This window comes from Ambystoma mexicanum, unplaced genomic scaffold, assembly GCF_040938575.1.
Source record: "Ambystoma mexicanum isolate Mex_15411 unplaced genomic scaffold, UKY_AmexF1_1 Mex_scaf63, whole genome shotgun sequence".
In the NCBI taxonomy this organism is placed as follows: Eukaryota; Metazoa; Chordata; class Amphibia; order Caudata; family Ambystomatidae; genus Ambystoma; species Ambystoma mexicanum.
In genome coordinates this window covers 19905-164083 of record NW_027182481.1, presented here as the reverse complement: position 1 = coordinate 164083, position 144179 = coordinate 19905, and the positions used below count along the sequence as shown (strand labels likewise).

The following is a 144179-nucleotide window of genomic DNA, read 5'->3' as shown; positions in this document are numbered from 1 at the left end:
ATAAAGTGCATTGTGACGTGGCATGGAAGACACACTTAACAATAACTTGCCAACTTGTTCTGGACTATTCCAAGCCTCTTGTGACTTGGCAGTCTCAGAATGAACACTATTCCAGAGTTTGACCTGAGGTACAATGTATAGAGATGCCCCAGCAAGCAAACAAGCCAACAAACACCTGAGATTGCCCAGACACACCCGCAAAGGCTGCATGCATGTAACATGGCATTGTGCAATAACTTACATGTCTCCGAATCTGGCTTGCAAACACAAACCATTTATCACAATGCTTCAAGACGTTTCCTCCCCTCCTCTACTATGCAGACCTGTGGCCCACATAACAGGACTGGCATGCACCCGTGCCATAACACACAATTCTCCCGCACGGCATTCCTCCCTCCATTTCTGTATTTTCAGCATCTATTTCCCACCATCCCATCCCCTTATCTCACCCTCTCTCATTTCACTTCTTTCAGCAGACAGAAGGCTGGATACCCTGCCCTGACTCACTGCAGCTACTATGGTGGTGATGTAGGACAGGAGAAAAGCCCATTAACTTATCACATATTACTTATGCACGATGTTGTCAACTCCAAGGAACCAACCTAGAATTTACCGGCAGTGTAATTCATGCAAGAGGCTCCTGTCTGGGTCTTCTGCAATGCTGGATCCCAGAAGGACAGTTATTTGTAGACTGCAAAGACTCTTTAGAGTCAGCTTCTCATAGCTCAGTTGCTGGCCAGCACCTCAGCTAAGCTCTTAGAGAAGAGTGCTATGTTTGAAATATTTGTTTTCTAACTACCTTTGCAGGATGGAGCTGCTTGTCCTGCCTACTCTGCCGCCGCTTCAAGATGGTGAATTCTCTTGTTTGTTGAATGTTCTTTTAGCATGCATTTATACTGTTGTACTTTATGACATTAAATAAGTGTGAATCTGCAACGTATGTGTTTATCCGCACAATATTATGTGTAATGGTATACATTGCTGTTATATATCTCCAGGTAAATATGAAGGTTTTTAGCGCGTGCCAGTACTGCAGACATCTGATATTTCATTCTTTGATAATGAGCCATGCGTCTCCCTCCAGTAGCTTTGCAGTATCATGCGTTTTGCAGTAGCATTGCATTTCAGCGTTAAGGGTTTTCACATCCTCATGTAGATGGTGAGCTAAAGAGACTGGAGATAAAGGGGGAAGCAGTTTACTGTAAGCTTTGCGGAGCATGGAGGGGGGTCAGGCATCAGCAGAGCACCAACCTCTCTACTGCAAACATTGCTTGCCAAATTTCTAGCATGTCTACGTCCTAAGATTTGAGTGGACGAAAGTACAACCAAAATGGCGTGGTCCTATTTTCAGTGTACCTATGCTGAACTGAGCTATGCTCGGGGTGGGGAAACCTGAGTACAGAAACAAGTCACTGTTTCCAAGCTTTACTTCTCATTCAGAAACTTGTATGATGCACCTGCGTTTCAGAGAAAGTGCACAGGACCATCATGTCCAGGGCTAGCAGGGATCACGCCTTATGCATCCATTGAAGGCTCACGGGTGATGTTGCCCTCCCTCGGAGAGTTGCATAAGCACCTTGGCCAGCCTTCACCAGTCATCATTATCGAGTCACTTTTATCCTCCCAACAATAGCAGCATTGAGCAGAGCAGTGCCAGGGCCTGTAGTACCTACTCTAGCAGCAAGCTTAGCTCTACCCAGAAATGTTGCAGTTTATAACACACCCACCATACAAGGGGACCAATCACCTTCTCCTGACGTTCCAGGTAGAGCCTATCAGAAGGTTCCGGGTCATGTGCATTCAACGTGTCAGCTGTGAGATGCCTCCATAGATTGTTTTCAGATGCACTTCCGGTGTGTGTCTGCTAGAAGAGAAATTCCCTACCATATCCCCTACATTTCTCCATCACTTCTGATCCATTCAGGCATCTAGATGTTCTTCCTACTTACTCATAGATGTGTTTGTGCCTTCACAATCTAGTAGTGATTTGCCTCTTCCCACACATGTATGGTGCTTTGTGATATCCTCCTGTCAAGTAGAGTTTGAGACCGTCACCTCTGATCAAGCAACAGCTGTTTCAATAGGTGTTGCCCCATTATAGCGCGCTGCATCCAAACACGAATATCTCCCACCGCATTCTTTAGTCCACTCTCCGAGTTCCCTCAGTTTTCATTCTTGAAAATATTGGTGAATGTCCAGACAGCCCAGCGCATCATCACACGCATATTTAAACAGGATCTTTCTTTGATTCTCGACTTCATTCTGTTCCAAATAAAGTAAAGAATGTCCACTTGTAGTCATGCAAGTCCAGACCTGCAAATGCTTGAAAATAGCATAGGATGTGTGGTTGTATGTTCATTTTCAATCCCATAACTACGCAAAGCCAAGCGATGTATACATTCTATTATCCCGGAAGACTCTGCCAGATCACCTCACATGATTGGGGATAATTAACTCTGCAGAGGCATTGGAATGAGAAAGGAGCCATTTAATATTCATTTTGATAGTATAGAGCTTGTCGCTTAAGTGCTGAAAAGCAGATAGAAACCACTCTGTTATAATGAGTTTTCAGCTGTGTGCGAAAAGAGTATGAAGCAAGAGGTCAAATAGACAGAGGAAGAGAATTTCAGATTTTAGGATTGAAGAGGGAAAAAGAACAGAAACGAGGTTGCGCAGAGGAAGGAGGGAAACAGATAGAAGGAAAAGAGATTGAGAACATAGGAGTCATGATGGTTGGTACCAGAGTATGATAGAGCTGAGATAAGTAGGTGCCATGCCATAGAGCCATTATACCACACTATAGAGGGAGTTGAATGGAAAGCAGAATTAAAAGGATACCCGATGGACTGAATCAAGAGCCAGGTAGTAGGATTCTGAGAAGTGAGGAAGCAAATAAAACGCACAGAAGAATGGAAGATAGAGCCGAGTAGAGCCAGATGGGGAGCAGGTAGGCCAAGATGGAGAGGGGAACAACAGTCAATACATGAGATGATAATGCTGAGAAACTAAGGGACTGGCTGCGCTGAAAGTTAGAAAGGGGCAAACTTTACATATGTTAAATAGATGAAAATGGCAGACATGGCCAGTAGCTAGAATAAATGAGGAAAAGAACAATGAAGGGTCAAAAGTACTGCAACGATTATGAACAGAAGTAGAGAGAGGTAAGTACGTTTGGGGAATAGATTGGAGGAAAGAGGGATATGGGGGTTGAGATGAATGGAAAAATATATACTATTTCACTTTTTGATGAGTTAAGATGAAGGAAGTGTGAAGACATCCAGGATTGCATTGAAGAGAGGCAGGCAGTGTTGAATGCATAGACTCAGAAAAAGCTGAGAGAGAGAAGATAATGCGGGTGTTATCTGCATAAAGCTGGTAAGAGAGGATACAGGAAGAGATCATAGCGCACGTGGAATTGTACAGCTAGAAACAAGTAGGGGGCCGAGAATAGACCTTTAGGGACACCACATTGTAGAGGAAAGGAAGAGGATGAGTGAGCAGCCCCCCAAACACTGCCGGTATGATTCAGAAGCTTGCACTGATCCACTTGAGAACAGTACCAAAAATACCAAGTGATAGGAGCCTCACAAATCCGTGCATAGGTCACACAGGATGAGAAGAGAAGAGTGCTTAGTATATGGGGCAGATAGGAGAGAGATGATCACACAGAGTAACACAGTTTCCATAGACGGTAGAGGAGGGTGTAGAGAGTGAAGGTTTAAATAGATGGGGGCCTGAAGGTAGATCTCTTTCAAGAATTGTATATATAGAGGATAAGATAGAAACATAATAGAAATCAGAAGGGATGGAAGGGCCAAGGGTTTTTTTTCATGCTGGTGCTAACAGTGCCATGCCTAAAAGAAGGAGGAAAACTGCAGAGGCCAAGGCATTGTTGAATGAAGAAGTAAGATTATGAACTAAAGGGGGAAAACTTGAGGAATGAAAAGAGAACGTCCAGGATCAATAGGAGCAGCTCTATGATTTGCACCAGTGAGTAGCGTGGATGTGCCCTGTTGGGAAGATGAATCAAGGAAGACCGGGAAAAAGAAGTAAGGGGAGTAACAGCAGGAAATACAGTTTCCAGACTGGGTGAATATGGTGATCGAGGATTGACTACTTTGGTAGCGAAGTACGAAGCTAGGTCAACTGGATCAAGATAAGAAGAATCCATTGGAGTAGATGAGAGCTCACAAAACAATCTACAAGGACAAGTGGAAAGATAGGTGAGAATGTTAGAGTAATAGTGTAGCCTAACCTATAGTAGGAAGGTGTTAGAGAAGCAAGGAAGTGTCAGGTAGGAAAGCGATGCTAGTTCAACAGGGGGGAGGAGATGTTAGCCAAGAGGAAGGTGTAAGAATCCCAGTACCTCCACCACAACCAATGGAGCGAGGGGAGAGTACATTTGGAAAGGGAAGTAGACAAGGCAGCAACAGGGGTAATATTACAGGGGGGGGACAGGATTCCATAAAACAGAGGAGTTGTAGATTTAATCAGGAAACTATATCCAGGATAGAATGTGCTCTATTGTATATAGATCATGGATTCCAGAGGGCAATAGAGATAGCAGGATCAAGGAGGGAAGAGATAGAAGCAGATTGGAGGAGTTATGATGACCAGTTAAGGGGAAAGAGAAAGAAGGCAGAGCAGAGTAATGCACATGCAGGAAGCCTGGCATGTTAGATGGATGAGAAGGGACAAGAGAAAAAAGAGAAACACGAAGGAGAAAAATAGGCTGAATAGTAAGAGCGGACTGAAAAAAAAGGAGCAGGCGTGGAAAGCCAGCGATGATGTAGAACATCCTTCAATGGATGGATGAGGGACGCCACTGTGCAGGGACAAGACTAAGGACAAGACCAAGGAAGGGGATAGACACCCCCAGACCACCACAGACAGCTGCAGAGAGCAGTGACTTGGCTGTGGCTTCATTGCGGCTTTGCAATGGATGCTGTTCCTAACACTTCCTATTCACCATAGCAGGGGGAAGTAACTCTAATGAAGGAACTGGCATCGTTACATAATGCCAGACTGGATGCCAGGCAAAGGGTGATTCTTCCAGATGGAACACGGGTCACTTCACAGGGGCAGCAGCAGGCACCACAGGTGAGGCTGAATGCAGTCTCTGAGATCAGACTGTCTCTCAGAATGAAACCAGCTGCGGATAACCTGCAGCCTCCCTCGTTCTTCTGTTTACGATATTTAGATTAAACATTTCAGATTTGGATTATTATATTTCTTTCAAGTCTTATTTTACTAATTCATCTCACGACATGCACAGCCAGTCATCTAACACACAGCATTTATCCATTTAGGGTTTGATAACCGCACAAGAAGATATAACAACACAGGGGCATCTAGGGTGAGTAAGCACCGGCATTCTATTTGAGTTGGAGTATTTATTTCATAATGAATAACTACAAACAATAGACTTTATTATATTATGTATTTCTATTTTTTCTGATAACCGTATTTGTTTTTTACATTGTAGATGCAACACTAATTATTGATGACATCATCCACTGAGATGCTTTGTATGAAATCAAGAAATTAGACGCTCTTTATTCCACTCTTGAAGAGCCAGAAAAATAATGTGGTGAAACACGTGTAGAGGCGGACGCATTACAGTCCTTATAAGGAATCTGGACCTATTGTCTATACCATCCAAAGCAATTCTAGGGGGTAACAGTCTCTCATTGTCTATGAGGAACTGTGTATTACGTGTGCACGTTAAATAGCACATTTGGAAACCAGAATGGCACCGTCACTCTTTACTTTTTGTTTTGAGGAGAACTCACACACCTCTTTTGCAAACTAACCAAGGGCTTTGCGCAGAAGCATTGCTCCATTTCGAGTTTATTCAAATCTCAATAAAGACTTCAATCTCATGGATTATAGCGGGAACAGTTGTTTGAGTTTCAGAAAGCGCCAAAATTAGATCATCTGGAAAAATTGGGATTTTTTTAAATCTGCGGTGCCCACTTAACCCCCCGAATTTTGTTATTCTGCTTCATGTGTTCCGCGAAGGGTTCCTTATATTGGCAAAGAATAAAGGAGATGGGGGCATCCCTGCCTATTCTCCTCTGCAGCCATAGTGAGATCAAGCCATGTACCATCTTGCCTTGCCATTTCTACATGTGATTTCCAATGTTTACATATGTTTTCCATAATCTCATGCAAGTAAGCATTTATTCTAGAAACCTCCAGACGACCTGGTCAAGAGCTTTCTGAACCTCTAATTTATGAGCTTGCCTGAAACAGAATAACAAGTGTGGCAAGGCGTGGCTTCTAGCCTACCGTGCACACCCTCCAGTGAAAAGCTGTGCATCCAGGTTGAGCATCCGTATTGGTCAAATGAAGAGCACTGCTTCAGCCTTTAGCCGGCTTAGGGGCGGGTGTAATAGGAGCTTCCTCCATTAATCATTTAAGTAGACATGAGTATGTGAGTACATTCTGTGTAAATCTTCTCGGTGAAGTAACCTGGCCTGACATTAGTTTGGTCTGTGTATTTGGATGCACTTAAGACTTCCTCTTGTGTTACCCGGCCCTCTGGTCTCTCACGCTGCTCTATAGTCATCATAGGTACCTTTATGTCTTGTAAATGGCGTAGCTGTTCTTTTGCGTTGGAATGTTCTGCTGTACAAACAAGTGCAATACTCCTCATGCTTATCCTTTCCTATTCGTTCAAAGGTCCCATCTGCTTTTCTGATACTCGGGCTAAAATCCATATTCTGTTTTTCCTCAATTGTCTTGTCAAGGCTGCAGCTGCCCTGTTACCCTGTCCATATAAACAATGGGGGCTTGCAGAAGTGCTCCCTTCATCAATGCAAATGTTCTGTTTTTTCTCCCCCTTATGCCCTTTGGGCTCCTGCAGATCTTTCAGTTCTTACCTCTGCTCTTTTTTACATTATATTTCTTACCTCTTTCCCCTGCTTGGCAAGTTAAATCCATCATTCCATAATCACTAGTTTTATCTTGTCCCTCCTGGCAGACTTCAATATATCTCTACTCAATGATCATAGTGTCCGGCCACTTCCTGTTGTGTGTAACCTCTCTACATCCTCAGCCCTTTGGGAGATACTCCTCAAGCCGCCATCTTTATCTTTCGTCATCTGCTCTACCAGTCCCCGAGCTAAATGTTCTCGAAGCATGATCCGGGATACGCGTCACCCCTATGTTTTCTTCTAGGTGTGTTGCTAGTCTATTTAATGTGGTGAACATGTAATATATGATATAATAGATTTCCTAATGTTTGTAAAAGCAAGGCCCAATTTCACCCGGGTGCGTGGCTCTCCACACATCCTGCAATCCCAGTCTTAATCATACAGTCACAATTGCACAATGAAATAATGACATGGAAAATGGTTATTATGTCAAATCATTGCACAGATAATTTCTAACGTGTCTTTGAATGCGATTTTTATTATACTTTTGAGTTTAAAGGTAAAGATGATATCTTTTTTCCAAACATTAAAAAGTGGGATAAGAGACAGCAATTATAGAAATCTCTAGTAATATCATCTTCCTAACCCTTGAACATCCAGTATTGACTTTGTCTTTTCACTTTCCATTCTAAATCCCTTTTCTTTTTCTACTTAATCTCCCTCTCCCCCTTACTGTTTCTCACACCCTGTGTGCCAGCATGCTATGTTCCCTGTCCCTTATAGTCTAATTCCCCTTAACTTCTCCTCCCACCTCGCCCTTTCCTTTCCCATGCCCTTTCCCTTTCTCTCTTCCTTTACCCTCTCCTTTCCCCTTCCCTTTATGCTCATTGTCTTTTGCATGTTCTTTCCCTTTCTCACTCCTCATCTCTTCTCCTTTCCCCTTTCCTTTATGCTCATTGTCTTTTGCATGTTCTTTCCCTTTCTCACTCCTCATCTCTTCTCCTTTCCCCTTCCCTTTATGCTCTTTGTCTTTTGCATGTTCTTTCCCTTTCTCACTCATCATCTCTTCTCCTTTCCCTTTACCTTTCCCCTTCCCTTGCCTTTCCCCTTTCCACCCCTCTTTTCTCTCACTTTTCCTTCCTCCTCATTTTCTGCTTCTGAGTCTTCATCTTCCTTTTCTTCGCTGGATTCTGTGCTTTCTTCGCTGTTGTGCCGTTTCTCTCTTGGTCTTTGCTCTGCATCTTCCTCTTCCTCATTGTCTTCCACTAATTCTCCTTCAGCCTCATCTTGGATTCCTTCTTCCATGACTTGGCGTTTAGGCCTTGGTCCTTGCCCTGCATCTTTGATGACTCGTCCACTGTCAGACTCGGCAGGAACGTGGCCGTCTGGTTTCTCCATCTTGTGATGTCCTGAAAGAAGAGAAGATTCAGAATCAAAAAATGTCACAGAAAGACTGTGAGCAGCTGTGTCATAAGGGTGAACAAGTAGGGCATTGACTCAGGGCCATGTGGTTACGGTGACCTGTTGACTATAGCCCACCACACCTAACTCTCTATCCTACTGTGCTGGCCTTGCAGTCTCCTCCTCTCCTGGCCACATCAAAGGCAACGGTGGATCCTTCTAATATCTGCTATTGAGCTGATATGTGTTTATCAATACAGACATCAGTGACAAAATAATAAGGGTTTTTCTCGTGTACCGAGTGCTCTCTGGTACAATTGTAGCTTAGATTCTGTACACATTTGGGTTGTTGCATTTTGTGTAGATGAAAAATCTCTTTTAACAGCATTGTGTTTGGCTGTGTCTTCAGAAATTACTTTTTGTGACATTGAATTCACCGTCCAATAGAGAGTGACGTGTTATAATCCCTGAGATTCCAAATAGCATGGTCCAAGGATGCCACTCACATATCAGCCAATCACAGGGCTCACAGAGGAGTAATTTGCAGGGTGGTGGTGCCATAAAAAAGTGGCCTTTCCTTCATTACCATGTTTTGCCAGTAATGCAATTATTGCCATTTTTACTGCAGCACCAAATTCTGAGTTTGACCTTAAAGTTTAGGCTCCTCAAATGTAATGCCGGTAATCTTAGGAATCACAGCAGGGAGTATTCCCGCGCTTGGGAACTCTCCCGAGATCCCCATGGAGTTCTATGGAATAGGAAAATGGGGATTAACACTGGCATAACCCCATTTGGAATCTGGAAGTAAACCTGTGAGAGTGATTGGCGGCGTGGTTGTCAAGCTATATTAACTCTACTGAAAAGCTGCAGAATTACCACCCACCGCAGTGTGGGGCCCACCGTCCCTCGCTGGCGTCTTCAGAAATAAATCTGTAAGGCAATGAACAATATCCACAAATTAACCACCCGATTGCAGTTAATATTCCAGAGCCAGTGTCTACAGTGTGGTTGGTAGTTACCTGTTCTCATATAGTAGGCATTTGGCATATCATGGATCACGGGGGCAATTGCAGCGCATGTCCAGCATTCCTTTCTAGGGATGGTCACTCAAATAAACATGGAAGGAATGCTGGGAAGCCACTCTGTAGAAGCAGCTTCTAAGGAATACACATGCATCATGTGACCAAGCACTCACTGACTTCTACTCTTTGTATCCACTTATAAACTGGCAGGTGAGTATCTATGCACCGGGCACAGCTCAGTCACTGGTCGTGTCACAATAGAAGGGGATGTCTCTGGCAAGCATGCATGCATTTCATTATGATTTGCCTGCCAGCATTTTCACAATTGACATTCTGGTACCAGCCTTGCCTGAGTATGGAAACAGAAATAGGACTAGAGACTAGGGGCGGGGGGTGGGCAAAGAGAATACAATTCGTTTTTAAAGTGTTTTTATAGCTGAGTGCAGGTATGGGGATGAATATGAACGTGGGAGCATCAGACAGGGAGCATGAGGAATTGGTAGTGTAGAGTGTTACAACATTTATATAAATGTACAAACACATATATTACAGGCATTACTTAAACAATAATGGTTGAGAGGCGGCTTTTATTAGCAGTAATGTCCTGAGCACCAAGTCCCTTCTCCATGTCCATGGCTGCCAGCGGATAGTCCCTTCTCCATTTCCATGGCTGCCTGCGGATAGTGCCTTCTCCATTTGATTGGACACAATCTGTGAGGTGAAGGAGCCAGGGGTCATCGGAAACCAGAGGCAAGCAAGTGGGTTGGGGGTTGCCTGTACAGAGAGGGGCTGTTGGGAATTGCAGTTGAGGGATGAAAGGAAGATGGTCATGTCCTGTGAAAATAAAACGGCAGTGATGAGCTCATCGGTGGCTGAATTTAGGGCCGGTACAAGTAGGCACTAGTAGTGAGGGAGTCTGGAGGAGGACGGACTGGAAGGAGTTGAAGAGGGAAAATCGAGATCAAACCCATGCCCCCTCACCCCAGGCGCATATACAGAGGAACAGCAGGAAGAACAAGGAGCGCACTTATCATTTGAACCAGGCCCCAGCGCACCCATGGGTGACAAATATGCTGAAAGACACCCACTTCACCAACAGTGCAACTTCCATGCTACATTACAATCAATGCAGCAATATCACAATCTACAAACACAAAAGTCACTGTTTAAAGGCTTGCAAATGCCTATATGAATTAACATGGTCTAAATGCACAGTGTAAAGCCATGTTTCAGGAAAATTACAGCCAAGTTCATTTCTCTCACTGAACACTAGCTGCAGATGCCTTCACCAATACTCCTCGCAAACCCACGAGCAGCCAAGGTCGCGCAGTCAGATAACATTGCTTTCTGCAGACAAACATTTTTTAATTCTCCAATAATGCGAGTAAGCCACGGCAACCCAGTGTGTTTTTTTTTTCTTTTCTTTCTGGGAAAGAAAGACATTTTCGCAAAGACTTGCACAACATTTGAAACATAATTGTAACAAGAATGGCTCAGCCCTAGCCAATGAGCACTCTGAGCTCAGGTGCGAAATGCTTGCTTCAGCTAAAAGGTTATGGGAACAAATTCATAATGCAACAAGCTAGAATTAGGTAATGGTGGGCTGGCACAGCTAAACCAACCCACTGACGCAAGACTCTAATGTCCAATTATCAGGCTCTCTATAAAGGCTGCATAGGTAACCTATTACTTAGCAGCCAATAACAGGAGGAGATAGGTTTCTGGGAGCTGATCCAATTCTGTAAGGTCAGCCTGCAGTGTGATTACAAAGCTGGCTTGCAAGCCAGCCCCGGGAGAGACGGCGCCTGAACTCTCGATGTGCACAATGCTCTGCGTGTTTTTTTTCTTTTTTTGCTGCCCAGGAATAAACGCAGTTTGGAACATGTGGCTGCCTGCTGGGGTCTCTGTTGCATTTCTGGGGGCCATATGGGAGGTGTTGGGGTCTCCCATAGCTGGTGAGGGCATGGCTGCTGGCCCCCCACTGCCCTGGTGGGGGTCCAGCTTTTCCCCAACAAGTTGGTGCCCTCTGTGAGGCTCATTGTAACATGGGTGAACGAGCACTGCTTGCGCAAGCCCTGCGTTGACATGCACTCCCTGCCGCCGACTCAAGGAAGCTTTGGGACCCTCGCCTGCACCTGAAGACCACTGGAAAACGCGTAACTGGCTAAAGGCTTCGGGGGCCACTTGGAAATACCCCGCTTGAGGGCAGGTGAGAGCCCTGCAGAAAAAGGGGTCCGGTGAAGCGCCTTGAGGGGGTGTCCAGTAGCAGAGCAAGTGCCAGTGCAGCATAGGAAATGTAAGTCAACCAGCAACATGGGCTTTGAGGGGGGGAAATGTTTCAAGTATTATAATGTATTGTTGATCAGTATGTTGCAGAAATGTTAAGTTCTTTTGTTTGGGTAGAAACTGGGGGGAGGCATTGTAAATTGGGTGGTGGGAGATTGTACATTGTCGCAAAATTCAGCGAATTGGTGGTGATCGGCACGTGAATTGTAGTTGGGACTGGGGCGGTGGCAGTGGTCCCTTCTTGTGTTTTTGAGCCTATTGGGTGGGGTAGTGACTCCCCACATATAGAACAGGAGTGCCGCGCTGGTTGGTCTGGATGGCGATTTCATGTACGGGGGTCTGGATTTCCTATGAATTGATGTTATAGATCAATGAGTAGATGAGGTTCCCTGCGAATTGATCGTTTTAGTTCAGTGAGTGGATGATGTTTCCCCGCAGGAGGTAGCTAGATTGTTCCCGAGTGCGGAAGATAATTGACTGGTTAAGCTCCCCTGGTGAGGAGCGTATCACACGCGAGTCGACGCAGAGTGCGCAGTCCAATTATAAGAGTTTTATTGTGGTTTACCTTGTTCCAGTTAAAACAGGAAGACAGCTGTGGGGATTGTGGGGTTTTATTTTTGGGATATTTGTGGGGTTGGGAGAAATGGGTTATTGTTCTGTGTATGCACATTTGTCTGTTCATTTGCACTGTGTTTTTAGTTTGGTGATATCACCTTCAGATTGATGCATAGGACACAGAGCTTTGATGGTGAGGAGATAGTGGTGTGGTTTTGGATTTGGAGAATAGGTGACCCAGAGGCGGTGTGTGGAAGACACATGCGCAAGAGGGTGGGGGTGTGCCGGAGAAGGCAATGGTTTGGTGAAGATGGGCTGCACGTGGAGTGCACTGGCTAAGGTGCGGAGCCAAGAAGGCTCACAGAAGTTGAAATATTTTCAATTATCTTCTAACTTTTGCTCCCTGAACAGCGGACTATCGAAATTTTCAAATTGAATAGAGGTAAAATGTATCACACAATACAGAAATGACTCCCCTTCACCTGTTGCGTAGCACACAGCTTCCATGCCGAAATAAGTCAGTAAAACATAGTGTGCAACGATTCAAAAGTACTGAAGGTAAATTTAAAAAGACCATGGCTGCTCATAGGCGGCTTCTCCAGAAGCGTGCAGCAATCGCTAAGGACACACATACACAGCACTTACACGGGAATAGGTTTAAAAGCACATGGCTACAGTTGAACTGTGTGCACAAAGGAAAGGGAAGATGCGAGGGGTCATCTGATGCTGAACCAGCACGAGCAGAGGGAAGAGGGGACTCACCCTTCTGAACGTCCGGGAGTGTAATATTTGATGACACAGATGGTAAGAAAGGAATGCATTGCATGAGAGAACTGAAAACAGCAGAAGGACATTTAAACACCACACACACACACACACAATCACAATACACTAAAGAGAACAAACAGGAAGGTGCAGAACAACCCACTAACAGCACAGGAGCGAGCAAGGGAGGGCTGCAGTGCATGGAAGCAGATTTGAAGGCACAGGTACAGAGGAATTAAATTTAAAGGGAAGATAACAGGGGAGGTGCAAGGAGTAACAATAGCAACAGAGAGGGGGAACTGGAAAGGGAAGAAAGGGATTCGAGGAGGAGAGAAGGACTGAACGAGACAGCACAGCCAAACATGATCAGTAAGGGGTGGTGCAGGATGCATGGGGTTATGGAAGGGAGGAAGGAAAGATAGCGTGCTAGACATTGACTGTGTGCACTGTAGATTGTGGCAAGAGAAGATAATTAAAAAAATAAAAATTAAAAAAAAACAAAAAAAACGGCAGAGGCAAAGAAAGGCAGGTGAGGACAAGTAGGCACAACATTAATTATTAAAGTATGCAATGGGAGGGGCAGTTAAAAACAGCCTCAACACACACGCACAAGAATCACAATAGCAGTGTCAACAACCACCACAATATGCACCGCCCATGTGGGGAGGATACATGGGGCAGGACGGGATCATTTCAGCAGACACCACAAGCACCAACGCAGGCACTGTCACCACTACATGTACAGACACAACAAATGACAGCACCACTACCCCAGGACTGACAAGAATCACAACCCAGGGGCACTGCACAGCAGTAAACACGCATACAGAACACTGACACAATAGCAACGGTACCGGTTACATGACTGGGAGGGGTCTTCCTGATGGGAACAAACCTTTCAAAGGACATAGATTGACATTATACCCCTAATAGGACAGCCCAAGACAAACTTGATTTGACTCACTGTGCCACACACACTCATGCTCCACCTCCCCGACAGAGCGGGCGAGACGCACACCGACACACACACTCACGCACACTCAATAATGCAGAGGACAATTGCATAAGGGTGGTGATAGGTATCAAAACATTTTCTTTTCTGGGTGACAGTGGGGCGACTAGGCCATGCATTAGGGAAGAGACATTTGTGACATCATGAGCGATGTGGATATGACCACCTTATTAATAGAGAAATACATAACTTGTTAAACAGCAGGCATACACATGTTGAAAGTAAGGAAGATTGTTTAAGCATAATGGGGGTGCACGGTACAGAGGGGGGTGCATAATGATAGCGCATCACAAGAAAGTACATTTAGCTACATTTTGAGCACACATCTTTCAGCGAGGAGACTGGGCTCATGAATAAACGAATAACACAGAACAATTAAATGAGACACACAAGGTGGAAGAAGGTGCACTTGAGGGGGGGCGTACATTTCATTGACGGTTCACCACGGGAGGAGAGAAATAGAGGTAAAGGGTGGATGATCCATGTTCCCAACAGACACTGTTTGGCGACAAAATAACACAGTGCAAGTAGTAATGCCACTAGCGCTTTTGAACACAGCGCTGTCACAAATGCATTAGCCAACACACATAGGGAAAGAGGTCATTGCTGCACGAATTGGAGAATAATGGTTGTATTAAAATTTGAGAGCAGATAATGGGGGGAGAAATATATTGTTTAAATGTAACAGTAATTACAGTAGTGGAGTAATAAAATACTAGACTAAATGAGTAATTAACAGAGTTGGTAGGGTTTAAAAAGTGGACATGGGGTGGGATAGAGAGAATGGGAGTAAATTGTGAGGGTTGGGTTTGAAAGAAAAGAGGAAGTAAATAAAAAAATAAATAAATATATAAATACAAAGAGGGGGGAGGGACAGGTAGCGAATAATTGGTAGCGAATTTCATCAGTACCAGCTTAAAGTGCCTGCAGTTCACTCACTGTGAGACACGCCTTGAGAAGTTCAGAGAGGAGCCATAGAAAAAAAGATTTAAAAACCCTGCGATTATCTTAACTAAGTAACATGGTCCACTTAATTAAGAAACACAGCCACCCTATATGACAAATTTACCACCCTGATGTTTTCCTGTTTAGCTTGTCAGTGCCTGATGCCCCACGGGACAAAGGCACGCACTATAAATAGCTTACAACAAAAGCACAGTAAATATAAAGATCCAAAGGCCCATTTGTACACTAGCACCTAAATTGCGTATATATGATCCAAGTGTGTAATGAGTATCTTCACATAAATTAAGTGCCTACCCATTTTCCGGGTACATTTCGAATAGTGCAATAAGTTACGGTCAGACCGTCATTGAACGCCACCAGGTGGTGACAGGATGGTGCATAAATGTACCATTGGCTCCTCCCACTAGGACACTGAATAGTGCAAGAGTAGTGCAGAGAGGTTAGGTCAAGAAATTGAAGAATATGTAAATGCTCAGGTCTCAAGCGCTTCCATTTCATTTCTCGCCAGATATAAAGGACCCAGGGCAGGCCTGAAGACAACGGACAACCAACACCCAATGGCTATGGACTACAGTGAGACATTTTCCCCTCCTGACAGACTTTGTTAGATGTGTGAGGCGTCAAGCCCTACAAAGCGGTGGCCACCCTGGCAACGAGGGAGCAACGATCAACAGGGCCAACGCAAAAGATTTTCATGAACTGCAAAACAGCACGAACACTCCCGAGTTAGGGAAACATGGCCATCCTATGGTCCAACGCACACTAGCAACTAGAATAGGGATCGACACACCCATTTCCAAAGTTTAATTGAGTTTCATATTACATTTTGTGCACCTACAGCTGTAAAACTGTTTTGTTGCTTCTCTTTTCCCCGCACATGCAGGTTGTTGCGTATGTATGCTGTTAGAAATGTGTAGGAAATTCCCTTAATGTTATCTTCCATTAGTAACCCTGAGGCCTACTAATTAAACCATTGTGAAGCATTCCCCACTCAATTGCCCACCCTATCAGGAACCTCAAACCCCCTAGAGCACGTTTCCCTGAAGTATATTTCCTTGCTTCCATTGAATAAACAGCCCAAGATTTTCCCTACCCATATTCAGAAATTTTGAAAACACGAAATGTCCAGGGGGAGGTTTCATTTTTGCCCTTAGTGATTGTTTAGTTCGCGGAGCTTGAGGTTACTAAAAAGTACTAATGTATTAACGCCTTTCTTGCGATTTTCAGGCGGGCAACTTTATCATCTCATCAGCTGCAAGGACCCAGCAGTCTAAGTGGCTATGGGCAAGCAAATAAGGACTTTTACCTTCACGATGGGACTAATAATGATGACCAAAATAATGGGGGTGGCAATTTGAAAATTATATGTAATAGTGAGCATTACCGCTGTATCCCCTGCTAACATTCCCTAACCTAAGCAGGAAGAGTTACGGCGTCAGTGGGTGAGGAAAAGCTGCTGCTAAAGTAAGGAGAGGTAAGGGCAGACACAAAGGGAGTAAAACATACACATAACACACATAGCAGAAGTGACTAACAACATGCACACATGTACATACTTGGTAGGGACACCACTGGAGAGAGCTGTCCTGACTGCTCTTTAACATATGCCGCGAGAGAATTGATTACAACAGAAATTATTACAGCAGAGCACGGCGCCCATGTATCCCAAGGTGTGAAGAATATTGCAAGGGAAGACAGCAACATTGAGATTGATAAAAGATAAAAAAAGGGGGTAATACCCTATGGAAGATGATTACATAAAGCAGCTAATTGGAGAACAACTGTATGTGGAAAGTGACCAGAGAGAGAAGAAACAACGAGCAAATGCACCAGTGAGCAAGCTGCAAGAGAAAGAAAATAAAATTAAAAAAAATGAATAAATAATAAAAGAAGAAAGAAAAAACAAAAGAGAGATGAAGAAAAGAAAAGAGACAAAAATATGATAAGTGCCTAACAGAGTGAGACAAAAGAGCGAAGATGGTCACTTGGGTGGAGAATGAAGAAGGACGTACACTGTTAAGGTACCAGCCTTATGTTACCAGCACAACAGTGACAAGAAGTGGACAATCATACTGGATGCAAGAAGGTTGAGAGAAGTTGGGAGATGAGAGCAGGAACATCACTGCTTATGGACTACTATTGAGCACATGCATCTAAAGATCAAGAGAAACTACCACCGAATTGGGGAGGAGACTGTTCGTTGGTGCGCATCAGCATGCCCTTGTTGTTGATGTCCAAGGAAGATGTGAAGAATGACACATTCCCCAAGATAGAAAACAATGGAAGAAGAGAAACAGACAGAGGAGTGAAAAGAGGGGGGATTGCTTGTCGTGCGTGACAGAAGCAACATAGGATAAAGTACCAGCACACAAAAGAATGCTCAGCAGAAAAATACATCTGAACAGAGAAAGACAAGAACTGGTTAGTGCTTGCATGGTTATGGATGACATCATGACTGGCTGGTCGATTGAAGGTGGTAACGGAAGCACTACTACAGAGCGCAGCATCATTGTGCAAGATCAAGATACGTTGCAAGATGTGAGAGAACAACAGAAGAAGAAATCGGAACGCAAATAAGAGATATGGTGAAAGGAAGAGCCGGACTAAGGGAGAAGATAGCGGTGTGCGACATGGTTCCAGCAGTAATAAAGGTGGCCACTCCCTGTGATCAGAGGAAGTACGAAGGGAAGTGAGTGTGGTGGAGCACAGAAGGAGAACACTCCTATATGTACTGTTCATCAACAACAATGTGAACAATTATGGACACTTCAAGGAATTGACAAAGATATGCAGTCCGGAAGGAGGTGGATGTTGCTTGGTGGTGTGGTCGACAAAGTCGACGAGAGGGGGGACTGAAGAGGGAAAATCGAGATCAAACCCATGCCCCCTCACCCCAGGCGCATATACAGAGGAACAGCAGGAAGAACAAGGAGCGCACTTATCATTTGGACCAGGACCCAGCACACCCATGGGTGACAAATATGCTGAAAGACACCCACTTCGCCAACAGTGCAACTTCCATGCTACATTACAATCAATGCAGCAATATCACAATCTACAAACACAAAAATCCCTGTTTAAAGGCTTGCAAATGCCTATATGAATTAACATGGTCTAATTGCACAGTGTAAAGCCATGTTTCAGGAAAATTACAGCCAAGTTCATTTCTCTCACTGAACACTAGCTGCAGATGCCTTCACCAATACTCCTCACAAACCCACGAGCAGCCAAGGTCGCGCAGTCAGATAACATTGCTTTCTGCAGACAAATATTTTTTAATTCTCCAATAATGCGAGTAAGCCACGGCAACCCAGTGTGTTTTTTTTTTCTTTTCTTTCTGGGAAAGAAAGACATTTTCGCAAAGACTCGCACAACATTTGAAACATAACTGTAACAAGAATGGCTCAGCCCTAGCCAATGAGCACTCAGAGCTCAGGTGCGAAATGCTTGCTTCAGCTAAAAAGTTATGGGAACAAATTCATAATGCAACAAGCTAGAATTAGGTAATGGTGGGCTGGCACAGCTAAACCAACCCACTGACGCAAGACTCTAATGTCCAATTATCAGGCTCTCTATAAGGGCTGCATAGGTAACCTATTACTTAGCAGCCAATAACAGGAGGAGATAGGTTTCTGGGAGCTGATCCAATTCTGTAAGGTCAGCCTGCAGTGTGATTACAAAGCTGGCTTGCAAGCCAGCCCCGGGAGAGACGGCGCATGAACTCTCGATGTGCATGACGCTCTGCATGTTTTTTTTGTTTTTTTGCTGCCCAGGAATAAACGCAGTTTGGAACATGTGGCTGCCTGCTGGGGTCTCTGTTGCATTTCTGGGGGCCATATGGGAGGTGTTGGGGTCTCCCATAGCTGGTGAGGGTATGGCTGCTGGCCCCCCACTGCCCTGGTGGGGGTCCAGCTTTTCCCCAACAGAGTGGAAGCAGTGATGCAGAACGGGGTTGGCATAGGAACGGAAAGGTCGAGCAGTACTAGATATTGCAAGGTTAGGAAAAATATAAGATCATCTTCTTAAGGGACAATTCCAGAATAGATCTATTAACCAGAAGAATAGCATTTAAGAAGGACTGGTGTTAAATAAGGAAACGTCCTTCACTGCAGAGGTGATGAGAATGGGGAGGAGGTTGAGGGAGGTTGGAGAACACATGTTTGCAATGTTGCATACTTTGTTAAGTAGAAAAACAGAAGAGAAAAGATGGGAGAGTAGCAGCCAAGAGGAATATATGCTTTGTTTTGGAAGAGTTGATCCTCCGCGATGGATGCCAGTTGGAGATGAGAGTGAATCGCTTGAGAGTAAACTGGAGAAGGTGAAATTATGTTTACAGTTTGTAGTAGACAACTGCTTGCCTGACAGCATTTATCTTCATGTTGGAACATCTTAAGTCAACAATCAAGCTGGATGTGTGCCGTGCATAATTTAGAGAAAGGAAATCCATCTGGCCAACTCCATTCAGAATTTGGAAAGTACAGTGAAAATTCATGTGCTTTGATCATGTATCCCCCTCCCACCACCCCCAAGCCATGCTTTCTTTGCAAACTACAGCTATTATCCTACTGCCTCTTACGTGTCACTTATCTACCTGCCTCTCCAAACCCCAAGAGAAATAAATCCCTGTAAATTGAATATCTGGAAATTCTAAATCTTTTGTGTAAAGACATCTACAGAGTTTCTGAAGGCCAATGTTTCCTTAAGGATCTATGCAAGACACTCATTCTTTAGTTCCATTTCATAATTGGCTGATCTACAAGGCGACAAAGTGTCTTGTTGGCGATGAAGAGCAGTGGATATTGTAAGCAGCGACTTCAATACTGCATTGGGCAGTTCATATGTAGTTCCCGTGGTGAAACGTTGGAATGCACTTCCCTTGGATCTTCAGCAAATAGACAAACAAATGGTTGATTGAAAATGTATCTCTTTTACTGTTGGCCACTAAGCAGAGCTACGTCTCTTAAGGCTTGTCTTGCAATGGAAGCGTTGTGGTGTTCTTCTTGGTTACATTGGTGCCCTATATATTAGAAACATTAATGTCTGACCTTACAGAATCAGTCATCTCTCATTCAATATATTGTTCAAAGCCGTATTGCTTAGCTGCTGGGGTGTCTCCAGCCATGTCCTTTACCGGAGGTCAGTGAAATTGCATAAACCACTGCAATGAGAGTGAGTTCTGAAACAGGCAACACTTACCCAACCTATCCTGCCTGCTGCCTCCGAGCACAGAAGCGCTATGCAATGGAAACTGATGAGGGACCCAGATGCCAGCAATATTTTAGCAGTTTATTTCTATTCTTCATGACAACATGGGTCCTTCAGAGGACCTGGCAAATTTTCTCACAAAAAAGAGGCCCTTACCACCCTGAATATTTGGACCAGGTTGTAACCAGTCATAATGCCCTATTTCTAGTTGTAATGCCCCACTCGCCCGGCTAAAGGCATTGTAGACATATTCACCACTTGACCTATCCACTTGGGCGGTGGGCCATCAACATCCAGAATTGTCCCTAGCAGCTGAGTTACTGCTCTATCCAGTTATCTAACGTACACTTTCAGTTTCATTGATTCTGCAATTATCATTATCAATGGGAGTTTATGACACCGTAGAAATGTGCCACCCCACGGCAGTGGTGAGTCATTTTCATTTGTGTGAAACTCTATATAATTAAAGATAGACACTGGAACACATCTGCATCGTGGGACACATGTTAGTGACAACATCAAAATTGCTAGGGTAAATAATACATGAACAGCTGGAAGTTCACATTTTAATGTGTTTGTATATATTATTTACTATCGGAATCCCAAACAGTTCAGTTTTGGGTGGTCTACCTTCAAATCTAAAAATGCATTTCTCTTGTCCGCTCTGAATGTCAAAAGACTTACCAGTGTGTATAACATTGGCTGCTGCCAGGGCCAGCAAAGCAGAGAAGAGTAGGAGCTTCATGTCGATGGAGCAGTCGGCACAGTCTCAGTGTCTGTTGCTGGGAGCGGGAGGAACTCAACTCCGTCTCTAATGACTCAGAGCAGACCAGCCGCTACTTATAGGACTCTGGCAACAGTCACACGATAAGAGAATAGGATGTCTCCATCTATCAATTATTGGATTATTCCAGCCCACCCAATCTAAACAGTGAACAATGATTGGGATGTCATTGTTTGTGGATGTGTGTGTGACCTTTACGTCTGCGGCAGTTGTCGGCGGTTGTGCCTTAAGAAAAAGCAACACCACTGATTACACGCTGGGTTTCTAGGAAAAGGATTGAGTAATCTAATCAAATAATGGTTTCTCTTACTGATTCATTTCAATTTTTCAGACCTGCATCTTTCCTTTTCAATCTGCTCATATTTCTTTACTTTGACATTTTAGCTTTCAATAGAGAATGTGGAGTACAAACTATCCAGTGCTGTGATTGCATTTAAATCATTGAAAAATAGTTAATTACCCAAATACCATTAATGAAAGCAATATTATGAATAACAAGGTCCTGGAACACTAGAGAGTTTTTCATAAATATTAGACTTAGCCATCGGCATGCCAGTACACATCCAGACCTGCTGTACAACTATCTAAATAGAGTGCAATACACACACATCTATATTCAAAAGGAAGATGTGAAAAGAGTATAGGACAAATGTCAGGAATGTGTCAAGGAGCTGCATTTTATGAAGTACTCTAGTCAAGAAGCTCGGATTGTCAAGGAAGGAAAACAAGTGAATTGTAACACGCGACTTGAGATTTTAGGCTCCTTTGAGGTGAGAAGAACACTGTCCATCTGCGTTCAAATAATGCAGTTCTTATTTGGTGCGCATGTGGTGCTTGAAAAGAGATGGAGAACAGCTGGAAAGAAATGACACCATCCGGACTGAGACACCAGAGCAGAGTCTCAGCAGGGACACAAACTGAGCAGCCGCTTCCTGACACAGTAGAGCTTTTGATATCTGCCACCCCATTCATCAGCGCACACGAGTTGCCGGCACCTGCCCATCACAGTGCTGTTCTGATGATGGCAGACATGTCAGAAAACATAGTTCAAAAGACAGCTGACAGAGGTTCCCGGTGGCAGAGAGCCATCAATAGATCGAAAACCCAGGGTGCATTCTAATCTGGCATTTCCTTTTTATGTTCCTGGTCTCCACCACCCGGATAAGCATAATTCTGTTATCCGCCATATTTAATTATCAAGTGCCATTGAGTTCAATTTGGTGCTATAAAAACGAGCTTTTACTATAATCAATTAAACTATGGTGCATTAGAAAGGGGCACAGAATGGCCCATTGCTTCCGAATACAGAACAATCGCTGCTTTCTGGAACCCAATTTAATGGAATGCCCTTTGAACCAGTACCTCCAGTTGAGAGTAATAGTACCGTTCTGATTAAATACATTCTGAGTAAGCCAGTTTGGAGTACTTTTTGCTTGTTTCATGTTCTCTGCCAAACTGGTAATTTACAACTGATTATCTGCATTTAAAAAAATATATATATTAATCAGTTTCATTTGGTGCAGGATAATGACTAATTACTAATTACTGTTCTCTATATTCTTGTAGTCCTGCCAGGAAATGTGGATTATAGCAGCAGCTGCACAGAAGCACATGCTCAGCCCTGTTAATCAGCCCAATGGGGGATGTCTGAGTAAGGCTACTAGAACTTTGCACCACTTCCACACAGACTGGCCCTGATAATGCCTTGCTCACAAACAGTGGCCACGTTTGACAATCTAGAAAGTTCTAAATGTTCTCCAGCACCCAACTTTTTGATACTATAAATATATAAACAGTACTTTCACAGCACACTGCTGACAGTCTGAGAAATAGTGTGACTAGCTGTGTAGACATCTTTGTAAACAATGGGTGAGCAAAGCATCCACCTTCTTAGGGAATGCCACCACCCTTGTTCAACAAACCACATGCAATGCAACACATCCAGCCACTACATACATCCCTCTAATCAAGAGCCCCCAAATGGAGAGGCAATCTAGAGAGTAGCCTGAGGAGCAGAAGTCATTTCTGGAGACAGTGCTCACATAGTTTATTAGTCCAGCACAAGCTTCCTGAAAATGGACCCTTTGCAGGGAATGAACCGTTTAGAGAAGATCCATTACTATCACGAGAACGGGACATGTGTCTAGATAGTGAGATATCTAAGATGATGACAGGCGGCATAAGGGTCTCACTGAAGCATTCTGCATTCTGACAAAGGACAGGTTTATTCATCATGTTCATGAAGCCAATAAGTGCCCCTTGGGTGATTGTTTGTGTTATTTTGGTCATTTATGCAATAGTGTCTTTTTGAAGCATTGTTATTTCTCCCCCTTTTCACAAATGACCTTACAGACAGGCAAACGAACCGGAGTTTTATGTCTTAATTTGATTCCAGACCAGTATATTGGGAGGACTTGGGTTAGTCTGGCGAGTTGGGACCCTATGGCTCTCTCAACCTTCTCATGGGCCCCCCTCCACCATAGGCCAGTTTTCCCTAACACCGCAATGCCCCCCAAAGTGGTACTATTGAATAGTCGCCCCTATTATCTCTGTCTTGGTTAACTGATTCAGATAGTCCTAAGGCTGTGGCCTTCTCTAACTAACACCATCCAGCACTTTCCAAGGGATTGTCCAACTCTGCCTGGTGGTCGACTCCACAGATTCTCTCCAATCTCTCCTTTCTCACTCTCTCTCTCCATCACTGTCTCTCTCTAACTTCACTATCACATCCTTCATTCCCTCTCTCCCTCCAACTCTGCAACTCTGCTCCTCTCCGTGCCTCATTTCCCCTCACTATCCATCTCCACTCCTCCACTCAAATCACCAGTTGGCTCTCTACTCTCTTGCCTCACTCTTTTCACCTATCCCTTCTGTCACGTCTCCCCCTCTGCACCCTAGTCTTAACACACTGCATAGTCCCTCTGTGTTCTGATCTTGGCACTCTCTCTCCTCCTGTCTCCTACTACCTTCCTGTGTGTACTCTACCCCCTCTCCATTACTACTGCAAGGTTTACTCTTCCACCACCCTAGTATCACACCCTCTTTCTGACACCTACACGGTTATTCATACACTCATCCTCACACTCATGCTAACCCCCTATCCCTACGCTCTCCTTTTCACTGCCTCTATCACTGGCCTCTCACTCTCTCCTTTCATTTTCTTCACATCACTACTCTCAATTGGTGCCTCTGAATCTCTCACACAATGCCATATATGCAGTCACTCACATCACTGCCAAATTCATAAGCAGTGTTCTCCATGGCCCGCACCATCACCTGGTCTCTCGGTACATCAACTAACCTCCTGACACAACCTGAACACCTTTCATACATGGTTGGCTGTGTCAGAGCAGACCAGGAAAGGGGCAGAAGAAACGGACAACACTTTTGAAAACTGTAAAAGGCAACAGATTTGTAGGTGCTTTGAGTCATCCTTTTATTAAAATCACTGTTAGAGTACTGAAACCTATGGGGAAAGGCGTGTTGCCTTACAGGAGAATGTTTTGTCTTCTCTGTAGGGTTGAAGCACGCCAAAACTACATTGCCCAGCATGATTTGGGCATGGGCAGCCAATCACGAAGCAGACCGAGTGTGGCGCACTACCGAGCATGCACAACCCCGAGGCACAGTGTTTGTGCTCGAGAATCCAAGGGGAAAGGACGTGCACAGAGCAGCTCCGGCGAATATACATGCGAGAGGCCCCGCCCCACCAGACCACCAATCCAGCCCTTCGCTCACTTCAGATAAATGCTGCTGCGTCGCAGAGGGGTTGCCGGGGAAGTGCAGGGGGCTAATTCCGCCCATACAATCGCCCCTGCGCCTGCATGCAAAGCTAAGTAGCCGTGCCTCCGGTGCATCACCAGTTGTCCATGGATTCAATGGACCTCTAGGCAGGTAGAGTTAAATTTCCCCTACTGCCAGCTACATTGTATGCAAAGGCTGTCAGTGATCGCTTGTGTTATCGGGGCCACGGAGGACCAACAAGCCGAAGTACACCCCGAAGACTTACCCAAGGAGTATGCCGACTTGAGAATATTTAGCTATATGTGCTGTCATCTACATTGATGACATCCTAATCTATTCTCGTAGTCCCCAGGAACATGGACATGTACACGCAGTTTTGAAAAAAACTACGGGGACATCATCTCTACGCCAAGCTAGGGAAGTGCGAATTCCATCGTACCACCGTGGAATTCCTGGGGTATTACTTGACACCAACTGGCGTACAGATGGACTGCAAAAAGGTGCAGGCAATATTGGATTGGGCATCCCCAACCAATGTAAAGGAAATTCAGTCCTTCTTGGGCTTTGCGAATTTTTATCGACGCTTCGTCAAATATTTCTCGGAGTTGGTTACCCCAATCACCAGGCTCCTTCGTAAGGGATGCGCATTTGTGTGGGATGCTCCAGCAGAGCAGGGATTCCAACAGCTTAAGAAAGCCTTTACTGATGCACCAGTATTGATGCATTCTGACCTGTCAGAACCTTTCCTGGTTGAGACAGATGCTTCTAGTTATGCCTTAGGGGCTATCCTGTCCCAAAGAGACCTCAGTCCGGGCTACTTCATCTGGTGGCCTACTATTCAAGGAAATTACTTCCATCTGAAGCAAACTATACAATTGCAGACCGGGAACTGCTAGCTATAAGTGCCTCAGTCAGTGAATGGCGACACTACCTGATGGGAGCCCGTCACACGGTGATAGTGATAACGGAACTCTGTAATCTCCAGTTCATCAGAATTGTAAAAACTTTGAGTCCGTGCCAATTATGCTGGGCCTTATTTTTTGCCGAGTTTGATTTCATCATCACATACAAACCAGGAACCAATAACCGGAAGCCCAATATATTATCGCGTTATCCTGAACGGGTTATAAAAGAATCCGAGACAACGCCTCAAACCATAGTCCCTTTAGCTCATATTGTGGGCGTCACAGTCAACTTGTTTGAGGTTGTGCAAAAGGAATTAACCGTGCAGGACATGCACAAATGGTGCATGCAGGACCCACAACATAGTATTGTCGCTGGGCTTCCCTATCATGGGCAGGCATTATACTTACCCACAGTTAGCGGGGCGCCCGGGCAGAACTAAAACTCAAGTTCTGATAGCACAACATTTCTGGTGGCCCACATGGCAACGTGATGTCCGGCAGTATGTTGCTGAGTGTGAGGTTTGTGCCTGTAATAAGGTGGCCCACCAGAAACCAGGTGGTCTGCTCCATCCTTTGCCTACTCCTTCCACACTGTGGCATACCATTACTATGGATCTTATAGTAGACCTACCAGCAGAGCAGGGCTACACATTTATATTATTAATCGTGGACACCTTCTCAAAAATGGCACACCGCAGCTGGTAGTATTGCCGAATTGTTCCTCCAGCATGTGGTACGTCTCCATGGACTCCCACACTGAATCATCACTGATAGAGGGCCACAATTCACCTCCCGGTTTTGGCGGGAGTTCTGTAAGGTCATAGGGATGGACGTATGTCTATCATCGAGTTACCATCCAGAAACGGACGGCCAGACAGAACGGGTGAACCAAGGCCTCAAGCAATACCTGCGTTGTTTTACCACCAGTAGTGAAACATCCTGGGTTCAACATGTTTGGTTAGCCGAGCTAGCATATAACAATGCAGGTCATGCGTCCACCAAGCAATCACCCTTTTATTGCCTCTATGGCCATCATCCTAGGGTGCTTCCTGTTGCAATTGCACCCTCAAAGGTAGCACTCCCAGCGTTGACAGGGCAGCAAAAGTGCATTGAGCAAGTTTGGAAGGAGGTGCAGGGTTATCTTGTTCAATCTAAAACCACATATTAAAAATATGCCAACAAACATCGTTGAGTCAGCCCCCAATACCAAGTGGGTGATCTAGTGTGGTTATACACCCGTAATATATCCTTGCATGGACCTCAACAACTACAGCAACGTTATCTGGTCCCGTTTTCCATAGATAAAATTATTAACCATGTGGCCATGCGCTTAAAGTTACTGCACCGAATGAAAATCCATCCGACGTTTCACACTTCATTGTTGAAACCAGCCCCAAAGACCACTTTGACCCAAAATCCACCTCCCATCATGATACAAGGGGAACCCGAATATGAGGTTCAGGCCATTTTGAATTCTAAGAAACATAAGAATGGGCAGATATACTATCTGATAGATTGGCTTGTATATGGACATGAGGATCGCTCTTGGGAGCCTTCCACTTATGTACATGCTCCAAGATTATTGCACACCTTTCATGGGAATTATCCAAACCAACCCCTGGCCATCTGCCTTCTGTGGGGGAGGGGGAGTGATGTCAGGGGCGGACCAGGAAAGGGGCAGAAGAAACAGACAAAACATTTGAAAACTGTAAAAGGCAACAGATTAGTAGGTGCTTTGAGTCATCCTTTTATTAAAAACACTGTTAGAGTCCTGAAACCTATGGGGAACGGCGTGTTGCCTTACAGGAGACAGCTTTGTCCTCTCTGTAGACTTGAAGCATGCCACAACTACACTGCCCAGCATGCTTTGGGCATGGGCAGCCAATCAGGAAGCAGACTGGATGTGGCGCGCAAAGGCGCATGCGCAAGCCGCGAGGCACAGGGCTTGTGCTTTAGAATCCAAGGGGAAAGGATGTGTGCAGAGCAGTTCCGGCGAATATGCATGCAAGGGGCCCGTCCCAACAGATCAGCAATCCGGCTCCTTGCTCACTACAGATAAGTGCTGCTGCGTCGCAGAGGGGTGCTGGGGAAGCACAGGGGGCTAATTCCACCCATACAATCACCCCTACGCCTGCATGCAAATCTAAGTAGCCGCGCCTCTGGTGGATCACCAGTTGCTACTTCCTTGATTTGTAATTTTGCACTGCAGCTGTGGCTTCTTATTTAGACGCAGATACATAGATACATGTATTGTCAGCCTTGGAAAAAACGCGACCCCCAAAGACACGGAATGGAAAAAACATATGCTGCAAATCACGCGCGGCAACGCTCGTGCCAGCATTGTTGAGCAGAATTAAGCCAGCAAAGTTCAGGGACATAACCCATTGGCAAAAACCACGTGCGGCAACGCTCATCAATAGTGACCCCAAGAGATTGTGTGTGTGGGTGTACGAGTGTGGCATGAGGAGAGAATGACTGCAAACTGTATTAACACACAGTAACTCTGTACTTTTCCTTTTGTAGCTTGGACCTTGCCTGAAAGCTAATGACACAGCACAAAACTGACAGCTCTCGACTGGCGATGACCAAGGACCACATTTCTGGACTAGGACTACTTGAGAGCTAAGTGTGCATGCATTTTATGTGTAATGCCAGTGAGTTGTCAACTGGCATTATGTGCAATCTGCTCAGTTCTTATGTTGGTATAACATAGTGAGCAAAGTTTGTTTATTGCAATTTCATTAACAGTGCACCAGTTTTCAAGGATTGTAGAACCACCTTGTTTGGCAGATGGTAAAAGGTGCGCAACAATCAAAACCCTTTTCAGAATTCCCCAACCCTATCCAAAACCTCTACCTATCCCTCTTTCTGGTTACCCTAAACTCCCTCATACCAATCGACTAAACGAGACCCTAACCCTCCTTCCGTGGTCTGGTCACGAATGTTTGCGTAAGCTCTGATTTGCAGGCATCAAGACCACTGCGGGGGTGGTTGGCTAAATCCACTCCTGCGCCAGGGACCTGTGTGATCGTGACAGGCTGACTTAGACCATTATTGCCCAGCATCCCCTGCTCTGTGTATCCTCCCAGATCCCATTGGCCTTTCTGGACCCCTCCTCTAGTGGGCCAATCACTTCCCCAATGAGCAGGTTTGATTTTTGAAGTCTTTACATAGTCTTGGTAGCCACCCCCACCCCCTTTTGATCTCTGGCTGACGTCACAGCTTTGGGAAGCAATTCACTTTCACCACTCTTGCTTCCCGAAACAGGTGACATTATCCTTCTTTCTTTGCTAGTGATCAATCTAGCCTGCATCTCACACACACATTCTGGATTGGGCATTCTGTGGAGGGTAGTTCACTGTTCTTTCTCCGGTCTAGGTCTTCCTTGCTGCTGCCCTGACAAGAAAACCCAACATTCCTGCCTAGGAGCTTCTGAGTAAAGTAGCCCTGACAAGAAAACCCAACATACCTGCCTGGGAGCTTCTGAGTAAAGTAGCCCTGACAAGAAAACCCAACATACCTACCTGGGAGCTTCTGAGTAAAGTAGGCCTCACAGGAAAAGACAAGAATCTTGGCCAGGACTGAGGCTGATTGGCAGTGCAGATGGGTCAGTTATATTAGAGCTTTTACACAACAGCAACCACACTGGGGAATCAATTACGTCATCACCCTTAACTCCCTTTGAATGCCTCTTGGTTAGGACAGGCTCTGGAAATGCCCTGATAGGCTGCAGGTTAAGAGGGTTGCCTCACTTCCCTAAATGTCCTTATCTTGCCTCCTCCTGCCTCCTCCTTCTGACTTCCTCACACAACTCTCAACCCTTAGCAATACTCCTACCTTCACTCTCCCATCACTCTACTTTCTCTCTCTCTCTCTCTCTCTCTCTCTCTCTCTCTCTCTCTCTCTCTCTCTCTCTCTCTCTCTCTCTCTCTCTTTCACTCTGCCTCTATCTCTCTCTGTCTCACTCTCTCTCTTTCTCTCTCACTCTCTCTGTCTCTCGAAACCTACACATTACACATACACTCACCCTTACCCTCACTTTAATGCTTACATCCTATCCTTCCTCTTACTTTCTTTCTCCCTGTATACCTCTCTCTCTCATTCACCTTTCACACACTTCACAACACAACTCTCAACTGGTACTACTTTCTCACACACAAAAGCTTAGACAGACTCATCCACAGCACTGCTACATTGTCCACAATTCTCTTCTCTACAATACGCTCTTCAATGATTGGTCTCTCGGTACATCAACTCCTCTCCTTTTCTCTCCTGAACACCGTTCATCCACCTCTGACAGGTTTGTGCTATTATAGCCCAGCATCCCCAGCTTTCTGTATCCTGACAACTCCCATTGGCCTTTCCAGTCCCCTTCCCTTTTTTCCCCTCCTAAGGAAGGTGGTCCTGATTGATTGGATGAGGGACGCCACTGTGCAGGGCCAAGACAAAGGAACGGAGGGAGGGAGCAGTACTGGCAAATGCTTGTGAACTGCAGAGTTAAAGTCAGAGACACAGCTGCAAAGAGGTCGCTGCTGTTAGAAAAGCCAAAGAAGAGGATTATTATTATGCGATACTGCATTTTCCTTTATTCTTTCTCTGAGGCCGCTGTGATGCCATGAGATTGGGCTACAGCTGAACACCCGTGCCAGCCAGGTTGCAGCATTGTGGAATGCGTGTTACGCCTCAGGCACCCCCTCTTGAAAAGTACGCAGCTGATGACACTGCTGGATCGTATCCCCAAGGCCAGAGGCAGCCTCACAGATATGACAGAGAAAGCATTTCACAACTGCGGCTATACTCCTTCACCCTTTTCTCAGAAAATAACCTTTGTGTTATTATATATGCTGTTTCATGGGTGGAGAATGGGTTTAGCGGTTTGGGTGTGTTTGGCCGTCTGACAACTGATCGTGACAAACTGATTTAAAAAAAACAGCCTGCATCCGATCAGTTCTCAGAGGCTGAAATGTACTCAAACTACCCCCCACCTCATCCTCCTTCCCCACTTGCCTGATTCCAGTCGCCTGGTCCACTTCAGCCCTGCAGCATCAGATCCGTCCCTCTAACGCCGGTCGGATCCAAAGCCGCAGAGATCCTTTTTCTTTTTTTTTTCCAAGTCACCCCCCCTCCAATATTTAGGGTGCAGGGAAACACCCGCAACCCCGCTCCACATGTTCGGTATGTGTTAGCCTAATTGTTCGTTTTTTTTCTCGAACAAATGGTACTGACCTAATTCGGTCAAATGTACCATTCAATAAAAAAAAGAACAATTAGGCTAATACCGGTTTAGCCACTCCATTTTTATATAAGGATGAGCCACGCCTGGGGGGGGATAGAGCAATGAGCAGCCCTCCCATGCGCTGGTCTGTTTGCTTTACATGCCATTTATCTCTTCTTCTGGTCTCCTGTGTATTATTTGTGTCTGAGTGCCTGTGGGGTCATATTTATTTACTTATTTATTTAATGTATAAAGCGCACATGCAGCCCGGAGGCATTGAGGTACTGTTGCAAGTACAAGTCGGGTGCAGGTGAGGAAGCCACGCTTAGTCTGACAGTGAGGTATTGGTCGAAAGACAAGGAACATAGGTCCGGTTTACATAGGTTACATAGTAACAATGCTTACATACATACCGGTCATACTGAGGTGAGGTGTCGAGGAGTAGCTGGCTAGGTGGTTAGGGTGGGGGAGTTAGGAGAAGAGGGATGGGGGAGGTCATTCCAGAGTTTGGCGGTGAGGTAGAGGAAGCTGGAGCCACCAGCTTTGCATCTTCTCACTTTAGGCACAAGAGGTCTGTCCGATTAAGTGGTCCTGGTGGGTCTCGAGTAGAGGCCTTTGGTGATTCTCTGTGTGAGGTAAGGAGGTGCTGTATTAGCGAGGCACTTGTTGGCAATGTTTTTAAATTGATACGTTCCTGGATGAGCAGCCAGTGAGCTTCCCTTCTAGCATTGGAGATGTGTTCTCGTTTTGGAATGTTCAGGGCTGCGCTTGAGGCATTATTTTGTATAACCTGCAATTTTTTTATATTTCCAGCAGAGGTGCCTGTAAAAAGGACGTTACAATAGTCCATCTTGAAGCCAATGATGGCCAGGGCAATGGTGAGACTGTTGTTTTTTGTGAGGAAGGGTCTGGCTGCGTTGAGGACTTTGGTTGCGTAGGCTGCAAAGGAGGCAATGGTGCTAACTTGTCTGGACAGGGTTAGTGAGGCATCAAGGTGGACACTGAGTGTCTTTACGGTAGTTGAGACGGGAATCACACGCTGGTCTATCTGGAAGGAAGTGCATTTAGCATTGAGTGACTTGCGGGCATTGGGTATGCCGACAATTAGGATTTTGGTCTTGTCGCTGTTTAGGCAGAGGTGGTTGGTTGCCATCCATACCTGGATAGTAGAGTAAATGTTGTTCAGAGTTTGGGAAACCTCTATGTAATTACCAGTGAGTGGGACCAGGATTTGTGTTTCATCGGCATTGTTGATGTAGGCTCTGCCGAGGGAGTCTAAGATGTTGAAGAGAGCCTGGTGAAGATATTATAGTGAGTGGGGGCAATGCAGGACCCTTGGGGGACACCGCAGGTGATGGGGGAAGGTGATGCATTGGCTGCATCAGAGAAGACTCTCATTTCTCTGGCTTTCAAGAAGGACATGATCCAGGCAGAGGAAGGTGTGGAATAGTTGGTATGAGTGGTGAGGTGTTGGCATAGGATTTGATGGTTGACCAAATCAAATGCTCCAGATAGATCCAGTAGGAGGAGAAGGGCACAATTTCCTTTAGCCCATATCTCATTAAGCAGATTATTGAGGTCTAGAAGGGCAGATATCATTCCATGTCCTGGGCAGAAACCGATTGGTGCATCCCCAGGATTTTGTTGTCCCCAAGAATTGCTGAAGTTACAGGTAGGCTGCACGGTCCAGAATTTTAAGTAGGAAGGGTACCATTGTAATTGGCCGGTAGTTGGATGGAATGGAAGGTTCTATTGAGGTTTTTATCAGGAGGGGAGGACCCAGGCTTCTTTAAGGCTGGCTGGAAAAGGTACTATTGGCGAATGAGTGATTAATGTAGGCAGTGATGATTGGGGCTAGCACATCAGCACAGTCTTTGATGAGGGATGTTGGGCAAATATCGCCTTTGCATTTAGAGGGTTTCAGGCTCTAAATTAGCTTTGAGACTTCACTTTCGTCAAGGTCTCTGAAGGTGAAAGGTTTGGAGGAGGGTTGGGAGGAATTGAGCTGGAGTTGGTAGCTGCTAGGTCATTCTTGAATATGGCTTGCTGTGAGAGTATTTTTTGATTTAGGGTTTCAATTTTTCATAAGAGAGCGGCTTGGATTTCCGAGCACCATGATGCATCTTTGGTGATGGTGAAGGGGGGTGAAGTGGGGGATTCTAATTCCCTGTATTGTGGTCATGTGGCAGCAGGACGAGCCTGTAACACTACCGCACAAAGCTGCAGCTGGGGTGAATTGCCTGTGGCTTTGCAGTGGATGCTGTTCCTAACACTTCCTGTTCACTGTAGCTGGAGGAGGCACAGAGTGGATGGAACTGGCAAGGTGTGCCAAGCAAAACTGGATCTCCAGGAAGGGGTGATTCTTCCAGATGGAATGCAGGTCACCACACAGGGGCAGCAACAGGCCCCAGAGGTAAGGGTGAATGCAGTCTCTGAGATCAGACAGTCCCTTGGAATGAAACCAGCCACGGGATAACCTGCAGCCTCGTTCTTTCGTCTGTTACAATATTCCGATGCAATATTTCAGATTTGGCGTTATTTGTATCAAGTTAGAAATCTTACTAACGTCTTCAATTTTATGCTTTATAGCTGGTAAAGTTGTTTGAAGATCAGAAAATGTGAAAAGTACATTGTCTGCAAAAAATATTAATTTTGTGAATCTGCGGTGTCCACTTAACCCCCTTTATGTTGTCATTTTGCTTCATGTGTTCTGCAAAGGGTTCCATTATATTGACAAACAATAAAGGAGAGGGGGGCACCCCTGCCTTTTTCCCATCTGCAGCTATAGTGAGGGGAAGCCATGTACCATCTTGCCTTGACATGTGTACATGTGATTTGCAATTTGTGCAAATGTTTTTCTTATTCTCATGCGAGTAAACATTTATTCTAGAAACCTCCAGACGACCAGGTTTATATACTACATGAAGGTTGCTTCTGTTATCAAAGGTGTTTCAGTTCCTGATAAATCCTGCGTGAACCTGATCAGCAAGTGTGGCAAGGAGTGGCGTCTAGCCTATCGTGCACACCCTCCAGTGAAAATCTTTGCATGCAGATTGAGCAGCTGTATTGGTTGGAATGAAGAACAGTGCTTCAGCATTTAGCCTGCTTTGGGATGGGTTTAATAGTAGTCTCCTCCATTAGGAGGGCAATATTCCCAGTTTCTCGGAATTCATTAAAAATAGCAAAAGTCAAGTGAGGCATGTGTATGTGAGTACATTCTGTGTAAATCTTCTATGTTAGCTATCTGGCCCTGAAGTTTGCTTGTTCTGTGTATTTGGATGCACTTAAGACTTCCTCTTGTGTTAGTCGGGCCTCTAGTCTCTCACATTGTTACATTGTCAACATAGATATGTTTATGTCTTGTAAATGTCCTCGCTGTTCTTTTGCATTGGTGTGTTCTGCTGCGTCAAACAAGTGCTACACTCCTTTATGCGTATCCTTGACTTTTACTTCAAAGGTCCCACCTGCTCTTCTGATACTCGGGCTAAAATCCATATTCAGTGTTTCCTTCAATTGTCATGTCCAGGATGTAGTATTTCTCTGCCCATAGAAACGTTGTGGGGCATGCAGGAGTGCTCCCTTCATCAATTCCAATTTTCCTATTTTGTCTCCCCCTTATGTCCTGTCGGCTCCTGCAGATCTTTCAATTCTTGGCTCTGCTCTTTTTTTTCCATTATATTTCTTACCTCTTTCCCCTCCTTGGCAAGTTAAATACATCATTCCGTAATCACTACTTTTAGCCTGTCCCTCCTGGCAGACTTCATCATATCTCAATTGAATGGTCATAGTGTCCGGCCATGTCCTGTTGTGTGTAGTCTCTACATCCACAGTCCTTTAGGGGATATTCCTCCAGCCGCCATCTTTGTCTTCCATCATCTGCAGATGTGTCATGGACAGGGCTGGTGGCAGCTTATCTTTCATATAATTTTAACCCTTTCCTGCCATTTAAACCTCGATTACCGCGTTTGGCACAAATACGTGGCCTGGCTCCAAAATGGCCATGCCATGAGGTTCTTTGTCCTGTCCCCTGGCCATCTTGCCCCTTTGCCTTCCCCAGGTTGAGCCGACCCGGATCAGTCCTTATTTGGTCATGCAGTTTCCAGCGAAATGCCAAGCTTTTGCGGGCTCCTGCATTCCTTGTGTGTATGCCTCCAGGATGTGGGCTGGGGTGTCTGTCCCCAATACACATCCTTGGTGCCAGATAGTCTGGAGTGCTGTGAATGCCTGAGACCACCATGGTCTGTGATTGGTCCATGTATGGACTGTGTATTTGTGAGCAGATCTCCCATTGGGTCCTCTTCGTTTTGGCACGAAGGAGACTCTAGCTAAGAGAAGGCCAAAAACACCCATACCATGTCGATCTCTGGAGTTCTCACTGAACGAAGGATAGGATCCAAGTATCCTGAAACTAAGAAGCCGAGTCGAGGAACCACTGGTGAACCACTGGAAGGTTTGGCACCTTGAGCCCGCTGTCGTCCCGTGGGACCCCTCTGCATCTGGTCATCATAGGTGGTCTGCGAAGACGCTTCAACCCATTAGAATAGTGAGGCCAACTATTCTGAGCACCTTCACCAAAACCTGCTAGTAAGCCTTCTCGGAAGTGTCCCTCGGCCAACCAGTGGGCTGACCAGCTTACGCAGGACCTTTGCTCTGTCACCGCTGCCGTTTCGAGGTGGTCCTCGAAACCTGGTACACTGTGAACTCTGTGTCCCTGGCACCCTCACATCGAATCTCGAATACTTGCCGTTTCCTTGTCTGAAGTGAGACGAGTGCGCCTGGACAAGAGTAAGCGCGGTTACCGTGTTGTCCAGCCATGGCAACTGTCTTTGTAGGTGCACTGCATTTGTGACCCTCTTGCCCCTGAAGCCGGCTGCAGTGAAACTGGCCTGATCCATCCATCAGGAGCAGAGAAATCACCACTGTCCCATTTGGGAATCATCACTGTATCTTCAGAACTGAAAGCCGCAGAGACATCCTACAACCACAGTGGACTCGACTGGCGAAGTTTGGTCTCGAGTGCGCCTGAGGCCGGTGAGTAACCTTAACCCTAACCGGTGGCTTCTAGCACCTCCATTCATTTTTACGCACGAGTGGCCCCTGAGGGCCCCTCTCCTTTCCACTGCTAGTGCGAACAAGCGAACTATTCCCGAATCTTGGAACTGCCTCTTCCTTCAAGTGGAGGTCCCCCCTGAATAGTGGGAATCTATTCTTCATCACCTCACCCACCTTCCTGAGCTGCTAGAGGCCCCTGAAGAGACAGCATTTTGCCCATTGGAACAACCGCGTGGGCTTGCATTGCATGTACTGTTGAGCACAAAGCTCCCCTCTTCTTAGGGTTTGGACTGCCTCTTAGTTAGGTGTGTGGTTGATGTCGAAGGGCACTAAAGACTGCCTGCACCTCCTGTTTCCTTCCCTTCTAGGTGGTGGACATATTTCGTGCTGTTAACCCTTTAGACCCCAATGGTCTTGTATATATCTTGTATTGATAGTATTGTGTTGGTTTAGTAGTATTGCTGTGATTCTTTTACTATGTGTTGAGTTACAAAGGCCTTGTAATAAATGTGTTTATATTTTTGATATATACACCTGTCTGGGAGTAATTTGTAAGTGTCCTTGCTCTGTGTGCTCATTGAGGTCCTTCAGTCACCCTCACCCCTCCTGAGACCTAGTCTTGACCGCCTGCCATAGCTACCTTGATTGGTCTGGCTTGTCCAGAGGCTACCCTGTTCCAAGAAAGTAGGCTGGCCTTCTGAACCTCTGCCCAGCAGGTCAGAGTTCAGATATCCGTCTTAACACAGTCCGCTGGCTAAATGTTCCTGAAGCCTGATCCGGGACACACGTCACCCCTATGGTTTCCTCCAGTCTATTTAATGTGGTAGAAATGTAATATATTCTACAATGTCCTAATGTTTGTAAAAACAATGCCCAATTTCACTCGGTCGTGTGGCCCTCCATACATCCTGCAATCCCAGTCCATGTAATGCTTCTTTCAGAGAGTCGGGTCTGCAGCCCACCTTAGAGGTAATCCCTCTATTCAGTCTGCCCTATTCAGGGTTATATGCTAAATTCAGATCCACTGCAACAAGCTGTTCTCCACCCAGAAAAGCATCCAGTTCTTTGGTCAGCTTTTCAGGAAGGGTTTTTGGCCTTGATTTGGTGAATATATCAAAAACCACACACATCGAAAACACCATATATAGTTTTGCAACACTTTGTTTCATTAAAGTGTCTGTGTGTCCCTCTTTTTTGACGCAGTCTTTGAAAGTTATTATTGCTTCAAGAAAATACGTGCATTTATCTTTTGTGGGTAGGTAGGATTCTTGCACGGAAACTAAGTGCGCAGATTCTGATGTCAGCTCTCATAACACTCTAGCCTTTTGCCTGGTGAGTTAAGGCCCTTTAGTCTGCAAGACAACAATTTAATAATTTGCACTTTTTCACCCCTTGGGTGGTGAACAGCTGTTTATAGGCAAACCTGCTATATATGTTAAGTGAGATCTCAGTGAGCATCCTTATGTATCAGTGAACATCAGTGGCAGAGCAGAGGTTAAAAGCACCTGTACATGAATACAAACACTATATTTCTTAAAATCTATGTTTGCCTCCATATGTTTAATTTTTATTATTTTGTTTTAACTCTTGATTCAAACCCTTGATTTATTTTAAATCTTTCTATCTTGCTTTCCTTCTTATTGTCTTTCTTTCTTCCCTTCTTTCTTTCCTTATATCTTTCATCCTTCCCTTCTTTATTTCTTCCCTTTTTCATTGTTTTTCTTTTTCTATTTCCCATTTTACCTCTCAACTTTCCTTGTCTGACCTCCTGTATTTCTCTCTTTTGATATGTTTCAAAAATGTCTGTTCTCTTGTTCTGCCTGGCTCTCTCTTTAGCTATTTCTCTATTTTATTCTTATCTCTGTCATTGTTCAATTATATTTCTAGAGTTCATTATCTCCCTCTTCATCAAATTCCCTCATCTACACATATAAATATACTACTTTATAAAAATAAATCCCGATAAAGGGATCATGCTTTCTATGCTTTTCAACTCTAGATCAGTGATTGGCCGCCCTGAATCATATAGTCACAAGTGCACAACAAAATAATGCACTGGAAAATGGTTAATATGTCAAATCATTGCACAGGGAATTTCGAATGTATCTTTGAATTCCACTTCTGAGTTTAAAGGTAAAGATGATATATTTTTTCCAAGCATTAAAAAGTGGGATAAGAGACAGCAATTATAGAAATCTCTAGTAATATCATCTTCCTAACCCTTGTACATCCAGTATTGACTTTGTCTTTTCACTTTCCATTCTAAATCCCTTTTCTTTTTCTACTTAATCTCCGCTCTCCTCCCCTTACTGTTTCCCACACCCAGCTGTGTGCCAGCATGCTATGTTCCCTGTCCCTTATAGTCTAATTCCCCTTAACTTCTCCTCCCATCTCGCCCTTTCCTTTCCCATGCCCTTTCCCTTTCTCTCTTCCTTTACCAGCTCCTTTCCCCTTCCCTTTATGCTCATTGTCTTTTGCATGTTCTTTCCCTTTCTCACTCCTCATCTCTTCTCCTTTCCCCTTCCCTTTATGCTCATTGTCTTTTGCATGTTCTTTCCCTTTATCACTCCTCATCTCTTCTCCTTTCCCTTTTCCTTTACCTTTCCCCTTTCCATGACCCTCCCCCTTTGCACTCCTCTTTTCTCTGGCTTTCTGTTGCTCCCCGTTTCCAGCCTCTGACTCTCCATCCTCCTCTTCTTCGCTGGATTCTGTGCTTTCTTCTTCGCTGTTGTGTCGTTTCTCTCTTGGTCTTTGCTCTGCATCTTCCTCATTCTCTTCCACTAATTCTCCTTTGGCCTCGTCTTGGATTCCTTCTTCGATGGCTTGGCGTTTAGGCCTTGGTCCTTGCCCTTCATCTTTGATCACGCGTCCATTGTCAGACTCGGCAGGAACGTGGCCGTCTGGTTTCTGAATCTTGTGATGTCCTGAAAGAAGAGAAGAATCAGGATAAAAAAATGTCACCGAAAGACAGTGAGCAGGCATGGCATAAAGTGTGAACAAGTAGGGCTTTGACTCAGGGCCATGTGCTTACGGTGACCTTTTCACTATAGCCCACCATTCCTAACCCTCTACCCTACTGTGCTGGCCATGCAGTCTCCACCTCTCCTGGCCACATCGAAGGCAGCAGTGGATCCTTCTAATATCTGCTATTGAGCTGAGAGGACCTTGAAGAGATTTACAAATTGGGACGACTGATGGGCAGTTTCTACTAAATATGCTATTCATGACTTATTATTGTATATTCTTAATCAAACATAAAAAGTAAATAGAATATTCCTGTTACAGAATGGACTACCCCTACTTGCTCAGCTTGAGTGAAAAGTCACATTGTAATCATACACAACTCTGAAGTGACATATGTTCATCGATAATGAAATGTATATTTGAGATTGAGTGTTTATAAGTACAGACATCAGTGATAAAATAATAAAGGTTTCTCTCTTGGACCAAGGACTCTCTGGTCCAATTGTAGCTGATATTCAGCACACAACAGGGCTGTTCCAATGTGTGTACATTAAAGATCTCTTTAAACAGCATTGTGTTATGTTGTGTCTTCAGAACTTACTCTGCATGACATTGAATTCTCCTTCCAATGGGAAGTGACATGTTATAATCCCCAAGATTCCAAATAGCATGGGCCAAGGATCTCACTCACATATTAGCCAATCACAGGGCTCACGGAGGAGTAATCTCCGGGCTTGGTGGTGCCGTAAAAAATAGTGCCCCTTCCTTTTTTGCCATTTTTTGTAAAGCAATTACTGCCATTTTTACTACACCACCAAATTCCGAGTTTGACCTTAAAGTGGAGGCTCCTCCAATGTAATGTCAGAAATCGTTGGAATCGCAGCAGGCAGTAGTCCCACCCTTGGTAACTCTCCCATTATCTCCATGGAGTTCTATGGAAGAGGAAAATGGGATTAACACTGGAATACTGCAACTTTGAATCTGGTAGTAGATCTGGTGGTATGGTAATCAAGGTATAGTAAAAAGCTGCAGAATTACCACCAAACATAGGGTGGGGGACTCTGTCTCTTGCTGTTGTCTTCAGAAATAAGTCTTTAAGGCAAGGAACAATATCCACACATTAATAGCTCGATGTCAGTCAATATTCCTGTGCCAGTGTCTCCAGTGTGGTTGGTAGTGACCTGTTCTCGTGTAGTGGGCATTTGGCATATCATGGATCACGTGGGCAATTGCAGCGCATGTTCAGCATTCCTTTCCAGGGCTGGTCACTCTGATAAACATGGAAGGAATGCTGGGAAGCCACTCTGTAGAAGCAGCTTCTAGGGAATACACATGCATCATGTGACCAGGCACTCACTGATACTCTTTGTATCCATTTATAAACTATTTACTAGTCATGTCACAATAGAAGGGGATGTCTCTGGCAAGCATGCATGCATTTGATTATGATTTGCCTGACAGCATTTTGACAATTGACATTCTGGCACCAGCCTTGGCCTGAGAATGGAAAAAGAAATAGACTAGAGACTGAGGGGGGTAAGGGGGGTGATACAATTCGTGTTTAAAGTGTTGTTATAGCTGAGTGCAGGTAGGGGGATGAATATGAACGTGGGAGCATCAGACGGGAGCAGGAGGAATTGGCAGTGTAGATTGTTACAACATGTATATAAATGTGCAAACACATACATTACAGGCATGATTGTTACAACATGTATATAAATGTGCAAACACATACATTACAGGCATTACTTAAACAACAATGACCGAGAGGGGGCTTTTATTAGCAGTACAGAGAGGGGCTGATGGGAATTGCAGTTGGGGGATGATATGAAGATGGTCATGTCCTGGGAAAATAAAACGGCAGTGATGAGCTCATCAGGGGCTGAATTAAGGGCCTGCACAAGTAGGTACGTCCTGAATACCAAAAGTGTTTTCAACTAGTAGTGAGGGAGTCTGTACGGTGATGACCTGGAAGGAGTAGAAGCAGTGATGCAGAATGGGGTCAGCATAGGAACTGAGAGGTTGAGCAGTACTAGAAATTGCAGGGTTAGGAAAAATGTAGGATCATCTTGTTAAGGAACAATACCAGAATAGATCTATTAACCAGAAGAAGGGCATTTATGAAGGGCTAGTGCTGAATATGGAGACACCCTTCACTGCACAGGTGATGAGAATGGGGAGGAGGTTGAGGGAGCTTGGAGAACACCTGGATGCAATGTTGCATACTGTGTTAAGAAGAAAAACAGAAGAGAAAAAGATGGGAGAGTAGCAGCCAAGAGGAATATATGCTTTGTTTTGGAAGAGTTGAGCCTCCGCGATGGATGACAGAGAGTGAGAGCTGGAGATGAGCGTGGATAGCTTCAGGGTAAACTGGAGAATGTGAAATTATGTTTACAGTTTGCAGTAGACAACTGCTTGCCTGACAGTGTTTATCTTCATCTTAGAACATCCCAAGTCAACATTCAAGCTGGATTTGTGCACTGCATAATTTAGAGAGAGGAAATCCATCTGCCCAACTCCATTCAGAGTGTGAAAAGTGCAGTGAAAGTTCATGTGCTAAGATCATTTATCCCCCTCCCCCCACAGCCCCAAACCATGCTTACTTGGCAAACTACAGCTATTATCCTACTGCCTATTTACAGTTGTCAATTATCTACCTGCCTCTCCAAACCCCAAGAGAAAAAAATCCCTGTAAATTGAATATCTGGAAATTCTAAATCTTTTGTGTAAAGACATCTACAGAGTTTCTAAATTTTCTAAATGTGTCCTTAAGGATCTATGCAAGACACTCATTCTTTTGGCCCATTTCATAATTATCTGATCTACAAGGCGACAAAGTGTCTTGTTGACGATGAAGAGCAGTGAATATTGTAAGCACGGACTTCAATACTGCATTGACCAGTTCATATGCAGCTCCCGCGGTGAAACGTTGCAATGCACTTCCCTTGGATCTTCAGCAAATGGATGAACTATTGGTTGATTCAAAATGTATCTCTTTTACTGTTGGCCTCTAAGCAGAGGTACGTCTTTCACGGCTTGTCTTGCAATGGAAGCGCTGTGGTACTCTTCTGGGTTATATTGGTGCTCTATATATTAAAATCATGTATTCATTTGTTTAATGTCTAACCTTAAAGGATCAGACATCTCTCATTCAATATATTGGTCAAAGCCGCATTGCTTAGCTGCTGGGATGTCTCCAGCCAGGTCCATTGCCAGAGGTCAGTGAAATTGCATAAACCACTAGGTTGAGAGTGAGTTCTGAAACAGGCAACACTTATCCAACCTATCCTGCCTGCTGCCTCCAAGCACAGAAGCTCTATGCAATGGTAACTGATGAGGGACCCAGATGTCAGCAATCTCTTATGCAGTTTATTTCTATGCTTCATGAAAACAAGGGCCCCGCATAGGACGTGGCTCATTTTCACACACAGAAGATGCCCTTTCGACCCAGAATATTTGGACCAGGTTCTTAACAGACATAATGCCCTATTCACCGGGCAATATCTAGTGATAATGCCTCACCAGCCAGGCTTAAGACATAAAAGACATATACATCACTTTGGCCTATCCACTTGGGTGGTGGGCCATCAACACCCAGAATGGGCAACATTATCCCAAAAGCTGAGTTCTCCAGCATGGGTTCTGGCATGGATTCACATTCTCATGAATATTCCCCGTCGTCAGGCAGGGAATCCTTGGTAAAGAAAAAATCAGTATCAGTTTAGTTTCTGATCTGTCTTTCTTAGTAGTAACCAATCACTGATCTCTGGGTCATACTGAGGGATGACACGGGAACAGATACGGCCACGACAGGGACAGATGACGACGGTGGTGATGACGGGATGGATCTCCCATCGCTGATTCCTCGGGCATCCCCGCCCGACGAAATTGGCTCGTTTCACGCCATGATTGCCAGGGCGTCAGAGCTTTTCCAGCTCTGCCCCGAAGAGAAGAAGGAAGGCTTCCTCTACCAGCGGCGCGAGGCCAAGAGGAAGACGGTCCTCGCGGTGCCGTTGCTGGATGACATTTGGGACGAGGGACTTGCTCTCCTGAAGAACCCGTCACGACACCTGCCAAGAGGGACCGTTACGGGAAGAAGTACCAGGTCCCCGACGCCGCCCCGTTGTGCCTTAGAGCGCAACCGACCCCGGATTCGGGCGTCTCAGCAGCGGCTAAGAAGAAAGCGGGGGGGGCATCGGCTTTGGCTTCTACTTCCCCGCCGGACAGCGAGGGAAAGAAACTGGATGCAATGGGAGGACGATTCATCTCGTTGGCGGCAACGACGATTAAGGCGGCCAATGCCCTGGCAATCGTGGCCCGCTATGACAGGGAATTGTGGTACAAGATCGCCCCCCTGTTGGACTTCCTACCGGACGAAAAGAGGGCGGAGGACCTAGCGATCTTGCAGGAAGGCGAGGTGGCATCGGACCATGTCATAACAGTGTCCAAGGACATTGCCGCCGCTGGTTTCCGCCAGTTGGGCAACGGAGTTTGCCTTAGACGGCAGGGGTGGCTCAAGGCAACGGATTTCCGCCAAGACGTGCAAGCCAAGGTTTTGGACATGCCCTTCGATGGGAACAATCTGTTTGGGAAGACAGTGGATGAGTCCCTCCAAGCCATCAAGACCAACACGGAGACGGCTCAGGCCCTAGGAGTTCTTCAGCAACGACGGCCGTCTTTTCGGAACTCCTGAGGCAAGCAAGGTGCCTCCAAGGGATTCGGCTGTGGCTCCTCTATGTACTGCCAGCTGGCCCGATCCTCGTCGCAAGAAGCCTACAGGGGATGAGGCAAGTCTGGGGGATCTCGCCGTCATCACCAGGGAGGCCCAGACGGCAAGGCGGCCTCCAAGCAGGACTGAACCGGCCGTTGCGTCGGGCCCCCACCGAAGCACCCCGGTGGGAGGCCCGCTGGCAAAGTTCGTCAGCGTGTGGGTGTCCATTTCCACCGACCATTGGGTGCTGGATGCCCTGGTCCAGGGGCACGCCCTCAAATTTCTAAGGAAGTGCCTCTGCATTCCCCCCGTGGCCAGGAAGGAAAACCACGTCCCTCAACTACTGTTGGAGGTAAGGGCGATGCTCAAGAAAGGTGCCATCGAGCTCGTCCCGAAGAGGCTCCGGGGCTCTGGAGTTTACTCAAGATACTTCCTCGTAAAAAAGAAGACAGAAGGATGGCACTCCATCTTGGACCTGCGTCGACTAAACAAGTACATCAAGGCACAGAAGTTCCAGATGGTCACCCTCCAGCACGTGCTGGGACAGCTGGAGGAAGGCGACTTTCCTGTCGTCGTTGGATTTGAAGGATGCGTACTCCCACATCCTCATTCTAAAAGGACACCGAAAGTTCCTCAGGTTCGTGGTCCAAGGACGGCACTACCAGTTCATGGCCCTCCCATTCGGACTGAAGTCAGTGCCCAGGGTATTCACCAAGTGCCTAGCACCGGTGGCGGCGCAGCGCGCCTGCAGGGGATCCACGTATACCCCTACATGGACGATTGGTTCATCCGAGCAAGGACAAGGGAGCTCGCCGTAGAACACACAGCGAAGACCGTCCAGCTGCTCACGGACCTTGGGTTCTCCATCAACTTCCCCAAATCCCACCTGGTCCAGTCACAGGTCGCACTGTTTCTGGGATCCAAGCTCGATACAGTGGCGTGACTGGCCTCGCCGTCGGAGGAAAGGACAAAGGCCATTGTGGGCAAGGTGCAGCGTCTGCTGGCCACCGACGTGGCCAGGGTGAGGTCCATCAAGTCCCTCCTCAGGATGATGTCCTCATGTATATATCGCGTGCGCCTGTGCAGGCTTCCGATGCGTCCTCTACAGGAGTTCCTCGACGCCCGCTGGATCCAAGCGGCAGGCAGCTTCGAGGACAGGATCCCTCTCAATGAGACTTTCCGACAAGCGATACGGTGGTGGGGCACCCACGCTCATCTGACGGCGGGAACGGACTTTCAGACCCCAGCTCACCAGGTGACGGTGACTACGGATGCCTCCCTGGAGGGGTGGGGAGCGCACACCGGAGATCTTCACGCGAGAGACCTTTGGCTCCCGGAGGAGAAGCCGCTCCACATCAACATCCTGGAGCTCCGTGAAGTGTTCTGGGCCCTCAGGTCCTTTCTCCCGTCCCTCAAGGGCAAGGTGGTGAGGATCTTCACCGACACCACCACCACGATGTTCTATATCCGAAAGCAGGGAGGAACCAAATCCTCAGCTCTGTCCAAGGAAGCCCAGGATCTGTGGCATTGGGCCGTTGCTAAGGGAATTTTTCTGGTACCCTTTCATCTGGCAGGGATAAAGAACACCATCACTGACTCATACAGCAGGGAGTTGCGCTCGTGCCACGAGTGGGAACTGCATCAGGATCAAGTGGATCGACTCTTCCAGCGATGGGGCAAACCCCAGATCAATCTGTTCACGACGGCGACGAACTCCAAGTGCCAGAGGTTCGCCAGCAGGTTTCCCCAGCCGAGGAGCATGGGCGATGCTTTCTCATTCCCCTGGGACGGCCTGTTCCTATATGCGTTCCCTCTGTTGCCGTTGCTGCTCCGACTCATCAACCAGCTCAAGAGGTCCTGGTGCAGGATGATCCTCATCGCATCGGCGTGGCTGAGACAGATCTGGTTCCCGGACCTTTTGGACTTGTCAGCGTCCCCACCAGTCAAACTGCCGACGGACGCAGATCTTCTCTCCAGAGAAGGAGGTGCCATCCGTCATCACGACCCAGAGTCGCTGAACTTGCAGGCCTGGCTCCTACAGCACTAGAGTTTGGAGGGTACGATATCCCGGCAGACTGCAGAGAGGTTCTTGCAAAGGCCAGGGCGTCCTCAACTCTCAAGTGCTACGGACATAAGTGGAAAAGGTTCTCTGTCTGGTGCCGTGCACAAAAGATCAACCCGCAATGGATTACGGCCTCTCAAGTGCTGCCGTACCTACTGTCACTGGCCAAGGCTGGACTGGCTCACGCCTCCATCAAGATACATCTGGCTGCGATCTCCCGATACACCAGAACTACAGGACGGGCGTCCTTGTGGTCTCATCGTCTGGTGAAGGAATTTATGAAGGGACTGTTGCGATCGTTCCCGCCGGTGAAGGCCCCTGCCCCGGCGTGGGAGCTCAACGTGGTGCTGACCAGGCTCATGGGGGCGCCATTCGAGCCTCTGCATTCGGCACCGTTGAAGTACTGTTCGTTGAAAACAGCATTTCTTGTGGCCATCACCTCTGCACGACGAGTGGGAGAGATCCAGGTACTATCCTGCAAGCCTCCATACTTGACTTTTCACGACACAAGGGTGGTGCTGAGGATGCACCCCTCCTTTATGCCAAAGGTGCCGTCAGACTTCCACCTCAACGAGCCCTTGGTGTTACCAGTTTTCTTCCCGTCGCCTTCGTCGCCGGCCAAGAGGACTTTGCACTCGCTGGATGTAGCTCGAGCGCTGAAGTTCTACGTGGACCGCAGAGTTTTCGGAAGACATCACAGCTGTTTGTGAACTTTGGACCTGTGAACCAAGGGAAGGCCCTCTCGAAGGCTTCCATTTCCAGATGGCTCTCCAGCTGCATCATGCACTGTCACCGGTTGGCAAACCAACCATTGCCCAGCCGTCCCAGAGCCCATTCGACCAGAGCGATCATACTACCACAGTGTTCTTGTCTGGTGTGCCCCTACTGGACATCTGCAGGGCTGCTACGTGGAGGTCGACGCACACCTTCACGAGATTCTACTGCGTCCATCAGGACTCCAGGGAGGAGTCCAGGGTCGGCCAAGCAGTGCTGCGCAACCTGTTTGCCTGAAGGTGGGCCTGGTGAGGAGGTAAGAGTTGCTTAATGTTGAGTTATGTAATGCTTAATGTTGAGCCTTTGCCACCTCCCGTGGTTGTGCATGTGTGTACTGCTATGTATACTTATATTCATGAGCATGTGAATCCATGCCAGACCCCATGCTGGAGAAGGAACACGTTACTTACCTCTACCTGTTGTTCTCCAGCATGGGTCTGGCATGGATTCACATGCGAACTCTCCCTCCTTCCCCTCTGCCGCTCTTCACTTGGTCATACTGACAGTTTACATGCTACCAAATCTGAGGATGGCTGCCAGGGGAGGGGCTTAGGGAGAAGGCAGTCATTGGCTGGGGGCAGTATGACCCAGAGATCAGTGATTGGTTACTACTATGAAAGACAGATCAGAAACAAAACTGATACTGATTTTTTCTTTACCGAGGATTCCCGGCCTGACGACGGGGAATATTCATGAGCATGTGAATCCATGCCAGACTCATGGTGGAGAACAACAGTTACAGGTAAGTAACTTGTTCCTTACTGCTCTATCCAGTTATCAAATGTACACTTTCAGTTTCATTGATTCTATAATTTAGATTATGACACCATATTATGACACCATATGAATGCGCCACCCCACGGCAGTGGTGAGTCATTTTCATTTGTGTATATTCTATATAATTAAAGATAGACTCCAGTCCTTCGGCAGGTGTATATGGTGATCCTGCCTGTTGATGCAGCGCACTGGAACACATCTGCAACGCAGGACACATCTTAGTGACAACATAAAAATTGCTAGGGTAAATAATACATGAACAGCTGGGAGTTTAATGTGTTTGAATATATTAATTACTATGGGAATCCCAAACAGTTCAGTTTTGGGTGGTCTACCTTCAAATCTAAAAATGCATTTCTCTTGTCCGCTCTGAATGTGGAAAGACTTACCAGTGTGTATAACATTGGCTGCTGCCAGGGCCAGCAAAGCAGAGAAGAGTAGGAGCTTCATGCCGATGGAGCAATCAGCAAAGTCTCAGTGTCTGTTGCTGGGAGTGGGAGGAACTCAACTCTGTCTCTAGAGACTCAGAGCAGACCAGCTGCTACTTATAGGACTCCGGCAACAGTCACACGGTAAGAGAATAGGATGTCTCCGCCCATCAATTATTGTATTATTCCAGCCCAGCCAATCTAAACACTGAACAATGATTGTGTCATTGTTCGTGGATGTGTGTGTGACCTTTACGTGTGCTGCAGTAGTCGGCAGTTGTGCCGTATGTGAAAGCAACACCGCTGATTACACACTGGGTTTCCAGGAAAAGGATCGAGTAGTCTATCGAGTAGTCTAATCGAATAATGGTTTCTCTTACTGATTTATTTCAATTTTTCAGACTCATATATTTCCTTTTTTAATCTGCTCATATTTCTTGACTTTGACATTTTAGCTTACAATAGAGAATGTGTAGTAGACATTATTGAGTACTGTGATTACATTTATATCGTAGCCAAATAGTTAATTACCCAAATACGGTTAATGAAAGCAATGTTATAAATAACAAGAATAATAGAGTTTTTCATAAATAATAGACCTAGCAATAGGTATACCAATACACATTCAGACCTGCTATCCACATACATCCATATTCCTACAACCCTGGAAATGCCAGCAGTCAAAACCTTGCACACAACCATTTCTCAAACCTTTAAAAGGGCAGCCGAACACCTACTTCAAGCTAAGAATCGCCAAAAGGAGTTTGCTGATCAACACCTAGCAAAGGCCCCCAACTACAAAGTGGGAGACAAAGTCTGGCTGGCGTCTAAACACGTGTCATTAAAGGAACCCAAACTTTCCGTCCAAGATACCTGGGTCCATTCACTGTCACCTCTGTGATAAATCCTGTGGTGGTCAGACTAGCTTTGCCGGTCTTTGTGTCAGGCAGCTCAGTCGGCTGCCTGACATCAGTCAGCCTCTAGGGGGTGCTGCACAGTGCTCTGAGTCCTGATATTGACATCCTTGGTGGGCCGTGTTATCTGTAGGAGCAGTGAGCACTCTGCAGCAATAAAGCAATTTACTAATTAGCAACATTTGTTTGTTTCTTTTTGATTCAGAAACCCTCCAAGCCCCGCTCCCCCCCTCCCCCCCAGGCCCATGGGCGCACGTGCAACGTGCCCTCGGGCTATGTGCGCGTGTGCACTGAGGGCTGGCCTGGCTGGCTGCTAGGCGTGGCGTTGTTGTCAGCTCCGGGGCCCCATTCCGAAAACAGGACAGGAGCGAGTGGAGTGGATGCATTCTGCTGCATGCACTACTATCAGGTAAGTGTGTGTGTTAGTGTACAGGGTACACTTGTTTGGGAGCTTGGATGCAGGCTGCCTAGGACAAAAGGCGTCGTCGGCGCCACCGCGCATGATGCCTCATTCCCATCCCGACCCGATCGCTCCCATACCATTTCCCCCAGGCCAGAGGCCACAGCTTCAATTGTGACTCTGAGCACTGGCAGTGGTAGGCAGGCAGCACCGAGCCACGAGACACGGCCCGGGTGGCGGGTGCTGTCTGTGTGGAAGTTGCCAGCATGCCTGCTGAGAGTCTGATGGCCGTCGGCCGCAATCGCGTATCCCTTCAAGTGTACACACTAATTTGAAGTGATATGCGTGATTGTGGCCGTCACTCTCAGGCATGTTGTTCCATTAATGCAGCACCCGGGCCGTGTCTCGTGGCTCGGCCCGAGTGCTGCATTAACAGAACAACAGAGTCTGACGGCCGCAATCACGCATGCATATCACATCAAGTTAGTGTGTACACTTGAAGTGATACTGATATGCGTGATTGCGGCCATCAGACTCTCAGGCAGACTCAGTCTCATGCCTGAGTGAGTCTGACGGCCGCGCCCGCAATCACGCATATCACTTCAAGTGTGTACACTGTCAGTGTACACTCTTGAAGTGATATGCGTGATTGTAATTTGCGGCCGTCTCTCTCAGGCATGTTGTTCCATTAATGCAGCACCCGGGCCGTGTCTCGTGGCTCGGCCCGAGTGCTGCATTAACAGAACAAGAGAGTCTGACGGCCGCAATTACACATATCACTTCAAGTGTGTACAGTTAGTGTACACACTTGAAGTGATATGCGTGATTGCGGCCGTCTCTCAGGCATGTTGTTTATTCCGTTAACATACATGCCAACATTCTGTCTGACACCAAAAAGGATTTTTGAAATTTCAAAAATAATTCCCATAACAATGACAGCCACAGGAAAAGTGCCACTGCTCTGTAGCTGGAGTCCAGCAAGTACATATTTATTGCAAGTTGAACACTGAAGGACATGGTGACTGATACCCCCCTCAGTCTGATAGGCAGATGCTTTGTGATGGTGTTACACTCTGCCACTTGCCTTCACTGGTGGTTCACCTAAGGGTTGTCCCGGCAAGACTGCAGGACAGAGTCAAGTAGCTGACAGGACAGTGGATTGGTTTGAGTCCAATCAAAGTAATCGCCTACCAGCCTGCCTTAGAGTCACATAAATTACCTGCCACTGTAAAAAGCAGTAGGATATGTCACTGAAATCTGTAGGCGGTAGGATTGCTTAAAAAGCAGTAGCCTACTGCCTAAATCTGTAGGGTTGGCAAGTATGCATTAATGCAGCACCCGGGCAATGTCTCGTGGCTCGCCTGGGTGCTGCATTTATGGAACAACATGAGAGTCTGACGGCCGCAATCACGCATATCACTTCAAGTGCAACACTTGAAGTGATATGTGTGATTGCGGCCGTCAGACTTGCTGCATTAATGGAACAACATGAGAGACAATGAGTGTCTTGTTCACCGGCTGGGATGGCATCGCTGAACGCTATTGGGCACATACAGTGCAACTGGCACTGTGTGTACTGAAGACCATTGGCAGAGCAATTACTAGAGACAAACATTTTAATTACTGTCGCATTCGTCCATTACCACAAGCAAACACACACCACCCCCCGCATGGCCCACCCTATTGTGCAAAGAACAACAAAAAACATGCACATGGTCAGAGAAACATATCAAGCTCAGCTATTTTAGTTCAACACAGTTTTAGAGGGAAAGTTTGATAACATGCATACTTGTGGCGCTTGTTTCAAAAGCAGCTTTCATGTGCATGCTTTCAAAGGTGCCTTTTACATGCTAACTTGCTATTCTGAAACAGACTCTTTTAGAGGGGAAATCCTGCCACCTAACAATTCCATCATATAGAATGACCTGCATCTCCCCTGGCTATTGCCACAGACATCTGGTACAGGCAATCTAATAATATAACATGGATTCAAAATGGTAGGGATGGCCTTGCGGCTTCGCTACGAATGATTTAATTTGCCACTCACGTCTACAGAGGGTCCTTACAAAACAATTAACGGCTCTGGTTTTGATATATTTGTGATGGTTCTTTATTTTTACAAGTATTTTCTAATAGTACACACTTTAAGTGATAAGCGTGCTTGCGGCCGTCAGACTCTCAGGCAGGCGGACTCAGTCTCATGCCTGAGAGTCTGACGGTTGCAATCACGCATTTCACTTCCAGTGTACACTTGAAGTGAAATGCGTGGCATTTGGGGGCCCAGCAACAGTATTTTAATCAAGAAGGGCTCAGCATAAAAACCTTTGACTACCACTGTGTTGGGTTATGAACACCTGTTGTTTACAATGCTCCTAAACAGTACATTCTTTAGAATCTTAGGCTATGTAAAAAACTGTGATGCTGATTTAATGGAGGACAATAGAGTGACGAGGCAGAGAGGGGAGTCTGTCAAGGCGTTCGTTATTGGCCCTTAAGCCTGCAACGTGAGTTGGGCATACATATGCAGTGGGACTCGGCCAGGGTAGTCAGTATTGTCCATGAAGTCTGCTTACTTAAAGCCACTCGTAAAGCTTGTTACTGAATGGAGCGGATTGTCAAGGTGCGGAGAGCTCTGGCTGCAAAGAGCAAGGCTTTTTAATGTTTTCCATGAATCAGAGAGCCCTATAAACCCAAATTAAGCAGCTGTAGCAGCTGGATTCCCAATTTGCTCGGTTGTGTATATATAATGGACATGGGCAGTCACATAAGCAAGGGCCTGCAACACATCAAGGGCAGAATTTCGCACTGCGGATCCAGAATGAGCCAACACTCCGGCAGGTTAACTAACTTAAAGCGCGCCTTAGAATTAAGGAAAGAAAACATTTGCTGAAAACAATGGGCCGAGGGTTTACTCAGATTGGCAAGAAGAGGCATCTGAGAGACAGAATGCCTTCAACATTAGTGTACTAAACTATTCGAATGCCAAAATAAGGGGGCAAATCAGATAGGTAACAGGGGGGTGATTAGGGGAACGGATCGGGCAGTCACACATTCTACGGTGTCCTCAATTAGTAAAAGATACGCAGAATGGGTATTGATATTGATATTTTATTTATATTGCGCTCGTGCACAAGTGTTTCAGAGTACGACAAGTCAAGGGAGGGGAACAGGGGAGAACAAAAACAACCATCTTACTAGGCCCAGTAACATTCTGAATGTGCAAGTGCATGGGAGAGGGAGAGGGGAAAAGTGCAAGGGGGGAGTGGAAAGTGCGGAGCGAAGGAGAAGACACATGATACAGATAATAATAATAAATAAAGGACAACAAACAGTGGTAGTGCAATCAGCAAGTGGCAGGTAATGAGTTGTGGCTGAGGACTACTGCTTGTGTCCGTGGAACAGGGCACTCTAGCACATGGACTGAGTAGCAGGGCTGAAGTTGAGGGTACACGCGGGGGGACGGACGGAGTCCATCCACTTTTTTGGGTACATGCGGGGGGACGGAGTCCACCCACTTTTTTCAGAGGGTAGACTCAGTCCCCCCCAGCTAAAATGAGAAACACTGAATGTCATCTTTGAATTTATGCATTAAAGCTGACCGTGGGGATCGGACCATAGTCATCAGGTTTGTAGACCAAACACTTCACCACACTGCATTATATAACCTGATGAAAAATAACAAACAGCTAAAGGTGAACTGTCCCATTTCGGTACTGCAAGTTCCCGGGAAAACATTTGTATTGGTTCTTAGAGCCCTTTTAACGTTTTCAAAAACACTATTAGAAGAAAATATCCTCTCTTGGTTTTGTGTCTGTTGATTTTATGAAAAGGCAAATGCCATTTGTCCTGTGCAATTTGGGTGGTTATGCAAAACCAATTTAAAGAAATATTATGTTATGTTATGTTACTTGGCATTTGTATAGTGCCTTATGTATCATTGGTATGATCTCAAAGTGCTGGTAGGTTGAATGCCCTCGGGAACCGTAGTTCAAGTCAGTAGAGAGAGAGAGTGTTGCACGGTGCGTGGGTGCACTGGATATGTGTGCAGCTGGTGTAGTGTTCTTATTTCACCTTGGTATGCTAATTTCTGGCAACGTCACATCCCATTGCATTTATTTATGAGTCCCCTCACTTTTTATTTTTAGGACTTGACCCCTGCTGAGTAGGGTTTATTCACTCAGCTTGGAGGAGAGCTGCTGGGCATGGGCAGCCAGCCCTTCCTTGACCTGTTGTCCCGAGACTAATCTCTGTCAGTCAGAAATTGCGTGGAATCGTGAACGAATCAGAAGGCCCAGCCGCAGCCAGACCCAGTGAGCCAGAGCCTGCTGACTTTGCCATTGGGCCACTGTGACCGGTCTGTGCAGCCCGCGGGTGCCGAATGCTTCTTCCTTCTCTGCTGATCAGTAAGGTAAGTCTGTGTGTTGCTGGCATGTATGCTATACTATGGATTGAATAACTTCTAGGCTCTTCAAATTTTGGCAGATAAGCCACAGTGAGATAAAATCATGTGTCCAGGATCACACACTTTGTGGTGAAGCTGGCATTTGAGACCAGTCTGTAACTCAGGTAAGAAAATATGGTCTCATGTCTAATTATTAGAAATGTGAGCTTAGGATTGGCTTTTAAGAATACTCAGTTGTATAGAAATTACTTAAAATCCATGCATTACATATCGAAATGTGTTAAGCAAAAAGAGTGTGCTCATGTTCCTCTTGAGTAGAAGCCTAAGAAGAAGGCTGAGGCTATTGGGACACTTGGAAATGATGGGACCCAGGATGGCAAAGCCAGGTTCTTCATATCAAAGTATTCCTTTCAGTCAGTCCTGATGGATTTTTGGAGAGTGGGTAGGGGATGTTCACTTTCCTGCCCCTACTGAATTTTAGGGACAGACAGTGTGACCCATTCTCTGTGGTAATGTCGGGACATGTATATAGAATGTGTCATAACACAAGGTAAAGAAGACTGGCCCGGCCTGTGCTCATTTGAGTTGGTTCTGCCATTTAATTGGCACATCACTTACTAAGCCATTAGCCAAAAATTCACAATTTCAGTTTCACCAATGAGAGACTACTGCAATGTTTGCTGGCTGGGTAGGGAACCTTTCATGATGCCTAGCTGAGTACTGTTTTGTTTATGAATCCATATTTATCAAGACACTGAAAAGTTCAAATAATGGTGTCTTGTTTAATTTAAGGAGAGAGAGTATAGAAGATGCCTCCAAAGAAACTGTCAGGAGCTCAGAATCGGAAGCGACGTGCTCAATTTGAATCTGATTTGCAGAAATCTGCAAAATTGATGAAAACATTTTTGGTTCAGCTAGAGGACAATAATGTCAATACAGTGCAAAATGTGAGCGGTGCGCAGCCTGGAAATGATGCAGAATCATCAGATTTACCATGCAGCTTGAGTCAGAATGATGAGGTATGTGGCTCTCCTGAAAGGAAAGAAAATGCAGAAGAAGAATCTATGCCATATGAAAATGAAAGGGACTCTGAAAAAGAGCCCAACACACCCGGAGAAGGAACCAGCAGTAAAGCAAATTATACATCAGCTTTGATACATCAGATCCTGCTTTGTGGCCAGAGGTCCTACGTTCTGCTGATATAGACCGGATCATTTTGAATGGACCAAGTAAAATCAAAGCCATGAGATTCCCAGTGAATAAACAATGCTTCTCGTTATCACATTGTCAAAGAGTGCATGACAGTAGTGAGATGATACATAGGCCGTGGCTCATTTACTCAAAATCAGTTGATAAAGTATTCTGCTTTTGTTGTAAAATATTTGATAGGGCTGCAAAATCAATGCTTGCACTTTCTGGTTACGACTGTTGGCATAACATTGCTGATGCTCTAAAGAATCATGAAGTGTCAAATGTTCATTTTATCGCAGGAAACACACACCGACTGTTACTAGTCGGTAACCCTCTGCTGCACTCCTAGTGGGAACTAGTCCCAAGTGAAAGTTATACCTTGTATATGCTTAAGGCTCCAAGTATGGAGTGTTAGATATACAGGGACGGGAATCAAATTAATTGTTACAGAATTATAATTGGTTTTGTCTAATATTCAAAAGACTAACAGTATATCTGGGGCTCTCTCAATCTGACAATCTACAGACAAGAAACCATCAAGCTGAGAGTGGACAGACCCAGTAGACCCAGTAGGCAATATAACAGAACATAATCAATTTAATTGATAGCATACAACTCCATTGGAGTGTGTTAATACTAATCGCATTCACAGGTAAGTTTGTACCGGTCAATAGTTCAAAAAACAAAGGACAAAATTCAATTTGAGCTGGTCAAAATACTCAAACAAAACCTGTTTGGTCAAGGAAAGAACACACATATATAGTATACATTAACAGGATACCAGTGGTAGGGTAAGTTATATGCAGGGTAATCACCACCTTGGTGTTGCCTCGCTGCTGAGCAGTTACATTCACTCTTCTCAGGGTTCCTAAAGACACTCCTATTGGGTAAGCAGTGCCCACGCGTTTCGGATTAGTGAAAATCCATCTTCAGGGCAGGATGTGTTTTAGTTTCATCAGAGTTCAGTTGCAATTCTTACAAAGTATAAGGATACACTAATTAGGACTGAAGCGTATTTAGAGGACGCTATCATTTAACTCACATAAATGGGAGGACACTAACCTGCTCTTCTTGAGAAGCAGGATCGAATCATAATCACCTGTGTGGTTGAAATAACAAAAAATGCAGCTTGTAAAAGTTTGACCCTATGCGTGAGACCATATTAAACAAATACTCAAACTGTAAAGGTAGTTACTCACCCAGTCACAAGACAGCAGTGTCTCGCCGGGTGCAAGGGTGGTGTCAGGCTGTAAAACCAGGATTAGGTAGCTGGAGGCATGGAAGAGAATCTAGGTTACTGTCAAATCGAGGCATGTAAATATATGCTTTCTATGAGCGTAGTAATCGAAAAACACCATGGAAACCAAGGTGTTATAAATGTAAAGTAACGTGAAATCTATATTCACCAAGACTTAAGGTCAACCATCTAAGAAAGTCAGTAGCTCTAGTGGAGGGCGTTAATCGTAATTTCCGTGCAACGTGCAATGAAGACGCTACATGTTACCAAGAGGGACAGTTACACCACTACCAGTTGTCCAGTATATTAATGATGCTAACCTGAAGAACATTTTCCCAAATGTCTGGATATCATTGAAGATTCTGCTCACTCTGCCTGTCACAGTTGCAAATGGTGAGCGCATCTTCTCCAAACTGAATCTCATTAAAACGTACCTTCGATCAACAATGGCCAATGAAAGACTGACATCGCTTGCTATTTTATCAATCGAAAATGACATTGGGCAATCCCTGGATCTATCCGATGCTGTGCTTCAATTCGCAAGGGCAAAGTCAAGAAAAGTTACTTTTTGAACACTTAATACAGGTAACATTCTAAGACTGTCACCTAGTGTCTAGTGTATGCATTTTCTATTGCATTTGTATTTCTATCTGGTTCTTAATGAAATACCCTATTTACAACACTTTTAACGCATTTTTTGGTTGTTATTTTTTGGGGTCGGGGTGGAGGGGCACCATCGATGCTTCCCGCCTGGGGTGCAATCTGGTGTAAGACGGCCCTGGTCAAACATGCAGATTCATCCTGTGCTCCACGTGTCTCTCCTTAAACCTGTTCAACCTGGGACCCGGGTAGCAACGCCATCACAGCCAGTAGTAGTAGCCGGGGAGCCAGAATTCGAAGTCAAGGACATCCTAGATTCAAAGTACATCAGATCCAAATTATACTACTTAGTATACTGGAAAGGGTATGGTCCACAAGACAGGACATGGGAGCCTTGAGAGTACATCCATGCACCTCGCTTGCTTAGACAATTTCATCAAAACCATCCAACCAAACCAGGACCAGACAGAAGAGCCACCTTGAGAGGGGCCTTGGGGGGGAGTGCTGTCATGATTCCTGCCCCTCATGTCCCCAGCCCTCCAAGATGTCAGGTTGGAGCCAGGCCACGATCACCTACATGGCCTTCAAGGGCCTCTCCATTCCTCCAAAGACCCACTTGGAGTCAGACTTGGCGATTGTGGCACCAGACTCTCTCACTCCCATAGGATATCATTGTGGATTGAACTTGTGGTGCATTGATGGGGACAAGATGGATGCCCCCACACATTTCGGTTCCCAGAACTGCATGTGCAGTCTAGTCTTTTGGGTGTGGTTCAGCCCAGAGACACCTGGGATACCCAGAGACTATTTAAGCCACGCCCAGGCTGAGAAACATGCTTTGTGTTTTCTACACCTGCAGCGTGACACTCACTGTGTTTGGATCGGTCGCCAGTAGGACTGCATCTTTCTTCTGCGCTCAGCTCCTGCAAGAACAAGAACACTGTTAGGAACAGCCTTACCTTGCAGCGCTTCTGCCCATCATTCATCGCTCCTTCTGTTCTGCGGGCATCTTCGGCGGTGTCATTCCCATCCTGGCACGCCGCTTCCTAATGAAAAGGGAAAAGAACAGAAAAAAGGCATTATTAAGCATTCTGCAAATCTTCGCTTATTGTTAAATACTGCACGAACTTCAAACGCTTACCTGAATCCCAGCCGCTCTGGGGGAACTCTGTCTCCGGAACTTTTCATCCATCTGCAAGAGGGAAAAGACATTCCAGGTTAGCGTGGAAACATCTAGAGGCGCTGCATACCGCGCTTACTCACCGCATTTGTTCTTCATAACCGGCATCCACGCTGAAAATGTCGTGGCACCTAAAAGACACAGGAAAATAACTCAGTTCAATACAAAAACGAAAGGGGTTCATTGCGCTCTCACTCACCTTCAGCGCTACTCATCTCAGCAGCACACCGCCATCCCCGAACGCCGGCCATCATCTAAGGAATAAAAGGAACAAAGTTAGTGAACTGTTCAAAAGACTCTTGCCAGTGAAGTAACTAGGCAGCAACGAGCCCGCATCAATCAACGCTCCCCTGCGCTGAAAGCAGGACGGAGAGCACACTATCCAAGAAAAGAGGGTGAGCTGTGGATCAAAGGGAAGGGTTGGACCCCGGGGAAGAAGGGGTTCAAGCACACAGAGACAATAGGTAGTTAAACTCTACCAATTCTGTGTTTCAGGCCCAGTCTCCAGTCAAATAGCCTCCAGGGAAGGGTTCTAGGTCGTAAGAGGTCAGAACAGGCTGAGTGACGTCCCCGTGGATACCAGGTGAGCGTTACAAACAGACTCTTTCTCATTCTGCCTTCCTCTACTCTCCGTCATCTGCAACTAATCTAGAACAGGACTGCAAGACTTATCCTTGGCCTCAAGCCCAGGGATCATATCTCTCCAGCCCTGAAATCTCTTCACTGGCTCCCGGTGGCTGCAAGGATCAAGTTCAAGACCCTTTGCATTGTCCACAAGGCTGTCTGGGGACGGGGCCCGCACTACATCCAACGCTTTCTTCCAACATACCTTCCTTCTCGTGCCCTTCGCTCAGCTATGTGGGATGTTTTTACCCATGCATCCAAGCCCTACAATAAAACTGTGCAGTACTGGCTTGGAAAACATCATGATGGCCAGAACTCCCCAGAGAGTGCACAGGGAAAACATGAAGAATAGGCTGCCACCCATTTTTGCCTATGTTGTGAGCACAGGAGGGCACTGCCTAAAACCACCAGTGGGCTACACACACAGTAGCCTGAAACCATTGGGAATGGCAATGCTGATTGCCAAAAAAGCAAGCAACTCAGAACTGTGGGGAATTAATTTTCTTAATCCCAAAAATGGTTGCATTACCAGTACTCACCACTATCAGAAAGCCGGCGTTTTAAAACCACCAGACTTTTGTGTAAAACTGCACAAATGAAACAAAACCAGACCAAGGAAAGACTTGCTAAGAGGTGGAAGAATGTAGCTGAAACCTGGCTTAGTGAAACTGGATTCTGCCTGACAACTACCCCCAACAGGAGAAACCTGTTCAGCCTCTCTTCCCAGGCCTAGCTGCATCCTGCTACCCCTTGCCAAAAGGAGTTGTCACCTCTCTGATGAGATTAGGGGTGGAGCACCTGGGACCTGGAAGGAACAGAACAATGCAACTCCCTTGACTCAGGCAAATGTTATATTGGGGGCGTCGTAAAGTGGCTTCCTCTTAGGGGAAACTGGGAGGGGTTAGTGCCTCTGCTAGCAGCTGAGCTTGGGGGAAGTGGATAAACCAGTTATTCCACCCTGTGATGTGGGAAGCCACACCCCTTTTTGACCAGGGCATAATTTTAAAAAGATAGATAACTCATAGTGCGGACTTGTCAGAATTATATAAGTAATATCATTATTTTTGTGATTTTTCTGTGAACATTTTGAGAGGCGTTAGGACCCTGTGGTGTATTCTGGGGGGTTGCTAGCGGAAAATAGGGTCTCACTCCAAATGTCTGCATGTTAAAAATCTGACACTTCATCAATTAATGTCCATACTCCTTGCGCACATGTGTGTAATTTTGGGTAAATGTCCGATATTGCAAAACCAGTTAAAAAGTGCAAAATGTTGTCATTTTTGAATGCAAGCCCCCAGGAAGATAAGAGGTGGACAAGCATGGACCATAAGGAATATATAATGTGCACATGTAATTTCAACAAATTGTATATCTGGGAAAGATGTATTTGAATCAAATATAGATTTGTGGGCAAACTGACCAGGGGAGGATCCTCTGACCCATAAACAGACCTCATCATGATGACAATCCATTTCCTTCCCCCAATCATGGGAGAGGGGAGAATTGGGCCAATGACAAGTAGAGAGGGGCAGGCTTAGCTAGGCCCAGGCACACACCCATTTTCAAAACACATAAAAAAAGACTGCTGGGACAGGTAGAGAGATTCAATTCCATTTTCTGCGGGACGCTCAGCCTGGAGACTCCAGACTTCAAATCCATCAATCTCCAAAGACCAGAACTTTCCTTCAGGACTTAAAGCAAGGGCCTAAACCCACAAACTGAGAACTCTTCTCAGCAGGCCTCAGCATCCTTAAAATCATCTGCAAACTATTCCACAGCCGGGCGAGCTGTCTGAATTGTTTGACCAAGAACAATTGCCAGAGACCAGACCAGAGATCCAGAGAACCACAGGCCGCTGTATCCAGGGAGCTGACCCAGACTGCTGTGAGCAGAACCAGAGATCCAGACCGCTGTGAGCAGAACCGGTGCCTGATTGACCCACCGAGCAGAGAGAACCGAAGTCCAGTCCAGTTGACCAGATCCGTGACGAGGTCCATTCATTTCAAAATTAGGAGTGAGTATTCGCCAGAACTGTGCAGAACCCAATCTCTTAGTTAAAATAATCTAATTCAAGCTATTTTAACCTAAGTAGAACTGCCTCCTAGAAATCGTGTCATCTGTCATTTGTAAAGCTGCACAACTGTCACCTGTCAATTCTGAAGCTGCAAGCTGTCACCTGTCATTTTGAGTTTTACTTTAAATCCGAAAATCTAACTTTATTTAATCGTCCGTATCTCTGGAACCGTTTGTGCTAGGAACGTGGTTTAACTTTCCACTGAAAGCTTAGAATCTAACCTAAAACCGACTTGCTACTCCTTAGACTTTTGCCGTAATAGCGATTCACGCACTCGCGAATTTTGCCGCGATTTGCGGTTTGGCCTGATTTCTTTACCTGTAAAAAGATAGCAGTTTTTTGCTTTCCTTTGCTAAAAATTCGTTTGCCTCTTAATAACCATCCCTGAATCATTACTAAAGTGAGCCTGAGCTCATCCCAAGTATCTCTCACTCACCCTGAACCTCCTAAAGGGAATTAAAAGCATTTTCAGCATATTTTTCACTTCACTGCCACCACATTCAAAGCACTTGGGCCTCTGTTTTAAAACTCATACCTGTTTTCTCTAAGCTTGCTGGGGTGGGAATTGAATTTCGTATTGTATTTGATTGCATTCCTTCGAACTGTGGGTGTTACTTCCATCTCCTTGCATTGCCAGAGCCATCACCGGCTCCAGGCTAGACTACTGCAATGTACTCTTTCTAGGAACCTCCAACAAAAACTTAGTGAGACTACAAGTAATACAGAACAATGCTCTCCGGGCAGCCCAAGGCATTGCTAAAAGAGAACACATCTCTGAAGCCAGAAAACTAGCCCACTGGCTCCCAATAAAGGAAAGGATCATATTCAAAGCCCTGACATTGACCCACAAGTGCATTCACTTCACTGCTCCTGCTTACCTTTCTCAAAGGATCCACCCTGTCTCCACCACCAGGCCAACCAGATCCCCGTACACCAACATGCTCTCTGTGCCACTAGTAAAAAGAGTAAAAGCGGGTGGATCCAGCTTCCCCTACCTCGCGCCCACCCTCTGGAATGCCCTACCTCCCACCATCCGTGGCGAGGACTCCCTCACCACTTTCCGCAAAACACTGAAAACTACCCTCTTCACATAAGGACCGACACATCCGCACAAATACTTATCATTTATGTTTGTAATATACGCCCAAATGCAATATTTGTAACAACAGTATGATTTCCTGTACTACTCATAATGTGTCAACAATCGCTATCATATGTACCATGTAACTAAGTTATTGCAAGTAACAGCGCCTCAATGCCCCTGGGCTGCTTGCGCGCTATATAAATTTAAATAAATAAATAAATAAATACATTGCATATTGGGGGGGGGGGGTGAATTGCCACCAGGGGAAAAGTGAACATATGAAATCTTGTAAAACCATATCAGTTAGTTTCTGTACTGCATTTTCATTCAACATTGTATCCATTTGAAACCATAAAAGTATGTTTGCTGCTTTATCCATCCTATACTAACTCCTCATTGATTGTAAAGAAGTGTGCTAGTGCCAGATTACCCATTGTTGATCAACATCATATGTCTAAGTGTACTATCAGATATTAATTTATTATAAAGTGTGATATATATATATATATTTATATATTGTTTAAATCCTCAAATAAACCTTTTAATTTGCAAAACAAACCTACTTCTTGGCTCAGTGGGGTCAGGGGGATTCTAAGAGGGGGGTGTTATACAAGGGTGGTCATCCAGAGTACTGAAATAGACATAACAATACATTAATAAGGGTTTTCCTCAGCATACCAGACTAGGCATTGACTTGGCTGTAGTGTTGATTGAATATCGCTTACAAAAGTGGGGGCTCGAGCCGGGATATTCTGGGTTAGATTTACCATTTGTGCAGATTAATACAGTGTGCCAACTGACCAGATACACATATCCGGTTAGATCACCACGCTGTTTTACACTGTGAAAGCACCCCTCAAAGGAACGCTCTAAGGAAACGGTCTGTTTTGCAAAATGAAATACAAACTTCTGTAAGTTAGGAAGGAACTCAAATTCCAGAATGACGACCTTGGTTGATATGAAAATACCCAGAGAGCATTTCTTACATAAGCTATTTGTGAGAGGTGAGTGGACTCATCAGGACCAAACGGTCTGGCGGCAGGCAATCGCGCAACAGGTCACTGAAACAGGGTCAGATAATGGAGAGATCAGGGTCCATTACATGTTGCCCTGAGTGAATTATACATGGCTCCTAAAATTAAAGATGAACACGACAAGATGGTTAGGATAGCAGCATATTTGTATCTATATATGGGAGCCATGCAGGACAAATGTGCTGAAGGCCAAGATCTGGCAAGTAGGCAACAGCTGGCGTTAGAAAAGGCCCAATCTGACCTGGTCTCTTCTGAGCAGAGGCTGCAGAGGAGCCAGGAGTCAGAAAATGATAGTAGGCAGTATATCATTAAAATAAAAGAGGACATGGATAGACTGCAACAGGAGAAGGCTGACCAGGATACCAGATTTCTGGCTTTGCAGAAGGAGTACCAAGAAGGTTTGGACTCCCTTCTGCAGAGCCAGAAAAAGCTGGAGCAACATCTGGACTTCAACAGGGCATGCACAGAGCAGGTAGCCACCCTGCAAATTCGATTAGACAGAGAGAAAGAGGAAAGCAATAAATTGATTCTGAAAGACCTGGATACCCAGGCAGAGTTTGATCAGGAGCGCCAGAAAGCTGGTGCCTTCCAAAGGCAAAGGGACGACCTGGCGGCACAGATGCAGGCTCTTAGTCAGGAAAGAGATACCTTAGGCCCGGAAGTCTGCCACTTAAAAAGGAAAATGGAAGAAAATCACCTGGCCCTCCAGGGACTGGGTGACCTCCAAAAAGAACACCAGAACTTGTTAGAGCACACCAGGAGGGTGGAGGATGCTCTGGCAAGAAAGGAGCAGGCCAATAGGAACACAGCTCAGGAGGTAACCCTCCTGCAGCAGAGACTGGCCCAGTACTCCAGGACCAATCAGGAGGCACAGAGAGAAAATGAGGCTCTCTGTCAGCACAATGATAGGCTCCAGCAACAGGCAGTGATGCAGGAGAGACTGATAGAGTCTAGAAAGGCCTTAACTGAGGAACTGAAAGCACAGGCTCTTGCATTGCAACAGGAAGCAGGGGCGGATAGAGATGAGGTTCGCTGGGAAAGAGAAACTCCTGAGCATAACCTCAGGAGCCCTAGTACCAGAGGCCTTCATCTCTCCCAGTCCCTGGACTCTGCCACCCCCATGTCCCCTCGCACACATGAGCCCAGGGCCACGGGGATGGAAGATTACTATCCATCTAGAAGTATGGGGCTCATAGGCCAGTACCTCCCAGGAATGGATGGGCGGGTATCCGGGTATGGGCACCCAAGCACAGTGCAATTTAGTGGGGAACCCCAGGAGAGTAGGCCCATTAAGGGCATCCTGAAAACCTCTGTCCAGTTAGGTCAGTGGGGGGGATACCCAGCAAATCCTGGTAGCAAGGAGGGATCTGAAGACTCCTCTGAGTGTCACAGGACACAGGAGACCAGGTCCCCACATTCTGCCAGCCATTCCCAGGCCCGCAGAATCCGGGAAAACCTGGAAGATCAGACAGGCACCTCTGGGAGCAGCGCTTCTGAGTCGGAGGATGAATGGACCATGGTTACCCGAACCAAAAAGGCCAATAAGGCAAAAAGGGCCTTGCTTAAGGACCCATTGAAACAAATAAAGGCAATAAGGAGTGTCATCACACCTTATCATAAGAACGTCAAGTATTCTGTTTGGGAACACTTGGAGCTCTATGAGCAAATGATGGAGACTTTCCATTTGAAGGACAGCCAAAGCTGTATTCAATATGTAAAGTGGACCTTCTCACCAGAATACTCCAGTTTCTTTGCAGGGCTGGAGGATCAAAACCATTCAAGGTGGTCCACATCCAGGGCGGCCATCTTGAAACATTTTTCTGTGCACAGAAATCCTCAAGAGGCTCGCAAGGCAGCCTACAATTTGCAATGTGGGGAGGATCAGGCCCCACATGAGTTTGTGCAAGAATTAAAGCATGCTTTTGCGCAGACCACCAGAAGGGTGCACACGGATAGCAGAGAATTTATCAATACGTTTTTCCATGCCTTACCCAAATACATAATGACCCAGCTCGTGAGAGATTTTCATGAGAAAAGATCTTTAGACTGGGTCATTGAACAGGCTACCTGGATCTATGAGGTGCAGAAGCCCATCGAAAATAAAAATAATGCGCCGAAAAACCCCAAAACCAACAGCACCCCTGCTGCTGCCAAGGTGGCAGAGGTAAAGGTTGCCCCCGTTTTAGATTTGGAGATGGGGGAGCCTAAAAACCTGCCTGCACCAAATAATTCACAGCCCAGAAGGCCCTCGGGCCAGTCACAGACAGGGAGTCGAGGAGGTAGTCCCACAAATGGGGTCCACCGCTCCCCTGACTATGTAAGTCCCCGCTACAAGGGAAACCGACCCATCCTGGGTTATGTGTGGACTCCTCCAGCCCAAGGGGGGGATCCAGCGAAGCGCCTAACCCGGGGAACTTCCCTCCTAACTTCCCCCAGGAGGGCAGAAATTCACCAAATCCTGGGTAGAACTTTTTTCCCAGGTATCCACCCAATTTCCAACCCCAAAACCATCCATCCTTCTTTCCCCAGTTCCCTGAGCCCAGACAACCTAATCCGGGAGAGGGGAGGCCAAGGGTGGAGGGGTACCCAAATCTTCCCAATCCGGGGTATTACCAGAGAAGGGATAGCTACCATTCCCGGGATCAGCCCAGGGGAGAAAATAGAGCCCCGTATCAGCCTGAGCGGGTTTCACAACTTGAGCGCCAGGTCCAAAAAATGGCACGGGATCTGGGTCACATACTGAGGACTCAACAGAACCCTCAGATGAGCATACCACCGCAGAATGCCCCAAACTCTGGACCTGGTGCTCCAGAACAATGACGGGGGCAGCACCCCGATAACCCACCGGTTCCCAGTGAGGAGGCACAAGGGGAAGGGGTGTGTAAAGCCTTGGAGGAAGCTCCCTTCCCAACTTGTAAACAGCCCCTGGAAAACCAGGAACCGGAAACAAAATCTCCTATCCCTGAAAGTCTGCCACCCAAGGAGCAGAGAGGAGGTAGGAAAAACAAAGTACCCAAACAGACCCAGTTTGTGGAGGAGGTACATATCTTCCAATTTGAGGGAGAGGGATCCTCAGCGGATCCTGGGGAAAGGATCTTCTCCTTTAGAGATGGGGGAACTCCTCCCAAGGAAAAATGGGTCCCAAGGGACGCCAATTCAGACTGGGGAGATGTGGAGACTGAGCTACCGCCGCCCATCATCTCATCCCAGAACCCACAATACCGAAATCCCCTGGTTCAATCCCATCCTGGTGACTGCCTCCAAAAAGGGCGGGGCGGCCCAGAACCGGAACCAGGGGAACCCACAATGGCTCTGATCTCCAGTTGCCAACTTTTTCTTTCGGATTTCCAAGGCTCTCCACAGAATTCTGCCCAAATCTCTTCGCTAGCAATGTCCAAAACCAGAAAGTTAGCCCACCAGTTGTCCAAAAATGTGCATTATCTGTGCCCCCTTGAGGAGAAGGAGGGAAGATACTATTCCCCCGTACAAGTACAGGGTCAGGGTACAATTTTGGCACTGGTGGACACTGGATCCCAAGCTACCCTTCTGTCCAAAAGGGCCTTTGAGGAACTAAATGCAGGAAGGGGGGAGAATTACTGAATTCCTCTCACCTCTCTTCCTGGACAACTGCAGAACTTTGACGAGAAGGAAATTCCTGTCGAGGGGACTGCAGATTTGGACATCAAAATTGGGCGACACAAGGTGAAACACCCGGTCATAGTAGTGACTCCAGAGGGCACCCCTTGTTTACTAGGGAATGACCTCCTGAGAAGGTTGTCACCCCTAATAGATTGTGTAAACAAGGTCCTCTGGACTCAGACTAGCCGACCAATAAAATTAAAACAGAGTGTCAACCATGTTAGTTTAAACGGCACCTGCCACATGGCTGAACAAAAATCTGACCAAGTAGAATTTCACTTCCAGAACAACCAAATTCCAGACGTGACAGTAATAGCAGTAGGACAACAGACTGGTGGTGGGGGGTCCTCTCTATTTCTGAAAATCAACCTTCCTTCCAGTTTAAGGTGGTATTCCACACTGGAAGGAAACACCCTGAAATTCTTTACTAATCCACAATCAGAAACTCCCACTCCTATAGTCCAGAAAGATGTGAAATCAGCTCAGAGCCTGGCTGATATTCAGCAAATTGGAGAGCAGTTGTTCATCCCTGTTCAGTTAAATGATGGGAAGGACTCTGTTCTCGCTCGAGTGTGTGTGAACAATGGTAAGAGCTTCATCAGCGAAGCCATGTTCCGCCAACTCCCAAAAGATCCATTCCCACATTCAAACTGATAGACAAATGGGAAATGGACCTGGAAGCACCTAATTCCAAACATCTCCTGCCAAGCAGGTGTATGCTCAAAATCTCCATTGGCAACAAGAGCATAGTCCATAATTGTTGGGTCGTGCGAGACGTCACTGCCACCTTTTACTTAGGCAGTGACATTCTCAATCACCTTTGCCATTAGTTTGGACCTAATAAACTTCAAAGCTTGGTCCCGATTAGCGGATAATCCCATGGGCTTTGATGATCCAGAAAAAGCATTTAGGTCAGCTCAATTGCTACCTTATGCAGTTGAAATTCAGATCAAAGAGGAAATCACCATCCCAAAAAGGACCCGACAATTCTCCCTGGAAGTGAAAGTTAAAAGAGGACAAAAATTGCAAAACCCTGATGCTTATATACATCTAAATGCTTCTCTCCAACAGCAAGGGTTGGGGGTAAACCCAACTCCATTAGTCAACATAGAACATGACACCATTCCAATAGAGGTGGATAACAGCGACTTAAAGAGTATTACTCTAGCCGCAGGTACCATTATTGGAATGGCGGTTGATGACCAACATTTCTCCATTGATCTAGGAAATGAACTGTTAGGACCAATCCCCAAGGACTGTTTTGACAGTGACAGTGATGACAACACAACACCAGACAGGATCTTCACCCGGAATGGGGGGAACTTCCTGGTGTACACTTCTTGCCCTTACGGTAAGGAAGATGTGACTTGTGACTTCAGGAGGGATGAGGTGATTTTCCAGGTCCATGAGGGCTGCCTTTCCCACCTGAAGCCTCCAGTCCAAATCAGCACTCTGACCAGGGACTTTTACACCCAGCTGGAGGAGGCCGCTGAGATAGCCAAACCAGAAGTCTTTCCAGGCTTCAGGCAGATGGTGGAAGAGAGAGTCAACCTAGCTGATGCCTGTGTGACTCTGGAACAGAAGCAAAAGTTGAAACAAGTTTTCTTGGATTTCCAAGATCTCTTTGCGGTAGACACATATGACTGTGGTCGCACCGACATCCACCGACATCCACACAACAACAATTCCAACGGACCCTGGCATGACTCCAGTGTTTGTGAAGCAATATCGCTTGCCTCTCGCATCCATGGAGTCCCTTACTGAAATAATTAAGAACCTTGAGTCCCAGGGAATAATCAGTCCAGTCCACAGCACTTTCAATAATCCGGTGCTGGGAATATTGAAGCCAAACGGCCAGTGGAGACTTTGCGCTGACCATAGGGAGCTCAACAAACGGGTCCATACTTCCCGATGGCCTCTGCCCTACATTGACCAAGGGCTGGCCCAGATTCAGGGGTCACAGGTATTCACAGCAATAGACCTGACCAATGGATACTGGACCGTGCCTGTCAGTAGGGAGGACCAATACAAACTGGCTTTTACCTTTGTGGGCCAGCAGTACACATGGACCAGGACTCCCTTCGGATACCTCAACTCCGGCAATGAATTCAACATTTTCCTACATAAGGCCATGCCCGACCTGGGTGCGAGGGGTAACCTGGCTTATGTAGATGATGTCCTCATCAAAAGTTCATCTGTCGAAGAACACATAGCGGAGATCCGTTATGTTCTGACACAGTTGAGGGCCGCCGGAGCAAAACTTTCCTTTCAGAAAGCACAGTGGTGTAGAACCCGTGTTAATTTCTTGGGGCATGAGATTACTCCTCAGGGTCTCTGTCCCCAAGAAAAGAAAGTGGAAGCACTCCAGAAACTGAAGGATCCCACAACTCTGCGGGAACTAAGGAGCCTCCTTGGACTGACTAATTACAGCTGAAAGTTAATTGAAGGCTACGCAGAGATCACTAGACCCCTGATTCATCTCTTGAAGGGGGGGGTCAAGTGGGAATGGGGTCCAGAACAATCCGAGGCAGTCAGACAACTCAAAAGAAGCCTCTCACAAGCGCCTTGCCTAGCTTACCCTGTCAGAAACAAGGAGTTCTTCCTGGAGACAGGGTTCTCTAATACGTGCTTGACGGCAGTATTATACCAAAAGCATGACAAGGTCAATAAAGTAATCTCCTATGTGAGCAAAACTTTATCCTCTGTGGAGGAATAATTCAACGATTGTTAGAAGGCACTCCTGGCAACGGTGTGGGCATTGAAGATTTACAGCCCGTTTATCCAGGGGGAACACATCATAGAGGAGACTCCACACCAGCCTCTGCAATATCTTCAAAGCGACAGAATCCGGGCCGGAAATGTGAGTAATTCCCGAATTACTTCCTGGATTCTGTCAAGGCAAGGCTTTCCTGTGGAGGTCAGATATGGCCAAAACAAGAAGAGTCCCCTCGCGCAAGGTCTAGCTGACTTGCATGATTGTGCCAGAGAAAACTGTCTCGAGGACGAAAGTCTAAAAATCAAGGACAACATGGAGGCATACCTTAATTCCCCACACAAAGTCTTTGAAGAAGACAAGTGTGAGGGAATGCCCACTGTCTATGTGGATGGATGCTCTTACCATGTTGACAACGACGGGGAGAAATAACTGGTGGCCGTCGTAGGGAATGCCTGGGTGAAGGAGTTCCCAGAACCCTCCGCTGGATACAAAATTGGTCCCCAAAGTAGTCAGGTGGTAGAATTGATGGCTGTGCATCAGGCCATCCTCATTGCTGTCCAGCATCAAATCCACGAACTTGTCATAATCACCGATTCGGATTATGTACGGAACGGGTTTGTGGAGCACCTGGTTAATTGGAAACCCAGAGGCATGTTATGTGCTAATAACAAACCCCTGAAACATGGGAAGTTAATCCAAAACATTGATGATCTGGTCACCTCGAATGGGATGACCATCTACTGGAAGAAGATCAAGGGTCATTCCAAAGTAGAGGGACCTGACAAAACTAGAAATGACTTAGCTGATCAGCTGGCCAAAACCGGGGCCATCCAAGGGGATCTAATCAAAATAGAGTCCCTGTTGGGGGAAATCCAGGTCACTGCTATCACTAGGTCCCAGACAAATGCTCACAATGATCTTTTAACTGCCCAATGGAGCAAGGAGACCCCTGATGCTGATTTGATTACAGCTCAGAAGGGGGATCCAATCATTGGTAAGTTTTACCAACACCTTGAGGACCCTGAGAACTTTCCCCTGACGGACACAGATTACATTGGGAAAGAGGACCTAAGAGTGTTGATGAAATGTCCAAAAATGTTCTGAATCAAAGACGGTTTGTTGGTAAGGTAATCCCAAGCTGGCCATGATCAGTGGGTGGTTCCTACCTCATTCCGAAGCCTGATGTTAAGTCACGCCCATGATGCGGCCACCGCCGGTCATAGGGGGTTTCACACAACACTGAAAATCTTAAGAGAGGTTGCATACTGGCCACACATGGTGCAGGACCTCGACCAATACTTGAAGGGGTGTCTTGTGTGTGCACAATTTCAGCCATCATCCCTCACACCGTGCGCCTCTCCAAAAGAGGGGGATGACACTGACATGGTCAGATTTGCAAATCGACTTTGTAGGCCCTGTAATTCGCTCATCTAGAGGAAACAAGTACATGTTGACAGTTACATGCTTGTTCACCAAGTGGGTGGAATGTCTCCCAGCCCTAACCTGCAAGGCAGAAACAGCAGCTGCCCTGATGATTAACCACATCTTTTCCCGTTTTGGTCTACCTCAAAGGATTGAGTCAGACAGAGGTAGCTACTTCACCAGTGAAGTAATGACAAGGATGTGGGAGATACTGGGGCTCAAAAGAAAGCTACATATTGCTTACCGGCCAGCTTCTTCTGGGGCAGTAGAGAGATACAACCGAATCATTGTGAGCATCTTAAAAAAGTTTAAGGCAGATTCTGGGCCAAGTTGGGATATCCGACTACCTCTGGTCCTAATGGCCATCAGATCTACCCCTTCATCTGCAACTAAAATGTCACCATTTCAGTTGATGACGGGACGCAAGATGGTGCTTCCCCAGCATTTGCTCTACAGAACCCAGGAGCAAACGTTGATAAATGCCTCCACAACTCATGAGTATGTGGAGAATTTAAGGAAACACCTTCAGCCTGCTTTTGCCTATGCTCAGCGGAATCTAGAAAGATCAGCCGAGAGCATGAAGACCCACTCTGATTTAAAAACTACCCGAAAGGAATATAAGGTGGGTGATCGGGTCTATCTATACAATTTCCAAAGGAACCAGGCCAAACAGAGAAAATTCTTGCCTACATGGAAGGGACCGTTTGAAATTATAGACAAAATCTCCCCTGTGGCCTACAAGATCCGCATCCCCAAAGGCAGTCTGGCGGAAGGGGAAGACAAGTGGGTACGTATAAATCAGCTAAAGTGTTGCCATCCCAGGCACACTCTGCAACAACTGGAGGAATCCACTGGAATCCCAGAGGGGGCCGCTCCAGAGTTATTCAGTTCCAACCCTAAAATATTCCACATATAACATATAAAATTCTGTGATCCTTGTAAATATATGTTCTTGTCTCCTAATTTAAAAAAGAAAATGTATATGTTCATATCTTCTGATTCATAAAATGTATATGTTCGCCACACCATTAATAGTGGTGAAGAAATGTCTACGAATAGGTATTGCCGCTTTGCTTTATCATCCTAGGAGAGATGAAACCATGGAGACTGACCAAGGTCATGAAGACGACCGGGGACCGGGAGCAGAGACCCGAGGGGCCCGGGGTACCGCCCAATATTCCCATCAGGACCGGCGAGGAGAACCGATCGATCCAACTGGATGGGGGAAAAGATGCTGAACTGTGCCATCTACCGGAAGAAGATGAGGAGAACATCCCAGATCTTGCGAGTTCCATCTGAGAAAGGACAGAATGGCCATCGCAAGAGGGGGGGCTTGTGGCATGTTTTTACCCATGCATCCAAGCCCTACAATAAAACTGTGCAGTACTGGCATGGAAAACATCATGATGGCCAGAACTCCCCAGAGAGTGCACAGGGAAAACATGAAGAATAGGCTGCCACCCATTGTTGCCTATGTTGTGAGCACAGGAGGGCACTGCCTAAAACCACCAGTGGGCTACACACACAGTGGCCTGAAACCATTGGGAATGGCAATGCTGATTGCCAAAAAAGCAAGCAACTCAGAACTGTGGGGAATTCATTTTCTTAATCCCAAAAATGGTTGCATTACCAGTACTCACCACTATCAGAAAGTCGGCGTTTTAAAACCACCAGACTTTTGTGTAAAACTGCACAAATGAAACAAAACCAGACCAATTAAAGACTTGCTAAGAAGTGGAAGAATGTAAAACCATATTCTGAAATGACTTGAAGGAAGTAATTATTTAATTTATAGGTACAAATTGTCAGTTTGATTTGAATGTGGGAACAAAAAGTGACATTTAGCTGAAACCTGGCTTAGTGAAACTGGATTCTGCCTGACAACTACCCCGGACAGGAGAAACCTGTTCAGCCACTCTTCCCAGGCCATGCTGCATCCTGCTGTCCCTTGCCAAAAGGAGTTGTCACCTCTCTTATTAGATTAGGGATGGAGCACCTGGGAACTGGAAGGAACAGAACAATGCAACTCCCTTGACTCAGGCAAATGTTATATTGGGGGCGTCGTAAAGTGGCTTCCTCTTAGGGGAACCTGGGAGGGGCAGTGCCTCTGCTAGCAGCTGAGCTTGGGGGAAGTGGATAAAGCAGTTATTCCACCCTGTGATGTGGGAAGCCACACCGCTTTTTGACCAGGGCATAATTTTCAAAAGATAGATAACTCATAGTGCGGACTTGTCAGAATTATATAAGTTATATCATTATTTTTGTGATTTTTCTGTGAACATTTTGAGAGGCGTTAGGACCCTGTGGTGTATTCTGGGGGGTTGCTAGCGGAAAATAGGGTCTCAATCCAAATGTCTGCATGTTAAAAATCTGACACTTCATCAATTAATGTCCATACTCCTTGCGCACATGTGTGTAATTTTGGGTAAATGTCCGATATTGCAAAACCAGTTAAAAAGCGCAAAATGTTGTCATTTTTTAATGCAAGCCCCCAGGAAGATCAGAGGTGGACAAGCATGGACCATAAGGAATATATAATGTGCACATGTAATTTCAACAAATTGTATATCTGGGAAAGATGTATTTGAATCAAATATAGATTTGTGGGCAAACTGACCAGGGGAGGATCCTCTGACCCATAAACAGACCTCATCATGATGACAATCCATTTCCTTCCCCCAATCATGGGAGAGGGGAGAATTGGGCCAATGACAAGTAGAGAGGGGCAGGCTTAGCTAGGCCCAGGCACACACCCATTTTCAAAACACATAAAAAGAGACTGCTGGGACAGGTAGAGAGATTCAATTCCATTTTCTGCGGGACGCTCTGCCGGGAGACTCCAGACTTCAAATCCATCAATCTCCAAAGACCAGAACTTTCCTTCAGGATTTAAAGCAAGGGCCTAAACCCACAAACTGAGAACTCTTCTCAGCAGGCCTCAGCATCCTTAAAATCATCTGCAAACTATTTAACAGCCGGGCGAGCTGTCTGAATTGTTTGGCCAAGAACAATTGCCAGAGACCAGACCAAAGATCCAGAGAACCACAGGCCGCTGTATCCAGGGAGCTGACCCAGACCGCTGTGAGCAGAACCAGAGATCCAGACCACTGTGAGCAGAACCGGTGCCTGATTGACCCGCCGAGCAGAGAGAACCGAATTCCAGTCCAGTTGACCAGATCCGTGATGAGGTCCATTCATTTCAAAATTAGGAGTGAGTATTCGCCAGAACTGTGCAGAACTCAATCTCTTAGTTAAAATAATCTAATTCAAGCTATTTTAACCTAAGTAGAACTGCCTCCTAGAAATCGTGTCATCTGTCATTTGTAAAGCTGCACAACTGTCACCTGTCAATTCTGAAGCTGCAAACTGTCACCTGTCATTTTGAGTTTTACTTTAAATCCGAAAATCTGCCTTTATTTAATCGTCTGTATCTCTGGAACCGTTTGTGCTTAGAATCTCAGCTTTCCAACAAACCTAAAACCGACTTGCTACTCCTTATGCTTTTGCCGTAATCGCGATTCACGCACTCACGAAATTTGCCGCGATTTGCGATTTGGCCTGATTTCTTTACCTGTAAAAAGATAGCAGTTTTTTGCTTTCCTTTGCTAAAAATTTGTTTGCCTCTTAATAACCATCCCTGAATCATTGCTAAAGTGAGCCTGAGCTCATCCCAAGTATCTCTCACTCACCCTGAATCTCCTAAAGGGAATTCAAAGCATTTTCAGCATATTTCTCACTTCACTGCCACCACATTCAAAGCACCTTGGCCTGTGTTTTAAAACTCATACCTGTTTTCTCTAAGCTTGCTGGGGTGTGAATTGAATTTCGTATTGTATTTGATTGCATTCCTGAGAACTGTGGGTGTTACTTCCATCTCCTTGCATTGCATATAAGGGGGGGGGTGAATTGCCACCAGGGGAAAAGTGAACATGTGATATCTTGTGAAACCATATCAGTTAGTTTCTGTACTGCATTTTCATTCAACATTGCATCCATTTGAAACCATAAAAGTATTTTTGCTACTTTATCCATCCTATCCTAACTCCTCATTGATTGTAAAGAAGTGTGCTAGTGCCAGATTACCCATTGTTGATCGACATCATATGTCTAAGTGTACTATCAGATATTAATTTATTATAAAGTGTGATATATATAGATATATATATATATATATATATTGTTTAAATCCTCAAATAAACCTTTTAATTTGCAAAACAAACCTACTTCTTGGCTCAGTGGGGTCAGGGGGATTCTAAGAGGGGGTGTTATACAAGGGTGGTCATCCAGAGTACTGAACTAGACATAACAATACATTAATAAGGGTTTTCCTCAGCATCCCAGACTAGGCATTGACTTGGCTGTAGTGTTGATTGAATATCGCTTACAGCTACCTCCAACTCTCTAAGGGTTAGACGCTTCTCCAGACAGAGAGTGGGGGGTAAATCTCTCTCCTCTGCTGGTGCCTCCCTCTGGATGGCCTCCTTGCCCCTTCAAACTTGAGCTGTACGATCTGAAGTTTCGGAAGCAGCTCAAAACATTCCTTATCTAATCTGCTTTCTCTCTCTCCCTCCCCTGCTGACCTACCTGTCTTCTGTACCTACCAGTTGCTTGGATACCCTCAGAGTCTCTCTGAGTCCAAGCTCTTTCTTGATCGGTCACCCTTGTACTGTCTTTGTGCCTACCATGCACTTAGGGGTTGTAACTGTAACCCTGCAGCCCCTTGTTCGCCTTGCACTACCCATAGCCGCGCTGCCCTGGCTGCACCTACTCGAAGCATTGCAGCCCTGTTTTCCTCTCCCCTCTCCCTTGCACTTCCCCCCTCCCTTTCCTCTTGCACCTCTCGTTCTCACAATGACACAAGGCCTATTGAGATTGTTTGTCTTGTCCTCCCTCTATCTTCCCTCCCTTGTCTTGTCGCGCATAGACACACTTGTGCACAGGCGCATTATAAATGACTTTTATTATATCATTTTATCATAGATGCCCAGAAAAATATACAATGCCGCAGTAAGAAATGGCTAGACTGGCAGCACCCAAATGCCAATCTCGCCAGGTAAGTACAATTAGCAGGACTGCTTTCCCAGTTAAAAGAAACTAACTAAGAAATGACTAGACTGGCTGCACCAAAATGCCTCTCTAGCCACTAATACCACATATCATGCCTGCTTAGCCTGGACCGGGACAACCATTATGATTTATTGCACAATCCCACTCTCCCCACACATCACCTCTCCCTCCCACCCCTTACCCCAACCTCCAAAATAAGCTCCTTGGACAAGAATTACCTCCACGTCCCTCTTCCCTCTCCCAGAGCTTACGTATGAGGCTTCTTGCCTCATAGGTAAGTACTGGGATGAGGAAGAGTGGGACTATGAGTAATGACAATTACAGGTAGCTAAGTCAGGCATTACCTCCATGTACCTCTACCTCATCCCAGTACTTGTGTATGAGGCAGAGTGCCACATACACAAGTACTGGGACGGGGAGAATAGGGCTAGGAGTAATCAAGGCATTAAACGCAAGTAGTGGCGCAACACCATTGAGTTGACTGGGCTTCAGCACTGCCCCCCGCCCTCAACATTTTGGGCTATGTTAACTCGACCTGGCTGACCTTTAGAGCAGTTGCCGGACAGAACAGGACACAGCTTTTAAATGGCACTTGGGTTTTGCTGTTAATAAGGGCCCAGCAATTACCAATGTAAAGCATTTCACTGCTAGTACCTGCATTCAAATGCCACATTTTTTAGGCAATTGAAATCGTGATGTGTGTCTAGTACTTACATGCCATGGGAGTGATTGGAAGGGTAGAGAGGGAATAGGAGACTTAAAGGAGAGAGTTAACTTCTTGTAACATTGAAGCTGCACTAGAATGGTCTAATTAAAACACGTAAAGAAGTTAGATGCCCCCAAACAAATAAGTTTGCCCCTCCCCACCACCCGTGAAGTTAGCGCCTCTCCCAACATTTGAAGAGTTAGCCACCTGAAATGTAGGTTATGTTGTGCCCCTGTACACAAACACACACACCATTCACCATATACACACCAGGCCATCCATAGATTTAAGTGTGCACCCTTTCACCATACAGGCACACTTAGGCAGCCACCCATACATATTATTGTGCTCCCTTTAACCGTACACGCACACGCACACCCAGCGACCTATACATTTGTGTGCACCCTTTCACCATACACTCAAACAGGCAGCCACCTATACATTTAAGTGTGCACCCTTTCACCATACACTCACACACGCACACGTCATGGGGTTGAGGGGAGCCCCATTACGTCAAAAAGAAATTGGGGCTCATTACAGGTCTGGCGGTAACCGTGCCGGTGCTACCAGTGGGTTGCCGCCAGACCCGTAAAAAATTACCAGCACCTGACTTCCCGGTGCCACCGGGCTCTCCCAGGTCCAGCGGCCGGGAAGTCAGGCGCAGGTAATTTCTTTAATTGTGATAGGGCTCCCCCCACCCCATGACATGGAGCCCGCCAGCCTAGGGTCTTCCATGTCATGGGTTGGGGGGAGCCCTCAGCCTTCAAAAATAAAGTTTTGTTTTGTTGTCACTCTGCCTTCATAAAGAAATAATTTCTGTTACAGAAAGAATTTCTTTATTAATGCAGTGTGAATTCAAAACGAAAGTTTTTTTTGTTATGACAAAAAATATCTTTTTATTTTCAAGTGGGGCCCCCTCCCAGGGCATATGGTGACAGGGTCCCCTGCACCACAAGGGCTGCGGGGGGCCCTGTCACACCAGTGAAGACATGTCAGATAACACAGTTCAAAAGACAGATGACAGAGGTTCCAGGTGGCAGAGAGCCATCAATAGATCAAAATGCCAGGATGCATTCTAACCTGGCATTTCTTTTTTATGTGCCTGGCCTCTGCCACCCAGATAAGCATCATTCTGTTATCTGCCATATTTAATTATCCAGTTCCAATGAGTTCCCTTTGGTGCTATAAAAATGAGCTTTTACTATAATCAATTAAACTATGGCACGTTAGAAAGGGACACAGAATGGCCCATTGCTTCCGAATACAGAACAACACCATGCACCCTCTGCATTATCCACAAGGCCTTCTGGGGCCGGGGACCTCATTACCTTCAATTCTCTCTTCCTAAATACCTTCCTTCCCGGGCTCTTCGCTCATCTGCCTCCAACTCCCTCCGGGTTAGCCGCTTCTCCAAGCAACGAGTTGGTGGTCGATCTCTCTCCTCGGCTGGGGCCTCCCTCTGGAACAGCCTTCCTGCCTCCCTGAAACTCGAGGAGAACCATCTCCGGTTCCGGAAACACCTCAAAACCTTCCTCTTTGCTTCTGCTTTCTCTCCCCTGCTGAAATTCCCTGCTGATTCTGCACCGGTTACCTGGCCACCCTTTCTGATCCTGGGGCCTGGTCCCACCTTTTGCTCACCTGCCCTGCCTCCCTGGCAACCGCCTACACTTGGGGACTTTAGTCCTTACCAGCACTTATGCCTGCTCTTAGCTTGTACTTGCCACCATCAGGCTTTTTTATTTATTGTATGTAATCTTCTTTCCCATGTACTGCACTTTCCCCTTTCCCTTCCCCTTGCACTCTTCTCTTTACCCTCGCACTTGTGCGATCTGAATGACACCTGGCCTAGTAGGATCGTTGTCTGTCTCCCACTGTTTTTCCCCTCCCTTGCCTCGTCGCGCCTTGAAACACTTGTGTATAGGTGCGTTATAAATGCCATATCACATCATATCATATCATAACAATCCTTGCTGTCTGGAACCCAATTTTTATGGAATGGCCTTTTAACCAGTACCCCCAGTTGCCAGTAATAGTACCGTTCTGATTCAACATTTTCTGGATAAGCAAGCTTGGAGTCCTTTGTGCTGATTTCCTGTTCTCTGCCAAATTGATAATTGACAGCTGAATATCGCACATTTATAAAAAAGAGATATATATACTTATCAGTTTCTTTAGGTGCAGGATAATGACTAATTACACTTCTCTATTTTCTTGTGGTCCTGCCAGTAAATGTGGATAGCAGCAGCTGCGCACAAGCACCAGTTCATACCTGTTATTCAGCCTAATGGGGGATGTCTGAGTAAGGTTGGTTACTAGAACTTTGAGCCACTTCCACACCGGCCGGCTCTAATAGCACCTTGCTCACAAATGACTGAGGTTGACAATCTAGAAAGATCTACAGATTCTCCATCACCTAATTATTGATATTATAATTATATAAAGGGTACTTTAACAGCACATTGGCACTTTGACTAATAGCATGACTAGCTGTGTAGAAATAATTGTAAACAATGGCTGAGCAGACCATTCACCTTCGCAGAGAACCACACCATCCTTACTCAACAAACCTCATGCAATGCAAACAAATCCAGCCACTACATACATGCCTCTACACAAGAGCCCCCATATTGAGTGGACATCTAGAGAGAATCCTTAGGAGCTTAAGTCATTTCCGAAGACAGTACTCGCATAGTTTATTAGTCCAGCACAAACCTCCTGGAAATGGGCTCATTAGGGGGAATGAACCGTTTAGAGAAGATCCATTCCTGCCACGAGAACGCGACATGTGTTTAGTTACTGAAACATCTAAGATGATGACAGGCAGCATAAGGATCTCACGGAAGGATTCAGCGTCCAACCAAAGTGGTGTATCTTCTGACGAATCACAGGTTTATTTATCATGTTCATGAAGCTGATAAGTGACCTCTCTGGTGATTTTTTTTAGTGTTTGCTGAGTTTGTACCTCCAATCAGTGTCCAAATATCTAAAAAGGAAACGTGGCCCCCTATAAACGGCCTGTTTAATTCCTATTCCTTTGTGAGTTTGCGGGTTTGTTAGGCTGTGCAGGAAGCTGGTACACAGGATAGACTAATATTTGATGAATTTTTAGGAGTTTTTGGTTTTTGATCATTTGTGCAGTAGTATCGATTTGAAGCCAGGTTTCTGCTTCCCCTTGTCACAGATAACCTTACAGACAGACAGACAGACAGAGAGACAAGAGAAGTGGAATGTTATGTCATTATCTGTTTCCAAAGAACAGATATACTGGGTAAACCTGGGTTATTCTTGCAAGGTCGGACACTATGGATCTCTTGACCATCTTGTGTGCTCCCTCCAGCATAGGCCAAGTTTCTTTAACACCAAAATATCCACCACTGTGGTGCTATGGAAAAGAAACCCTGACTATCTCTGTCTTCCTTGAGTGATGCAGATAGTCTGAAGGCTGTGGCCTTCTCTAACTAACAACCTCCAGAATTTACCGAGGGATTGTACAACACCGACTGATGGCCGACTCCATCGATTCCCTCCACTGTCTCCTCTCTCACTCTCTCTCTTCATCTCTGTCACTCTCTACCTTCACTCTCCTCGATCTTCCTTAATTCCCTCTCTCCCTCCAACTCTGCAAATCTGCTCCTCTCTGTGTCTTACTCCTCCTCTCCATCCATATCCACTCCTCCACTCATATCACCACTTGTCTCTCTACCCTCTTGTCTCACTCTCTTCACCTATCCCCTCTGTCACCTCTCCCCCTCTGCACCCTAGTCTCCACACACTGCCTAGACCCTCTGTGTTCTGATCATGCCACTCTCGCTCCTCCTGTCTCTTCTTACTACCTTCCTGTGTCTACTCTACATCCTCACTATTACTACTGCAAGCATCATTCTTCCGCTAGCCTATTGTCACACTCTCTTTCTGATACCTACAGTTATTCATACACTCATCCTCATACTCAAAATCATCCTCACACTCACGCTAATCCCCTATCCTTACTCTTTCCTTTTTCTCAGCCTCTATCACTGCCCTCTTCGTCTGTCATGTTATGTACTTCGCAACACTACTATCAATTGGTACCACTCATTCCCTCACACAGTACCTTAAATGCACTCACATACATCACAGCAAATGTCTCATAAGCACTTTCCTCCACTGACCGATTCACCACCTGGTATCTCGGTACTCTAACTCCCCTACTGAACTTGCTAGATCACATTTCATTCAGGTTTGGCTGGCTTAGCTTGTTATAGCAAGTATCCCCTGCTCTGTGTATCCGCCCATCTCTGGTGTGCCGCCAATGACCTCTGCCTTAATGCCAGTAAGACTAAGATTCTCCTCATCAGCACACCCTACCCTCTCTGCACTGGCTCCTAGTGGCTGTGAGGATTAAGTTCAAAACCCTCTGCATCGTCCACAAGGCCTTCTGGGGCCTGGGGCATCAATACCTTCAACTCTCTCTTCCTAAATATCTTCCCTCTCGAGCACTTGCTCCGCCTCCAACTCCCTCAGGGTCAGTCGCTTCTCCAAGCAACGAGTTGGTGGTAGATCTCTCTCTTCGGCTGGGGCCTCCCTCTGGAACAGCCTCCACTCCTCCCTGAAACTTGAGGAGAACCATCTTCGGTTCCGGAAGCACCTAAAAACCTTCCTCTTTGCTTCTGCTTTCTCTCCCCCTCTCCACTGCTGACGTCCTGGTTGATACTGAGACTGCACGGGTTACCTTGCCACCCATTTGATCTCGGGCCCAAGCCCTGCCAGTTGCACACTTGCGCTGCCTTCCTGGAAACCACTGAACATGGGGACTGTTTTCTGTGTCCCTACAGTCCCCAAACCAGCACTTATGTCTGCACTCACCCTGCACTTGCCACCAGCTGGCCGTTCTTTATTAATTTTATGTTATAATTTTACTATCCCATGTACTGCACTTTCCCCTCCCCACGCGCACTTTTCCTTTTCCCCCTTCCCTTACACTTGCGCAATCTGAATGACTCCTGGCCTAGTAAGATCGTTGTCTGTCTTCCCTCTGTTCCCCCTACCTTGTCTCGTCGCGCCTTGAAACACTTTTGTATAGGCGTGTTATAATTGTCATATCATATCATCATATCATATCATATCATCCTCACCAACTTACCCCGCCCTCTTCTCTTGCAGAGCCACATGAGCGCATGGAGACTGCCCTTAGATGGTAGCGGTGCACAGTTTCAGTCAACATAACAACATAAGTACCCCAGATAAGACCTTGAGCCTCATCCAAGGGAAGCAGGACTGAATCCTGCCAAATGCAGATCAATGGGTGATTTCAAGCACATGCGAGAGGATGAGTGAGATGTGATGACATGCCATTCAAATTGATCAATATTGTTTGTTCTGTGAAATGTGGCTTAGCAATTACTCCGGTGAAAACAAATGAGTGTTGAGAGGTTTTAAACATCCATTTAACAGCTCACTGTATATTGTACAAGCTTAATACTGGTGACCAGTCTCTAAGCGAAGGGCTGCGATTCAAATCTGTGTTGCTCTGCATTGTCTTGCTTCCAAGACAAACGCATTGTCTCTGGGCAATCCTCCCGGCCCTGACTCATCCTCATAGACCATTGGAATTGAGATCAAGGTACCCCTTATGTGCTCAAAGAACTGTAGGATCACTATTCTCTATTTCAAAGCACAGTAGCTTGATAACCAGGGTGAGATCACGCCACCTTCCTGAGTGCACCCTGCACATTAGGTGCGCATGCATGAAATGTACATTCCCTTTCCCCACAGATTGAATCCATGCTCACATGCCTGGAAGTGCCTGCCCCAAGCTGCGGAACCTCTGGAGAGTGATAGAGAACCCCGGAATAGTCCAAGAACGTGCATGGCTTTCAGAGACCGCTGCATTCTGAGAAGCTTGGCCTCAAGGAGATATCACAATATAAGTGGGGCATGCTCCACAAAGCACCTATGAGATTGTGGACCCAATATTCTGCATCTACTGCAGCTTTCAGGGAGGCCCCTAAATATCGCTGTCTGGATATCGGCGCCCTCCGACACCCGGTTTAAACCCAACCATGCGTCACCCTTGCCTTTTTCAACCCTTCATTCCCAATTGTAAACGTGTAAACACATTTAATGTTCTGGGTTTTTGGACTTTTGCACACAAAAAAAAGAAAGTTATTATTTATTAGTACCCGGCGAGGGCGCAATCAGAATGAAAGAGCCATTCTGATTGGCCCTCGCCGAGTCATTACCAGGCCGGCAATCCCTCTGTCGGGATTCCATGGCCTTTGTCCCCGGTAGGGGGCGTGGCAGCCCCTCCCCACGGCTGAGAGGCTACCTTCGCCCCCTGCCGGGGACTGAGGTAAGGCTTTTTTTTCCCTCCCCTTCCCTTTCCTCCCTCCTCCCTGCCCTCCCCACCCCACTTACCTTCTATCCCTGGGTCCCTGGCGGGGGACGATGACAGCCTCCTGCCGTGTGGAGACTCGGAGCGGAGCCATCCCCGCTCCGAGCCTCCACACAGCTGGAGGATTCCATCGTCCACCGCCGGGGACCCAGATAAGTTTTTTTTTTTTTTCCATTTTTTTCCCCTTCCCCTACCATCCGCTCTACCAACCACACTTACCTTATTTTTTTTTTGGGAGCAGACACGCTGGAAACACTTCTGTTTCCAGCACGTCCGCTCACGATAGCCACCATTTAAAGGGAAAACAGACTCCGTTTTCCCTTTCCCGGCTGCCATTTTCTTTGTCGTCTTTTTAGTGCCCCGGTAACACAGTTTTTACGGGCCGGGGTACTAATTGATATATGCTAGAAACTTTATAGTTACTTTATCGAATGGCCCATGCGCCCACGCTTTTCTGAGAAAGAAGGAAAGACTCGTGACCCCTTTCCTCAGTTTTCCAAAGTGCGTTTAATTTTCAGATTTGTACTTGTTTCTAAGTGCCCTATGTGATGACACGTGTTTCGACGTTTATTCGTCTTTTTCAAATCAGGTTCAATGGTACTTGTCCACGTCTCTATCTCTGTCTTATGTATCAAGTCACGGGTTGAATCCCAAGCTTCTTAGTCCTGTTCTCATACAAATAAGTCCTCCTGAGCTCCTATTTGATATATGCCCCTCGCGGCGGGGGCATTACCAACTCTGGTAATGCGCCCGCTGCGAGGGGCATATTGGTTTATTAATGCACTATTTCATATGTAAATATAATATCTTGTTAGTTCATGTTATGTCATTGTATATTCGATCAAGCTGGCACATACCCAAAACACCCAAATAAATATATAATACAAATGTGAGTGCCATTCAGTTCATGCAAAGGGATCTAACACCCGAAGTTGATGTGAAAATGTAAACTGGTAAACAGGTTCAGCACCCCTGTCTCACCTACAATCCCAATGCTGCACCCTGATAAATGGATAAGGTAAGTCCCGCCCTGATTGGGAAGGGTAGCGACAGCTGGATGGTGTGGAGTAACTTCCAGAGGATCCAGCCTCCCACATGAAGATCATCGCAGGCCTCAAGCAACCCCAAAATCCCCATTCCAGGGCTCTGCTGCCACCCTCATTTAAACATGCCTGTAGTTCCTCACAGCTTTCCTGTGTACAGCACGTGGCCATTAGTGCTCCATGGAGCAAGCAAAACACATGTTACCCCTCCTGTTCTCTTGTACATGGTTTCCACACCCCCAGGCTCTCAATGACACCCTGGCACTGTGAAAAGCTTACATGCTAACCACCCATGAGCCACAGACATACTCACATCTTTAAGCATTAGGCTCTGCAAGATTGATACACTATCACTCCATTCACAAGGATATCTCTCCTGTCTTTACTTATCCACCGTGTTTGCTGCACATCAACCTGCACCTTTCACATGGTCTAGTGCACACAGCCTGCATAGGCTAGAGATGGCTATGTATTGCCCTACTTTGATAGTCTGCTCCCAAATAAAGCGCCACCCTGCCTCACCATGAACACAAATAAAGTGCATTGTGACATGGCATGGAACAAACACTTACAATAACTTGACAACTATTTCTGGACTGCTCCAGACCTTTTGTGGCTAATGAACATGATTCTGGAGTTTCACCTGCGGTACAATGTATAGAGATGCCCCGAGAAAGCAAATAAGCCACCAAATATCTGAGCTCGCCCACACACACTCGCAAGCCTCTCATGCATGTAACAAGGGATTGTCCACTAATGTGCATGTCTCTGAATCTGCCTTGTTAACAAAAACCAGTTAACACAATACTTCAAGATATGTCCTCCCCTCCTCTCCTATGCCGACATGTCACCCACATAACAGGACTGCATGCACCCGTGCCATAACACACCATTCTCCCGCATGGCATTCCTCCCTCCATTTCTGTATTTGCAGCATCTATTTCCCACCCCCATCCCATTATATCACCCTTTCTCATTTTACTTCCTTCAGCAGACAAAAGGCTGGATACCCTGGCCCTGACTCACTGCAACTACTATGGTGGTGATGTAGGACATGTGAAAAGCCTATTCACTTGTACCATATATTTCTTTTGTGGGATTTTGCCAACTCCAAGGAACCAACCTGGAAATGATTGATAGGTTAATTCATGCAAGGGTCTCCTGTCTACGTCTTCTGCAATGCTGGATCTCAGAAAGATATTTATTTGTAGACTGCAAAGACACTTTATAGTCAGCTTCCCATAGCTCAGTTGCTGGCCTGCACCTAAGCTCTAGGAGAAGAGTTTTATGTTTGAAATAATTGTTTTCTAAATACCCGACAGGATGGAGCTGCTTGTCCTGCCTACTCTGCCGCCCCTGAAAGATGGTTAATCCTCTTGTCTGTTGCATTTTCTTTCAATATGCATTTATAATGTGTTGTTTTATAATATTAAACTGTGAATTGTCATATAATTATGAATTTGTATTGTATTGTTTTAGCTGCAGAATAGTGTGCATAATGGTATACATTACTGTTGTGTATCACCAGGTACTTATGAAGGTTTTTAGCACGTGGCTAGTAGCTAGAATACATGAGAAAAAGGACAATTAAGAGTCAAAAGTACTGCAACTATTATGAACAGAAGTAGAGAGAGTTAAGTACGTTTGGGGAATAGATTGGAGGAAAGAGGGATATGGGGATTGAGATGAAGAGAAGAATAGGTTTTCACTCTTTGATGAGTTATTATGGAGGAAGTGTGAAGACATCCAGGATTGCATTGAAGAGAGGCAGGCAGTGTTGAATGCATAGGCTCAGAAAAAGCTGAGAAAGAGAAGATAATGCAGGTTTTATCTGCATAAAGCTGGTAAGAGAGGATACAGGAAGAGATGATAGCAGGACGAGGAATTGTACAGCTAGAAACGAGTAGGGGGCAGAGAACAGACCCTTACTGACACCACATTGTATAGGAAAGAAATGGATGAGTGACCAGACCACCAAACAGTGTAGGTATGATTAGGAATCATGGGTAGATCCACCTGCGAACAGTACCAACAATACCAAGTGATCGAAGCCTAGAAGAGAGGATGGTGTGATTGGCAGTATAAATAATCAGCGCATAGGTAATACAGAATGAGAAGAGGAGAGTGCGTAGTATACGGAGCTGATGTGAGAGAGATGATTACACAGAGTAACACAGTTTCCATAGATGGTAGAGGAGGGTGAAGAGAGATGGAAGTGCCAAGGCATGTTTTTTCACGATGGTGCTAACTGTGGCATGCCCAAAAGAAGTAGGAAAACAGCAGAAGCCAAGGCATTGTTAAATAAGGAAGTAAAATTAGGAACCAAAGGGGAAAAAGTAGGAGCAGCTGTAGGATCTGAAATGGTGAGTAACGTGGATGTGCCCTGGTGGTAAGAGGAAACAAGGAATACAAGAAGAAGAAGTAGGGGGAGGAACAGCAGGAGATACAGTTTCCGACTGGGTGAATGGGGTGATTGAGGATTAGCTACTTTGGTAGTGATGTACGAAGCAAGGTCATCTGGATTAAGATGAGAAGATGCAGAGGAATCCATTGGAGTAGATGAGAGTTCACAGAACAATCTACAAGGAGAAGTGGAAAGATAGGTGAGAATGTGATAGTAATAGGGTAGCTTAGCCAATAGTAAGGAGGTGTCAGAGAAGCAAGGAGGTGTCAGGTAGGAAAGAGATGCTAGTTCAACAGACGGGAGGAGATGTTAGCCAAGAGGAAGGTGTAAGAATCCCAGTACCTCCACCACAACCAATGGAGCGAGGGGAGAGTACATTTGGAAAGGGAAGTAGACAAGGCAGCAACAGGGTTAATATTAGAGGGGAGGACAGGATTCCGCAAGACAGAGGAATTGAAGATTTTATCAGAAAGATATATCCAGGATTGAATGTGCTTTATTGCATATAGAGCATGGATTCCATAGGGCAATAGAGAGGGCAGGATCAAGGAGGGAAGAGGTAGAAGCAGATTGGAGGAATTATGATGACCAGTGAAGGGGAAAGAGAAAGAAGGCAGAGCAGAGTAATGCACATGCAGGAAGCCTGGCATGTTAGATGGATGAGAAGTGACAAGAGAAAAAGAGAAACATAAAGGAGAAAAATAGGCTGAATAGTAAAAGCCGACTGAAAAAAGGAGCAATGGGGCAGGCGTGGAAAGCCAGGCGATGATGTAGAGCACCCTTCAATGGATGGAAGAGGGACGCCAGGGTGCAGGGACAAGAAGAAGGAAGGGAGCGAGCAGCATGGGCAAATGCCTTGAAAGGTAAAGGCTGCTGTTAGAGAAGCTGTAGAAGGGGATAGACACCCGAGACCACCACAGACCGCTGCAGACATCAGTGACTATGCCATGCCGTCACTGCGGCTTTGCAACGGATGCGGTTCCTAACACTTCCTGTTCACAGTAACAGGGGGAGGGAATCTGATGAAGGACGTGGTAGGGTGTGCCAAGCCAAACTGGATGCCAGGGAAAGGAATGATTCTTCCAGGTGGAACACGGGTCATAGCACTGAGGCAGCAACAGGCACCAGAGGTGAGGCTGAATGCAGTCTCTGAGATCAGACATTATTTGGAATGAAACCAGCCCTGGGGTAACCTGCAGCCTCATTCTTTCTTCTGTTATGATATTCAGATAAAAAAATGTCACATTTTGCATTATTACATCTTATTTTACTAATTAATCTCTAGACATGCACAACAAGTCAACTAACACATAGCATTTATCCATATAGGGTTTTGTAACTACACAAGCAGAGTATCCCATTAAAGTATAAAACAACACAAGCACATTTACGTGAGTAGGCACCAGTATACTATCTGAGTTGGAGTATTTATTTCAGCATGAATAACTACGAACAATAGACTTTCTATTTTTTCTGATAACCTTTTTTGTTTTTTATATTGTAGATGAAGCACTAATTAATGACATCAATCCACTGAGATGCTTTGTTGAAATCAAGAAATTAGACACTCTTTTTCCCCCTCCTGATGAGCCACAAATGATGTGCTGCAACACATGTAGAGGCGGACATATTACAGTACTTATAAGGAATCTGGACCTATTGTATATACCATCCAAACCAATTTTAAGGGCTAATAGTATCTTACTGTCTATGAGGAACTGTGCATTATGTGTTTACATTAAATAGCAAATTTGGAAACCAGAACAGAACCTAGACCAATTACTTTTTGAGTAATACGCCACACATCTGATTTGCAAACTAACCAAGTGCTGTGCGCAAAAACATTGCTCCATTTCTAGTTTATTCACAATCGCTGCATTTCTAGTTTCTTCACATCTCACTCAAGTCCTCAATCTCATGGATTATAGCTGGAAAAGTTGTTCGAGTTTCTTTAAGCGCCAAAAGTAGATAATCTGCAAAATGTTGATTTAGTGAATCTGCAATGCCCTCTTAACCCCCTGAATGTTGTAATTTTGCTTCATGTGTTCTGAAAAGGGTTCCATTATACTGGTAAACGATATAGGTGAGGGGGGCAGCCCTGAATTTTTCCCATCTGCAGCTTTAGTGTGGTCGAGCCCTGTACCATCTTGCCTTGCCATGTTTACTTGTGATTTCCAATTTGTAAATATGTTTTCCCTATTCTCATGCGAGTAAGCAACTATTATAGAAACTTCAGACGGACTGGCCAAACGCTTTTTGAAAATCAAATGTACAAAGAAGTGCTTTAGCAGAAGAAGAACATGGTTAACATACTACACAAAGGTTCCTTCTGTGTTTCTGTTCCTGATAAATCTTGCCTGAACCGGATTAGCAAGTGTGGCAAGGAGTGGGGTCTAGCCTATCGTGCACGCCCTCCAGTGAAGATCTGTGCATCCAGATTGAGCAATTGTGTTGGTCTTAATGAAGAGCACTGCTTCAGGCTTTAGCCGACTTTGAGACCGGTGTAATGGTAGTTTCCTCCATTAGGGGTGTAATATTCCCAGTTTCTCGAAATTCATTAAAAATAACAGTCAAGCGAGACATGTATATGTGAGTACATTCCTTGTATATCGGCTCTGTTAATTCACCTGGCCCGACATTAGTTTGGTCTGTGTATTTGGCTGCACTTAAGACTTCCTCTTGTGTTACTCAGCCCTCTTGTCTCTCACACTGTTCCATTGTCAACATAGGTAGGTTTATGTCTGGTAAAGGTCCTTGCTGTTCTTTTGGGTTTGTATGTTCTGCTGCGTACAAGCGAGTGAAACACTCCTAATGCTTATATTTGCCTTTTAGTTCAAAGGTCCCATCTGCTCTTCTGTTAACCGGGCTAAAATCCATATTCAGTTTTTCCCTCAATTGTCTTTTCAACGCCGTTACTGCCCTATTTCCCTGCCCATAGACACTTTGGGGGGCTTGCAGGAGTGCTCCCTTAATCAATGCCAATTTTCTATTCTGTCTTCCCCCCTGTGCCCTGTGGGCTCCTGTAGATCTTTTAATTCTTACCTCTGCTCTTTTTTTTCCATTATATATCTTCCCCTCCTTGGCAAGTTAAATACATCATTCCATAATCACTAGTTTTAGCCTGTCCCTGCTGGCAGACTTCAATATATCTCTATTCAATGATCATAGTGCCCTGCCATGTCCTGTTGTGTGTAGACTCTCTAAATCCTCAGTCCTTTGGGAGATACTCCTCCAGCCGCCATCTTTGTCTTTCATCCTCTGGTCTACCATCCCCTGGCTAAATGTTCCTGAAGCATGATGCGAGACACACGTCACCCCTATGTTTTCCTCTAGGTGTGCTGGGAGCCTATTTAATGTGGTAAAAACGTCAGATATTCTAGAGTAGGATTTCCTAATTTGTGTGAAAGCAACGCCCAACTAACTTCACCCGGGTGTGTGGTCCTCCATACATCCTGCAAGCCCAGTCCATGTAGTGCTGCTTTCAGAGAGTCGGGCATGCAGCCCACCTTAGAGGTAATCCCTCTATTCAGTCGGCCCTATTCAGGGTTACATGCTAAATTCACATCCACTGCAACAACTTCTTCTCCACCCAGAAAAGCCTCCAGTTCTTTGGTCAGCTTTTCAGGAAGGGTTTCTGGTCTTGATTTGGTGAATATATCAAAAACCACATATATCGAAACCATCATATATATTTTGTAACACTTTGTTTCATTAAAGTGTCTTTGTGTCCCGCTTTCTTATGTGTTCTCTGCAAGTAATAAGTGTTAATATTGCTTCAAGGAAAACCATACCCTTAGCTGTTGTGGGTAGGTAAGAGTTGTGCATGCAGACTAAGAGCACAGATTCTCATTTCAGTTGTCACAGCGGTCTGGTCCTTTTGACTAGTGAGTTAAGGCCCTTCAGTCTTCAAGACCACATCATGATCATTTGTGCTTGTTCACTCCTTGGGTAGTAAACAGCTGTTCATAGGCAAACCTGCTATATATGTTAAGTGAGATCTCAGTGAGCATCCCTATGTATCAGTGAACATCAGTGGCAGAGCAGCAGAGGTTAAAAGCACCTGTACATACATGAATGCAAACACTCTATATCTTAAAATCCATGTTTGCCTCCATATGTGCAATTTATTATGTTTTTTTACCACTTGATGTATACCCATGATTTATTTTAAATCTATCATTCTAATTCCTTATTCATTAAAAAGTGGGATAAGAAAAAGCAATTATAGAAATCTCTAGCAATATAATCTTCCTAACCCTTGGACATCCAGTATTGACTTTGTCTTTTCACTTTCATTCCAAATTCTTTTCTTTTGCTACTTAATGTCCGCTCTCCCCCCCTTTACTGTTTCCCACACCCAGCTGTGTGCCAGCATGCTATGTTCCCTGTCCCTTATAGTCTAATTCCCCTTAACTTCTCCTCTCATCTCGCCCTTTCCTTTCCCATGCCCTTTCCCTTTCTCTCTTCCTTTACCCTCTCCTTTCCCCTTCCCTTTATGCTCATTGTCTTTTGCATGTTCTTTCCCTTTCTCACTCCTCATCTCTTCTCCTTTCTCCTTCCCTTTATGCTCATTGTCCTTTGCATGTTCTTTCCCTTTCTCACTCCTCATCTCTTCTCCTTTCCCCTTTCCTTTATGCTCTTTGTCTTTTGCATGTTCTTTCCCTTTCTCACTCCTCATCTCTTCTCCTTTCCCCTTTCCTTTATGCTCTTTGTCTTTTGCATGTTCTTTCCCTTTCTCACTCCTCATCTCTTCTCCTTTCCCTTTTCCTTTACCTTTCCCCTTCCCTTGACCCTGCCCCTTTGCACTCCTCTTTTCTCTGACTTTCTCTTGCTCCCCGTTTCCAGCCTCTGACTCTCCATCCTCCTCTTCTTCGCTGGATTCTGTGCTTTCTTCGCTGTTGTGCCGTTTCTCTCTTGGTCTTTGCTCTGCACCTTCCTCTTCCTCATTGTCTTCCACTAATTCTCCTTCAGCCTCGACTTGGATTCCTTCTTCCATGGCTTGGCGTTTAGGCCGTGGTCCTTGCCCTTCACCTTTGATGACTCGTCCATTGTCAGACTCGGCAGGAACGTGGCCGTCTGGTTTCTCCAACTTGCGATGCCCTTAAATAAGAGAAGAATCAGAATCAGTAAATGTCACAGAAATACAGTGAGCAGCGGTGGCATAAAAGCTGCACAAGTAGGGCATGGACTCAGGGCCATGTGGTCATGGTGACCTGTTGACTATAGCCCACCATTCCTAGCTCTCTACCCTACTGTGCTTGCCAGATTGAAGGCAGTGGTGGCTCCTTTTAATGTCTTCTATATGATATGAGATGCTGTGTTATGGCATTTGTAATGCGCATATACACAAGTGTTTCAAGGCGCGACGAGGCAAGGAAGGGGGAACAGAGAAAGGACAGAGACAGCAATCAGTGACAAAATAATAATCAGTGACAAAATAAAAAGGGGTTATTCTCTTGGACCAAGTCCTCTCTGGTCCAATTGTAGCTTAGATTCTGTACACAATTGGGTTGTTGCGTTTTGTGTAGATGATAGATATCTCTTTTAACATCATTGTGTTTGGCTGTCTCTTCAGAACTTACTTTGCATGACACTGAATTCACCTTCCAATGGAGAGTGACATGTTATAATCCCTGAGATTCCAAATAGCATGGGGCAAGGATGCCACTCACATATCAGCCAATCACAGGGCTCACAGAGGAGTTATTTCTGGGCTTGGTGATGACATAAAGAGTAGTGGCACTTCATTCATTACCATGTTTTGCCAGTAGGGCAATTACTGCCATTTTCACTACACCACCAAATTCCGAGTTTGACCTTAAAGTGGAGGCTCCTCCATGCAATGCGAGAAATTATATGAATCACGGCAGGCAGTATTCCTGCCCTTGGTATCTCTCCCACAATCCCAATGGAGTTCTATGGAACAGGGAAATGGGGGTTAACACTGGCGTAACCCCACTTGGAATTTGGCAGTAAAACTGTGGCATGGTAATCAAGGTACAGTCACTCTACTGAAAAGCTGCAGAATTACCACCCACCTCTATGTGGGGCCAACCATCGCTTGCTTGTGTCTATAGCAGGCCCAATAGCAGTCAATATTCCAGTGCCAAGGTCTCCAGTGTGGTTGGTAGTGACCTGATCTCATATAGTGGGGCATTTGGCATATCATGGATCACTGAGGCAATTGCAGCACATGCTCAGCATTCCTTTCTAGGGATGGTCACTCTGCTAAACATGGAAGGAATGCTGGGAAGCCACTCTGTAGAAGCAGCTTCTAGGGAATACACATGTATCATGTGACCAGGCACTCACTGACTTCTACTCTCTGTATCCACTTATAAACTGGCAGGTGAGTATCTATGCACCGGGCACAGCACATATCACAATCACTAGTCATGTCACAATAGAAGGGAATGCCTCTTGCAAGCATGCATGCATTTCATTATGATTTGCCTGCTAGCATTTTCACAATTGACATTCTGGCACCAGCCTTTCCTGAGGACGGAAACAAACATAGGACTAGAGACTGGGGGGGAAGAGGATATGGTTCATTTTTAAAGTGTTGTTAGAGATGAGTGCAGGTATGGGGATGTATATGAACGTGGGAACATCAGACGGGGAGCAGGAGTAATTGGCAGTGTAGATTGTAACAATATTTATATTAATGTGCAAACACATATGTTACATTACTTAAACAATAATGATGGAGAGGGGGCTTTAATTAGCAGTAATGTCCTGAGCACCAAGTCCCTTCTCCATTTCCATGGCTGCCAATGGATAGTCCCTTCTCCATTTGATTGGGTGTAATCTGTGAGGTGAAGGAGCCAGTGGCGAGGGGAAGCAGGAGGCAAGCAAGTGGGTCGGGGTTCGCCTGTACAGAGAGGGGCTGATGGGAATTGCAGTTTGGGAATGAGATTAAGATGGTCATGTCTTGTGAAAATAAAACGCCAGTGATGAGCTCATCAGAGGCTGAATCTGGGGACTCTTCAAGTAGGTACGTCCAGAATACCAAAGGTTTTTTCAGCTAGTAGTGAGGGAGTCTGGAGGGTGATGGACTGGTTGTAGTAGAAGTAGTGGTGCTAAACGGGGTTGGCATAGGAACGGAGAGGTCGAGCAGTACTAGAGATTGCAATGGAAACTGATGAGGGACTCAGATGTCACCTATCTTCTATGCAGTTGTATTCTATTCTTCATCTAAACATGGGTCCCGTAGAGGACCTATCCCATTATCACACACAAAATACCCCGTTACCATACTGATTATTTGGACCAGGTTGTAAACAGGCACAATGCCCTATTTACCTGGCAATATCTAGTGATAATGCCCCACCAGCTAGGCTAAAGACCTACACTTCACTTGGACAGTGGGCCACCAACACCCAGGATGGTCAAGATTATACCGAACAGCTGAGTTACTGCTCTATCCAGTTTTATAATGTGTGCTTTCAGTTTAATTGAGTTAACAATTATCATTATCAATGGGAGTTCATGACACCATATAAATGTGCCACCCCACAGCAGTGGAGAGTCATCTACATTTTTGTGTAATTCTGCATTTAATTAAAGATATACTCAGTCCATCTGCGGGTATTTATGGTGATCCTGCCTGTACATCCAGCGCACTGGAACACGGAACACATCTGTAAGGCGGGACACATCTTAGTGACAACATAAACATTGCTGGGGTAAATAATAAATGAACAGCTGGAGGTTCACGTTTTAATGTGTTTGCATCTATCATTTAGTAATGGAATCCCAAACAGTTTAATTTTGAGTTTTCAACATTCAAATCCAAAAATACATAGTTTCTCTTGTTAAGTCTGAATGTCCAAAGACTTACCAGTGTGTATAACATTGTGTCATGATCTCTGCTTCCAAAAGGTCAGGGTTTTCCCAACTCCCTTGGAAGCAGATCCATAACCCAGGTTCCGAGTGCCAACCAGTCCCAATTGGGACCTTTTGGACCCAGTCCTGGCGCCAGTGGCACCAGGCTCATAAATATGCCCAGTCCCAGCGCTGGAAGCGCCGGGCTCATAATGCTTGGGTGGACTTACCTGCAGCAGACCATGCTGCTTACTTGCCTGCCAGTTGAGCCTCTGATCCTCTTCTGTTTGGAACTACTTTTCCTGTTGGGTGGGGCTGGAGCCACTCCCTAGATTTAGAACACTGGAACTCTTCTGGAAGGCAGGAACTCTTTTCTTACCAGGAACTCTTTTCTTACTTAGGCGTGGCTGTGGAAGGAGACACCTAAGCACTACAGGAGGCTATTTAAACCACACCCGGTGGATTAATCTTGCTTTGCGTTATTCTGCACCCTCTGCAGCAGGACGCTCATCGTGTCTTCTGCATCCAGTCCTGGGCCTAAGGAAAAAGGCTTACCATCCTGAATCCAGTCTTCAGCAACACCTATAAAGACAAGAAAGAACAGGTTAGCATTCCGGCATCTGAAAGGCAAAGGCTTACCTACTCTTCGTGCGCTCCGGAGGTCTTCACACTGCATTCCGGCATCTGAAAGGCAAAGGCTTACCTACTCTTTGTGCGCTCCGGAGGTCTTCATACTGCATTCCGGCATCTGAAAGACAAAAGCTTACCAACTCTTCGCACGCTCCGGAGGCCTTCGGCGCTGCATCCGCATCTGAAAGACAAAACAAGGTGCGTTTAAAGACATTGGGGAACTTTAATACTCACGTGCCATTACTCCTTTCCGCATATAATCCAGTGGGTATTCCGGCACCCTGCAGCCGCTCCGAACTCGTACCTGCAAAATAAAAAGACAGTTAGAGCGCATCGTGAAGCAGGCAACAAGCGCTTACTCACGTGCTTCCAGGCGCTTCTATTCATCACACGGGCTCCATCTTCAACTCACTTCAGCCCGTCATCCGCCATCGCCGGAACCCTGCAAAACAAGAGACATCATTACTAAAGACTTTAAAAAGACATTTGAATGACTCGAAACTTACCGTTCGTGCAGTAAACGACGGACAGCAGTCCTCTGAAGTCAAGAGGCCTGCGCTACCTATCCAGTGAAGAAACTGGCTACAGCACCCTGCCCCGAGGCAGATGGAGAGCTCGGCATTCACTTACCTAAGGTGAGAGCGTTAACCTTTGGGGGTCTACAGGAGAGGAGAAGAGGAAAGAGATAGGGACACCCCAATAACCCCAGTTCATTAACCCCATATTTTCTATCTGCAGACATCTTACTCTACACGTCAGGCATACAGTGCACAGAGGTCCAGCCCAAAGAGCCAACCGGGTGCTACACATCACCTTTGAAGATACGGTAGTCGCCCAGTCAAGACCGGCGCCTCTGCGAGAATCAGGTGAGCGTTACAGAACGCAAAGCCTACCGCAAAACTCTCACCCAGGCGCTATGGAAACCTCGGATACTGACCCCCTAGCCCGGTTACTTGGGGAACTAAGGGCAGAAGTGCATGCAACTCGTCAGGAAACGAATGCTCTAAGAAGGGAACTAATTATTTCCAAGGAGAGAAAAGACAATCGTGCTAGACAAGTGCTACAGTCACAAGCCGGACAGACCCCGTTACCCGCATCAGGGGCAAATCTTCCTTCAACATCCTCTATGAATCCAGTGCAGATCAACCTACCTGGGAATGTACCTCTGGCTCCGCCCGAGCGATTTTCTGGTGACCCAAAGAGGTTTGCAGTATTTATCAATCAGTGCCGGTTGCACTTCTTATGCTGGCCAGCAGCCTTTCCAACTGATCAAGCTAAAGTAGCTTTTGTACTTTCGTACCTTAGTGGCAATGCGGCAGACTGGTCGATCCCTCTAGTTCATCAAGATGATCCGGTTCTCCATGATTTTCAAGCCTTTCAGCTTAGTATGGAAAAACTGTTCGCAAGACATTCACAGGGGCAGGCCTTGGACAATGAGCTTCTTTCGTTGCGACAGGGTAATCAAGACCTATTGGCTTATATTGCATCTTTCAATAGACTAATAGTGGAAACTCAATGGCCTGAGGACAAAAGGATTACGCTGTTTTATAGAGGTCTACGTGGAGAGCTCAAAGACGTTTTAGCCCAAGTAGTGAATCCCCCACAAGACTGTTCGGATTACCACAAGACTGTTCGGATTACATAGACTTGGTCGTTCAAATAGATCACAGGCTGCAGAACAGGAAGGCCGATCGTTCCAAATTTGATGCTCGAGTATTTTCCAAACCGCCAACTCCTTCCAAAGGAGTAGACTCCGGGGAACCCCTGCAAATAGGGGGTCTGAAAGGTCCTCTAACACAACGGGAGCGGGAAAGGAGGAAACAGTTGCAATTATGCCTATATTGCGGAAACTCAGGGCACTTTCTTCGAGACTGTCCGGTGAAACCTGCCAAGAAGGCAGTAGGAGCTGCAGTTACCAAAGTTACAAACTCTGAGCAGGGAAACGACCTCGCCCGACAAGAATAGAGGTCCTCTTGCCGAGCGTAAAAACAGTTCCGTGACCTCGCATTTCGTGATACCTATGGTCCTCATTAGCCCTGATAATCCGGATCGATTACATGCAATTGAAGCTTACGTCGACAGCGGTGCCATCGGCAATTATGTGGATCATGAAATGGTTTTGAGGATGAATCTAACTCTTTGTCCCAAGGCTGTAAAGGACGTCATTACTACGGTGGATGGTACGGAGATAGCCTCCGGGCCAGTAACGCATACCACTCAAGAAGTGACGCTAGTAAGTCAAGATGGACACCATGAGAAGATCGTGTTCGATGTGATCAAGGCCCCTCAGTTTCAGATTATTCTAGGAATACCTTGGTTAGAGAAACACAATCCTCTGATCGATTGGCGAGCAAGAACGGTCCAGTTTCCAGAATGTGTCTCTACTTGTCACCCTCCACCTGGTGTTGCACTGGCCGCAATTTCTTCAGAGACTCCCCAGTTACCTCCCGAATACCTAGAATACCAAGATGTTTTCCGGAAGGATCAGGCTAACTCTCTACCTCCTCATAGGTCTTATGACTGCCAGATAGACCTGATACCTGGATCTACTCCTCCTTGTAGTAGAATTTATGCCCTCACCGAGCCTGAGAACCTTCACCTTCGACAATACCTGGATCAATACCTGGCAAATGGGTTTATTCGTCCTTCCAAGTCCCCTGCTTCTTCAGCTTTGTTCTTTGTTCCAAAAAAGGAAGGAGACCTTAGAACTTGTATCGATTATCGCTCCCTGAACCAGATCACCGTTAAGAATAGATATCCGTTACCTTTGATCCCTGAACTCCTGGACCAAGTCAGAAAAGCGTGCATATATACAAAGCTGGATCTTAGAGGAGCTTACCACTTGGTACGAGTAAAAGAGGGCGATGAATGGAAGACGGCCTTCCGCACCAAGTATGGGCTATTTGAATATCAGGTCATGCCCTTCGGACTTTGCAATGCCCCGGCCGCCTTTCAATATTTTATGAACGATGTCCTCAGAGAGCTCATAGATGTATGTGTTGTTGTTTACATTGACGACATCCTCGTTTATTCTTCATCGGAATCTGAACATCGGAAACACGTGAAAATGGTCCTCGAAAGATTGCGTCAACACAAACTTTTTGCTAAGTTGGAAAAATGTGTTTTCAACGTGACTGAAGTTGAATTCTTGGGATTCATATTATCACCTGGCGGAGTGCGTATGGATTCAAAGAAGGTCGATGCAGTTCTCAAATGGCCATCACCATCCTCTGTAAAAGGTGTGCAAAGCATGTTAGGCTTCGCTAACTTTTACCGCAGGTTTATCCCCGAGTTCTCTCGAATAGTCCAGCCCATCACTGCCTTGTTAAAGAAAAACAAACGTTTTGAATGGTCATCCGAGGCGGAACAAGCTTTCCAGGATTTGAAGACTAAATTTATCTCTGCACCAATCTTAAAACACCCTCGCCCCGAACTCCCCTACATCGTGACAACTGATGCTTCAAGCCTTGCCATGGGGGCAGTTCTATCACAAAAGGACCCGGTAACCAATCAGTTGCATCCCGTGGCATTTTGGTCCCGCAAATTCTCGCCCCCTGAAGTCAATTACACGATTACTGACAAGGAACTTCTGGCTATCAAGTCTGCCTTTAAGGCTTGGCGGCATTATCTGCTGGGGGCCCGACACACCGTTACTGTGATTACGGATCACCGAAACCTGCAATATTTGAAAACCGCAAAAGCCCAATCCTCTAGACAACTCCGTTGGGCATTATTCTTTGCCGAGTTTGATTTCATAATTACCTATCGACCTGGTACAAAGAACGGTAAAGCCGATGCCCTTTCTCGGATGGGAGTGGAAGAACACTTGATCAACCCTAAACCGGTACCAATCATTCCCGAACAAAGAATTCTGGGTGTAATCGCCACAGAATCCATAGAGGAAGTTAAGGATAAAGCCAGGCAACTTGTAACTCCAGCAGACATACATAATTGGCATCTGCAGGGAAAGGACTTTGCAGTAAAGGACAACTTATTGTATTTCCAAGAACGATTATACCTACCCAGCACAGATTTACAGAAAAAAGTAATCTCTTGTTATCACGACTCTTTAATGGAAGGTCATCCCGGTATAGCCAAGACCTCAGAAAAGATCAAGCGCTACTTCTGGTGGCCGTCTTGGAAAAAAGATATCAGAGACTTTATAATGTCCTGTGGAGTATGCGCCCAAAACAAGAGTCAAAAGGAAAGACCAGCAGGCCTCTTACGCCCTATTGACATCCCACCTCGCCCTTGGCATACGCTTTCTATGGACTTCATCACCGATCTACCTCCATGCTCCGGATACAATACGATTCTAGTAATCGTGGACTTATTCTCCAAGATGGCGCATTTCATTCCGCTCAAAGGCTTGCCAACAGCAGCAACTCTGGCCCGAGAATTTCTCGAAAACATCGTCCGACTGCACGGTTTTTCTTTGGTTCTAATTTCAGATCGAGGTAGTCAATTTTTTTTCTCATTTTTGGCGAAGTTGCTGTCGGTCAGCTCAAATTGATGTAAGACTATCGACCAGTCACCACCCTCAGACCGACGGACAAATCGAGAGGACCAATCAAACTCTGGAACAGTATTTACGCTGCATGCTGCAACAAACTGAAAAAACTTGGAAAGATATCCTTTGGATAGCCGAGTATGCCTACAATAACTCTGTCCATTCGGGAACTGGGAAAACCCCGTTTTTTCTTTTGTACGGCAGTCACCCTCGAACCTCGGAGTTGGATCCCCGCCAAGATCTTGAAACACCAGCAGTAGACTACCTGCATTCTACAATCACCCAAGCCTTTAAGGAAGCTGTTTCTCACCTTCAAAGGGCTAAAGAACAATACAAGAAAGGAGCAGATCACCATCGGAAGGAAGCCCCTCTCTATCAAGTAGGGGATCAAGTCTGGTTATCCACCAAATACCTATCTCTAAAAGGGCCACGCACATTCAACCCAAGATACCTTGGTCCCTATTCCATCACTACCATAGTAAACCCAGTAGCGGTCAAGTTGGACTTGCCCCCGCACATGAAGATACATCCGGTCTTCCACGTCTCTCTATTAAAACCCGTGCAACCTCAAACCCGACTAACCAAATCTCCAAAACCTATCCTAGTGGATGGAGAACTCGAGTTTGAAGTCAAAAGCATTCTGGACTCCAAGATCTCCAAATGTAAACTATTCTACCTAATTGACTGGAAAGGCTACGGCCCCCAAGAGAGATCTTGGGAACCTGCTGAATATGTCCACGCTCCTCGCCTAATCAAAAGATTTCACCGAACATTTCCTGACAAGCCAAAACCACCGGAGAAGCCCGGTTTGGGAGGGGCCTTGAGGGGGGGTACTGTCATGATCTCTGCTTCCAAAAGGTCAGGGTTTTCCCAACTCCCTTGGAAGCAGATCCATAACCCAGGTTCCGAGTGCCAACCAGTCCCAATTGGGACCTTTTGGACCCAGTCCTGGCGCCAGTGGCACCAGGCTCATAAATATGCCCAGTCCCAGCGCTGGAAGCGCCGGGCTCATAATGCTTGGGTGGACTTACCTGCAGCAGACCATGCTGCTTACTTGCCTGCCAGTTGAGCCTCTGATCCTCTTCTGTTTGGAACTACTTTTCCTGTTGGGTGGGGCTGGAGCCACTCCCTAGATTTAGAACACTGGAACTCTTCTGGAAGGCAGGAACTCTTTTCTTACCAGGAACTCTTTTCTTACTTAGGCGTGGCTGTGGAAGGAGACACCTAAGCACTACAGGAGGCTATTTAAACCACACCCGGTGGATTAATCTTGCTTTGCGTTATTCTGCACCCTCTGCAGCAGGACGCTCATCGTGTCTTCTGCATCCAGTCCTGGGCCTAAGGAAAAAGGCTTACCATCCTGAATCCAGTCTTCAGCAACACCTATAAAGACAAGAAAGAACAGGTTAGCATTCCGGCATCTGAAAGGCAAAGGCTTACCTACTCTTCGTGCGCTCCGGAGGTCTTCACACTGCATTCCGGCATCTGAAAGGCAAAGGCTTACCTACTCTTTGTGCGCTCCGGAGGTCTTCATACTGCATTCCGGCATCTGAAAGACAAAAGCTTACCAACTCTTCGCACGCTCCGGAGGCCTTCGGCGCTGCATCCGCATCTGAAAGACAAAACAAGGTGAGTTTAAAGACATTGGGGAACTTTAATACTCACGTGCCATTACTCCTTTCCGCATCTAATCCAGTGGGTATTCCGGCACCCTGCAGCCGCTCCGAACTCGTACCTGCAAAATAAAAAGACAGTTAGAGCGCATCGTGCAGCAGGCAACAAGCGCTTACTCACGTGCTTCCAGGCGCTTCTATTCATCACACGGGCTCCATCTTCAACTCACTTCAGCCCGTCATCCGCCATCGCCGGAACCCTGCAAAACAAGAGACATCATTACTAAAGACTTTAAAAAGACATTTGAATGACTCGAAACTTACCGTTCGTGCAGTAAACGACGGACAGCAGTCCTCTGAAGTCAAGAGGCCTGCGCTACCTATCCAGTGAAAAAACTGGCTACAGCACCCTGCCCCGAGGCAGATGGAGAGCTCGGCATTCACTTACCTAAGGTGAGAGCGTTAACCTTTGGGGGTCTACAGGAGAGGAGAAGAGGAAAGAGATAGGGACACCCCAATAACCCCAGTTCATTAACCCCATATTTTCTATCTGCAGACATCTTACTCTACACGTCAGGCATACAGTGCACAGAGGTCCAGCCCAAAGAGCCAACCGGGTGCTACACATCACCTTTGAAGATACGGTAGTCGCCCAGTCAAGACCGGCGCCTCTGCGAGAATCAGGTGAGCGTTACACATTGGCTGCTGCCAGAGCCAGCAAAACAGAGAAGAGTAGGAGCTTCATATCAACGGAGGAATCGTCACAGTCTCAGTGTCTTTTGCTGGGAGCGGGAGGAACTCAACTTCGTCTCTAGAGACTCACAGCTGACCAGCTGCTACTTATAGGACTCCGGCAACAGTCACACGATAAGAGAATAGGATGTCTCCGCCCATCAATTATTGGATTATTCCAGCCCAGCCAATCTAAACAGTGAACAATGATTGTGTCATTGTTCGTGGATGTGTGTGTGACCTTTATGTTTGCTACAGAAGTCGGCGGTTGTGCCATATGAGAATGCAACACCACTGATAACACACTGGGTTTCTCGGAAAAGGATTGAGTATTCTAATTGAATAATGGTTTCTCTTAACGATTTATTTCAATTTTTCAGACTCATATCTTTCCTTTTTAAATCTGCTCATATATCTTGAGTTTGACATTTAAGCTTACAATAGAGAACATGTAGTAGAAATTGTTCAGTACATTAAAATTGTTGCCAAATAGTTAATTGCCCAAATATCTTTCATGAAATGAAATTTATAAATACCAATGTCCTAGAATAATAGTGTTTTTTTCCCTATAAATAATAGACTTAGTCATCGGTATAGCAATACACATTCAGACCTGCTGCAAAACTCTAAATATACGTACATGTAAAAAACATAAATGTATATTCAAAAGGAAAATGTGAAAGAATTGCACCACACAACTTGAGATTTTAGGCTCCTTTGAGATAAGCGAACACAGGACTTCTGTGTTCAAAGAATGTGCCTCCAATTTGGTGCATCTGAAGAGCTTGAAAACAGCTGGAAAGAAATGAGAGCATCCATAATGAGCTGCCAGAGCAGAGTTTCAGAAGGGACACAGACTGACCAGACTGACCAGCCACTTCCTGCCATGATTTGATATCTGGCACCTCATTCATCAGAACACAGGAGTTACCAGCACCTGCCCATCCCAGTGCTGTTCTGATGACGGGTTCTGGATGAGGGCAGGCATGTCAGATAACATAGTTCAAAAGATAGCTGACAGAGGTTCCGGTTGGCAGAGAACCATAAAGTGGAAAAAATGCAAGCATGCATTCTAACCTGGCATTTCCTTTTTGTTTTCCTGGTCTGTGCCACCCAGATAAGCATCATTCTGTTATCTGCCATATTTAATTATCCACTCCCATTGAGTTCACTTTGGTGCTATAAAAATTAGCTTTTACTATAATCAATTTAAATCTGGTGCATTAGAAAGGGGCTTTAACACTAAAAACCAATTGGGCAAGACATATATTTCCTCTCTGACGTCCAACTAGGTCATGTGAAACACAAAAAAAGGAGAGGATATATTCCAATTGTTTTGACCTGTAACCATAGCTACCCGTCCCTACAAAAGACTCTCACTATCCTTCTTGGAAACAGTGCACTCTGAGATTGAGTTTAGATGGAGCATTATACAACAAATCAAATTTACAGAGAGAGGAGGTAACATCGGCAGACTTTTATTGCTCAGAGAACAGAACTGGGTACTTGGACTCAAAACAGATCCTAAGGGTCTCAATGGGAGTATCCCGTGGCAACATCTGGAAGTACTTTAAATGATCATCGACAAACTCACAGCCAACATTTCTAGGTTTACACAAGAGTGATACCCCCCTGAGTGGACAACATGACCTTTTTGGAACTGAGTAAGTTCCATGACACACCTTACTAGGAAGTTACAACAAAGTTGGGGGTTGGGGGGTACGAAGCACTTACACCTTTGGCTGAACCAACAAATTGGACGATGTACACCAGTTACCGCAGGTGGTTGCTGTTTACAAGAAACATGCATTAAGTCATGACCAAATAAAGGGTCCGCCTCTCTACAAGAACATTCCTCTCTAGAGGACACGTAGACTCCAACACAGACACTGTTTCACTCGGTTGCATGCTTTATCAGGATAAGTAACAGCCCCTGTATATATGTTGCATGTTGCTTGTAATATGGAATATAGAATATGCTAGACAACAGACTTTGTAATTTAAATTGCAATGTATTGCTTAGGCGTGTGGATGAGATTCTGCATAGCACCAAGCAAGGATTAGGGGAGAAGGTTGCACATTATTCACACCAACATACACCCGTCATTAGTGTCAGAGGTGTTAGGATAATAATATATTGATAGACATTCATTGAAAGTGAAGATTACCCTTCACACAACCCTATGTTTTTCCCAGTTGGACACTTTCATGAACATATGTCAAACTAGTCCTAATCTCAAGCAAGCGTTAACATTGTTGTTATTATCCCGAGTTTTTACACAAGTGCTCTGGACAGTAACTAATACCTTTTGAAGAACATACCAGTCCAGGCCTACTTTTTTAGCTGTTATTCTGTGTTTTAGGAACATACAATAGCATGATCAAAAATGTAGAGAGAGCACGATTTCTCTCTCCATCCCTCACCTAGACAGATGGCCCACCACGGCTGCCTAGGGTAAGGCACCCACAATAAGCACAGATAGAGTCTTCTGTAGGGACAGGTGACTAGGTTTACTGGAAATACAAATTGGAACATATATTCTCTTTTTTTGTGTTTCACATTAGAAAGGGGTAAAGAATGGCCCATTGCTTCCGAATACAGAGCAATCGCTGCTGCCTGGAACCCAATTTAATGGATGCCCTATTAACCAGTACCTCCATTTGTTAGTAATAGTACCTTCTGATTAAATACATCATGGTTGAGCAAGTTTGTGTCCTTTTTGCTGATTTCCTGTTCTCTGCCAAACTGATAATTGACAATGGATTATTTGGCATATTGTATTAAAATATACCAATTCGTTCCATTTGGTGCAGGATAATGACTAATTACTGTTCTCTATATTCTTAAAGTCCTGCCAGGAAACGTGGATAACAGCAACAGCTGCACAGAAGCACATGCTCAGACCTGTTAATCAGCATAATGGGGGATGTCTGAGTAAGGCTACTAGAACTTTGCACCACGTCCCCACCGCCCAGCCCAGATAGCACCTTCCTCACAAACAATGTAGAAATCATTGTAAACATTGGGTGAGCAAAGCGTTCACCTTCTTAGAGAATGCTACCACCCTTGCTCAACAAACATCATGCTATGCAAAAGAAATCAGCTACTATATTCATCCCTCTAAGCAAGAACCCCCAAATGGAGAGGCAGTCTAGAGAGAATCCTGAGAAGAAGAAGTCATTTTTGTAGACAATACTCACACAGTATATTAGACCAGGAAACACTCTACATCCTCCAATCCCCTTCGCCGGCAGGCAAACGCCGGCCCACCCACTAAGGCTACCCAACAAGGCAGCCCCTGTCCTGAGCCTCTCCAGAGTCGACAGAGGCCAGGGCCAGAAACTTTGTGCTTTTCTTGCCGTGCATTCTTGATTATGTAACCTACAGCTGCCATGATTTCAGCTACTTGGTAAGAACCATCATGCCTTTAAACAATTACCTGCTTATGCTTGCACACTCTTACGCTTGAATGCTGCACGTGTCACATTACTGCCATATTCCACTGTGTATAATTTCTACTACGTTCTATGCTGTAGTTTGTGATCTCCTCCTATTGCGCTATGCCCAGCGTCGCTGTTTTGCCTATTCAACCTCCCGTTGTATCGCAATCTACTCAGGGGTTGACTGGGAATTAAAAGCTGCCCTGGAAAATGTTTTCAAAGCAGCCCCATAGTTTGCCAAACGAGAGAGCGTGTGATCCCAACCCTTCTATGAGGGGATTGGGAGTATCCCCTAAGAAAATGTTAAATACAATTAACCAAAATGAGTATCTAAAGCATGTTGTAAACATATATGGATTAAAAAGTCATGTTTTAAATAAGTTCATGATCTCTCAAAATAGATCTCCAATGATAGTGGCACAAACCACGAGTGTAATATCAGTCTGAATAACAGTAAGAAACATACCAAATAACACATTCAGAGCCAATGCTCACAGACGTCTCCATTGTCCCCAGCCTGCACATACATCCGAGCCACCCTCCTCTCCCCCAGCTGTAAAGTACTAATGACATTGTAACCTCGATTTGCATTGTAAAGGCCACATGGGTATATCTTAGAAACACCCCAGCAATATGGGTCCATTATCTGAAGCAGCCCCATTGCCAGTGGACTTTTTACATCCTCCGCTGCCTGCACCTAGCACTGCTTTCCCGTCCAGTTTCACCAGGCCCACAGTGAAGAGGGCCACTGGGAATCATCTGGCAGTAAAAAACAGAGTTTACTGGAGCGCTGCCAAAGCCAGTTTTCTGTATTGCTGGTCAGAAAGTGGAGCAGGGAGCAGCCTATGGGCCTAGAATTCCTATTAACACACATTGGGCCTCATTCCGAGTATGGCGGTAAGGGATAGCGGCCACCGGTAACGAGACCGGTGGCGGTGATCCCTTACCGCCATACTCCGAGTTCCCTTTGCGCCCTCGTCCTTAACGCCTGCTTTGAGCAGGTGTTAAAGTCGAGGGCGCAAAGGGGCCTCCGAGCCAATAACGGTGACCGTAATGAACGGTCACCGTTATTTGCATCTTCCCCATTCCCATTGAGCCCTATGGGGGCTCATTTGGGAATGGGGAAGAGCCCTGGTGAATGGGGAATTACCGCCCCGCCAACCTTGGAATGGGGCGGTAATTCCGCCATCCACCAAGGCGCTGCCGGTCCGGGTACGGCGTCAACCAAGGCGTTAATAGCGCCATTGGTTAGCGCCGTACTCGAAATGAGGCCCATTGTCAGTACTGATTGAATATGTGTTGGTGTCACCTCATCGGGCCAAAGGGGAAATGCCAGTATGCCACTCTCAAAATCCAACCTCATAAACAAGAGCCATGTTACAAAAAGGGGCAGCAACAACACCCTATTTCATTGAATACACAAGCCATGACTCAATCACCCTACAGCATCTGCATACAAAGAGGATTCAACAGCACTTAACCTAAAAGTACAAGTACAAACAGGCAGAAGCAAACCTAAAATGAATGCACATCTGTGATAATGCATTGAAAATAAACAGTAGTGACTGCAACAAATAACTCTACAGTACACACGATGGTGCACAACTGCAGGGCCAAAAAACAGCCTCTACAAGTCACACACACAATACCCAGCAACTGCAATACATAAAGCACACACATAGGCATTAAAAATAACAGTTTATGCAATTATGCAACTAACCGAGTCACCTAAACAGCTGTCAGCTGAGTAGCTAACCACAAACACATGGTCCTGAAACAGCAGCATCTATAAGCATACCGTTAGCAGCACATAGCGTTACCTTGAAGTAGACACACAGGATAGAACCAGATTTGTTTTCTTTTTTTTATTAAAGTACCCTAAAATTAACCTCAAATAGCAACCACCACCTAAACCAACAAAGACAGGGTGCAACAACAGTCCCGCAACACACACATGGAAGACAAACAGCACACCTTTGACTATAACACATACACTGGAGCATGCAACCGCACTCCCAGTCTCCCGCCATACAGCACGCACACACACGCAAACCCAAAGATCCTGAAATAATGCAAGAAACAGCCGTTGAATACAAGTCACCTAACACCCAACACCTTTAAAACAACTGTCTAGAAGCAGCAAAATGATGGACAGGGTTCCTTCTATTGTCTAAAATTAGGTCCGGCTGTTGCGGAAAGCAAGCACACACTGCCATACCGACTGAGAACCCATCAATTAAGATAATGGGCCTCATTCCGAGATTGGAGGTAGTCATGGCACTATTTGCGCCATGACTGCCTCCAATAACGGTACCGGCACCGGTCTCGTTCAATGGGGACTTAACGGTGTAGGCCAACCCTGGCGGGACCAGTAAGTCCCCATTGAAGATTCCATTCCCCATTCCCATTGAGCCCCCATAGGACTCAATGGGAATGGGGAAGTAGCTAATAACGGTACTGCAATTTGCGGTACCGTTATTGGCGCCCTGGTCCCTTAGTGGCTCCCGCTAAGGGCGCCTGGTAAAACCAGACTCCCATAGAGGGATCTGCTAAGGGACCTCGGAATCAGGCGGTAGGGGATTAGCGGTACCAGTCTCCTCATCGGTGTCTGGTATCCCCTACCGCCCGACTCGGAATGAGGCCCAATACCTCCCTGCTTCTCTACTACTTATCACATGTCGCAGACCAAAAGCAACACCGGGAGACGTGCATTACTGTGTTAAACACGTGAAAGACCTTGCTAAAGCCTTGAAATGCTGCCCTGTGTGCAAAAGCAACACTGTACTGGATTGCAAAGGCCACAGGGGTATATTTCAGGGGGCAAATGTGGTGCATCTGCTGGGCTGTTATGTGTACCCCGTCCTCCAAAGTCAAAACCAGTACTACATGGTTGCTGTTCGTTGAAATGAATGCGCTCTCCTCTGTAGACATTTAGACGGACTCCTTTATCCCAGTAAATCCTTTTTCCCTTGGAACATCATCACTAAGAAAGCAGAAATGAGTGCTCCTTCGGGAGTGTAGGGCTCTCATGGTGGCTATTGCAACCTGGAAAGGCCAGAGTGATGTCCTGGATGTGGCCAAACTAACACCTAGAAACCTGACTCAGGGAGACTACCAATTCTCTGAGGAATATACCAAATGCACAGGTCGTATGACCTAGTGCCACAAGAGACGTATTAAGTATACACATGAAACAAAGAGGAGCAGAATGAACGCAGAGAAACAGGCACAGACTGCAGTGCGCTCAATACGGAAGAGAGAGTTCCATTACATTAGCCCTAATGACATGCTGCCATAACAGGGAAATAGACAATGTACAAAATGCAACCGGGGGAGCAGTACTTGAAAAGCAGGACTTGAAAAGGATAGCTGTCACTCATGAAATGTTCCCTGAAGTGTGTGCTTTTCTCCGTTTGGGTCGCATTTTCTTTTTGCTTAGTTTCAGTGCCATGTTGTCTTTGGATTATACCATTTACCATTACACAATATGCGCGAGATCAGCATCAGCCCCTCCATGCCCGGCCCACTCCACTCCACTCCCTGGCACAGTCAGTGGACACAGCATCGTGAGCCCGTGGAGGTGGCAGCCAATGCAGACCGACTCCATGAAGTGTTTCTTCACATGCAAGAGTGTCTTTAGCAATGTACGAACCGTCTGGTACTGCATGTTAGTTGTTTTCAGTGGCTTAATTTTCAAGGCGCAATTTAGAATGACGCAGAACTGGGCTTTTTCAAAAAAGCAACTTTAGATCCACCTGCCAGTGTCACAGTGCTATAAAAGCGTCAAGCTCCGCCATTGCAGCTGATACCCACGTCGCAATTTAGGAATAGTCTTGTGACTTCAAACCCGTCATACAGCTTCCTCTCACATGGAGCAGTTTATATACATTTAAATTGCCTTTGGTGACCCCCTTCTAGGTGTTACCATAGCTTGTGCACTTGGTAACATAACGGTGCATCCAAACCCATACATACCACGGATTGCAGTGATCATGGCAGACTGACAGCCATTCATGATGCGCCGCCCGCCACCACCCATCAATGTACACGTACTACCCCAATATAAATCCAAACCTACACCACCCCCAGTTTAGATCAGATTTAAGTGACAAACTAGAATTACCTATGAGGTCGTGGGGGAAAAGCACACAATCTTTGTGTTTCAGAATCCGACAGAGAGAGTGCCCCTGTGCACAGTAGGAAGCTGCAAGCAGGCCGGGTGGATGAGCGTGCAGAAGCAGGGGACTGGCGGGGCAGGATAGTAGAAAGCTGACAGAGGTCTCCTTCCGTCTTCTTGGCTAAGCTTGGGGTGCGTGCTTGACTGCACTTAAATGCAGCTCGTCACCGGAGCACGGCCCACAGCTGCGCATGTGTATTAGAACACACTAGAGCATGTGCGTTTGCTATGTTGCCCTCCACAATGCACACGTGCGAGCCCCAAAACCGCGGGCAGAATGCAGTGCGAGCCACACCTAGGCTGGATCTGGATCTCATGTTCCCCCTCCCCCTAAACCCCCAGTCACAACAAGGAGGTTATGTACACAAACGAACGAACAATGACTCCCAGTCTCACAGAGAAAGAGTCATTTCAGTAAAGTTATTACGCACGGCAGCTGCGCAGGCCCATACATGCATCATCTTCATCTATGTATCCTTCCCCCAAGAAAAGAGGCCCCATGTGTCAAGGCCCTCCGGGAAACTCCTGGTTTCCCGGTGGGTCAGTCCAGGCCTGAATCCACTGCCAAAGACTGCACCGTACAGTACTTACCTACAATGGTGCCTACACTTCAGTCTGCAACCTTTGCTCCCTCTTACTTGTTGTGACTGTGCCTCACGTTTACACCTTCTTTGGTCCTGTCTTAGTTGATTCTTAAAGCGCACTTCACATGTGGAGCTACTAGTTGAAAGCGCTGAGTTACATGCAGCAAGCGGCTGCCTCACCTCACTGATACTCCGACCCTATATTGCTGAATGCGCCAAACCCCCACTGTCCCTATTAGCACCACTTCCCATCTGGAGTAACTATCATGCTAATATCCACAGTAACCGTATGGGCACCACTAGCCCACATGCATGCTAGCCCACTGTGAATTTATGCTTTTAGCCTTTGTACTGCCCACTGCTTTAGCCCACTGTGAATTTGTGCTTTTAGCCTACTGTATTGCCCAATGCTTTCAGCCTAGTGTGAATTTGAGCTTGAGCCTATCATACTGCCCAATGCTTTAGCCCACTGTGAATTTGGGCCCTCAGCCCATTGAATTGCCCAATGCTTTAGCCCACTGTGAACTTGTGCCCTCAGCCCATTGAATTGCCCAATGCTTTAGCCCACTGTGAACTTGTGCCCTCAGCCCATTGAATTGCCCATTGCATTACATCACTGTGAACGTGTGCTCTTAGCCCATTGAATTGCTCAGTGCGTTAGCCCACTGTGAACTTGTGCCCTCAGCCCATTGAATTGCCCATTGCATTAGACCACTGTGAACTTGTGCCCTCAGCCCATTGAATTGCCAATGCTTTAGCCCACTGTGAACTTGTGCCCTCAGCCCATTGAATTGCCCATTGCATTAGACCACTGTGAATTTGTGCCCTCAGCCCATTGAATTGCCCAATGCTTTAGCCCACTGTGAACTTGTGCCCTCAGCCCATTGAATTGCCCAATGCTTTAGCCCACTGTGAACTTGTGCCCTCAGCCCATTGAATTGCCCATTGCATTACATCACTGTGAACGTGTGCTCTTAGCCCATTGAATTGCTCAGTGCGTTAGCCCACTGTGAACTTGTGCCCTCAGCCCATTGAATTGCCCATTGCATTAGACCACTGTGAACTTGTGCCCTCAGCCCATTGAATTGCCAATGCTTTAGCCCACTGTGAACTTGTGCTCTTAGCCCATTGAATTGCCCAGTGTGTTAGCCCGCTATGAACTTGTGTTCTTAGCCCATTGAATTGCCCAATGCTTTAGCCCACTGTGAACTTGTGCCCTCAGCCCATTGAATTGCCCATTGCATTAGACCACTGTGAACTTGTGCTCTTAGCCCATTGAATTGCCCAATGCTTTAGCCCACTGTGAACTTGTGCCCTTAGCCCATTGAATTGCCCATTGCATTAGCCCACTGTGAACTTGTGTTCTTTGCCCATTGAATTGCCCATTGCTCTTAGCCTCACTGTATACCGGTGCCCTCAGCCTATTGATTTGTACTTCGTAGCACACTGCGAATCATCATTAACCGTCGCAGAATGCATGTCAGTACAACACTGTTGATATCCGCCTCCTTGCTGCTGCTACAAGTAATACTGGTAACCACGGACCAAAATAAATATGCACCCTGCCCTACTTTATATAGAAATACTAGGCTTCGTGCTAGACTCTCCTCCTTCTACGGACCTAAGCTTCCCAGCAACACTCACTTAAACCCGCGTACTAACCCTAAAAACCCTACTAGGAACAAAATGCAAGCATACCCACAAGTATCTGCTGTTGCCATAATGAAAGAACCCACCCCGGTAATTTCAAAAACCAAAAGCCTACCCAAAACAACTACAATAGCGGGTGCACTGATCAATGCTAGATCCGTTGTGGCCCATGCCACCGAAATAGCTGATATCCTAACATCAGATAACCTCGACCTTCTAGCAGTCACAGAAACCTGGCTACATGACGCAGCAGGTCCAGCACTCTCCCTAGCGATACCTAAAGAGTACCAACTATTAAGATTGGACCGCCCCAACGCCAGAGGAAGTGGCTTAGCCATCATTGCCAAATCCAATTTGGATTTAAGGCTATCGATGCTGCCCCCACTAAAATCCTGTGAACTACTGTCAGTGAAACTGCCCATATCCCCATGTCACACACTATCTATCTCATATATAGGCCACCAGGGCCCCTAGGCTCGTTCAAAGAGGAGTTATCTAGCCCCTTAGCTAGCAATACAAAAAAGTCATCCCAGATAATGATCCTTGGCGACCTCAATTTAGGGCTTAATGACCCGGATGACAAACAAGTGCAAGCAAAAACCACTATGCTTGACGAACATGGCCTCACCCAAAAAGTTCTCACCCCTACCCACGACAAAGGGAGGATATTAGACTGGGTTGCCACCTCTAACTGCCCCACCACGATCACCAAAATTACACCCCCTCCTTGGACTGACCACTTCCTTATTGATTTCAGCTTAATACTCAACAAGGTAGCCAATAAAGAAAAAAACTATGGTACCATCTATCCCTACCAGATCAAGGAAAAACATCACCCCTGACAACATCCTACCTCTTCTCCTCCCAGTAATTAATGCCATACCAAGCAACTCCGACCCTGACACAATGGTGGACTTCTATAACGATACTATGGCCAAAGGCATAGACACCATTGCCCCACTCAAGAACTGCAAAAGCAAACAACAGACCCACCTCAACACTTGGTTCACCCCCTACCTAAAAGAACTGAGAATTGAAAAAAGGAAGTTAGAAACTATATAGCGACATTCCCCTATGGTAGAAAATAAACTAAAATTCAAACTCTGTGCTACCAACTATAAGAAAGCAATCATCCAAACTAAAAAAGAAGTTTATAATGAAAGAATTTCCAAAGCATGCTCCAACACAAAGGAACTATTTGTCATCCTGTGAGAACTAGAATCTCCCATACCTCCACCGGATAACGTACCCAAAGACAAGCAATGGTGTACTAATATCCAAAATGCCCTTGCAAACAAAATAAAAACATTACAATCTAAAATTGAAAAAAAAAGGCCTTGTTTCCACTCAGTGAAACTCCAACATCTCCATTCCCATGAACAAACCCAACGTAGCACCTTTCAAATTCTCTAAAGTCTCCATTCACGAAACTGAAAAAATCATTGCCTCACTAAAACCATCTAATTGCAAAGGTGGCTACTGCCCAGCCCAAATAATGAAGGATGCAGCTAGAGACCTTGCTCCCTTTGTTCCTAAACTCATCAACGCCTCCTTTTCATTTACTGTCCCAAGTAGTTTAAAAGAATCCTGGGTTCTACCCCTGCTTAAAAAATAAACCCTAGATCCTTCCATCCCCGCTAACTATAGGCCCATCACAACAGTCCCATTCCTCCTGAAGATAATTGACAGAGTGGCCTATCTTCAAATCCAAGAGTACCTTGAGACCAACCAACTTTTAGGCACTCGACCATATGGGTTCCGATGTCAGCACGGCACAGAGACTGCACTTATAGATCTCAAAGCCCAAATTGACGAGCTCAATGACAAAGGAAACACAGCTGTGCTACTCCTCCTTGATCTGTTGGCTGCATTCGGCTTAGTGGACCACGCAGTACTTTGCAAACACTTAGCTTCGGCCGCCCACTTCTTAAGTGAAGCCATAGCCTGGGTCCAATCTATTCTCGACAATAGAAGCATGTGAGTTACCTCTACCCTAGACTCAGCAAACCCAATCAAACAACATGTGGAGTTCTCCAGGGCTCATGTGTCTCGCCAACTATGTACAATATCTTTACTAAGCCTTTATTCGACAAATTGGACAGACTGGGTGTTACCTACACAAATTTTGCAGATGACACCCAGATCCTCATTCCCCTCTCTGGCAATTTCTCTGCGGATACAGCTTTAGTAAACGAGATTTACATCCTCATTCAGGCATGGTGTCAACCCATGACCTCTGCCTGAATGACAAAAAAACAGAGATCCTTATCCTAGGCTCACCCAACAACCTAAAAAAACTTGATACTAACTATAGCGCCTTCAATATCGATAGCAATATAATCTGAGTCTCCAAAGAAGTGAAGACCATTGGCTTCTATCTGGATCCCACGCTATCCCTAAAGAAATGTTTATCTCCCTGGCCTCATCCACCGCCTACACTGGCAAACTTATTAAAGCATGCAGACCCTTCCTTTCACTAGCAAGCTGCTTTATTCTAGCCAACGCCCTCATCCTATCAAAATTGGACTACTGCAATGCACTGTATACAGGAACAAATAGATACATCATCAATAAACTAAAAAACTCTGCAAAACAATGTGCTCAGATCGGCCCTGAACTTCCCTACCAGAGACCACATCTCGAATTGTAGGAGAAACTACAACTGGCTACAAATCAGCGATAGGATCCTCCTTAAAATCGTTGCATTAACTTTCAAATGTCTAAACAATGCAGCCCCTCCATACCTTAAGGAAAGAATAATAAGAAAATATTCTGTACGGCCAATCAGGACAGCCAACTCCTTTGCCTCCAAATACCCAGATTCCGTCTAAAAAAAAAGGAGGCAACAGCTTTCCTGTACAAGCAGCTCAGCATTGGAATGCATTACCAGTTGAGCTAAGAAGGGACCAGCCGTACAACAGCTTTAGACATAATACCCGCACCTGGCTACGACACAATGACCTCTAGACCCATGATGCCTCCCTTATGCCCTTTCCTCTTCCTATCTAGTAACTCCTGTTACTGTGTAACTGTGTCAACAAAGATCCTATGCACCTGTCCTTACCTACATGTAAACAAATGTACATAATGTATATACTGTATATAATGTATGTAACTAAGCTATCTGTAACTAAGCAAACTGTAACCATGCTTTAAGTATTCTTGATATGCTGTGTGCCCAGCTACCTAAGGGTTTCAGGCGTACTATAAGGGTCTCACTGAAGGATTCAGCTCCAACTGAAGTGGTGGATCTTTTGATGAATGACAGGTTTATTCATCACGTTTGTGCCTAGAAACGCTTGTGAACAGGCGCGTTATAAATGAATGATCATATCATATGATATCATATCAGGAAGCCGATAAGTGCCCTCTCAGGTGATTTATTTGTCTTTGCTAAAGTTTGTACCTCCAATCAGAGGCCAAGAAACTCCAAAGGAAATGTGTTCCCCTATAAAAGGCCTTGCTCGATTCCTGTTCCTTTGTGGGTTTGATAGGCTGGGAGGGAAGCTGGTAGACACGGTGGGCTAACACTTAGAGAGAGTGTGGAAGTTTATTTATACATTTGATGAATTTAGAGGAGTGTTTTGTGTTTGTTTTGATCATTTGTGCAGTAGTGTCTTTTTGAAGCCATGTGTTTCTCCCCCTGTTAGGCAGAATTACATGCAGTACCATTTGGGAGCGCTACACACAATTAAGACTACAGGTGTAAGCACAATCTCACCTTTGGTACAAGCCTGTACTACACAGTTATGTGGTAGCAGTGGCTGAGCAGCCAGACTTATCTAAAGAGGGATGTGAGCAGTACAAGATGTTACACAAAGGACTTGCAATCACAGTAGTTCTAACAAACTCTTACCCAAGGTTTCTTGGTAAAAGAATATACATTTATTTACACATTTAGTTAGAAAACATTCCACTAGTAAGAAGCAGCTCAATATCAGACTATAACACACTACAGTACACAACCAATACATTTCTGAACGAATTAGGCTCCCCTGAAATGGAAGCAAAATGACACTTCAGTAACTTTCAAAAGGGGTAGAAAGACAAAGGTTATAAGAATCAAAACACAACTACTTTCAGAGGCAGGGCAAATAGTTTCAGTTCACTACAAGAGACAATTTAATTCAATAGGCCTGGGTCAAAGTCAATGGCTCATTGTCTTGGATATGATAGCACAGTTCTGGTAGTAAACGGTTAAGTCTTTGCTAATGTTCTTAGAAGTAGTTTGCCAGAAAAAGAGTTATATGTCGGTATAGGAGCGAACAAGACTCCAAAGTTGGGAAAGTTTCACAAACTTTCACTGCAGCAGAAAGGATTTCCACACCGCGTTTGCACAGTACCTTATGGATGAAGAAAAACTGTAGCTGAGGCAGTTGTTCCTGCCAGTTCCTGCATATCTCGCTGTTCCTGAGCTTCAGTCATGGGGACAAGAAGGAGGACGTCGGGAGGTTCCTGCACTGCCCAGGGAAGAAGCCACAAGCTTGGCTAACCGTCGGTTTTAAGGTGTGAGTGCTTTAAAGTCCACAAACTGGAAAGCTACAGACAGGAGATCCTATTCATTCTAACAGTTGATGAACTGAGAGAACTGAGTAAAGCTAGGAACCTCACTGTTAAAGGCAAAAAGAATGAATTGATAGAAACGCTGTTGGAATGTCACAGTCAAAGAAATAGGTCTGCTCTACCTACTTCAGATGAAAATGTGGAAAATGAGGATGAGGATGATGATGTTTCAGAGTCCAACTCAAATGTTATTGATGAGTTAGAAGAGACAGAAGAGTCTCAAAATGTAGGCCCTACTTTAACTCTACCTGCTCTTAGGCCTGAATCATTTGCCACAGGGGCCCTACCAGGTCCAATACTGAGTCCAGAGTTTGTCTCGCTTGAGAAGATGAGACTTGAGTTAGAATTCAAAAGAATCCAAGCCCAAACTGAAAGTAAACATCAAGAACTTAAACTAAGGGAAATGGAATTACAACATGCTCTTAAAATGAAGAAATTGTCTCTTGAGAATGCTTCTCTCCCAGAGTATTCTAGGTCTTCGAGTCCTAAGAGGCCTCACATGCCCAAAGATGCAGTAAGTATGTATGAGGTTAAGCTTGATATTTTGCATTGGTTGGCAACTTTTGAATATAACAATGGGATTCAGGAAATTACAGGGAATCAGCTGATTCCTTGGCTTTTGACTAGGCTACCCCCAGTTGCATCTGTTGTTGTAATGGAGATGGGAGAAGTAGACAGGATGTAGTATGAAAGTGTGAAACTAGCTTTGATAGCTAGGTTTGGGAAAACTCCTTTGCAGAATCTTAAGAGGTTTAGAACCCTCAAAAATCATGATGGTACCCCTTAGGCTACCTGGGCGTGTGAATGTTTGAAAAACTTAGATGGTTGGGTTAAGGGTTACAGAGTTAACACTTATGAAGGTATGAGAAATCTGTTTATGTTGGATCTATCTATGATGCCTTCTCTCCTGCGCTGAGGTAGCACTTGGCTGACTCTAAGGAAATTGATCCCAAGAAGTTAGCAAAGGCTGATGACTTGTGGGTTGCCAATTCACAAGGAGTCTGGGGCAACTCAGAAGAAGGATGATCGAAAGCAGCACAAGAAAGATAACAAAAGAGGATTCCAATACCTCCAATCCAAAAGAGGGCACCAAACATAAGAAGGGTAAGCCCCCTGGGAAACCGAATAAGGCTAGTGAAACCTCTGGTGCTAAACCAGAGGGAGGTCAGACCAAACCCCCCATTCATAAAGACATTTGGTAAATGTTGTGCTTGTGGGTCAACTGACCATGTGAAAGGGGATACCAGATGTAAGGGTAAACCTTCAGGGATCCACACTGTCTCCTTAGCCTTCTCCCCAGAGGAAGAAGTACAAATGCCAAGTGGAAACGTTCACCTACTAGTTGAGGAACCCACAAATGTCTCAGCCAATGTTTATTTAGTGTCCCTGGGTCTGTGGGAACAACAGACCTTAGATGTCTACAATTCCATCTCATACAATACTAAAGAGTATTACAAAGACAGTGTTCTTGTAAATGGTCACGAGACCCCTGCCATCAGAGACACTGGGGCCAGCATTTCTGTAGTGGATGAATCTTTTTTCAAGGTAGAGGATGTTGCTAAGGCACCCAAATACCTCACTAAGCTTGCTGGAGGCCCTGGCCAAATGTGTCCACAGTTAACAGCTCTCATCCAGTGCAATGACATGACTGTCAAGATATCTGTTAGTGTGCAGAGTGAAGCACCTGGGAGAGTCCTGTTGAGGAATGATGCAAAAACTGTTGGAGTTGTATCAAGCACCCCCAGGCCTCCCAGCAAAAGGAAACAGGAGCAGACAAGCAAGGCAAGAGAGAATACATTAAGAGGCCCTCAATGGGAAAGTATATCTGAAACTATAACCCCCAGTCCATAGTACCTATTGACTGCCATTTCTAATAAAAAGGAGGAAAAGGGAAAACCTAAAACCTCAAAGAAGAAGTAAGCCAGCACTCCTGTGCTACCTACAAGGACATCCCAGAGAGGACTTTCCAAAATCACACCTGTGACTCCTCCACCAGCTGAGGCTGAGTGGGAGGAACAACCCAGTCGGTTGAATCAGCTGCTGAGGAATCAGAGCTGGAAGAGGAACTTAATCCTGTTGGAGATCTGGATCCTGCAGACCATCCTGAGCTGAAGTCTTTACTGGCAGAAGGTGGACCCTGCAGGGCAGACTTCATCAGAGGTCAAAGAGAGTGTCCTACTCGTGAAGGTCTTCACCAGCAGGCAGCTTCTCAGCTGGAAGGGCAAGAGCCAGGGAAGCATAGGTTATACTGAAAAGATGGCTTCTTCTACAGTGAATCAACTGAGTCTATCCCAGGGGCTACATAAGACATGTAGTGCCTCTGGAAAGCAGACAACAGTTCCTGCAGTTAGCCCATGAGATTCCTTTGGCTGGTCATTTGAGTTTCAAGAAGACTAAGGAAAGGTGTTCTCTTTATTTCTACAGTCCTAAGTTGGGGTCTGATGTAGATAAATTCTGTAGGAGCTGTCACACTTGTCAGACATCTGGCAAGAGTGAAGCCAAGAATGTGGCACCCTTGGTGCCTCTCCCAGTGGTGGGAGTCCCTTTTGAGAGGGTAGGAATCAACATTGTTGGTCCCTTAGACCCTCCAACTTCTTCAGGTAACAGGGTCATCCTGGTTGTAGTAGACCATTCTACTAGGTATCCTAAAGCAATACCTTTGAGGACTGTTACAGCTCAGGCTGTTGCTATGGCCCTACCTGGTATTTTTACCAGGGTAGGTTTTCCTAAGGAAGTCATCTCTGACAGGGGATCCAATTTTACGTCCCACTACATGCAGGCCATGTGGAAAAACTGTGGAGTGACTTACAAGTTCTCAACTGCCTACCATCCACAGACAAATGGATTGGTGGAGAGGTTTAACCGTACAATGAAGAGCATGATAGGTGCTTTAGAGGAACCCCTTAGGAGAAAGTGGGACCTTCTACTGCCATGCCTTCTATTTGCTTATAGAGAAGTCCCTCAGGAGGGAGTTGGATTTAGTCCCTTTGAGCTTCTCTATGGCCATCCAGTTAGAGGTCCCTTGGCCCTAATTAAGGAGGGGTTGGAGAGTGCTCCTTCCCCCAAGCCAGTGAGAGTCACTGACTATGTGATAGGTCTCTGGAGGAGAATGCCACACATGATGGCAGAAGCATCAGATAACTTAAAAGCAGGTCAGGCTCTGGTGAAGCATTGGCATGACCAGAAGGCCAACACTGTTGAATATACTCAAGACCAGCAAGTTTTAGTTATGGTACCTACAAGGCAGAGGGCCTTACAGGACAAATGGATAGGACCCTTCAAGGTTGTGGGCAAACCTGGAGAGTTAAAATATCTGGTGGATTTAGGCAATCCTAAGGAGGCTCCCAGAGTCTTTCTAAAAGCACATGCCTCAAGATCAGGAGTGGGAGCTTTGCTTCTAGCTTCAGGAGGAGAGTGAACCTCTACCTGACCTTCTCAGAGGACAGTCTTTAGGTTAGAAGATAAAAGGAGTCAATCACTCTTCTAGTCTGACACTGGAACAACAGGAGGAGTGCAAGTTTCTGTTAAATCAGTTTGCCTCCCTGTTTTCACTATCACCAGGCTTGACCCCTTGGGGTCGGCATGATATTCTCACTGGTTACTGTTTACCTGTTACGAGCAGACGTTACAGGATGTCAGATCAAGTAAAAACCCACATAAAGGAAGAGGTCAACAAATTGCTCGATCTCAGGGTAATAGAGCCATCTGCCCATACATGGTCTAGTCCAGTTGTACTAGTGCCAAAGGCAGGATCCAAGGAGTTGAGATTCTGTGTGGACTATAGAGCTCTTAATGCAGTCATAAAGAATGATGCCCATCCTTTACCAAGGACAGATAAACTGGTGAACAAACTTGGTTCAGCCAAGTACCTCAGTACATTTGATCTCACTTCAGGGTATTGGGAAATAGCTCTGACAGAACATGCCAAGGAGAAAACTGCATTCTCCACCCCAGCAGGTCTCTACCAGTTTAAGGCAATGCCTTTTGGACTAAAGAATGCACCTGCAACATTCCAAATGATGGTTAATCAAGTTCTGAATGGGATGGAGGACTTCTGCATGGCATACTTGGATGACATTGCAGTGTTCAGCCCTACATGGAAATAACGTGTTGACCACTTAGAATATGTTTTGCAGGCTCCTGAGCAGGCCCATCTGACCATAAAGGCAAGTAAATGTCGAATTGGTCAGAGTAAAGTGGTCTACCTTGGACATGAGGTAGGAGGAGGTGAAATCAGACCATTGCCTAGCAAGGTACAAGCTGTACGAAACTGGGACCCCCCCTACTACTCAAACCCAAGTGAGAGCTGTCCTAGGCCTCACTGGTTACTACAGGACAGTCAGCCAGCCAATCTCACCAGAGTGCATTAAGGTCTCCGAGGAGACTAAGCACACAGAGTTTCGGGAACCTCCCTCACATCCTGTCTACCCCAGACACTCAGGCACCAGGGGAGGGCTTCAGCACTGAAGCCCGCCAATGGCCAACGAACAAAGGGACCAAACCAGGTTTGGGGCGCAGAGTTAAACACAAGAAGGACCTTTCTGAAAAGAAACAGCAAAAAAAGATGACCGGAGTCTGTTTTTACAGAGGGGTCTTGGGCGCCATATTGAAAAATATGGCTGATCCGATTTTTAGCTACCGGTGTTCGCGGTCGGGTAAAATCATGGTAGTTTGTTCTAAAACTACTGCCAGCAGGCATTTAAAGAGGAATGGGTAACATTTGCTTGTTACATGAGTGTTTAAACATACGGGATGCTAGGCAACCCCTCCAGCACTCTATAGGAAGATAGTTTGAGCTATGTCTATGAATTTAAAAAGACTAGCAAAGTCAATTTAACTTTACATGCACTGGGAGATGGCAGTCCGTCCCAGAGAAGGTATTTAAACCTTGGGAAGACTGAAAGACATCCCTGTGCCACTGCACTGGAGGTGCTGTGTGACACACAAGAAAAGGATGATGCCTATGGAGTTTGTCTAAAAACTCCATATCCAAAGAACACAAAAGTAAAACACACCTCAAAATACATTAAAGAGTGGGAAAAAGATTCACACTCTTTCCAGGTAAAAATTAAAATCCTAGAAATCCAGCAAAATTGCTGGGGGTCTCAAAAGTTAAGCGAAATTAGCACATTCTTGAGAATTTTCCTTAACACCCCCTTGTCACAGATGACCTTACAGACAGACAGGCAAAAGAAGTGGAGTTTAATGTCTTTATTTGATCCCGGACACGTATTTTGGGAAGACTTGGGTTAGTCTGGCGAGTTGGGACCCTGTGGCTCTCTCAATCTTCTCATGGGCCCCTTCCACCATAAGCCAGTCTTTCATAACACCCAATGTCCCCTAATGTGGTACTATGGAAAAGAAACCCTGACTTTCTCTGTCTTGCTTGAGTGATGCAGATAGTATAAAGGCTGTGGCCTTCTCTAACTAACTCCCTCCAGGACTTACCAAGGGATTGTCCAGCTCTGCCTGATGGTCGACATCATAAATTCTCTCCACTCTCTCCTCCCTCGCTCTCTCTCTCTTCATCACTGTCTCTCTCTACCATTACTATCCTCAATATTTTTTAATTTCCTCTCCCCCTCCAATTAGGCAACTCTGCTCCTCTCTGTGAAGTCTTAGAAGGATAGCTCAGCGGCAACGTGCTCGCCTTGGAAACAAGACGACACTGAGAAACACGGGTTCGATCCCTGGGTCTGCACTTAGAAACCTCTGGGTATTAAGCGCATTATAAATAACATCATATTATTCCCCCTCACCATCCACCTCCACTCCTCCACTCAAATCACCACTTGTGTCTGTACCTTCTTGGCTCAATGTTTTCTGACACCTACACAGTTATTCATACACTCATGCTCGCATTCATGATGACCCACTACACTTACTCTCTCCTTTTTCTCTGCCATTTGAACTGCTGTCTCTCCCTATTTCAGTTCATATGCTTCGCAACACTACTCTAAAATGGTGACACTCTATCTCTCACACAATATCATAACTGCACTCACTCCCATGACTGCCATAGTTTTGTAAACACTCTTTTCCATGGTCCACTCTTCACCACCTTGTCTCTCGGTACATCAACTCCTCTCCTGACACAACCTGAACACCTTTCATCCATTTTAGGTTGACTTGGACTGTTATAGCCCAGCAACCCCTGCGCTGTGTATCCTACCACATACCATTGGTCTTTTTGCTCCCCACCTCTGGTGGGCCAATCACTTTCGCAAGTGATCAGGTTTGATTTTTGTAATCTTTACAAGATCTCTGGTCATCATCAGGGCTTTGGGAAGCCATTAATTTTTGCCACTTTTGCTTCCCGAAACAGGTGAGGTTATTCTTCCTTTGCTAGTGGTCGGTCTAGCCAGTATCTCATACACCAATTCTTTTGATGTTATGTTATGTTAATGTATTTATAAAGCATGATGTATGACACCAGGTGCAGTTTAGCAAACAGTAAGGAGTTGTCCGAGAATATGGAGGTAGGAAAGAGACGCTACATCAACATAAGAGAGGAGGTGGTAGCCAAGAGGAGTGTGTAATAATCCCTGTACCTCCACCAGGACCAATGGGGCGAGGGGAAAGTGTACATTTGGAAAGCGAAGTAGACAAGGCAGCAACAGGGGTAATATTAGAGGGGGAAGGACAGGATTCCATAAGACAGAGGAACTGTCGATTTAATCAGAAAAATGTATTCAGGATAGAACGTGCTCTATTGCATATAGAGCATGGATTCCAGAGGGCAATAGAGATGGCAGGATCAAGGAGGGAAGAGATAGAAGCAGATTGGAGGAGTTATGATGACCAGTTAAGGGGAAAGAGAAAGAAGGCAGAGCAGAGTAATGCACATGCAGGAAGCCTGGCATGTTAGATGGATGAGGAAGCACAAGAGAAAAAAGAGAAACATGAATGAGAAAAATAGGCTGAATAGTAAGAGCGGACTGAAAAAAAAGGAGTAGGCGTGGAAAGCCAGGCGATGATATAGAACAACCTTCAATGGATGGATGAGGGACGCCACGGTGCAGGGACAAGAAGAAGGAAGGGAGGGAGCAGCACGGGCAAATAACTTGGAAGGTAAAGGTATAGTCAGAGACACAGCTGCAGAGAGGTCACTGCTGTTAGAGAAGCTGTGGAAGGGGATAGACACCCCAGACCACCAAAGACCGCTGCAGCCAGCAGTGACTTGGCTGTGGCTTCACCGTGGCTTTGCAACAGATGCTGTTCCTAACATTTCCTGTTCACTGTAACAGGGGGAGGGAATCCGATGAAGGAAGTGGTAGGGCTTGCCACACCCAACTGGATCTCAGGGAAGGGGTGAGTCTTCCAGATGGAACACAGGTCATAGCACTGAGGCAGCAACAGGCACCACAGGTGAGGCTGAATGCAGTCTCTGAGATCAGTCTCTCAGAATGAAAACAGCTGCGGATAACCTGCAGCCTCCCTCTTTCTTCTCTTACGATATTCAGATTAAACATTTCAGATTTGGCGTTATTGTTTTTTTTAAGTCTTAATTTACTAATTAATCTCTAGACCTGCACAACAAGTCATCTAACACATAGCATGTATCCATATAGGGTTTTGTAACCACACAAGCACAGTATCCCATTAAAGTGTATAACAACACAAGCACATCTACGTGAGTGGGCACCAGTATACTATCTGAGTTGGAGTATTTATTTCAGCATGAATAACTACAAACAATAGACTTTATAATTTTTTTGATAACTTTTTTAGTTTTTTTATATTGTAGATGAAACACTAATTATTAATGAAATCAATCCACTGTGATGCTTTGTTGAAATCAAGTAATTAGAGGCTCTTTTTTCCCACCTGATGAGCCACAAATGATGTGCTGAAACACGTGTAGAGGCGGACGCATTACAGTACTTATAAGGAATCTGGACCTATTAAAGCAATTTTAACGGCTAATAGTAGCTCACTGTCTATGAGGAACTGTGCATTATGTGTTTACATTAAATAGCAAATTTGGAAACCAGAACAGAACCTTGACCAATTACTTTTTGAGGAGTACCCCACACACCCGATTTGAAAACTAACCAAGTTCTGTGCGCAGAAGCATTGCTCCATTTCTAGTTTATTCACATCTCATTAAAGTCTTCAATTTCATGGATTATAGCTGGAAAAGTTGTTTGAGTTTCAGAAAGCGCCAAAAGTAGATCATCTGCAAAATGTTGATTTTGTGAATCTGTGATGCCCTCTTAACCCCCTGAATGTTGTACCTTTGCTTCATGTGTTCTGCAAAGGGTTTCATTTACTGGCAAGCAATAAAGGAGGGGGGGAACCCTGAATCTTTCCCATCTGCAGCTATAGTGAGGGCAAGCTATGTACCATCTTGCCTTGCCATGTTTACATGTGATTTCCAATGTGTACATATGTTTTCCCTATTCTCATGCGAGTAAGCAACTGTTATAGAAACCTCCAGATGGAAAGGCCAACAGCTTTTTGAACATGGAATGTACAAAGAAGTGCTTCATCAGAAGAAGAACATGGTTAACATACTAGATGAAGGTTCCTTCTAACGTTATCAAAGGTGTTTCTGTTCCTGATAAATCGTGCCTGAACCTGATTAGCAAGTGTGGAAAGGCGTGGCTTCTAGCCTATCGTGCCTGCCCTCCAATGAAGATCTGTGCATCCAGATTGAGCAGCCGTGTTGAAGACCACTGCTTCAGGCCTTTAGAGGCTAAGGGGCGGGTGTAATAGTAGTCTCCTCCATTAGGGGACAATATTCCCAGTTTCTTGAAATACATTAAAAATAACAGTCAAGCGAGACATGTGTATGTGAGTACATTCCTTGTATATCTGCTCTGTTAAGTCACCAGGCCCGACATTAGTTTGGTCTGTGTATTTGGATGCACTTAAGACTTCCTCTTCAGCCCTCTAGTCTATCGCACTGTTCCATTGTCAACATAGGTAGGTTTATGTCTTGTAAATGTCCTTGGTGTTCTTTTGCGTTTATGTGTTCTGCTGCGTACAAGCAAGTGAAACACTCCTAATGCTTATATTTGCCTTTTAGTTTAAAGGTCCCATCTGCTCTTCTGTGACCGGGCTAAAATCCATATTCAGTTTTTCCCTCAATTGTCTTATCAACGCCATTATTGCTCTATTTCCGTGCCCATCACTTTGGGGGCTTGCAGGAGGGCTCCCTTAATTCTTACCTCTGCTCTTTTTTTCCATTATATGTATTACCTCTTTCCCCTCCTTGGCAAGTTAAATCCATCCTTCCATAATCACTAGTTTTAGCCTGTCCCTCCTGGCAGACTTCAATATATCTCTATTCAATGATCATAGTGTCCGGCCATGTCCTGTTGTGTGTAGACTCTACATCCTCAGTCCTTTGGGAGATACTCCTCCAGCCGCCATCTTTGTCTTTCATCCTCTGGTCTACCATCCCCTGGCTAAATGTTCCTGAAGCATGATGCGAGACACACGCCACCCCTATGTTTTCCTCTAGGTGTGCTGGGAGCCTATTTAATGTGGTAAAAACGTCAGATATTCTAGAGTAGGATTTCCTAATGTGTGTGAAAGCAACGCCCAACTAACTTCATCCGGGTGTGTGGTCCTCCATACATCCTGTCCAGTCCATGTAATGCTGCTTTCAGAGAGTCAGGCATGCAGCTCACCTTAGAGGTAATATCTCTATTTAGTCCGCCCTATTCAGGGTTACATGCTAAATTCAGATCCACTGCAACAACTTCTTCTCCACCCAGAAAAGCCTCCAGTTCTTTGGTCAGCTTTTCAGGAAGGGGTTCTGGTCTTGATTTGGTGAAATATATCAAAAACCACATATATCGAAACCACCATATATATTTTATAGCACTTAGTTTCATTAAAGTGTCTTTGTGTCCCTCTTTCTTAGGTGTTCTCTGCAAGTAATAAGTGTTAATATTGCTTCAAGGAAAAATGTTCCCTTATCTGTTGTGGGTAGCTAAGAGTCGGGCATGCAAACTAACTGAAAAGATTCTCATTTCAGTTCTCACAGCGGTCTGGCCCTTTTGCCTGGTGAGTTAAGGCCCTTCAGTCTTCAAGACCACATCATAATCATTTGCGCCAGTTCACCACTTGGGTAGTGAACAGCTGTTCATAGGCAAACATGTTATATATGTTAAGTGAGATCTCAGTGAGCATCCCTATGTATCAGTGAACATCAGATGCAGAGCAGAGGGTACAAGCACCTGTACATGAATGCAAACACTCTATATCTTAAAATCCATGTTTGCCGCCATATGTGCAATTTATAATATATTGTTTTACCCATTATTTATTTTAAATCTTTCTTTCTTTCTTTCTTTCTTTCTTTCTTTCTTTCTTTCTTTCTTTCTTTCTTTCTTTCTTTCTTTCGTTCTTTCTTTCTTTCTTTCTTTCTTTCATTCTTTCTTTCTTTCTTTCTCTTTCTTTCTCTCTTTCTTCCTATCCGTTCTTTCTTCGTTCTTCTTTTTCTATTCCCCCTTTTTCGCTCTCACCTTTCCTTGTCTCACTTCCTGTATTTATTTCGTTTGATATGTTTCCAAAATATCCTGGTGAAGGGGTCATGGTGTTCAACTCTAGACCAATGATTGACCACCTTAAATTACACCTTAAATTACACACTCACAAGTGCAAAATAACATAATGAACTGTAAAATGGTTACTATGTCAAATCATTGAACAGAGAATTTCCAATGTGTCTTTGAATATCATTTTTATTATACTTCTGAGTTTAAAGGCAAACATGATACATTCTTTCCAACAGTGGAATAAGAGACATCAATTTTAGAAATGTCTAGCAATATAATCTTCCTAACCCTTGAACACGCAGTATTGACTTTGTCGTTTCACTTTCATTCCAAATCCCTTTTCTATTGCTACTTAATCTCTGCTCTCCTCCCCTTACTGTTTCCCACACCCAGCTGTGTGCCAGCATGCTATGTTCCCTGTCCCTTATAGTCTAATTCCCCTTAACTTCTCCTCCCATCTCGCCCTTTCCTTTCCCATGCCCTTTCCCTTTCTCTCTTCCTTTACCAGCTCCTTTCCCCTTCCCTTTATGCTCATTGTCTTTTGCATGTTCTTTCCCTTTCTCACTCCTCATCTCTTCTCCTTTCCCCTTTCCTTTATGTTCATTGTCTTTTGCATGTTCTTTCCCTTTCTCACTCCTCATCTCTTCTCCTTTCCCTTTTCCTTTACCTTTCCCCTTCCCTTGACCCTGCCCCTTTGCACTCCTCCTTTCTCTGACTTTCTCTTGCTCCCCAGTTCCAGCCTCTGACTCTCCATCCTCCTCTTCTTCGCTGGATTCTGTGCTTTCTTCGCTGGCGTGTCGTTTCTCTCTTGGTCTTTGCTCTGCATCTTCCTCTTCCTCATTCTCTTCCACTAATTCTTCTTCAGTCTCGTCTTGGATTCTTTCTTCGATGGCTTGGCGTTTAGGCCTTGGTCCTTGCCCTTCATCTTTGATGACTCGTCCACTGTCAGACTCGGCAGGAACTTGGCCGTCTGGTTTCTCCATCTTGTGATGTCCTGAAAGAAGAGAAGAATCAGAATAAAAAAATGTCCCAGAAAGACAGTGAGCAGCGGTGGCATAAAGGGTGAACAAGTAGGGCATTGACTCAGGGCCATGTGGTTATGGTGACCTGTTGACTATACCCACCATTCCTAACCCTCTACCCTACTGTGCTTGCCAGATTGAAGGCAGTGGCGGCTCCTTTTAATGTCTTCTATATGATATGATGTGATGTGATATGGCATTTATAATACGCCTGTACACAAGTGTTTCAAGGCGTGATGAGGCAAGGAAGGGGGAACAGATGAAGGACAGAGACAACAATCTTACTGGGCCAAGTGACATTGAGACCGCACAACTGCAGGGGAGGCGGAAGGGGAAAAGTGGCAGGGGAAGGGGAAGGGGCAGTGCTGTACATGGGATCAAAACAATAACATGAAGTGTGGCCAACAGATGGCAGGTGCAAGGCTAAGTGCAGACAGCAGGTGTCCTAAAGTTCAGGTAGGGCGACTGTAGGGTTACAGATACAGACCCAAGTGCAAGGGTTTGCCGGGAGGCAGTGCGTGTGTGCAACTGGGCGGGTAGGGACCTGGGCCTGAAATCAAAGGGTAGCCAGGTGACCAGTGTAGTATCAGACAGGAAATCAGCAGGGGAGTGGAAAAGAGAAGGCTGAAGCAAAGAGGAAGGTCTTGTGGGGCTTCCAGAAGTGGAGATGATTTTCCTCGAGTTTCAGAGAGGCAGGGAGGCTGTTCCAGAGGGAGGTACCTGCCGAAAAAGAGATCTACCCCCAACCCGTTGCTTGGTGAAGCGAGTGACCCAGAGGGAGTTGGAGGTGGATGAGCGAAGAGCTTGAGTAGGAAGTTATGGAGGTTCCGAGTGCCCAGGCCCCAAAAGGCCTTTTGGACAATGCAGGGGGTCTTGAACTTAATCCTCACAGCCACTGGGAGCCAGTGCAGAGTTTCAGTCCTGGAGAGATACGATCCCTGGGCATGAGGCCAATGACAAGTCTCGCAGTCCTGTTCTGGATGAGTTACAGAGGGCGGAGAGTAGAGGCAGGGAGATTTAGAAAGAGGTTGTGGCATTAGCCAAGCCTAGAGAGAACCAGAGCTCTAGAGACAGTGAGCTTCTTGGGGGAGAAGAGGAAAGGGAGAAGACCTGAGAGGACCCTTGAATAGATTTACAGATTGAAAATACTGCTGAGCTGCTCAACTAAATATGCCATTATTTATGACTTTATATGCGTAATCAAACATAAAAAGTAAATCAAATATTCCTGAGACAGAAAAAAAACTCCTACTGGCTCAGCTCCAGTGAAAAGTCACATTGTAATCATACACATCACTAAAGTATATTTTCATTGTTAATGAAATGTACATTTGCGAATTGAGTATTTATAATTACAGACATCAGTGACAAAATAATAAGGATTTTCTCATGGACCAGGTCCTCTCTGTTCCAAGTGCAGCTGAGATTCTGTACAAAATAGTGTGGTTGCGTTTTGTGTAGATGAAAAATCTCTATAAACAGCATTGTGTTTGGTTGGGTCTTCAGAACTTACTTTGCGTGACACTGAATTCACTGTCCAATGGGGAGTGACATGTTATAATACCTGAGATTCCAAATAGCATGGGCCAAGGATGACATTCACATATCAGCCAATCACAGGGCTCACGGAGGAGTCATTTTGTGCCAGTAAGGTAATCACTGCCATTTTCACTACACCACCAAATTCCAAGTTTGACCTTAAAGTGGAGGCTCCTCCATGAAATGCCAGAAATTATAGGAATCAGAGCAGACAGTATTCCCGCCCTTGGTATCTCTCCCACCATCCCAATGGAGTACTATGGAACAGGGAAATGGGGGTTAACACTGGTGTAACCCCACTTGGAATCTGGCAGTAAACCTGTGGCATGGTAATCAAGGTATAGTCACTCTACTGAAAAGGTGCAGAATTACCACCCACCTCAGGGTGTGGCCCACCATCTCTTGCTCGCTCCTATAGCAGTCAATATTCCAGTGCCAGAGTCTCCAGTGTGGTTGGTAGTGACCTGTTCTCATAAGGTAAGGCATTTGGCATATCATCGATCACTGGGGCAATTGCAGCGCATGTTCAGCATTCCTTTCTAGGGATGGTCACTGGAATAAACATGGAATGAATGCTGGGAAGCAACTCATTAGAAGCAGCTTCAAAGGAATACACATGTATCATGTGACCAGGCACTCACTGACTTCTACTCTTTGTATCCACTTATAAACTGGCAGGTGAGCATCTATGCACCGGGCAGAGCACATATCACAATCACTAGTCATGTCACAATAGAAGGGGATGCCTCTTGCCGGCATGCATGCATTTCATTATGATGTGCTTGGCAGCATTGTCACAATTGACATTCTGGCACCAGCCTTGGCCTGAGGATGCAAAGCAACATAGGACTGGAGACTGGGGGGAAAAGAGGACACCATTCGTTTTTAAAATGTTATTATAGCTGAGTGCAGGTATGAAGATGAATATGAACGTGGGAGCATCAGACAGGGAGCAGGAGGAATTGGCAGTGTTTGATGTTTACGACATTTATATAAATGTGCAAACACATATTTTACAGGCATTACTTAAACAATAATGGTTTAGAGGCGGCTTTAATTAGCAGTAATGTCCTGAGCACCAAGTCCCTTCTCCATGTCCATGGCTGCCAATGGATAGTCCCTTCTCCATTTGATTGCATGCTCTCTGTGAGAAGAGGGAGCCAGTGGTCAGGGGAAACTGGAGGCGAGCAAGTGGGTTGGGGGTTGCCTGTACAAAGAGGGGCTTATGGGAATTGCAGTTGGGGGATGGAATGAAGATGGTCAGGCCCTGGGAAAATAAAATAGCAGTGATGAGATCATCAGGGGCTGAATCTGGGGACTGTACAAGTAGGTACGTCCAGAATAGCAAACGTGTTTTCAACTAGTAGTGAGGGAGCCTGTAGGGTGATGGACTGGAAGGAGTGCAAGTAGTGATGCAGAACGTGGTTGGTATAGTAATGGAGAGGTCGAGCAGTACTAGAGATTGCAGGGTTAGGAAAAATGTAGAATTTTCTTGTTAAAGAACAATCCCAAAATAGATCTATTAACCAGAAGAAGGATGAGTAAGCAGGACTGGAGCTGAATAGGGAGACATCCTTCACTGCAGCGGTGATGGGAATGGGAGGAGGTTGAGGGAGGCTGAAAAACACCTGGTTGCAATGTTTCATACTTTGTTAAGGAGAAAAACAGAAGAGAAAATATGGGAGAGTAGCAGCCAAGAGGAATATATGCTTTGTTTTGGAAGAGTTAAGCCTCCACAATGGATAACAGAGAATGAGAGTTGGAGATGAGAGTGGATAGCTTCAGGGTAAATTGAAGACGTTGAAATTATGTTTACTGTTTGCAGTAGACAACTGCTTGCCTGACAGCGTTTATCTTCATCTAGGAAGATCTCAAGTGAACATTCAAGCTGGATTTGTTCCCATGCATATTTGAGAGAGAGGAACTCCATCTGCCCAACTCCATTTGCAAAGTACAGTGAAGGTTTACATGCTCTGATCATGTATCCCCCTCCCCACACAGCCCAAGCCATGCTTACTTTGCAAACTACAGATATTATCCTACTGCCACTTTTCCAGTTGTCATTTATCTACCCCCCTCTCCAAACCGCAAAAGAAATAAATCCCTGGAAAATGAATATCTGGGAATTCTAAATCTTTTGTGTAAAGCCATCTACAGAGTTTCTAAAGGCCAATGTTTCCTTAAGGATCTATGCAAGACACTCATTCCTTAGGCCCATTTCATAATTGGCTGATCTACAAGGCGACAAAGTGTCTTTTTGATGATGAAGAGCAGTGAATATTGTAAGCATGGACTTCAATACTGCATCGGGCAGTTCATATGCAGTTCCCGTGTTGAAACGATAGACTGCACTTCCCTTTGATCTTCAGAAAATGGATGAACTAATGGTTGATTCAAAATGTATCTCTTTCACTGTTGGCCTCTAAGCAGAGCTACGTCTTTCAAGGCTTGTCTTGCAATGGAAGGTCTTTGGTACTCTTCTGGGTTATATTGGTGCTCTATATATTACAAGCATGTATTCATTCATTCAATGTCTGACCTTACAGGATCAGACATCTCTCATTCAATATATTGTTCAAAGCCATATTGCTTAGCTGCTGGGATGTCTCCAGCCATGTCCATTACCAGAGGTCAGTGAAACTGCATAAACCACTGTGACGAGAGTGAGTTCTGAAATAGGCAACACTTACCCAACCTATCCTGCCTGCTGCCTCCGGGCACAGAAGCTCTATGCAATGGAAACTGATGAGGGACCCAGATGTCAGCAATCTCTTATGTAGGGCCCCGCAGAGGACCTGGCACATGTACTCACACAAAAGAGACCCTTTCCACCCAGAATATTTGGACCAGGTTGTGAACAGTCGTAAAGCCCTGTGCGCCTGGCAAATATCTAGTGATAATGCCCCACCAGCCAGGCTAAAAACATTAAAGACATATACTTCACTTTGTCCTATCCACTTGGGAAGTGGGCCATCAACACCCAGGATGGGCAAGATTATCCCGAACAGCTGAGTTACTGCTCTATCCAGTTTTGTAATGTACACTTTCAGTTTCATTGATTTTACCATTATCATTATCAATGAGAGTTCATGACAACATATAAATGTGCACCCCCAGGCAGTGGGGAGTCATCTTCATTTGTGTGTAATTCTATATAATTAAAGATAGACTCCAGTCCTTCGGCAGGTGTAAATGGTGATCCTGCCTGTGGATCCAGCGCACTGGAACACATCTGCAACGCAGGACACATCTTAGTGACAACATACAAATTGCTGGGGTAAATAATACATGAACAGCTGGGAGTTCACATTTTAATGTGTTTGAATATATTAATTACTATGGGAATCCCAAACAGTTCAGTTCTGGGTAGTCTACCTTCAAATCTAAAAATGGATTTCTCTTGTCCACTCAAAAAAAGACTTACCAGTGTGTATAACATTGGCAGCTGCCAGGGCCAGCAAAGCAGAGAAGAGTAGGAGCTTCATGTCGATGGAGCAGTCGGCAAAGTCTCAGTGTCTGTTGCTGGGAGCGGGAGGAACTCAACTCCGTCTCTAATGACTCAGAGCAGACCAGCCGCTACTTATAGGACTCTGGCAACAGTCACACGATAAGAGAATAGGATGTCTCCGTCTATCAATTATTGGATTATTCCAGCCCAGCCAATGCAAACACTGAACAATGATTGTGTCATTGTTCGTGGATGTGTGTGTGACCTTTATGTTTGCTACAGAAGTCGGCAGTTGTGCTATATCAGAATGCAACACCACTGATAACACACTGGGTTTCTCGGAAAAGGATTGAGTATTCTAATTGAATAATGGTTTCTCTTAATGATTTATTTCAATTTTTCAGACTCATATCTTTCCTTTTTAAATCTGCTCATATTTCTTGAGTTTGACATTTAAGCTTACAATAGAGAATGTGTAGTAGAAATTGCTGAGGACTGTGATCATATTAAAATTGTTGCCAAATAGTTAATTGCCCAAATATCTTAAATTTATAAATAACAAGGTCCTAGAATAATAGAGTGTTTTTTCCCCATATATAATAGACTTAGCCATAGGTATACCAATACACATTCAGACCTGCTGCAAAACTATCTAAATATACGTACATGTAAAAAACATAAATGTATATTCAAGAGGAAGATGTGAAAAGAGCATTGGACAAATGACACACATGTGTCATCAAACTGCATTTTAGGAAGTACTGAAGTAAATCTTTGATTGTCAAGGAGGGAAAACAAGTGAATTGCACCACTCTACTTGAGATTTTAGGCTCCTTTGAGATAAGCAAACACTGTGTTCAAAGAATGTGCCTCCAATTTGGTGCATGTGAAGAGCTTGAAAACAGCTGGAAAGAAATGAGAGCATCCAGAATGAGCTCAGAAGGGGCACAGACTGACCAGCCACTTCCTGACACAGTAGATCTTTTGTTATCTGCCACCACATTCATCGGAGCACATGAGTTGCCATCCCCTGCCCATCACAGAGCTGTTCTGATGAAGGGTTCTGGATGAGGGCATACATGTCAGATAACATAGTTCAAAAGACAGCTGACAGAGGTTCCAGGTGGCAGAGAACCATAAAGTGGTCAAAATGCGAGCATCCATTCTACCGTGCCATTTCCTTTTTGTTTTCCTGGTCTCTGCCACCCAGATAAGCATCATTCTGTTCTCTGCCAAAGTTAATTATCCACTGCCATTGAGTTCACTTTGGTGCTGTAAAAACTCGCTTTTACTATAATCAATTTAAATTTGGTGCATTAGAAAAGGGCTTTAACACTAAATAAGGGCTTCATCACGAGTTGGGCTGTACCCCTTAAATGCGGTGGTAACGGTATTACTGCCAAATTTAAGGGCTGGCCCCATCGTGAGTTGGGTTCTAAATTGGCTGTTTTACCTCCAGCTTTTTTCTGGAGGTGAAAATCCTGTTTTCGGCTGTATTACAGCCGGCTGTATTAGCCCGTAGTATTAGCACTGAACAATCCCCATAGGATCCAATGGACCCAATCAGGAATGGAGATTTACCGTTAAGGCCCAACCCGTAATCCGGTGGTATTACCACCAGACCAGTCGGTGCTAGGGCTATTACAGCCCAACTCGTGATGAGGTCCTAACGGCCTCATCACGAGTTTGGCTGTAACCTTTAAATGCATCGGTAACGCTATTACTGCCTCATTTAAGGGACGCCAATTCATGGCTGGGGGAAATCTGCTGCAAAATTGCTGATTTTTGGGGCTATTACCGCCGGCGGGATATCCATGGCCTTCTCTAACTAACTTCCTCCAGCACTTTCTAAGGGATTGTTCAACTCCCTAAGAATAACATCAAGATAGCAAACAATGCTGTGGGAGAGGATGAGTTTGGTCAGAGGTTAAGCATAGATGTTATACAACATGGTTGAGGTGGAGGACACTTTTGGGACACCACAAGTGAGAGCCTTACCCTGAGAGCAGAAATGGGGGGATAGAGTTTGGTAAGAATCAGAAATAAAAGAAGAAAACCAGGCCAGGGCAGTCCCAGCAATGTCTGCTCTGGACAGACGATCTAGCAAGATAGCATGATCCTTGGTATCAAACGCAGCAGAAAGGTCAAATAAAACCAGTGCTCCCATGCCACCCTGTGAAAGTGGATGATCACTGGATCATCCACTTTCAAAACTAGCACACTCTCTGTTCCTCGGCCTGGGCAGAAACCCGACTGTGAAGGGTGAAACAAAGAATATTCTTCAAAAAAGGAGCTACGAAGAGGACATACCAAAGATTCCACACCTACAATTCTTGACTGGGCATTCTGTGGAGGTAAGTTCACATTAGTGTCTCCAGTCTGGGCCTTCCTTGCGCTACCTGGGAGCTTCTGAGGAAAGTAGCCCTGAGAGAAAAACACAACAAATCTACCGTAGAACTTCTGAGGAAAGTAGTCCTGAGGGTAAAAGACATGAAACGTGTCCACGACAGAGGCTGAAAGGCGATTTTGATGGGTCATTGGTATTAGAACTTTTATACAACAGTAACCACAATGAGGAGTTGATACACAATGAGGGGGTCCCCCTCAACTGCCTTTTACCGGCTCTCAGGTAAGACGATCTCCGGCAGTGCCCTAATATTCTTCCTATTTGTCGACCTCAAAATGGCCTTCGACAGCATCCCTCACTCAGTGCTGAGAGAAACCCTCATGAGCAAAAACATCCCCCATCTTTCTTGAGGTTTATTCTCCTGCTTTATACAAATCATACTGCTGTAGTGAGGTGTGGGACAGGAGGGGAACATATAACCAAGTCCCTCTCAAAAAAAGGGATCAAACAGTGATGTGTTCTCAGCCCCACACTTTTCTCTATCTATCTCAATGATGTGGTGAGTAGACAGACTGCGGAGTATACTGGTTCACCTAAATTGGGTGAGCAGAAAGCTAGTATACTTTTATTTGCAGATGATGCAGTTATCATCTCTCGCACACCCAGTGGCATTACCAGAATTGAGCAACAATTTAGTGAATTGTGTGAAAGGAAAGGCCTGACCATTAATCCATCCAAATTAAAGTACATGAGTTGTGGGAAGAAAATGAGTAAGGACACTTATCAAATGATTAAGGTAGGAAGTTCCCTAATAGATGAGGTTACATTTTTTGATTATCTGGGCTCTGGGTTTAGTAATAATGGAAAGTGGTCTAGCCATATCAGGAAAGCTAATATTGCACTCACCAAACGTATTATGGCCGTTGTTAACTTTGCAAAGGCATTTGGAAACAATGTATTTCTTTCTTTCTTTATCTATTTATTTATTTTAATTTATTATGCACTCTAAACCCAAAAGCATCAAGGTGCTGGTTACAAAATTAATCAACAGTATATCATTGTGACCACGAACAGCATTGGAGGGTCTGGCAACGGTCAGGCCCTGGGCAAATAGCAAAGTCTTGACATGTTTTCGGAAGATCAAATAAGATTGCTCTGATCTTAGCCACAAGGATAGATAGTTCTGGTTCTTGGAGGCAATTACCCAAACTCCCCAGAGCTCTTCAGTCTGAATCTTGGAATAATCAGTTGGGGGGATTGGGAGGAGCGGGTGGGCCTTGATGGTTGTGATCTTTTAAGTTTTTGCGAGAGTTACCTGATTGCCGTGTTTGAAATGCATTTTTTGGGTGATGGCTAAAGTTGGAAGATAATGCGTTCTTCATTCGATAGCCAGCACGCATTCTTTCTTGCAGCTGGAAAGTATTCCCATCTTGAAATATGATATGATATGGCATTTATAATGCGCCTATACACAAGTGTTTCAAAGCGCGACGAGACAAGGGAGGGGAAACATAGGGAACACGGAGACAACAATCTTACTAGGCCAGGTGATATTGCGATCGTGCAAGTGCAGGGGAGGGGGAAAGGGAAAGTGAGATGGGGTTAGGGGGCAGTGCAATACATAGGATCAACAGTAAATAAATAAGATAAATAAAAACAATAGGTAAAAATGCAGCCAGCTAGTGGCAAGTGCAGGGGTAAGTGCAGACATCAAGTGTCAAGAGCTCTTGGGGACTGTAGGGAAACATAAACATCCCCCAAGTGCAGGGGTTGCCCGGGAGGAGTGCAGGAGTGTTGCTGGCGGGGAGGGGAACTGGGCCCGAGATCAGAGTGTAGCCAGGTGACCAGTGCAGATTCAGGCAGGAGTTCAGCAGGGGAAAGGAGGAGAGAAAGCAGAAGCGAAGAGGAAGGTCTTGAGGTGATTCCAGAAACAGAGATGGTTCTCCTCGAGTTTCAGAGAGGCAAGGGGGCTGTTCCAGAGGGAGGCCCCATCTGAACAAAGAGATCTACCACCAACTCATTGCTTGGAGAAGCGACTGACCCTGAGGGAGTTGGAGGCGGAGGAGTAAAGAGCTTGAGAGGGAAGATGTTTATGAAGGGACAGTGGAGGTAATGAGGCCCCAGGCCCCAGAAGGCCTTGTGGACAATGCAGAGGGTTTTGAACTTAATCCTCACAGCCACTGAGAGCCAGTGCAGAGATTTCAGTCCTGGAGAGATACGATCCCTGGACTTGAGGCCAAGGACATGTCTCGCAGTCCTGTTCTGGATGAGTTACAGAGGGCGGAGAGCAGAAGCAGACAGATTTAGAAAGAGGCTATTGCAGTAGTCCAGCCTAGAGAGAACCAGAGCTCTGGAGACAGTGAGCTTCTGGTGGAAGGTGAGGAAAGGAAGAGTACCTCTGAGGAGATGCAGCTGGTAGTGTGACTTCTTAGAGACATCAGAGATGTGAGGAGAGAAGGAGAGAGTGGAGTCTAAGATGACCCCAATGTTTTTAGCCTCAAAGGTGGGAAAAGGAAGAGGGCCAACAGAGGCCGGCCATAGAGCAACATGAAAGGAAGGAGCAAGTGTGCCAAGGAGGAGAATCTCAATCTTACTGGCATTAAGGCAGAGATCGCTGGTGACACACCCCTCCGGGATAATGGACAGACAGTCAGAGATGAGAGAAGGAGAAGAGGTGGCAGAAGTGAGCCTGAAAATGAGCTGAGTGTGGTCTGCATAGCATTGAAATTTGGGGCAGAGAGCTGCAATGCGGTGGGCAAGAAGTGCCAGGTATTGGTTGAAAAGCCAGGGAGAGAGGTACGACCCCTGGGTAACACCACAGGTAGAAATAGAGGAGAGGAAGGAACCCAAGTTGGACCTGGCAGGGTATATCAGAGAGGAAACAGGTCAGCTAAGCCAGGGCCTGATCAGTGATACCCAGGTTATCACGGAGACAGTTGAGCAGGATGGCATGGTTGACTGTGTCAAAGGCAGAAGAGATATCAAGTGAGATGAGTACACAGGGGGTAGTGGAGTCAAGGTTGGAGAGCAGGCCTTCACAGATGTTCAGGAGAGCAGCTGCTTCTGGCAGCTCTGAAGCCAGACTGATGCTCATGGAGACAACCAACCAATTCAGTGTGACGATTAAGCCGGGAGATGGCCAGCTTTTGCAGGAGTTTGCCCAGGAAAGGAGTGATTGAGATTTGGTGGTAGTTAGTAGTGCAGGAGGGGTCGGCTGAGGGTTTCTTAAGAAGAGGGTGCACAAGGGAGTGCTTCATGGGGGATGGGAAGACTCCAGTGGTGAAGGAGTGGTTGCAGAAGTCAGCCAAAGCAGGAGCCAGGATATCAATGTGGTCCTTGATGGTTTTAGAGGAACATGGGAGAACTTGTTTCGATGAGATTTTCATAGATCACACTTGTCTAGAATCCTCGTCTGCGGAGAACAGGGGAAAGGCATAGAAGGAGGGAGAAGAGGTGGCCACAGAAGGGCCAGATGAAGAGAGGGAGGTTGAGCTAGGAGGAGGAGAGGAAGAGAGAGAGGACAGGATCTCCTGAGTTTTAGAGATGAAATGAGAAGCCAGGGCTGTGCAGAGGGCCTGGGAGGGGACAGACGAGGTAGAGACTGCAGCAGGATTAGCTAGCCCCTTGCAGATTTTAAATAGTTTGGCCGAGTTGTTGGATGCTTCAGAGACTCGGGCTTGGATGTGTGCTCTCTTCTTGGTGCGGACAGAGAGCCGGCATTGCCTTTGGAGCAGGCGGCAGGCCAGTCTGTCAGAGGGTGTACATGAAGCCCGCCATTTCCTCTCAGCCAACCTGCACTTGCATTTAAGGGTGATGAGGTCTGAATCGTACAAAGAATTGCATTTGGCTTTGGGATTCAAGCAGATCCTCATGACAGGAGCAAGAACATCAAGAACATCAGATATAGCAGAGTGGAGCATAGATAGGGCTGTGTCAGAGTGTGAGTCGGCCAAAGGAGTAGTGGGGGGTGAGAAAGTGGTGGTGAAGCCCTCAACTGACACACACTTCATGGGTTGGATAACTAAGAAGGTAGGTGGCAGTGTTGGAGTTGACTTGGCCTGAGGGGTGAAGAGAGTGAGCTGGGAGGAAAGGTTAAAGTGAGAGGGATAGAAAGAGGAAGGTCTGTCGAGATCAGAACATACAGAGTGTGCCCTGCAGAGTGAGTTGGGCCAGAGGGGAGGATAGAGAGTCAGAGAGAGCTGCAGAGGTTGCAAAAGTGTCCAGAGGAAGGACATGAAGCATCCAGGTGGATGACAAAGTCTCCAAGAAGGAGGGGTTGAGTGGTCGAGATCAGGAGGGAAGAGGAGAGGTCCGCCCACTCAGAGAGGAAGGAGTATATCTAACCAGGTGGCCTATAGATGATAGCCACAGTAATGGAATGACTAGGGGAGAGAGAGAGCCTGCAGATGAGGCATTCAAAAGAGGAGTAGGCCTGCATAGTAATGACAGAGGCAGGAATCAACTCAGAGAAGATCGGGGCTACACCCCCTCCAGAACGATTGGACCTGGGTGTGGAGAGGATCTTGTCAGGGAGGCTCAGTCAGATCAAGTACATCAAGGTCAAGTTCTTCGAGGAGGCGGCAGATGTCAGAGGAGTGGTTGACAGCTGAGCGGGAGTTTAGAGTGTCATCCTGGAGAAGGTTGCCTTCCTTGAAAGACTTCCAAGGAGGGGTACAGATCAGTGGTAAGCCCTGCAGAGGTGTATAACAAGCCCAAGGGGGGGCAGAAGAGGAAGAGAGGAGACAGCAGGAGAAGAAAGGTGCGTGCTTGGATGAGGCTTGGATGTTTAAGGAAGCCCTCAGTGCATTGTTCTGAATGACCTGCAGCGTGTTAATGTGCCATGCGGAGGTGCTTGCATAAAGCACATTACAGTAGTCCAGTAGTCCACAATGCGTTTGCATCTGCACTGGACATGTATAGATCTCAGGCTGTGGGTGCAGCAACTATGGGGCACTGATAAGTGCCAACATAGCACTTGGACCATGCTACGGTCAAATAGTGGGCTGCTATGCTACAAGTGGGCTATACAGGACCTAACAGGTTGGGAAGGGATGCTTAATCTTCCATGCTTTGCGTACATCAAGTAATTATTTTATCCACTGGAAGTAGACAAGATTTGGGAGAATCCAGCCTCGTTGCAACCCAACAGCAAGGCGACAATAAAGGCTGTGTACAGGGATTGGGCACAAGCTAAAAGAGTGACACGCCTTGGACACTGGCTGTTGGCAGGAATTTATCGAAAGAAAAGTCTTCCAATGAACACGAGAGCTATTTAATGACCAATAAGTCACCATTTGAACGTTCTTTATACATGAAAATAAACGTTCTCCTACTGTCAGCTAAAACAGACGGGTGGTTTAAAACAGGGCCCTAATGTTGCCCTTCCCGTGAAGGTGCCTATGAATCCCTCCAGCATGTCCTGTTTGTTTGCCTGGCTCTTCTAAGACCCGGAAGCTTAATTTGAAACATTGTATTGTGAATCATGGAGTAAGAGCACTGTGCAAGAGTACCTTGCAGCAGGACGTGGTATTTACCACATCTAATTACTTAGCCAGGGCCCGGAGAAGGAGGAATGTCACATTGTCGCAGCTATCGTTACAGCCTAAGAGGGTCTTATTGAATTCTAGGCAATCATGGATTGCAATTGCCGCATTTTTAAATGTTTAATATTGAATTATGAACTGAATTATTGTTATGCTAATGTTGCACTGATTCTATGTTTGCTTTTATGGCCTATATGCCAAAATAAAGTATTGTTTGATGATGATGCTATTTCTTCCTTAGCTAGCGGCATGTCTAGCGGTTATGAGCTGGGCCTACTGTATCTTGTAATTTACAGATCACGGACTGGGCGTTCTTTGGCAGTTACTTGGATCGGCAGCTCCAGGCCAGATCTTCCGTGCTGCTGCGTAGGTTTTTTTGCCGCATGTTTCAGTCACTTAATGCCTCCAGCACATTTGATAAAATATTCAAGAAAGATTGATTGACTGTGCTCTCTTCTCGTGAATGAACTTAAGTAAACTATAACCTTGCCATTTCCCATATTTGGAGTTGTGTAATTAAACATTTTTTTAAATGTGCTTTCTTTTTTAATTTCCTTTAAAAATGCTTCAATAAACACCTGCAAACTGTATACAGTAGTAAAGTTTGTTTTACAGAAATAACTGACATAGCGAACATTTTGTTTCAGACACTTTTCTGAATGTTGCCTCCTGCTAGTACCCACTGTAGTAACTCAGGGTGACTATCAGTAAATAAGGGTGTCTATGGAGTTAATTATTTTCATCCAAGCGTAGACTAAAATCTTGCCCAGACAAATGAAAAATCCATGCAAAATTTGGAAACTGCGGGTTCAACGGTGTAGATTTGTATAGCCAGACATACATACACACACACACACACACACATACAAAAATGTTTACGTGTAAGATTTTGGGGTCCAAACATAGACTGTGATCTTGCCCCAGACAAAAGTGGAATCCATGCACAATTTGGTAGATGTGGGTTCAACAGTGTGGATTTGTATAGTCGGACAAACATACACACATATATACATTCAGATTTATATATAAAGGCAAACAACTATTTGTTTCCAAAAAAAACACAAAAATACAAAACGCACTTCCCTCTCTGTGTGAGCCTCAGGGAGTGCAGACGGCAATGCCCCACACATCCCCCAGCGTCTTGGCTGAGGGACTATTTCACGCTGCCACCAGAGAAGCACGTCCGGGAGAGGAGCCTGAGGTATTCTGAAAAGAGGAGGGCAGGTTGGGAGCAGGTCAACAGGGACAGAAGGGATCATGCAAGGAGTTCTGCTCAGCAGATTACCCTTTCAGAGATGGAATTACCTGCATTGTTATCTTAAATTAATAAAAAATAAAAAAGGCAGGTCTTCTACACCCTCGCCAAATGGCAATCTGCCACACTCTCCCACATCTGCCGCTGACCCGACACAAAAGTGCTGAAGTCTATCTGATGTTGTTCTCTTCCTTATGGATAATACACACCCATGCCAGTCTGCCAAAACCATACAAGCAGCTTGGCACTAATGAACTGGGTACTTCTGACCAGTACAAAGTTACACAGCAAGGTTCTCACCCGCCTTCCCCACTGGCCAACTAATGGGCCAAACTCCAATTTTACTTATATAACCACATGCAGCCAGTCCAGCAATACCTGGTATCCTTTCCATGTGATCTGTGGCATTAGGAAGCCCCCGGTTTTCATTATTTCCAGGTGATCCGTGACATTGGGAAGTCCCCCGTTTTCATTATTTCCAGGTGATCCATGACATTAGGAAGCCCCCCCATTTTCATTATTTGCAGGTGGTCTGTGGCATTAGGAAGCCCCTGTTTTCATTATTTTCCAGTGATCCCAGTGCTTTGACTAAACAGATTGGGCCTCATTACGACCCAGGCGGATTTCGCGGTGCTAAATGCACCGCGAAGCATGGCGGAAAGCCGCCGATAGCGCCATGGGGGTTGGCGGATTTACCGCCCCATTCCGACCTCGGCGGAGCGGTAAATCCCCAATCCCCATTCTGCCCTTCCCCATTCCCATTTTTGCCCCATAGGGTATAATGGGAGTGGGGAAGGAGTTAATTACGCCACCGTAAAATACGGTGGCGTAATTAACAACGAGGTCCCGTAGCGCCATGGTTTTCTCCGGCTGGTAAAACCAGGCGGAGAAAACCTCCATGGCGCTACGGGAACTCGTAGTATGGCGGAGAGGTACGCCATGCACTACGCTGGCGTAATACCCTCTCCGCCAGGGTCCTAATGAGGCCCATTGTCATATAGCACCCCAAAGTACAACAATGACCCCTTTTTCCCTCCTACAACTGAGAAACTTTAATGTTTGTCCATCTTGACAAGTTCTCTCTCCCTCTATGACCTTTGCTGCCAGGTTTCATTATTAAAGCAAGTTATTATTTTTTTTATTTTTTTGTTGTGCAATAGCCAGAATTTGACTTTAAACACATGTCAAATAGTAAATAAAACAAAGGAATAAAATTAGATCAGTTAAAACAGTTACAGCAAAAACATTTTCGCTTATTCAAATAAAGTTAAAACATAATCACTGAAAAAAGAAAGAAAAAAGAAAAAAAAAAGAATCATTAATACAATTAAAAAAAGAAAGTCCTACAAAGGGAAAGAAAAAGCCCATAAAACAAACATATTCTTACAAAAACACAACACAAAACAAAAAAAAACACAGAAAGCTCTGCAAATACATATTAAAATTAGAATTACCGAAATCAGACTGAGCACAAACCATAACAAGGATCTAAACGCTTCCCTCTCTCTCCTATCGATCTCCACCACTGATCAATCCAAGTTCCCTCAAGGTTCTTATGACCTCTAGTGAGAGACCAGACTCATAGCCTGATGATAGTCTCCCCCAGAATTCATCAGTATTCAACCAAGATTCGTGATAGACAAACCTGCCAAATCTTCTAACTCTCAGACTCCAAGTACCCGGGCATTTAGACAGTAAATGTTTGGTCGTATGGACCTCATTGCCATCACATTTATCACCGGCGGGTATGATATTACCCTCCCCATCTCTGGTTGCCAGTATCTCCCGCGTGGGAAGCAGAGTTAATCACAATCTCAAGAAGGATATTCTAAAGGATGGATCTGGTGACTTTGATAGATAGGGAGGCACCACGGACAGACGCTTATCAATAGATGTTAAGGAGGCAGATCTCTTTGCCTTCCTCATACTGTCTATGGTGTCTATCCAGTCACACTGCTTCATCTTTTCCTTCACCCTTACTGTATTCTGGAGGAGAAGGTCAACATCACACTCGGATCTGGCCAAGATTTCGGAACATCTTTGCTTAAATTTAAATAAGAACCCATTTTTGTCGAGAAGCATCTCGTGTGCCACTACCTCAAAGAGCGAATTCTCGGGTGAAACTAGTACTAATCTATAAAGTGTCAACTACTTCCATTCCAACCATGATCTAAGCGATGACAGGCCTAGCTCATATCATAGGGCGGTTATTGGAACACAATCTGGTAGACCTAGGGTTCGTTTCCACAGCTTGGCTTCAATTCTATCCCACTCAATATCGATGGCTAAAGAATTGTAGTCCAAACCAAACAGAATTATCGGGACTACCTTGCTAATGTAGAATCTAACCAGTGGCAATATAGAGAATTTACAATATTGGGATTTGATTTTTTTCATTTGAGCTCCCAACTTTAGCAATTTTCGCTCAACTATTTGTAGCAGACTACCTTTCGTTGGAAAATAACTGAGTGTTGCACCCAGATAAGTCAGCTCCGAGACAGTCTCTACACGCAACTGGTCCAGATTCCAGGCATAGTTCTTAACTGCCTTTTTGGGATGTTTAAATATTAATATCTTGGACTTCGTCGGATTGATAATTAGATTATTTTTACGCGCATAATTTTCCAAGGCACACAGAAGGCGCTGTAGCCCTACTTGGACTACAACGTCGTCTGCGTAAGCCAACCAGTTGATTTATGTTCTTCACAACATGGGTGAAATTATACCTATTTGCTCCAACCATCCTGCTAGGTCCACCATAAAGAGAATAAACAGGAAGGGAGCTAATAAACAACCCCGACGGACTCCTCTTTCTATCCTGATCGCATTTGACAAGAGGCCTGATCTACTAAGCCTCACTCTCATCAAGTTGTTGTGATGTAAGTCCCTCAGGATAGATAGCAAGCTCGGGGAAATCCCCCATGCATCTAACTTTTTCCACAGGAGATTCCTATCCACGCCCCTGAAGCGAGGGTGAGCCCAGGCAACTCAATACTAGCCCATTGAGAGACGTCGATAGACCCTTCCTAAAGCCCGATTGGTTCCTAGGGATGATACCTTTAATTTTTACCCAGGCTTCTAATTCCCCCAAAATTAGACCTATGAAGATTTTACTGTCCGCGTCCAAGAGAGAAATCGGACGATAATTTGCTGCCAGAAGTCTATCCCCCTTTT

General features: G+C 45.6%; 1 protein-coding gene and 1 long non-coding RNA gene across 2 annotated transcripts; one reads left to right on the top strand and one right to left on the bottom strand.

Moving 5' to 3' along the window:
• The first annotated feature begins 47267 nt into the window (after positions 1 to 47267).
• LOC138562537 (uncharacterized) lies at positions 47268 to 56351 on the top strand. Its single transcript, XR_011299341.1, has 3 exons — positions 47268 to 48829; positions 52966 to 53228; positions 54015 to 56351. It is a non-coding gene; the product is annotated as an uncharacterized lncRNA (long non-coding RNA).
• A 1295-nt stretch (positions 56352 to 57646) lies between these two features.
• On the bottom strand, positions 57647 to 131897 carry LOC138562539 (high mobility group nucleosome-binding domain-containing protein 5-like). The gene is made up of 4 exons (XM_069642781.1): positions 131837 to 131897; positions 126357 to 126845; positions 90090 to 90716; positions 57647 to 57684 (listed from the first exon to the last, which is right to left on the bottom strand). Exons 1-4 carry the CDS (start codon positions 131895 to 131897, stop codon positions 57647 to 57649), a joined length of 1215 nt encoding a protein of 404 aa, XP_069498882.1.
• Between the last annotated feature and the right edge of the window lie 12282 nt (positions 131898 to 144179).

What these genes read in the sequence shown, in the direction of transcription:
- LOC138562539 (XM_069642781.1), bottom strand. Translation starts at nt 131,897, where the DNA reads ATGAAGCTCCTACTCTTCTCTGCTTTGCTGGCCCTGGCAGCTGCCAAT. An exon ending in AGGGAAGGGGAAAGGAGCTG is followed by an intron (nt 90,717 to 126,356) that starts GTAAAGGAAGAG and finishes CTCTTATTTAAG; the next exon opens with GGCATCGCAAGTTGGAGAAA. An exon ending in AGGGAAGGGGAAAGGAGAGG is followed by an intron (nt 57,685 to 90,089) that starts GTAAAGGAAGAG and finishes TTTATTCCTTAG; the next exon opens with ATGATGGCCGGCGTTCGGGG.